Genomic DNA, 144,179 nt, shown 5'->3' with positions numbered 1-144,179 from the left:
ACCCTAAGATCAACCTGAGGCCATTTTTAGCCTGTCACATGTCCAAAATTTTCTTGGCGATGAGGGGGACTCCGCCCCCCTTCAAACCCCCCAAACAGAAGGGGGGCACATCCCCCTTCTGGCAACCCCCTGATGTAATATTTGGATGGGGGACGGCGCCAAAAAAGTGGTCACTTTTTTAACCAACATTTCTCAAACGAAAAACAGTGTTGGGGGCCTAAATAGGGCATTTTTTCACTGTTTGAGGCCTCAAAAAGGGGGGGGCAAAAAGCCGTCGAAACACGCTTATATAAGGGAAAAGGTTAAAGTTACATTTAATAAATTTCATAAAAAACTAAATAGCGACATTTCATTAATAAATTGGGTTTTATATCGACTCCAGGTCTTATTTTGGTGTCCGAACAACCAAAATAAGTTTAATTAGCATAAAAATAGGTAACCTCATTGTGGCAAAATTTGAAGTACAATTTCTGTTTGCATGAGAAACTCCGCCTTCGGATCATCCGTACATCAATATTAAATCAACAAACATGACTATAAGTGGCAGTCATAATTTAACGGTATATTTCCGCATTGTAACGGATGTTTTCATACAAATATAATCTTTTTACGAGATGATTACTTTTACTGAACCCCTGGTTAGTGCACCGTGAAGCTAAAACGGTAAAAGTGTGTTTGCACAAGAAAATATCACATTTGCTGTGTTCCGGATAGCAACTATAAAACTGTGACGTAGCGCATACACGAGCTCATTATAGTCTTTCATTTTGCATGTTAAAATTCGTATACGAACTTTAAGTGTTACCGTGGGTTTCCCGTTTAAAATCCTAATTTATGAACAATATTTGATGAGATTTACAACAATACTATTAACAGGTTAATGAAACTGTAGATGTTTGATTTTTTAGGCCGACGGCAAAATATTTTTACATATTTATTTATGTAACTTTAACCTTGCCACGTGCTGATCTACAGATATTTGTGATTGATACATGCTTATTAATTGGTACCACGTAACAAAGTATTTTAGTGCATTTACTTGTCTATAAAGGAAAGGAATGATTTCGCTGCGAAAAAGGGGAAATGAAATGTTCACACTTGTTTACCTTCAGTATCCGTTAGTATTTTTACGATTGATCATTTTCTTTATTGTTTTATACAATAGAGAATAGATTTCAAATTGTTTTGGACAAAAAATATTTGGTTTTCCAAAAAAAAAAAACAAACAAAAAAAAAACTAAATAAACCTTTATGATATACAAATACCGTAATTCAAAAAAAATGTCATAATAAATTGAAACCAAAAAAAAAAAAAATTTTAAGGGTTGGGATGAAGGCACGACTTGTGTGCCAAGCCTTTCCTTTTAAAGGAACTTTATTTGTTTTGTTTTCAAAAAGTGTGTGTGTGTTTTAAGTTTAATTTACACTCGGAGCGCCGGAATAACCATATGTCCGAGATTATAGCATCGGGGACGTCTTTTTCAAGCAGAATCTTCGTTTCATTCTCTCGTTTGTTGGTGGTAAAGGAGACGACAATACTGTCAAGGCATCAACTCCGACTGACGACAACAAAAACGGCATTTATTAGCGCCAAACCTCCAGAGTAAGTCACGACAGGTCAAACCAATCACCTCTGGTACTTATGATGACTTGACCATGACCTTTTCCGTGTGGCTTCTCCGCGACGTGCACGCCTCTAGATCTGGAGGGATTTGGAGAAGTTTCAACAAAAACTCTTTATACGCCCTCTTTGCTAAACTGAAGAAACAAATGACGGTACAAAATTAAAAAAAAATCTCCTTAAAATCAACATGAGTTATAAAATTCCATGATAATAAGATACGAATACATATAAGATCAGCCTATTTATAAATTCTAAGCCTAAAAAAATAAAGAAAAAATGGACAATAACGAATATTGATATGTCATGATTAGAAATAGTAAAAACAACTTGACGACATGTATTATTGACGAAGAAAATTCATAAGAGACAAAATTGTATTTGCAGATATTTGTTATGATAACTCTAGAGAATGGCAAGGTACCGTATCTAGGACGTTCACAGGAAAGCGGTGCTTACCCTGGGCAAATGTTACGGCGATGCAGACGAGCAGCACAATCGCTGATTATCCTGATGGTCCAGCAGAGAATGCTTCAAACTTTTGCAGGGATCCAACTAATAAATCCTTTCTTTGGTGTTACGTCAGTCAAGATGAAATCGAACAGTGTGATATTCCAAAATGCATTGGTTTGTATACATCAATAGTTGCCAAAAAAAACAACAACAACACGGCTAAATGTCTTGGTTAGTATACATCAATAGTTGCCAAAAAACAACATGGCTAGTATACATCAAGAGTTGCCAAAAACAACATGGCTAAATGTCAAATCTTCGGCATTTGTGTTTAAAAAATGAGTTGAGGCATGTCCATTACAGAAGTTGGAAAAGCGTATCAGAGAATATATTATTGTTTATTCATATCCAGCTTCACACGGCGCTAGAGGGCGTGTGTGTTAATTTGCATTTACCAATAGCGAACATTAACAAACTCGGTCAAAATAAGCCTGAAAAAATATATTAAAATTTGCGCTGTAATGTACCTTTAAGGTTTTACATATTTTATGATAAACTATCATAACTACTTTATCTTCTACAATGTCATCTTGCTAGATCACGTTGACCGCGGGCAATTCTGTTATTGAATATTTGTTCTAATTTTAGCGGAAGACAGTGTATATCCTTGCATGTCGTTCAGAAAGTCTGGGGGCATATTTTACTTCACTCAAGAAAACTGTGATAAAACAAATGCGGCAGTATGCGAAACGTCTGGTCAGTATATATAGTGGTTGAATTTGTAAAATGATTTATCAGTCAGAAATGGTTTTATACTTAAATATATGAAAGTAGGCTTAACTCATTGTACATATCACAAAACAAAATATTTCTGTTAATGAGAAGATTATGATTTTAGGTGCCTTCTAACTCTAAAAGTATAAAATTTGTCCATTTAGTCATGTAGTGACATTTGTTTCGACTGTTATATTTATCAAAGAAAGAACAACTTTATATTAGATTCAGGCTGTTTTTCATTAATTTTTTTAAACTGTATTAAAAAGTAAAACACGATCAAGCTAAAACCAACAAATAATATAAGAATCTTACACTGGCTGCCGGTACAGACCGGAATATCTAGCTCGAGATTAACTGTTTACGGCGGTAACGAGGCTCTGCCGAGTTTCCGCTAGACAGTATGGTTACCCGAAAGCTAGATACATGTATTCCCGTCTGTACCGACAGCCGGTGTTTGATTCTTTTTCTTGCACATTACATATCTTTTTTTTCAGAACAGAAATTACGAAAACTGATATTCTCATTATGCTATGTTCTCACCGCCGATCAGATCAACTCGATCGTCCCGATCACATTAATTCCCCGATGAATCCCGACCAAGCTGGATTAAAGCTGGATTAAATGCACATTCACGACTCCAACACGACGTCAAGTCGACCCTACACGATGTTTTACGACTTCTTCTCGACGACAACCCGACCAACATCCCGACTTCTTCTCGATCACCCAGACCTATACGCGAGTCATACACGATCTCAACTAGACTAACTGGACCTCTGCTCGATCTTTGCCAGATTTCCGCCAGACCAGATCGATGATCGTGTACATATCGTGTAAGAGATGTATACTCGACCAAACTAGATCTTTACACGATTTATTCTCGATCAACTAGATCTTCTACTCGATCACTATACGATCGCTTCTCGACCGCTTATCTACTCGATCGCTACTCGAATTTTTTAGACATGTCAAAAATATTCGGGTAGGAAGCCCGAGCCATGCCGACCAAGGTAGACCGCTCCGACCACCCCCGATCACGCATGTAGACCGAGCTAGACCGGTACCCGATCGCCTGATCGAGTTAATCTGATCGGCGGTGAGAACACAGCATTACGCACCTACTTACAACTTCATTCATAACGATAAAATGACGTCATCCAAAGACCGCAATTCATTCTTAAAAGGCGCGCGGCAATGACGTCATTTAAAGCTTGCGACTTGTCTTACATGGGGGTGTAACACAGACAGGGTTTTCTAGCACCGGTGTAAACGGTAAATAATCCTGTCTGATATGCAAGAATTAACGTTGCAAACGGCGCTTAAAATCTGCCAAACTTGCACACACAAAAAAATAGGTCAGAATGATATAATATGAAAATAGCCCTAATTGGGTAAAATATGGTTGTAAATATTGCAAAATCATTATAACTTATTTATACATGTATACATCTATATTTTTACCCTTTTTTAATTTTAGTAAATTTGTCTTTAGTTTGTAGAATTTTATATAGGACTTGTCCTGTTTTCGAGTATAAACAGGGATTTCTGTTTCAAAATACTGGAAATAAGTAGCCCCTGGTCACACTGTATCCACAGACACTTGGGGTTTGGAGCTCAAAACGCCTTTAAAATCCAAATAAAATGCATATTTGTCAATCCCAGCACATGTACTGAGCATATATATCAAAAAAACTTAATATAAGCCGTTTTGAAAAAAATTCATATTTCAACATCTATAATAAAAATAATAGATGTTGAAATATGAATTTTTTTTCAAAACGGCTTATATTAAGTTTTTTGATATATATGATCAGTACATGTGCTGGGATTGACAAATATGCATTTTATTTGGATTTTAAAGGCGTTTTGAGCTCCAAACCCCAAGTGTATGTGACTGTATCGACAATACCATTTAAAAAAGGACAACCGATACGAAATAAATATGATTCGTACTCTAAACTTTTCGTGTTTTTTTTTCTCGTATATTTTAGATCACAAACATCTCTTGGATCGTAACATACGAACATGGTCTGATGCCAGAGATCAAAACAGACACGCCTATTACAGAGATTCCGGCGTGTCTTACTACTGCTTCATGCTGGCCGGTCCGGGTATTTTCCGTCTGAAAACAAACTTGCAGGATTTTTGGACATGGTTTGCGTATTCTCGAAACATCTGCAGTGTTTCCACAATAGGTAATGCTGGGTGACATAATTATGTAATATTCGTTAAACGAATAAGGACAAGGTTAGCTTTTAAAAAAGCTAGTAGCGACTCGCTTCGTAATTTTTTTTCCAGGGGTGTGTTTAAATGTAAAAATGACAGTTCTGTTAGCTGAAGAGACTTCAGCGAACATCAAAATAAAAGTGACATATAAAGTTATGGAAGCCAGTTCTCTCAGTTTAACAAATAGTAATATGAGTATATATGAAGATGCATGTAAACAGATAGAATGAAGTCCCTATGTCTATGCACATTTACTATATGGCCTGTTGACCTTGACCAAAAAAATGTTAGATAGGTAGAATTCATAAAGATGTCTCTTTATACGAAGTTAAGTTGTAAAAAATTGGGTGCGGGCGAATTTAGATTCATGGGGCATGATTAACATTTGATTTGTACAAGTTCTCAAGGCATTGGTACATATTCAATATTAAAGCTGGAGGCATTGGAGTTTATATCAATAAGACTTAAACATATTTTCCCTAAGCATTTTAATAAAAATTATGTCCACTTCATCTTGGTATGTGAAACATTTTAAACAAATGGATATGATGTAGATACATGAACAAAATTTTTAAGTGGTCAACAAGGCAATACCACATGCCAAAAAAATTAAGGTTTAGGTGTTAATAAGGTATAAACTTAAGGTGTGCATATGTGTTTCTATATAAGACGTGTCCTTGACCTATGTGCTAAACAATATGAACAACTATGACAGAGGACACCTGTAGTGTGGTTAATGTGCAGTCTTTGGTTTCATAGATATCATTTAAAGAGAAACTAAATTACACATTATAGGGACAACAGATGAATAGGGATCCCAATTCCTGTTTATGCTCACCAGAGCACAACTTGCTCATAGTGAGCATAAAAGGGAATTATATTGTAAGAGGGCTTGGTCTCCTGTACAAAGATTCAACGACAATAATCAACACAAATATAGTTTATTTCTTTTCTCTATATATCTAATACTATCCCGGGCGTCCCGGATCCCGGGATTTTCTCCCACCCTAAATACCGGAAAGAATAAAATGACCGAAAAAAAGAAAAAGAAAAAAATGCACAGAACCAGATGTACACTTATGTAAATTAACCAAACGAAAACTTACTACAGAGAAAACAGGTAAAATCGCTAAATCAAAAGTCAGTGTAAATATGCTTTATTGAAAAGAATTCATGAAATCAAACATTTTAATCATCATTTTATCTTTGCGCTGAAATCAATACTTGCTGCTTTTTAAAATTGGCGTGAAAATTGAAGGTTTTTTTACGCTGTGTAAGATTAAATTTGATTGGCTAAATAATTCTGGATTCCAGCCCTGACAGATAAGTTTTGTAGAGCTGGAAGCCAAGCTTCGATTAAATTTTTGGATGGATTCGGAGTTTTAGGTTGTTTCTCAGTAAAATCCTAACGTAATACCGGCTCGCCGTGGCGAGCCGGCAAAACGTAAATTGTTTAAGGCTTTAAGTTTTAATTAACATTTTTATTAATATCATGACAAAGTTCTGTGTTATATTTATCCGTGACATATGGTGTTTTAATTTTTATTTAAGTTCCTAGTCGGGAACCACGTCAATGTTTCGGAATGTTTTATTACGATGGGTATATAAGATCTACAATCAAGAGCTGTGACGAACAGAAGTCATTCGTATGTCAATATGGTAATAATTATTTTAATTTTGGTTGTGTTCTAAGTCACAACTTAAGACATTGTAAACGCACGTGTTGTAAATGTTATATGGCGAGTTTCCTGCTTTATTTATGAGGGGAGTACCTCAGGTGACCCACCTTGCTTTATTATAACCAGCGTGGAACACCGCATGAATGTAACAACTTAATCATATGAGAATACCATTTTACTTAAATGTGTTCAAGGCAAATAAAAACATAATTGATTAGAGTAATGAATATGTACTTTTATTCACGCTTCGTATATAATAAGTGAAAAACGGAACAGTCTCTTACAAATGAAAAGCGTGCCTCTTAGTCATTGTTAAAATATTGTGTGTCTGTAATAAAGAAGTAGAATTATCATAAGTATGTATTTATCAGTCATCTATTTTGTTTATCCAAAAACATAAAAAACATCAGCATCAACCTTATGTGTTTTCTATATTTCAGAGAAGGTCACATGCGGTGAAAAGTTTAACATGTCGTTGAATGGTAGCCTTGTAACACCTGGTTACATGGGGAGAGGATATGACCATTATGGACGATGTGTCTGGACAATTTCTGTACCGAAAGATCATAATATACAGCTCTCAATGAATATATCCATAGAAAATACTTATATGTGTAGAAGCGACTTTCTTAGGGTAAGGGAAATGATACAGCCAATAGTCAGTACGAGGCATAAAGAAACTGTGATATTATTTATAATAGCCAGATTTTAAATCACAAGGAAAATTTTAATGGCCGTACGGCGACTTTCTAATCTTTACTGGTCTATTATTTGAATTTATTTCATAACCAAGGTGAAAGCCGAGAAAAATCGCCGACGTTCGGTAAATTAGCTAAAATACTAAGCATCCTCATATTAAAGAATTAAAAGGCCCTTGTGGGATTCGTACCTACAGCCGTGAAGGGGAAGTGATTTAGTCCATTGTCTTCAAACTCGTAACTGAATGTCTTCAAACTCATAACTGAAATATGTAAAAAAAACTAATCTAGACTTTTTTCATATTACATGTAAAAGACAATATAAATTCACCATTTAATTTATTGAACTTGTATGTTCGGTGTATAGATATTGTTCCCATACACGTTTTATGATATCACATACAGGTTCCCATACACGTTTTATGATATCATATTATGCAAGTTCCCATACACGTTTTATGATATCACATACAGGTTCCCATACACGTTTTATGATATCACATACAGGTTCCCATACACGTTTTATGATATCACATACAGGTCTTTAGAGGTAACTTTAGCAATGGGATTTCTCTATGTGGCAATGTAACGGATGTTCTTAATATTGCAAGCAGCAATGTTACCATAGAATTCCGGTCAGATGGAACCATCAACGGTAAAGGAGTATATATAACATGGGAGGCAGGTATGGTACAGCTTGTCAAAACATACTTATTTTCTTTATATATAGTAACGTTTCCAAGACACACAAATCCTGTCGGTGAAAAGCTAGCTCACCACCAAGAGCGGTTTATGTCATATATGGAAACATTCCCTTATGTTAATTCACCAACTTAAGTTTTTGTATATTATTAGCACAGGGGTGGAACCCCATATGTATCTCAAAAATGAGCATCGGTAAAAATTATATGTGAATTTCCGCTGCACCAGATGTGAAGCATAACACCAGATGTGACTGTAAAAATAGGTCAATCGCAGGGTAAGTTTTCATCTTTTTAAACATTTATATAAAATTCAGTCCTTTTTTTAAGAAAATTGAAATGTGATTCTACCCTCTGACTCTCCTCTATATTACCCATTTTTGTTTTGGATTTCTATGCAATCTTCATCGAGATATTCTTTCCGTCGTGGGTTCTGGTGTGACCAAAACATGCAATGTGAATGAAGAAAATGTTACTAAATGGACTCAAAAAACTCATTCACATTGCATGTTTTGGACACACCAGAACCCACGACGGAAAGAATATCATAGAAATCCAAAACAAAAATGGGTAATATAGAGGAGAGTCAGGAGGGTAGAATCACATTTCGATTTTCTTATAAAAGGATTGAATTTTATATAAATGTTTAAAAAGATGAAAACTTGCCCTGCGATTGACCTATTTTTACAGTCACATCTGGTGTTATGCTTCACACCTGGTGCAGCGGAAATTCACATATAATTTTTACCGATGCTCATTTTTGAGATACATATGGGGTTTCACCCCCGTGATTATGCTATATGACGTTCTACCAACGTCGTTACAATATTATGCTTCCTTAATACATGTAAACATCATACTATACGTGTTTCTATCGCCTACATGTACTTTAAGAGAATATTTACGCTCATGAAGGTGCCTGTTGAACCGCATTATTTACACAAACGAAATTTTCGCAAAAGTGAAAAATCCTAAGGAATTCCGCAAAGGTCTGACAAGTACGTACAAAAATGTCACCATTGTTCGTACCTTATTTTGGACTTCATAGTCCAAACGGAATTTTCACATCCATCTTCCTTTTTGTACTGAAGGGTAATACAACTGATACGAGCTAAAAGTCGGGTGTTTTTTATCTAACCACTGTAGGAAAATTAATTGTACATTCATGATCTATCAATAAAATCGGGAAAACAGCTAAAATATTAAAATTTAAACAAGGAAATGTTACAATGACAATAGCTCGAAAATGCTGATATAATTATACAATTCACCAAACTAACTTATATCGAACTTGCTTAAAAATCGTTGTTTCGAAATCGACATTTTGAAAAGGCGAATACCGTACCAGGAACAAATGTAAAGCAGTTTGAGATCGATATTCAAAATTCTATGAAGCAATCGAATATCAAACTGTCATCTAGTTCACAGTCAACTGTGATATAATATTTAAAATTATTAAATGCGAATATTGTGTTTGCCTCAGAGTCAGCAATGAGATTGATCGTCAGAATTTAATAAACGAAGTAACACTGAGCTAGCTTTGAAAAGCCTGGTGTGGGATTGCTATTAAAAATTCTTAAAATGCAAATATCATTGTAGCCTCGAATTCAGCGCTAGCTAGTTCAAAGATCGAAATTCAAAATTAATTGAATGAGCGATTATTGTTTAATAGTTCTAACGGCGATATTTAAATTCATTCTTAAATTGCTAGCTCTGATTTCAATGCTAACTGTATAATGAATATGTTACATAACTTTTATCTTGCTTGAGTTCTGTTCCATGCTAACTTTAGATACCAGGCATGCTTGAAATTGTGTCTAATGAGTTTTTGATATTGGCCTCAAAACTGGCTCCAAGTATGATACAGCGTTATATTCCTCATACTCTGATAAACTTCACATCTTCTATCTTAAAGCGCACCATTATTTTTAGTCAGATTTTGTACGTCTTTAACCTATTGAATTTCCATCTCGGTTAAATGATAGCTCGATATCTGCTCGATCTTATAATAGTTCTGGATTCGAAGGTATACTAGTATGCCTTTAAGATTTTCAATTTTCAAGACAGAGCTGTCACTGAATTCGAGACCAGCATTTGCTCTTAAAGATATTTCCAGTTTGTCAGTTGAAGCTTGCAATCTTCTCTGAATTGAAAAAAATATCTCGCAGACAAATAAAATATTTCTGAAAACTAAATTAATGACGTTACTAAGGATACTTTTTGAATCTTAAACACTTGGAATCTCTCAAAAATCCGCAATACTTTGATTGCTGCATAAAGAAATGTTACATTTTTACTTAACGTGACCGTGACCTCTGATTTAATTTATTTGATATTTCTTGCCCTCTTACAAAACACTGGGGCTCTAGCAGGCAAAGCGAATTACTGTTTTCCTGGACCGTGGCATAAAAATTGTGGCATTTATGTATGGAATTCAGAGCTGCATTACTGGTACTGGTACTGCAGTACGTACTGCAATGATTTTGGTACTGGTACTGATACTGAATTACTCTTACAAAATGTTGCTACTACTGGTACTGGTACTGCTTTACTATCTTGAAAATTGGTACTGCTACTGCAATACGAGGCAGTACTTTGGTTTTGATAAAAATGTCATCAGTTTTTCTTAAAAAGTGAAAAAGTAAATCCCATGTATTATTTTTTGTGTGTGTGAAAATAAAAGTTTTCTTATCTTACTCATAACTATAGAAAACAAGTTATAAGAATTTAAGAAATTGAATTGCATGAAAATTTAGCTTAGAAAAATCATAATGCATAAATGAATTATGTATTAATTTTTGCTGTAGTTTGTAACTGTTAAAATAAATCAGTTCATCAGTAAGGGATCTGGTACTGGTAATGGTACTGCATAACTTGGCAAGTATTGGTACTGGCACTTAAGTACTACACCCAAAGTACTGATGCAGCTCTAATGGATATAGTTATTACATTTGCTTTTCTACTTTTTATGGCATATGAAAACGTCCGTTTCTGTTGTGAATGAGTATGTAGAACAAAATATTTTTTTTAAATGTGACCATCTTTCATATTTATCACACAATGTGTACGTATTTTACACCCGTGTGAACAAATAGTGTGTGTGAAATTTGCGGTTCAGTAGGTGGACTAGCCCTACACTTAGTTGTTGTTTTTGAGTGCATCAGCCCTACGATATAACTTATATTTGAAATGTCAATAAAATACATAATTATGTGTATAGAGCCTACCAGACAATACGAGTGTTCAAACAAGCCTGGCACTATACAAATGATACAATCATTTCAATTATAACCGTCGCTAGAACTAGAAAGATTTAAGCATTTAATATAATTATCATCACCTTATAACTCAGTATAAATACTCCAATTTGAAAATCGATTTATTGTTGAATAAAAATGTATATATTTCGTTTCAGTTCCCTTTGTATCCGAGGTAACCAATTCGATAACTCGTGAAATATCCACGATTTTAACGCCATACTCAACTACTTTTGACATATTAATTACCAAAGATTCAAATGGTCACGAAAACAGATTTTTACTAGCCGGGATACCGGGTACTTGAAATTATTCTATCACCTATTCAAGTTTTAATGTTCTCTTATCTTCGAATAAATAAAGTTTTTTTAAGACAAAATGATTATATTCGCATTGTTTAAAAGTTATCATTATTGTACATGCAATCTTTTTTATAGTTTGTGGTGTAACGTAGTTTAATGATTAGCATGTTTATTTGCCAATCTATAATAATTATAAACTTTAAAATATGTTGTTTTTTTCAAAACAGCTAATATTAAGATTTATTGGATACATGATAGGATTGACAAATATACATTTTGAGCTCCACGCTCCAACTGTATGTGCATAAGTACCTGAATAGGATTCGCTTTTCATTTTCCATTTTTGGCAGGGAGAAGAAATGGGATATGTTTAATTCACTCATTCTCACTTAAGTACGACATTCCATGTCTTCAATGTTCTATGAAAATTTGTGGAGATATATAAGCCCGAACATTCTTGTAAAATGTTTTAACAATTGGTACTGCATCAAAGATTTAATTTGAGCGCAAGTTTACTAGCCTATTGGTTTGATTTTGCTAGTGACAATTGCTTTTGCAAGGAAGGGGTATTCAAAACAGCATGTCTTCAACTAAATCGAAGTATGTTTCATTGCACGTATCTTCGTACAAAAAGTCGTGGTTAACAGTAACTACAGCTTATTTCCGTTATTCTATTGCAGATTTTGACATATAAAACTGTTTTTGATATTACGAAAATTAATTTTCTCAAAATCAAATTTGAATTGCTTGTCTTCAAAGTCGAAATCATTTACGAGTCTTAATTGCAAAACAATGTTAATTATACATGGTAACTTATAAATGGTTATTTCAATAGCAATATTAAGTCTACAGTAATATAGTTCACATAAAATATGAAGATTAAGAGTATCTGTGTAACCATTTTGTTAAGGATTTCACGTTTATTTGGATCTTACAAGCGTAATTTTTAGAAAATCATTTACGAGGCTCATCAATACCGTGCGTTTTGCAATATATTTTCAATTATTTCAAAGTTATAATACTTCAGATATCTAGAGCGGATATTTGTCTTGCTTATATTCTGTCATTCATGTAAACTATTTCACTATTTCTCATAAAATTCCCCTGTCAAACAGAAATTTTCAACATTTACGAGCCTATCATTTACGGGACTCACCCTCTTTCACATTCTCTTGTGATTTATTCTGCTAAATTTGTTGAATTATTTCAACTTGTTAATGGACGTTGGTATTGTTGGAATAATATTCTTCCACGAAAACAAAGAAGTATCCATGTTTTTTAAACATACGCATCTGAAATGTGTTTTTCACTTGCAGATAGCTTCTAAAATCATAATTTTAATAATTGTAATTGGTATTCAGACGTTTTGACTATAAAAGAGTTCAATGGATACTTACTTTCATATACGAATACATTCCAACTTATACTTTAATCACAAAAATGAAGTAAACATGAAAACAGGCGTGTCCCGTATCTGGCTGAACTGTCCCGTAAATGGTAAAATTAATTTTGGAAAATTCATTCGAGTAATAGGAAATTTTGAGTCCACGCTTATCAATGAAAACGCACTAGTATTGAAGTATCTTGTATTAATTGTAAGATAGAAGGTTCTTTGGAGCAGATATAGTGAGAACTAACTAGTATTTGTCCATAATTAAACACATTCTGAAAACTTTATAACATTTGCATAGATGTTATATTTAAATGGACAATGACTTTTCATGCATCTTGATATAAAATATTTTAGTTTATCTAGGTTCTTAATATCTGTTTAAACAAACATACTGTTAATTGTTTTGCAGTTCAATTATAAGATAATAGTAATAAGATTGACTTGTCCCGTAAATGACCAGAGCGAAAGAAAATTATAAAACAGTGATTTTCTCAATGAAAGTGATATTTCTATGAGAAAAAATGTTTGTTTTGATTCGTACTATTGTTTTCGTTTGCACTAACTTGGATTTTATGCAAATCTAGCAATTTTGTTGAACTTCTAACACCATTTATACGATCTTTTACTCATTTTTTTACTATTTTCAGTTCAATTGTTTAAATACTGATAATGAAGCCCAACCTTGCCAAAGGAATATCTGCTCCATTTCATAAATAAATATAAATTAATCTTCAATCATTATAAATATATAATTCAAAGTATTTACATTTCTTTCTGTCAATCCATAGCATCTGGAGACTGGGTCACTTACGGGACAATTGAAAAATCATTTACGAGTCCTTAATAAATTGTCAATATATGAGATGACGTAAATTATTTCACTTTTGACAATTGAATAATTAATAAGTAGGTACTTCCAAGAATTCGTCAGTAATTTTTACATTTTCTTACTCGTGCATTGTATGGATCTGTGGATTTTGTAAGGTTATTCATTTTGAAAATGAGATTTAAGCATATTCGATATAAAATGCATTTCCATGAGTTGTTTTTAAAAAGATGTATTTTTTGTCAGTTCAATGATTGATTCTCATTTCCAGATGTTCATATAAATAGATGATAGAAAATTTATTTAAAGAGACAAAATAAAATCGCCATACCATATGCACAAATTTAAGGACCAGTGTCTCGAAAATGACGAAATTTATTTTCTGGTTCTATCTAGAAAACCTGTCATAGGGAAAAATCTAGGACATCTGTACTGGTAATATTTTATACTTAAGATGTCGAGATACTTATAATTTTGGAATGGAATAAAATTTTAATATACAAAAAAGTTCATTTTTCAGTTGTAGAATTTATGAAATGTCGTACTTAAGTGAGAATGAGTGTTTATCGAGTTAACTCTATATATGTTGGTTTTATATCCGTTTTTGTTATCCCGTTGCCATTCTGTTAATTACACCCATGTTCACTTTAAATAAATCGTTTGGTCAAAATCAAATAATATATTTATATTCCCGTTGCTTTGTTTCAGGCGAAACTTTAATTGGCATTCTTGTGGGTGTTCTAGCTGTCTGTGGTGGTATTTTTGGAATGCTATTTGTTTATAGAAGAAGGTATGTATTTAATAAGACATGCAGCAAGATGAGTAAATGAATATTAGGAGGGAAAGAAATATAAAATATTAACAACCAGGTGATGCTTTGATTGTTTAATGAAAATTGTGATTGATTGAAGTTATCAACATTTTTCAAGCGCAGGGTAGCCTACCATTTATTACGTCTATCTAAATATTTACAGCAATCAAAATGTACATCAAACTGTAATTTCAGGAGGAATGCTATCGACAAAAACAAAAGATACGACGGTATAGTACAGTCAAGCGATCACGACGAAGTTACAGAGCATCCATTTGTCCGGGACTTGAATCCTAATACTTCTTCCGGAAGTGAAACAATGACCGGTCAGTCTTCCCAAGAGCTGTACCATAATGCATTTTTCGGAAATGAAACATCGATAACGGAAAGTTCGTCAAATATCTATCATAACCAGTCTGTAGATGAAAAAGAATCATGTGCGGATAATGCATCCAACATTTATGATAATACGTCCTTTAAAGGGAATCAATGGACTGTTGAGGAAATGGAATGTGACTATCTAGGTGACAACTATCCAGTTGACCGAGTTTCTCAAATAGACGACGAGTCAACACCGACCAGCAATCTAGTCCAAGAGAAGAGCAGCAGTAGTGAAAAGATCCACAATATCAGTACAGACATTTATAATACATTAAACGAAGCCGTAAGAAACGAGTATCAAAATCAACCGGAAACGGTTTATACAAATCATAGAAAATCAGACGACATATATGATCAAATAAAAACAAGCAGAAGACAAAGCGAAGGAAACAGTACTGACTTATCAGAAACTAACATGTATGACCATTTCACCAATTATCAAGTAGAATATTCGAAGGCGTCTGCATGTGGGAGACAAAACGTAGAAGATAGTATGGCTTTGACAGATAAATTAACGTATGACTTTTTAACTAAGTGAATAAAATTTAAGGACGATCTAAAGAGTGTTCAAAATGAGAACAGGCTAATATTATATATATGTTTGTCTAAAAATAAGCAACCTGTAACCATGTGTTTGCTCGTGACATATATGGAAAATTGACCGGAAGTAGTATTTTCTCGCGCATGCGTAATTTGCGTAGGGCAAAAAGAGCACTGCCCTACATAGAAATATAGTAGAAAATCATAGACAATTCCGAGTTAGTTTAAGGTAAAAATTAGAAAATCATATAAATAGCTTTTAACAGAAACAAAAAAGATACCTTTATAGCGTTGTGGCCAAGATTGCCCAAAAAAGGCATGGAAAGACGATTTTTAAGAATTCCCACTTACGATCTGACATTGAGATTATTGTTGTAAAAAATGTGGAAATATATATATTAGCAAATAAAGAAGTCATTTAATTGTTATTGAAATTGTCCATATAAAAACTTTTTTTATAACATATAATATATATATTTTTTATATAAATTTTATAACATTTAAAATCGAGGTTAATTATCATTTTGAAAAAAATTCAGAACACGTGATATAATGAACACTGTATATAATGCATTTTTAGTTTTCAGTTTAGCTAATTTTATCCTTTATCCGACTTGACCGAGATGCCAAACAACATTTTTTTTAAGTCACATAATATTTATATATTTAAATATTTTTTCAAACTCTTGGTCAAGTTAAGATGGGTGGTGAAATAACACACATTTTATCCGGTTCCTCGTAACACATGGAAGGAAATGCACGTCTCGTACACTATTTGTCACTTCACAAAATCAATAAGAATTGATGAGATTGGTATGAATAAAAGTTACTTAAATTACGATTAATCATTTTCATAGTTTTAAGTAATTAACTATGTCATGGTACTAAAACGACCCGGTTGAATGATATTGTAAACGAGCTGGCAAAAAAACAACCGGTCACGTGTCAATCTGTTGACACTTACAGCCCTGCCAATTCACTTTCAAAGGAATACCAATTGTGTAATATTATGTAATACATGGGTAACAAAATGTGATATTTAACACCCTGCTGTTTAATTTAAATTACTGACGAAAAGTCACCTAATGATACCTTGAACAGAGGACTTGAATTTTAAGTCCCGCTAATTTTGTATATCCGTTATCAATTCACGTTAAGTACTTACCGCTTTAATTCATCCCAAAATTTCTTTTTTATGGGTGACATAACTTGAAATCACGCCTTTTAAAGCCTTTTAGTACACTAAAATGTATTCTATCGTTATTGCGCTTTTGCCCTACGCAGAATGCACATGCGCGAAATGCAACATACATTGCTATGGAAAATCTTACTGTAAAAAAGGTCTATAGATATGTTTGGTCCTGAGCACAACGCATCGTCGCATGGTGGTAAACATGGCAGTCGAATTATCCGTGAAGTATGTCCTTTCAACATTTGCTGTTTTTATCACCGAATAGGGTCTGAATATCACATTAATTTTTTATTCGTTTCAACTTCGCCGGAAAAACCTGACATAAAAATGTACTGAATTCCACTTTTACCAAGTTGCAAAAGTTTGGCGTAATAATCATTCACAGGATCAAAAAAGGAGAAATTCCAGTGCAACATTGTCAACTCAAGGGAACTCCTACTATTTTAATATTGAAATTCAATTAAGACTTGTACCTCTTTATCCAGGAAAAAAATAAAAGACCAAAGGTCATAGTGTTCTAAAGAAAATGAAACAAAAAGGGCAGTGGGTGCAACCGAGTTGATCAAGCCTAAATAAACAAGAGGGCCATGATGGCCCTATATCGCTCACCTTAAGGAATAGATCTTATAAAGTATTTTTCTTAAAAAAACAAAAAAAAACAAAACAAAAAAAAAACAGGTTTATAAATTTCTTTAATGTCATTTAAAGGTTAGTGTCAAATGTAATGTATTTTTGGCCGACAGCAACAGGAATGCAAACAAGTGTAAAGAAATATATGGAACGCCGTGACTGTCTTATGCTATCAATGTTTTTGCTATCTTGTGAAATGATGATATTATTTTGTCATTTAAGCATATTAACATGTGCAATTTACATCATATCTTGTCTAAAGACAATGTTGACTTGTTCAAACAGCATGTTAACTTGTCGAATAATCATTATGACATGTGCAGACAACATGTTAACTTGTCAAAGTATCATGATGACTTGTGCAAACGACATGTTAACTTGTCAAAATATCATAATGACTTGTGCAAACGACGTGTTAACTTGTCAAAATTTCATGATGACATGTGCAAACAGCATGTTAACTTGTCGAATTATTGTGATGACATGCTCATAATACCTTAACAAGTTAACATGTGTTTTGCACAAGTCATCACGATTTTTTGACAAATTAACATGTTATCTGCACAAGTCATCATGATAATTTGACAAGTTAACATGTCGTTTGCACAAGTCATCATGATATTTTGACAAGTTAACATGGCATTTGCGCATGTTATCACGATACCATGACAAGTTAACATGTTGTTTGCACATGTCATCATGAAATTTTGACAAGTTAACATGATACTTGGACTAGTTAGCATGTTGTTTGCACATGTTATCACGATGATTTGACAAGTTATCATACTGTTTGCACATGTCATCATGAAATTTTGACAAGTTAACATGGCATTTGCACAAATCATCATTATACTTGGACAAGTTAACATGTCGTTTGCACAAGTCATCATGATACTTGGACAAGTAAACTTGCTGTATGCACATGTCATAACGATAATTCGACAAGTTAGCATGCTGTTTACACATGTCATCATGGTATTTTGACATGTTAGCATGGCATTTGCACAAGTTATCATAATACTTTGACAAGTTAACAGTACGTTTTGACATGTCAGCATGATACAAGATAACATGTCATTTGCACAAGTCATCACGATTCTTTGACAAGTTCACATGTTGTCTTCACAAGTCATCATGGTTATTTGACATGTTAACATGCTGTTTGCACAAGTCATCATGATACTTTGACAAGTTAACATGTCGTTTGCACAAGTCATCATTATACTTTGACAAGTTAACATGGCGTTTGCACAAGTCATTATGACAAGTTAACATGCTGTTTGCACATGTCATCACAATAATTCGACAAGTTAACATGTCGTTTGCACAAGTCATCATTACATTTTGACAAGTTACCATGTCATTTGCACAAGTCATCATTATACTTTGACAAGTTACCATGTCATTTGCACAAGTCATCATTATACTTTGACAAGTTACCATGTCATTTGCACAAGTCATCACGATACTTTGACAAGTTAGCATGTTGTCTGCACATGTCATCATAATAATTTGACAAGTTAACATGCTGTTTGTACATGTAAGCATGTTCCTTTGACAAGACATGATGTAAATTGCACATGTTTATATGCTCATACGACAAAATAATATCATCGTTTCACAAGATAACAAAAACATTGATTACATAAGACAGTCACGGCGTTCCATAGAAATACCTCTTTTTTTCTTTTCTTTAAAGTACAGGTTGGTAAAAAATACACTCCCTGTGGCGTGTTTACATCATGAAAATTTTAACAATGACATCATAATTAACAAGACGAAGTACAAATTTGGATAATACTTCAATAAAAATGGGTCAAAGACAAAAATGGCCGGGTTGCATTTGTATACCAAATAACATGACTCATGAGGCTGTGATGTTACAAAAATTTCCTACCATTGCAGTGTTTCTGCCAGAGCGCGTTTTTGCGTTTTTGGCGCACTATTTTCAGCCATGACGCAATGAAATTTAGTTAGTGCGTATTTTGTGACGCAAGAATTTCACCGTTGCTGATTTCAACACAAGTCAGATATACAGACTATAAACCGTCAATTCAGTATAAAAATGTACGGAATGTTTACCGTGGGCTCCACTATAATTTTAATGAGAAATGAAATTTACCGGGTCCGTGGTCCGGCATTTAGCCAATTTCAACTAGTTAATAAACGCTTGCATTTATACGTTACTGCATATATTGAAAGCGCCCAGACAAAATGATTTATTTTGTTGTCGTCATATTCTGGGAACGAATAACTGTCTGCTGGAAAATGCAGTCTGCGTATATGTTAGTGTTCATCTGTGCTGTTCTACAGAAATTAGAAACTTCGAAGGGAGCGATAGCGACAGGAGAATGTTTCTAATTTCTGTAAAACAGCTAAGGATGAAACACTAACATATTTAGTGTCAAGCTTTATTTGGCCTTGATTACGTCACTAGGCGGTACTATGAAGCACTATGAAAAATAGAAGGCGACTATGAACGAATTTCAATATAGTATCGACTTTCTTTCTTCTATGAAAATTAACACACATAATTTTTTAAGAAATACAGCGTTATTATTGGATGACAAATAATCCAAAATAGCAGAGATTGACCAATTTCTTCAACGAAAAATATACAAAATATTGTAAATAAAACTTATAAAGTGTTACCTGTTGTTTTTTTTTACATTTTTGTTAAATTTATTGGCATGACCCTTATGAATTTGAAATGACCCCTAAAATATCATACAGGGGGTCATAAAAGACCCTCAGAAAATCAGAGCTGGCAGAAACACTGTACCATTGACCATTCATATCGAACATTTAACTAAATCAGTAAACAGGAAGAGGATAAGCGATAGACCTGACCTTTGCAGTCACAATACCAAATTTCAAGAGGCTGTGATATGTAGTTGCTAAGAAAACTGTTACGGAAATTTCCTTCCATTTACAATTAATGCCGAAAATTTCACTAGGTCAGAAAACTGAAAGTGGATGAGCAACATACCTGAAATCATATCAATGTTGTATACCAAACATCAAGAGGCTGTAATAAGTAGTTGCTGAGAAAATTGTTACAAAAAATTCGTACCATTGACCATTATTATGAATTAAACTAATGAGAAAATTGTTACGAAAAATTCGTACCATTGACCATTATTATGAATTTAACTTAGTCAGTAAACATGAAGTGGATGAGCGACAGACCTAAAATCGAATCTCATATGGTATGGGACAATGTGTTAATGCTGCATACTAAATATCATGAGGCTCTGGTAAGTAGTTGTTGAGAAAACTGTTACGAAAAATAGCCCAACCAATTCGCCTGCCTGTCCGGAATCAAGCCTCAATACAGGATGGTAAACAGTATTTTTTTTATTTTTTTTTTTCATATATGATTTTTATTTTTCGAAAACCAGTATTATAGTTGTAACAGATATCCCATTAGTGTTTAAATATCAAAATATTTTTGAAAGTGTTTACTCATGGGTATCATGTTGGCCCAAGCATCTGTGGTTTATCATAATTTAGAAAACCCTTTCTAAAAAAAAAGAACAACAACAACAAACAGCAGGGATCTCAGAAAGGTAAGAATTTCACGTGGCAGACTGTTTGACCAAAATTTTCATGAGTCATTTCAGTTTTTTCTTCTCTTTTAATCTCTACATGAACCATCTTCATGTTTCAATAATGAATTCAAAAATTACTGTTTGAGAAGATTTTCAAGTATAAATTGATAATATTGTGAGATTAAGTTATTTTAAAATTACGTATTTTTCTTGCCAAGTTAACAAAATGATAAAGCTAATTAAGTATTACTAGCACCATGGATAATTGCCATAATTATTTTTCCATTTTCACTAACGTTTATTGAGGTCAATAACACATGTGTACATGTATAAATCATAACACGGGACGTCGGGAGGTGATACTTACATAAATACAGAATGTCATGCCTTACTACTTAACAAATAGTTAACAAAATACCTGTTTCAACGAAGCACACCGATAATTGTATTCATCTTCACTTCTTTGTTATGAAATACGAGTTTATGTTACAAAATTTTTCAATTTTCTTGATTGGCGGACGTTTCGTCATGTACTTCCGGTTTAGTATAATTTATAATCTCAAGTCGAGGTCAGGTTGATACAGATGTTTTCTGAGGCAATTTTTTTATAGACTGACTGCTGGTATGCATTATTTAATGATTCGAATCGTATGTTTGTTCTCAGAATGAAATATTATGACATAATTCGTTCATCAGTAGGTGCGGTGTAGCTATATGATTTTTCCCGCAAACCGGAAGGATAAAAAATGTAATATCCGTACGGTAAATTAAACTTTATCTTAATCAACTAATTTTTGTGGAAAAATAAACAACATTTTTTGTTCACTTTCGTTTCTTTGTGCAATTTCATACACAATAAAATGTGCAAGTCATTGTCAAGAACCGAAATATTTTACATTGTATTTCGGAAATGACACAGTCTTCCTTTCTGATGATATTACGAAATTAATGGAAGAATCCATTATTGAATGGGGAAATCAACTTCACTGTAGCTCTCAAATTTGTGCTATTCTGATCGACTCTGTTTTTAATTAACATTCACATTCAACAAACTTTTCATCCTTCTTATGCTTTAAAAGAAAAATCTCCATAACAATGTCTGTTGAGACAAAAAATACAAGATACACTGTCTCAATTTATCCCTACAAAGAAAGTCTATATAACCTTGCAATAAAAAACCCTTTAACTCCCAAAATAGAGACCAATTTTTAACTTAAGACCATAATTTGAATATACTTTGTAGGAACTAACAAGCTAATGCCTTGTGAGAAATATCTAAGCTCTAGCCCTTTCCATTTTGAAGTATAAGAACTTTTAAGTTTTTTTTTTTAGTTGCCATAGCAACCAGAGTTTAGCATGGAATGGCATTCTTTGAACAATCTTGATAGAGCTTCATACAATGAGTATTCCTGCCAAGTTTCATTAATATTGGCCAAGTGGTATTGTAGAAGATGTCGTTTGAATTAATTTGTGGACGGACGCCGGACGCCATTTCGTTGGCCATCCTAAAAGCTCACCTGCACTTTGTGTAAGGTGAGCTAATGATCTTAAAACATTTATCTTGATTAAACAGAAATGAAACATATTTGCTCCATAAATTGCCAAACTGTGAAATCCTTTTTTTTTTGCATTATATAATTGTGTTCTCAAAAGAAGAGCAACATAACTTTAATTGGAGTACAGTTCTTTAATTTTCGATAAAGAGTATACTTTCCCAACAAAATTAAATTCAATGTTGCATTATTTAAGTGTTCATTGCCTAGGATAATATCTGTTCCACTGTTTGATGACACAAAATAAATGTTTTCTAGTTTCAATATGGTCTTTGCAAAAAGTATATATACAAACATCATTTATTCTTATTTTATGTAAAAGATAATTTGTTGCCAGTATCCTGTGATTAACTTAATACTGAAACCATTGTTAATTTGAATCCTTTATGATATTGAAAGGGAGCCTATAAATGAAATTCCAGTTAAAACAATCATAAATCGAGTTCAGATTCCCATTTTTTCTTAGCAGTAGATGATATATTTGGTCTAAGAATATATAATCATAGATTTGTCTACATCCCTTCTTTTGACTATTGATTATCATGATCATTAAAGACTGAATAGGCATTTCCTCTTTCTGATGTAGGTGTCTTAAAGACAGTTGATTTTAAATATCTCCTAATGGACTCTACAATGTTTTGATACTCTAAAAAATTGTTGGTATTTATATCAAACTTAGTTAAAAAATCATCAAATGATAGCAAATAACCTTTATTGTCTAAGAAGTCATTAACCAGTATAATACTGCAATTTACACATCTTGAGAAACAAACAATAGAACCACCTATTTTAAATAGACAGTTATGTCTAACAGGAAGTGAACAAAAATCACTCCAATTCCTAGGGTACTGTTTATTTCTTTTTTGGTTTGTTTTTGTTTTGTTTATTTTATAGATGTTCATGACCTCTGAAGTCTGGTAGATAACTTTATAATATATAGAGTCCAGCAGAAAGACTGTGAAATTTTAATATGCCTTCCTGAAGGTAACATAAAAGCATCAACATAAAAACATGGGATAAATAGTTAGCTGATAAGTCAAATGGACTCGCTAGCAAGAAAACTTGCAACAACTAACAATCAAAATACTTGTAATTGTTTTTTTTTTATTTTTCATAGAAAATGATTTTCAATCATCAGTGTTCATAGAATACAGTATCATTCATAATATGTTAAAACAAGAATCATTTTGTGAAAAAAAATAAACACTGCATGCTATAACAATTATATACAATAGAACTAGACTCCCTAACAACAGTTTCACAATACATGTATATCACAGACAGATACTTTATAACATTACCATAAATGGTTACAATGTAATCTTCCAAAATCTAAATTATCACATATAAACAGTATCGGTACCTTCAAATAAGCTAAAATTACTGAGATTTAAGAAATGTTTACATTTTCACATAATGAGTTTTTACAATTACACACAACCAAAACAGGCACTATCAAGAACATTATGATTTTTTATACATCAGACATTGAGAGGGTCTGGTAGATAAAAAAATAAATCTGTTCCTGTGGTCATTCATTTTCAGCAGGTTATATCTTTATGACAAGTTCTTGCAACTGATGTGTAATTGTTTTCTAAGTACTACAGCTTTTAGTCTATGACACTCATAACAAATGTTAAAAATTAAATGGAACATTTCAGAGTTCGGAATATGGAACTTGCAAGTGTTGCCTTAACCACTGTGACAAGTTTTCTTTATCATACATAGTTTCGGTCAGTGACCTGAAAATGTGTAAAGTTTGTGTTTGACTTAACTTCTATTGCTAGGAAATATGATGACAAATATTAACCAACTGTTACACCAATGCCACTTTAACCTTTGGTCTGCTAACTGGCTCAGTTTCTATTTTTGGAACTCAAAAAGTATCAATTTCAGAGACTCGAACTTTAAAATTAAATGTGAGTCAGTCAACAACATAGAGCCTGGTCAGACTCAGACTGCCTACAAGTACAGACTGCCTAGCTCTATACTAATTGCCAAGACTAGTCACTTTTGATTCCAGCAGGGTAAAGGCAAATATGTTTCAAAAAGTCGGGGTAAAAATTACCCAAATTCACATAGAACTACAGAAATTTAAGATTTACTGTGACTGATCATGAAATTTTTACCAATAATAGTACAAATGAATTCATAGTCCACAAAGGTTTATATAAACTTTAAAATTATTCACTTTGAAAAAAGTCATGATATATTATACTTTGTTTTGAAGGATGTATTCCTTTAATTCCTCTGTAAAAATAGCCTCAATTTTTTATGACATCTAACTAAACACTGTCATTTGTGATGAAAATTCAATATGTAAATAATTGTCCACTAGAATCACCTCTAAATATATTACATATGTAGTATGTCTGCTGAAATATTCTAAAAACATAGCAATTCTACTGATGACAGATATAACTATCCTGGTCCCATACTGTTATAAATGCTTGTTTCAGATTTATGCTTTGCTTTTGGCATGAGCAGATAATATGTCGTTAAGTTTGGACATTTTAGTTAAGCTATTAATTTATGAAGATTTTTAAATTCCTAGTAAAGTCCATTTATCTTAGGTAAGTTTGTGGTTAAAGGAGATTTTAGCTCAGTTCATAGTATGTACAAGTTTTAGGATCATAATAACAATTGAGTTGTGAGTCATACAGTAGATCTAACTCCTCCTCATCATCTGTTGTCTTTGGAGATTCTCCTGAAATTAACAACAACTTCCTTACATGCAATGCTGAAATGATTATTCTTAAATATCAAATCTAAAACTAATACTGTTATTTGAAAACATCAGTCCAATATTCATTATTTTTTCTTTTGCTCAGGCAAAACCAAATTTATTTTCTTGATAGAACACATAGAAATATATGTATTTACTATTATAAACTAAATGTGAGAATTTAGAATGAATTCCTAAAATGGACTTGTCCAGCATCCATTTTTGAAATTGTCCATTATCAATTTTAGGTGGTATCAAGATAAAAATCTAAAATTAGTCCACCTGACCTGGCTCTATACTGGTGGCAAACGTTTATCACTTTTGATTCCAGTTGGATCATGGTTAAAATTAGCCTTGTTACCTACAGCCGTAAGAAGTCAGACTTAAGTGAATTGTTTAGCATGGTCTTACCTATATTGGCAGTACTATTTATCAGAAATGTACACTTTAACAATATATATCATTGCAAAATTTTAACCATTACTAAAACCATGTCATTTCAAACTGCATTAAATGAATTTGTAAAAATATTTTGCGGTCTGCCTAAAAACCAAGCATTCTACAGTTTCATTAACCTTTTTAACAGTATTGTTGTAAATCTCACCAAATATTGTTCATAAATTAAGACTTTAAGGTAGACACACTTTAAACGTTTTAGATTCACGGTGCATAAGGCCTGGTGTTCAGAAAATAGTAAGCATCTCATAAAAAAAATTTATCTTGTATGAAAACATCCGTAACAATGCGGAAATATACCGTTAAATTAGGCCTGCTACTTTAAGCCATGTTTGTTGATTTAATATTAATGTACTGATGATCTGAAGGCGGAGTTTCTCATGCAAACAGAAATTGTACATCCGATTTTATTTTGCCACAGTGAGGTTGCATATTTTTATGCTTATAAAACTCATTTTGGTTTTCTGGACACCAAAATAAGATCTGGAGTTGATATGAAACCCTATTTATTAATGAAATGTCGCTATTTCTGTTTTTATGTAATTTATTAAATTCAGCTTTAAGCATAACTATAATAAGTTTACCTGCACCCAGGACTGGTTTCCTTGGTGAGTTATTGCTTAATGTGGAGATATCATCAAGTGAATTAGATACAGGCATACCATGTAACACTGGCGGACTACAGACTCCACTCCATTCCCTGCAATATGTAAATTTAATTAAATTTAATATTATGCCCTGGTATGATACAAGCAGTAAAAATAATACATTTCTTGAAAACAGAGTACATGTATACAAAACTGCTCATATTTTGATATGTGACCCTTGGTTCTACTCAAGAAAAAATTTGAAGTATCACAAGTACAAATAAGCTCATGCAAATGTGAAATTAGGTTTTATTATTTAACATTCTAACTGAATATCTATGTGTACAGTGAAAAAATGTAAAAGATTTGTTAGGTCAAACAATATATCTCAATATTTATCCAATGGACACTTTCTGAATTTTGGAACATCTGTCAAAATTCTAACAATAGTACAGTCATCAATTTAGATTCTGACAAACTGATTTTAATAAATGTCTGATCCGGCTCTATACTGCCCACATTGCAAAATCATGATAATACTGAAATTTTAACAGAAGTTTGAGAAAATCTATCAAGCCAGACGCCTACTCGTGCATAAAATAATACAAGGAGGAACACCTACAGTCATTAAAAAAAATAAAAACAACATGCATCAAGAATAAACACAGGTTTTCAGGTATCTGGTTACATAAATATAAAAACCTTTCAAAATATCATGTAACTACAATAACCGTCCGGTTAGCTTAATATGAATTAGGACTATGAATTAGGCGACCCGGGTTTGATTCCCGGAAGGCGCAGGTCACTTTCGTTTTGATTGATCATGAAATCCTTTCTACGGTCATTCGCACTGTACCTCTGCCCTGGCATGTACAGAGGTTTCAGTTCCTTGCCGAAGTGAAGGCAACTAGTAATGATAAACTATGTGACAGCCTGCCCAGGAACGATGCGATGGTTAAACTATGCTCTGCTGAATTCAATGTGGCTTACTGTCGTGAAAGAGTGAAAACTACCACCACCACTCATGTAACCAGAAATGTGTCTCTAGGATTTGGCATTGTGGATGTCCCTATATGCCACTGTTTTGTTAGTTGTTTTGTCAGTTGACAGTGTGAAAGCATGGCAGACAAAGGCAAATCTATACCCCATCTCCTGCGCCCTAACATAATATAAATGTATGGCAATGTTTTTAAACTAGCATACTTACCTTGGATCTGTGAATGTGTCTGAACTCAACCTGATCTGCATTTCTGGCCTATAGTCATGTGGTTTCTGTGGCTGTAATGTTAGTTTACACAATAAAGTGAATAATATCACTAATGCAGCATAATAAACATGTTTATTATATACCTGCTGATAAAATGTATATTTTTATTTGCAATATTCACCGTAAAAATTTACTGTTCACTGCAGTGAAATATATTTTACATATTTTCAACAGTTGTTTTGCTGAACTATTTTCTTCAGCCAATACACACAATTTAGGCAAAGTCATTCAAATTGTAATATCAAAAAGGAGAAAAATGTATATAATAAACAGAATATTCAAGGTTTTTTCTATAAATACAGGATTTATTTTCATCTTGTGGTATGAAAATTATATTTCACTCTTGGCTACCGCTACTCATGAAATATTTAATTTTCATACCACTTAATGAAAATAATTGCTGTATTTATTAAAAAAATCTTAAATATCTTCTATTTCTCAAACACAATAAATATCTACTTTCCTATATCTATTACAAATTTTGTTGTTTATTTGTTGTCCATCTTGTTTTCCCCTTAATACATGTACCCTATCAGAAGAACAGGATGGGAAAAGTAAGTCCTAGAATGGACAACACCTAATTGTCTAATTCAAAGAATAAATCCATACATATATTGTAGACTGATGAAACTTGATACTTGCCCTTAATTGCAATTCTATAAAAAAAAGTTATATGTAAAGTGGCTGATACATTTTAAGATGACTGATGTATAATTAACAAAACCGTACCGGTGGTTTCCATGTACTGAGACTGGTGTCATCCTCCTCGCTGAAAAACGTCGGTGAATCGTTGTTAGTCTCCCGACTTGTACGTCCAACTTGTGGTCCTGATTTTCTCACTTTTAATACCACTTTTGGTGCTACAATTTCTGAAAAATTCTCTGCACCACCAATTGATTCAGTTCTTTTTAAAGATTTAATTGCATTTTGATTGCTTTTATTTGTATCTATAAAGTTCTCAGGTTCAAACTCGGCACTCCTGGCACCTTGGATTGCTGCCAACATTTCTTCCTCATCTGATGCAGTAAGATCCTGATATGCATATTTAGAAAAATCATACGCTTTCTGAAAATACAGAAAATTTGTTGAAAACAAGTATATGAACAAACATAGCCACAAAAAGGGAAAAAAAGCTGGTCTTTCTTACTAAGCTTTTTTTCTAATTTTATGTCTTGTCATGGTATTTTAATCAAAAGCTTGTGTTTTGGCCAGAAAGACACTGGTGAAGAAGTAATCAAACACAAAAGAAACGAAATCTGACAAATTAAAACAAGGAACATAATTCTTTTCCTCCTAATTAACAGAAATTTTTCTGGTTTAGTCCTGATAGCAGACATCATTTAAAACATGTGTTCTTCTTGTTATAATTGAGGTTAAGTTGATTCAATCAATAAATCTATTTCTTTTTCCCATTCGTTTTTGCCATTCATAACAGAACTTCTAGAACAAAACATTGTTTAACCCTTTCCCCCATGAGCATATTGTGAAAAATGGCCGTTTTCATTGAAAAGCCTCCTGTTACAAGTTCAAACTGCTATGAAACTATGAAAAATGCTTCAATACTAATCAAACTTGGCACAAATGTTGACTGGACCATTGCCTTTGTAACGACATGCTCAGTCTTAAATTTCCTGTTACGATGGCAACGAGGGGACATCTCAAAACTGCCAAAAAATCACTATTTTGCCTCGATTTTTTCCATCAAAATTTATTTCAAAGTGCTGCAACTTCTCAAGGGATTGAGATAGAGTCAAAGGCTTTTCAGCGTTGGTTACACGTTACATTATGATCGACCTGGGGTCATTTTTAGCCTCTCACAAGTCCAAAATTTTCTTGGCGATGAGGGGGACTCCGCCCCTCTTCAAACCCCCCTAACAGAAGGGGGCACATCCCCCTTCTGGCAACCCCCTGATGTATCTTTTGGATGGGGGGCGGCGCCGAAAAAGTGCTCCATTTTTTTAGCAACATTTCTCAAACGAAAACATGTGTTTGGGGCCCAAATAGGACATTTTTTCACTATTTGAGGCCTAAAAAAAGGGGGGGGGGGGGGTCGAAAGTGCGTTGTTTCGCGTATATATGAGGAAAAGGGTTAAAAGGCATGTCAAGTATAATAGATCAACAATGTTAACATATATGAAGCACCAACAGCATTTACTATACAACTGCTTTTTTATTTTCACATTTATATATCTGTTGATAAAATTAAAAATAATAATACTGCATACATTTTATCAAGGATATAACTATAGGTAACTTGTTTAACCTTTACCCTCCCAGAATCAAAACTTATTAGTCTTTGTTATCAGTCTAGAGCTGGACCAGCCTGCACTTATGTCTGACCCATATCTAAACTGTTGGTAGCCAGGTAGGTCAGTTTTTGTAAATTTGATCCTGAAATCTTTTTTTTTCAAATGGACTACTTCGAAGTCAAAGCAGGGACAATCCATTGCACAAATTCTGCAGGCTAAGGGTAAAACATTTTATAACAATAGAAATACAACTTACATTTTCAGCATTAGTATGAGAAATTCTGGCATCTGTCATTGGGATTTCCTTTAATTTTGTCTTGCTCATTCTAGACACAAAACTCCTGTCTGTAATGCCCTTAGAACTTGTGGGGCTTCCCCCACCATCATCAGTTCCGTTTGGTAACCCACTTAACCTAGGAATCGGAATTCCGTTTTCTAATCTCACACTGTCTAAATTCCCATTGTTTGTGTTTGTAGCACCATTTGTTTTCTTATTGCTATATTCATAATGGTTTTCTGCATAACTAGATGGAGGTATGTGATTAACTGCCCTTGATCCTGAATTTGTCCGAGAATGGGATCGATTAGCACTTGTCGGCCTTAAAGGCCTATTACCACTATCTGGTCTACTACCTGAACTAGGCCTGGTTCCACTGCCAGGTCTGGTACCACTATTAGGCCTGGTTCCACTACCAGGCCTACTACCACTATTAGGCCTTGACCCTTGTCTATTCAAGCCTCTAAGTTTATCGTCACTATCTGATGAGTCATCATTTATAAAATCCTCCTCAGGTCTTGGGCCTCGAGCCTTTGACCCCTCCTTCTTTCTACCTTTTGGAGCTGTCTTTTTAACCTATAATAAAAATCAAAATGCATCATCATATTCTGTTTAAATGCAACAAAAATAGAAAATTTATTCATTTAATATAACAAACAATTTTTTTCTTCTTTCTGAATGTCAACAAAAAACAACAACAATGGGTTAAAATGAAGTTTAACTTAAAGACATTTTTTTTCATTACTGATTAGCTAAGCTGAGGCCTGCTAATAACAACTGCTTCCATCAAAGTGACAACTGCAGACCAAGATCAGCTGGCACATTTGTACTTTCTGATCAGCTTCTGTACTGTTCTCTATTCAGTCAGCACATTAAAACAGATGGCCAAGTTCATTTAACATATTTAGCATGGTAAATGTTAGATCTCAAATAACAAAATGTCTTGTACCAAGTTATTTTCTTTTTAAAAGACCACAAAAACATGTTTTGCAATTTTATTCACATTAGTTTTTACTAAATTTACATTTCTCTTACATTTTCTCAATGAAATGGTTATTTCATGATCAATTTATAGCAAAATTCAAATTGCACACAATATTTGACACTCAATAAAAACATGATTGTGTTTACTAAATATTTTCAGAAAAACCATGTGATGCATTTTCTACAATGACTCAAACTATTTCATAAGCTGCTGAAAGTGAAGTGCCTTTACAATTGTATTTTGATAATCCTTATCCATATTTTGACAGGACTGTTCAAAATTCAACACAGTGACTATCATTTATACAAATTCACCCAATTAACTATTACATACGTTTTTATCCACATTGTCTAGGAGATGATAAGAAGGTGAGGCATTTTTCTGTCTGGGAGCAGGTTTAGGTTGTGAAACAAACAGATACGTATCATCTCTATCTTCCCTTAAAAGACAAACACACACATGTTATAAAAATATAAACAATCTAGATATAATGGGCTTTTTTGATGTTTATTAAATTTAAATTTTTTAAAAAAAAGTATATGCGCTTTTTAAATTTAAAAAAAACCCAAATTTTAAAAAAAATTTGTATTGCCCAAAAAAATCTTTTTTTTCCTTTAATGGGCCCAAAAATCTAAAATTAAACACACAAATTTTCTTTCTAGGGTTATGGAACAAACTTAAAAACCAAATAAAATAAAACAAATAAACCTACAGAAAACCAAATTTATTTCTACATTTCCCCATGATTCCGGGTTTTTTTATTTGATGCCCAAAAACATATTTTTTTTTTTGCCCCCAAAAATTTGAAAAAATTTTTTGCCCTATGTGATAAAAAAAAAAAACAACAACCTCAAATTCAAAATTGACTGTCTAAGAATAAAAGGCTACCCTGCTTAAACACAATTACAAGTAAAACAACTTACTCTTCACTGTCACCCTCCACATCATCCTCAATCTCCTCGTCCGAGCTCGCAGTATGATTCATTGCATATTGTATATCTTTAGGTAACAATTCTATCAAATCTGACAGCTCATCCATCTCCACACCCTCCTGCTGATAATTAGCAGCACGATACTCTACAAATATATACAACTTACTCATTATCATTTATTCTATATATTTATGTACTTGTATCATCAGAATCAAAACAAAAACCATTGCATGTATTCAATTACTGATATATAAGACAAAGTGTTTATCTGTTGTACCAGTATTTCACAGAATTTACGCTTTTAGAGTTCCTGTATATAGGAATCAAATCTACACAGCTTTTGTCTGTATGTTTTAACCAGGCTTTATAATAGTTGCAGCTTAGTTTCAAGTATTTAATATTCAAATCCATTTAAACAATGATGGACTGTTCAAAATTCAAAGTGAGTAATCTATATGACAGCAAGCAAGGTATGGTTTGATAAAAACAAGACTGTCCAGAGTACTTGATTGCCAACAATCTAATTTCTACATCAAATGTAATTCAAAGTTGGAAATCTGAAAATGATGATAATAAAACTACTGTATGTGTATTTAAATTCGCGGAAGCAAATTTTCGCGGAAAGGTCCACTTTGGGGGTTTATACAAATATTCGCGCTATTTTGAATTCGCAGAGGTGACTGCCGAAAATCATAAATTCGCATAGACCACTCAGGTTAAAAAAAGGAAAATTACTGTAATCATCGTGGGAGTTCACAGTTATTTTTAATACCATGTGTCAAACAATACTCTATTGTACAGAAAAAAGACATTGTCTAGCGGACAGATTATAGAAAACAAAAGAAATGCCCGTTAACGTGCATAATTTTTCATAAGTTTGCTCATAAACGTCTTGAAATCTTGATTAAAGCTGTTTTGGTTTTTCTGAACAAACAATTAAAAAAAAAACACAAACATAAACGATTTTAAATGATTCATAACTTGAAAACAAAACGATAACACAGTTAAGATTTTAAATAAAAAGTGTGAAAGCATAGTCACATACTGATATACATTGTTCTACAGAAGCCAGCGAAAATATGACCTATTATACGAAATTCGCGGGCTACTCTAGAACATGAATTCGCGGATCGAATGTCACCGCGAAGATCGCGAAAATTTGAAGCCCGCGAATATTTCTACACATACAGTATTTTTAAACAAAGGTTTCATTGTCACAAAGTACATCCATCTTATTATTTGATTTATGATGACTATATGTTCCTTACAATATTTTAATCTTTCATTCCATGGGTGACTATGACATTGACAAAAATGACCTGAATTTTGCATGCAACACTGTGCCTCACACCATTAACATTTATGCAAAGTTATATCAAAATACTTCAATGCATGTAGAAATTTTGCTCTGGACAGGTATTTTCCCCTGATATATGACACCTGGTGCATGTGCAAGACACTAAGTTTTATGATGGTGAACACTTTTATATAGTTATACTAATACAATAATACTAAAATTTCTTCATGCATGTAGAAGACTAAAATATAATGGGATGTGGCCTGTCAACCATCAAACAACCCATATTTCAAATTATATATAAAAAGGGCAGTTTATTCTTGTTAAAAATTGACTTAATCTCACCTTTTCTCTGAGGAGGTTTATTTTTACGATGAACATCAACAGGGGGTCGTTTAATATGTTCAGCAGATTTCTGACGAGGTCCGGAATCAGTACTACTTCCACTGACATCTAAAAGGTCGCCATCAGAGACAACCCTCATACATCGATGCTCATTGTAAGGGCTGTGCTGATTGGACAACACAGACGAAGCACTAGTTCCTATTCCTTCATCTGTAACAAAACAAATTTTTTCTCTATTTCTCAGGACATAAGAGACCATCATTACTTACAGATGACAAGAGACAAACCAGCAAACGTTTCTGTGCAGTGTGGTCAGTCACTATATGTAAGCATCTGATTTTGATATTGAATCTAATAATGAACAGTTCTAAATTCACAGCAGGATAAATTTATCAGTAAAATTTTACAGCAAATATGTATCAAGGAAACAATTTCTGTTCTGTAAAGCATTGACTAATGACAGAAACATTCACAATTGTATGTAAGCATACAATATAATGCTATCTGAAAACTTTATATGCTATCAACAGTCTATACAAAATTAATTGTGCTATACAAATTCTAAGAGAAGCATACCTGTAATGCTTGATTAAGACATTAAATTAATACATTGATAACAATACGCCCATCAAATTATACAGCAACATCACTTTTCTCTTTCCTTAATAACGCTCATAAGCTTAAATTTTATAGCCTGATAGAAGTGTAAATTACATTTTTAAATTGCAACTAACTGGCATGCTTGAAACTTCTGAACAATTATGTATAACATTATATGGAGGAAGAACTAACCTTTTTGTGAACTTGTATTTGATATTCTGTCTTTCCCGGCACTGTTACTTTTAAATCGAGCAGGCCGTCTTCTAACTCGCTCGTGTGAGGGTTCACGTGGTGGATGAGGCTGCACTACTGATACCTCTCCATGTGCATTTTCTAGAAAAATATCATTTCAGCCATTCTAAAATACATGGTAGTTTCACAACAAAAGTAAATATTGATGTAAAAATTGTAGAAAATGATTCCTCTAAGAAAAGTGCTACACATAAAATACTTTCATATGATGAATGACTTTGTTACAGTACATTCTAAAATTGAACAGTTTGACATAGCAGATAATTTAATCAAAGCAGACCTCGCTGAATAGCACATTTACATGTGCAATAAGTGATTATGTACAGTACAATAATAATTGACTTCTTTTTTCTTTAGCTTCATGAATTGAGAATGATTAAAGAGAGTGTATTTGGTATATATAGATCTATTTATCTTTATTTTTGAAACTGGAAATGTGTGAATTCAAGACCAAACAAAATTGAATGATTTAATAGTAACATAAGCAGTGGATTTAAAAGGAGAGCTTATGATTTTAAAGTATCTGCCTTGCAACCTGGTGTTTGTGGGTTTAAGCCCTACATAGGCCACATTCAAGATTTCCCATAACATTACTGGGCAGCTCAGAGTAAGTAGACTTAAGTTGCAAAAACTTCACTTAAAATAAACCTATGATAAAAATTATAAACACAACTGAAAAATTTACAATGCATCTAGTATAATCACAGAGTTTTTGTTATAACATTTTAATCAAAGTTGATTTTGAATTTTATCCAATACACCAATTGACAGTTTCTGGACTAGCAGACGACAGGCTATTCTCATCAGTATATTGCAAGTGGTAGGTTTAACCGTAAATTTAAATACCTTAAGTGTCAAACAAAGTGTATAAACTGAGACAAAGCTAAGATCACAAGCTTTCCAATGGTGTAAAAAAATTTAAAATCTGACATTAAATCACCCCAAAATAGCGGCTTAAAATGGCTTAATTTGTATTGTTTTAGCATTACTGGCATGCGAGCAGTTCCCATACAGAAGCAGTACCCGTATTTTTTCGTTTAAACACTTTTTTTACTTGCATTGTTCAAAAATTAATATCAAATCAATCAGATGTATAAACGAGACAAAATCTAAGTGTCAGTTCCGCAGTACTTATAAAGTTTCATTCTAAATCACTTTCACCTGTGGGTTTTCAAAATGTGACCTTGTTTACTTTGGGGGATTCCGTCCTTGCGCGCATGCGCAAAAATACTTACATTTGAGGCGTGTTAAAGGGTTTTTCACTTATACCACCTGTGTACAGATAAGTAGGCAATGCGATGAAAACTTGTTAAATTATCAGAATTTTGACCTACATTACTAAATTAAATAATTTTAAGGCTTTAATGCGTAAAATATCATGCATACAAGCACTCTTGGGGTAACGGCATCGGGTAATAGATACCAGCGTTTAGTCTACCCACTATTTCCTGAGTTACATCTATTTTACCTCTGTGAAAAAGGTCTGTTCAACAATTATAAATGAAAAATAGGTCTGATATAACAACATTGTATTATAATGGGTTATATTTTATGTTCGGGAACTACTTCTCTTCATACAAAATAATGGATAATTTCGGTACCCCATATGAGGCCTCATAACTAAAGGTTATTCTATGTTTAGATCATAATGGAATTTCCATGATTTGTGTGACAAGCCGAATATTGATGTGTAACATTCAATTTTTTGGTGAGTGAGCGTAATAAAAATTAATTTTTAAGTTACTACTATTTTAGTACCGGAACTGATCGCATGCCAGTAGAGATATCGATTTTACTCAAAGATAAGGGAAATAACTCATATCCTTGATATACCTCGGTTTTTTATGTAGTTCATATAGAGACTGTCAATGGGTGTATACAAAGATAAAGCTTACTTGTGGAAGAATCCTTGTCTATAACAGTGAAAGGATCTGAATACTGTCTCTGGTGTCCTAAACGAACTGATGCTGGTTTCCCTGGAGGGTTTGGGACAAGCTGGGTACCATCTTTCTTTGATATTCCACTGGCCCCACCTCCAGACCCCATCTCCCTGGACCCTCCACCTGGGTCCCTGCCTGTGTATAGACTGTCCCTACTCACTGACATATCTTGATATCCAGAGCTTGTAACACCATCTGTTAACATGATAAATCTATTTTATCAGTTAAAGAGTTCATGAACAGAAAAATTCAAGTTTGCTAAGTATCAAAACACAAAGATGCCATACTCATGATTATTCTTATATTTTATTGAAACTAAATGCTGGAAAAGCAAGGTGAAGAAATTTCTTGTTTATGGTATGTAATGCTTTGTTTTCATTTTTCACTATCTACAATATTAGAAATAAATTTGGGGTGTATTTTTTAAAGTTACCATACTTATTGTTTAACAATCTTCCTATATGAAATTGGTAGAAGTAAAATTATATCAAAATTAATTAATATGTTGTTATCATATATTTCAACATTCAAGAGCAATAATTTTTACTGTACATACCTTCTGCTCTTGAATTACTTCTAATACTCCTGTTAGTGAGGTTACCAACTGTCTACAATATGAAACAAAAGAAAATATATTACACATAAAAGTACTATCAAATTATTACACATAACAGTACTATCAAATAATTACACATAAATGTACTATCAAATTATTACACATAACAGTACTATCAAATTATTACGCATAACATTACTTTCAAATTATTAAGCATAAAGGTACTATCAAATTATAACACATAAAAGTACTATCAAATTATTATGCATAACAGTACTATCAAATAATTACACATACTGTACTATCAAATTATTACGCATAACAGTACTTTCAAATAATTACACATAACTGTACTATCAAATTATTACACATAACAGTACTATCAAATTATTACGCATAACATTACTATCAAATTATTATGCATAACAGTACTATCAAATTATTACACATAACATTACTATCAAATTATTATGCATAACAGTACTATCAAATAATTACACATAACTGTACTATCAAATTATTTCACATAACAGTTCTATCAAATTATTAAGCATAACATTACTTTCAAATTATTAAGCATAAAGATACTATCAAATTATTACACATAAAAGTACTATCAAATTATTACACATAACAGTTCTATCAAATTATTAAGCATAACATTACTTTCAAATTATTAAGCATAAAGGTACTATCAAATTATTATGCATAACAGTACTATCAAATTATTACGCATAACAGTGCTATCAAATTATTACGTATTACAGTTCTATCATTTATGGTATCAAATAATTAATAAAATATTGTTTTGGTTTGGGATTTCAGTGACACCAACATTTTTAAGGTCTTCTTGCAACTTTCCAGTTTTTAATGGTGGATGAAGACCTCAGATTCCTCATTCATACATTATTTCAGGCACAATTAGGTACCTGTGTAGATCATCCAGGATTGTGTAAGCTAGCTGGATAACTTCCTCACATGGAAAAATTAACAAAGTCCCAAGATTTATAGATACAGAAGAATAATTTTATCATTTAATATAATGAAAATTCTATTCTTCAATGAAAATGTGAGTGGAAAACTATATTGTTGTCAATGTATGTACATATTTAACTGTTAAACTGGTAAGATCAAAGCATACATGTGAACTCTCCCACTTTTAGCGGGAGACTCCCACTTTCTGCAGCCATATTCTCGAAGATTTTTCTTAAAACAAGGAGTATTTTCACAAATTTAAGAAATCTCCCTATTTTTGATGTAAGAACTTCCTTCTTTGTTCATTGCAAGTCTAAAATCTCCCTCTTTTGACAAAGATAAAATTTAGCCATATTAAAAGATTTGTTAAGTTACTTTAACCTAAATAATAATTAAACACAAATTGCAGACAATTTTACATACACAAAACCATAACTAGTTCTACCCTAACCAAACTAAACCATGTCAAATGTTTCAAAACTTATAAAATTAATTTTCTAGTCTTTTTTTTAAAGAAGTTAAATAGGACTGATCTGGACTAGCACAGTCAACCATCGTTAGCTCAACATCACTTTTCTCGATATTTCAATATCTCGAAGAAATTTTGAAAGACCCAATTTTCTCCCTTCTTAATCTATATTGGATATATTTTTATATCTTGATATTTTTATTTCGATATTTTCAGCATCTCGAAGTAAAATTTCAGCCCCAACAGTTTTTTTCACACTTTATCCATTGTTTATCTTTATCCTTTGTTAATCTCCACTAATAATATTTTTGTCTTTCCCCTGCAGAGGTGTGAACAACATGAAAAAGACGATAACATGTCATATTATGATGATTATGTTTGTAACAAGTCGAGCTGTTATTTAAAAGTTATTCTTATTAGCATGTTGATTGATTTATATCCAAAACAAGAGCCACCGGTGGAGTCACGTGGTGAAGTCACATGGTGGTGTCACATGGTGGAGTCACGTGGTGGAGTCATGTGGTGGAGTCACGTGGTGGTGTCACGTGGTGGTGGAGTCACGTGGTGGAGTCACGTGGTGGAGTCACGTGGGTGGAGTCACGTGGTGGAGTCACGTGGTGGAGTCACGTGGTGGTGTCACGTGGTGGAGTCACGTGGTGGAGTCACGTGGTGGAGTCACGTGGTGGAGTCACGTGGTGGAGTCACATGGTGGAGTCACGTGGTGGAGTCACGTGGTGAAGTCACGTGGTGGTGTCACGTGGTGAAGTCACGATAAACAACAAGGTCTTGTCCTTAAGTATGTTCTGTTATAATATGAAGTTGATCCCTTCAATAATAGCAAAGTTACAGCCAGTTACAGCCAAAACAATGAAAATTTCAATAATTTGAACTTCAAAGTCAAGGTCATTAATGAGTGAAGGTCAAGGTCTGTTGGGTTATTTTTAAGGATTATCCTTGAACATTATTATGTTCAAGTTTGAAGACAATCCATTCAAAAATAACAAAGTTACAGCCAATACTAGCCAAAAACATGAAAATTTCAATAATTTGACCTTCAGTCAAGGTCATTTATGAGTGAAGGTCAAGGTCTGTTGGGTTATTTTTAAGGGATATCCTTGAAGATTATTATGTTCAAGTTTGAAGACAATCCATTCAAAAATAACAAAGTTACAGCCAATAACAGCATGAACAAGCAAAATTTGGACTTTTAACCTTGAAGGTCAAGGTCATTTATGGATGAAGGTCAAGGTTAGTGTGGTCTACTGAAAGGTCTTGTCCCAAGGGTTGTTGTGGCCAAGTATGAAGACAATAGACCAAGAAATAAAAAAGTTATGATCCAGGTACAAGTTTGCGGACGGCAACGCCGCCGCGACTATAACAATACCTCTACTTCTTTTTTTGTTATCTCGATATTTTTTGGATGGGCTGATGACTTCGAGATAACGAGAGTCGACTGTATCTGTACTAGTTTCTGATGATACATCGTTACACTTCATAAACAAAAACAAAAAACAACAAAAAGATTAAAATAAAATGCTCATATAAAAATAAAACAGACAGCAATTTAGCATGAAATAACATTGACAGCATCCTACTGTTCTTTGAATGAACATGTGTGATTCTGTTTTTTCAGTTTTAAGTCCAAAAGACAAAAGTGAGAACTGGCATCTAGCTGGAAAATCAACAATCTATAAAAATAACTCTATGAAGTAAACAAAATCAACATCCTTTACATGAATCAAGAAAGCCAGTGGTGAAAAATAAAAGCAAATGATTTAAATCAGTGACTTAAACCTCTCACCCAACCACAGTTTTTTTTCTTACAATTATGACGCAAAAAAGTTTAACATTTAGATTCCCATCAGATAATTCTTACACAATTTAGTTCCAATCACAAAATCCTGAGTGAAAAATATATTCCCAACACACTATCTGCAGACATTCTTTTTTCCCTAACACTATTTTTACCAGCATGAAAGGAACTAGTGAAATCTTACTTTGCAATACAATGATCTAGCAGAGTCTAACAACTGAGAGCATTTTCCTATTGTACTCCTCCTTGAAATTCTTGAGCTCAGTAACTAACAAACAAAACAGCATTTACTTTTGACAATCACTTGATATTCATTGGCTATCAGCAAATAACATACATTAACCCTGAAGCAGCTATAACCAAAAGTGATAAGCCTTTGCCACCAGTATAGAACCAAAGCTAGACTGTACATCTGTGCAGTCTGACCAGGTCTTATACTGTTGACAGATGTATTCTAATTTAAAAATCCCTCCAACTTCAAATGAATTGTTCAAATCTAAACCAAAAAATTCCGACAATCAGGGACTACCTTTGATTGAAAATTTAGGGAGAAGTCACTTCTCCCTTCTGGAAAAATAGGGAGAAGTTTTGAAATTTAGGGAGAAGTGATGCTTTCATGTAACATTCATCAAATCAAACTATAAAAAGAATTTTTTTTTCAATTTCATTTCACGAAATAATAAAAAACAATGTGCAACAAGTATACAGGCATATAAAAATATATATGGCGTATTAAATGAACAAGTGTGCATTTAAACATATACAGTGAAACCTGTCTAATCCCAACTCGTCCGGACCAGAAGAAAAGTTCGGATTAGAAAGGTTTCCAGATTAAAAGGTTTTTATCACATGTTTATTCATGTTATTGGCAGAATAGTTTAAGAAAAGAAAACAGTAATGTATTTAAAATTGCAATATAAATATTTTATTTTTGCTTCTTATCGTTCACTTTTATACATGTGAATAAAAAAAAAAAATAAATAAATCAATAAACAAATAAGCAAAAATGTTATGTCCTCAAGGGTAAGTTAACCTACGATGTCAAAACAGGAGGCTGATACATGATTAAATATTTATACCAGCATTTGTCAATTGTTGTTTACTCTTATCCGATTCATCGACTATCCGAATTCACTGACAGTTTCCATTAATTTCCATTACTTAATCACATGTTATTAAATTCATTACAAAAGATAAAAAGATATTTCTATTGCATTATATCAAAATATTTATTGAAGGGACGAAAAACAATCAATTAAGCAATTATAGTAGATACCAAGGCCATACTTTCACCCATTAATCAAGCAAAATTACTCTTATCCAGTTTGGTGTATGGTTACACCTGCAAGATGTGCGATTATTTGTTATTTTGAAATAGAACAAATAAAATTGGGTCTGGACAGTTCGTTCAGATAAGACAGGATTCCGGATAAGAAGAGCAATAGCAAGGCTCTACTGTACATGACCTAATTATATACTATTTCATTGAATCCTCAACAATATTTATCATAAGCATATTATAATCAAGCATAGCATACTTCTAAATTTTACATAGAAATGACAAAACAATCATTGGAACTCAACAACACATATTATCATGACCACATAGTAGTAAGGCAAAGCATACATGCACTTCTTGATTTTACATAGAAATGACAAAACAATCATTGGAACTCAACAACACATATTATCATGACCACATAGTAGTCAGGCAAAGCATACATGCACATCTAGATTTTACATAGAAATGACAAAACAATCATTGGAACTCAACAACACATATTATCATGAGCACATAGTAGTAAGGCAAAGCAAACATGCACTTCTAGATTTTACATAGAAATGAAAAAACTATCATCGGAACTCAACAACACATATTATCATGAGCACATAGTAGTCAGGCAAAGCATACATGCACATCTAGATTTTACATAGAAATGACAAAACAATCATTGGAACTCAACAACACATATTATCATGACCACATAGTAGTCAGGCAAAGCATACATGCACATCTAGATTTTACATAGAAATGACAAAACAATCATTGGAACTCAACAACACATATTATCATGACCACATAGTAGTCAGGCAAAGCATACATGCACATCTAGATTTTACATAGAAATGACAAAACAATCATTGGATCTCAACAACACATATTTTCATGAGCACATAGTAGTCAGGCACAGCATACTTAAATAGTTTTACATGAAAGTAACAAATACTCCAGTCTCTGGGTTTCATCAACAACAGTCAATATGCTCAACATTTTCTTACTTTTTTTCTCCAGGCTAAGACAGCCTTTTCAAATCTTTTGAAATCTTTTAGGGCTGGCACATCCTCAGATATTCTCATTAAGTTGTTGAGAGTTATATTATTGAGGTTAGTTCTCAATCTTGATTTGATCCTGTTCTGGCTCACAAGCAACACTGCTTACTGGGATAACACAGCATATTTTCAGACATTCACACACAGTAGGTAACATAGATAAATGGTCTTTGGTCAGTTTTAGACATACTTCTTGAATATTTAGACCTTCGTAACTACCCACAACTAGCCTTTTGTAAGTCTGGTATTCTGATGATAATGTGACAGGGTCTAAACCAAATTGTGTTGATACTTCTTACTGGGATACGGACAAAAGCCCCCCCAGACGAAAGCCCCCCCCCCCCATCTAAAAAATGACAAGGTGGGCAAAAGCCCCCCATGAAATTTACACGTAGGACAAAAGCCCCCCCCCCCATCAAATATACAGGGAGGACAAAAGCCCCCCCCCCCCCCAAGTCCATCAAACAACTGTTATTGAGAATCTCGTCAGTTTAAATCTGGAACTTGATATATTGAGACAAGTCAATATCTGTATGTTTAATTTAACAAATAAATGCAATTGTTTTAAAGGATAATTTACATTAAGATTTAAAGTTACAAAAGGTACAAAAGTTCTAATTTGATTTATTGTGTAATTCGTATATAATTCATTGATGATATAAATGTTTTTATGTTTACTTTATTATATATTGTGCAGTACATCAAGGAAATAAAAGTGAAAGGCGCATACTTGTTTAGATTTATTTGAAGTATAACCCAAGTTCCGGAACACTGGGCGAGTGAAAAAAGATAGTAATAAGTCTGGTCTATAAACCTTTAGGGGGGCTTTTGTTTGATGGACTGGTGGGGGGCTTTTGTCCTACCTGTATTTTTTATGGGGGGGCTTTTGTCTTTTGTGTAAATTTAATGGGAGGGGGGGCTTTTGTCCACCTTGTTATTTTTAAATGGGAGGGGGGCTTTTGTCCAAGGGGGGGGGGGGCTTTTGTCCTACACTCCTTCTTACCAAATACTGACAGACATGACACATTTGATTGGATAACATTGGGATCAAATATGCTCAACATTTCAAGCATGCAAATATCAAGAAATCTGTTTCTTAGGTTTTCAGCAATTTTTAAATATACTTTTCAGTAAACCTGACAGGGAGTTTTTTCTGAATTTCAACATATTTCAGTTCAACACAGTTTACCTTTTCACTGTCCTCATTTGTCTTTCCAGTGTCATCATCACTATCATCATATTCATCAAACCCAATAAAACCATCTAGATTCTCAAAGATATATTCCTTCACTAGGAAAGATTTGCTTTCTAATACTGGTCTTTAAAAACACACTCAGAGTCTACAAAGCACAACAATTTGTCCATATACACACCTTCATCTTGGAAGAGATCTTCTAATGCATCACATGTGGCTGAAACTGCTGGGTTGATTTTACTGAAATCTAGAGCAATTGTTTGAAAAGTCTTACTTAAACGTCCAATGAATGGTAGAATGTCCATCATCAAGTGTGTAAATCCAATAAACTTGTATTGTGTAACTTCATTCAAAAGTCCCTTAGCAACAGAGTTTTAAACTGCTCCATGTTCAAGTGCTACAACTAAAGTCGGGTAAGTTCTGTACAACACTTCAACAGCATTCTTAATTTTTTTTGTTTGTTTGTTTGTTTCATTTCACGCCTTTTCCCAACAGTATTTCAGTCATATAGGCGGGTAGTTTCCTAACCATTGTTCCTGGAGAGTTACACCAGTACTAGACTACCTTCCTACGCGCTTAACTACCAAAGCATCTCCCGGGGATCGAATCCACGCCAGAGAGGTAACTGGATTAGAAGTCATCGACTCAAACCCCTCGACCACGGAGGCATTCTGAAGAGAAAGCCACCGGACTGAATGTATATTGGCAAACTTCAGGGAAGGAAGTTGTAGTAGAGTTTGTATTTCAACTAATTTGTTTGATCTCAAGGCGGAATTGGAGAAGTAGTAGAAGATGTTTGTAACTGTTCGACTGTAGGCCTCTAACTCATGGATAGATTTTGTGGCTTGTGATGTGGCTAATGAACAACGATGGGCTGCACAGTGAACACCTATCAAACTTGGAGCAAACTCGTTCAATTTCTTAACAACACCATTATTTTTTCCAGTCATTACAGATGCACCATCAGTTCCTATTCCTACCATCTTTCTTATGTCAATATTTTTTTTTTCCAGACATGATTTGATTTTTTCTGTTATAGTTTCAGCATTTGCACTAGCAGTAGTAATCAAAAGATTTTCAAGAAGTACACATTTAACACCAACCTCATCCAGATATTGTATGTAACTAAGTAACTGTTTTTTATTACCCATGTCAGTACTTTCATCAATGATGATTCCAAATTTTTGTGATCTAATGATAGCATTGGATTTCTCTTCCCAAATGACGTGAAATTCATTTAAACTGTAGTTGGATGTGTACATAGGTTCATTTGATTTGTCCTTAATTAAATCAACATTGAGATTGTCAGCAAGGTTATTCAAAGTTGATTGTCAGCAAGGTTATTCAATGTTGATTGTCAGCAAGGTTATTCAAAGTTGATTGTCAGCAAGGTTATTCAGTTCTTATAAATGCGGATTTTGGAAGCTCATGTTTTGCCAAGTGGTATGCACATTTCATGTATGTTGTTATGGAATCAGCTTCTTTTGTGAGGATGTCATCTACCTGATTTGGCAATGCCTATTTACCCTTATATTTCAGTCTTGTTACTGAAGACTTGTGTTGGTTTGCTAGAAAAGATATTAAACACACTCTTTATATAAAGAACAAGATTGCATTTGTGAAAAATGCTATGCCACCGCATTTATACAACACTTAATAGTAATGTAGGAACAGAATTTTTTTTTCTGAAGATTGCCATAATGCATAGACCACTGACCTATCTAATTCTTATTATCAGATTAGTGGTTAAATCTATTGTTATTCAAATAAAAGATCAGAGTAGGAATGTACCAATGCTGTGCTAGTGAATTTGGTGGTGAAGGTCATATTTCACATGACCAAAATTCCGTGACTGTACATCAAAGGACAACACAGTAAGACACTTTGTCAAAATCAAGGCCAGGTGATATTAAATTTCACTTTACATCTTAATCTGTGCACATGGTTCAAATTTCATAGCTGCATATCAAAGGACAAGAAAGTCGGTCACATCATCAAAATCTAGGTCACCTGATATCAAAGTTCAATTTTACAACTAAAACTGTGCACATAGTCAAAATTTCTTGGCTGTACATCAAAGGACAAGAAAGTAGGTCACTGTCCCCTTGGGCAAGGCAAAATTTTGACCAAAGGGTTTAATTCAAACAATCTTGATACAGGTCCACCAAACAATATTTCATGTCAAATATCTAAACTGTAGCTTTCTGCAATTCAGTTAACTTTTGTTTTAGTTTCTGTTTTTACTATGCGTACATAATGAAAATCAACGCCCCCGGGCAGGGCCAATTTTGATACCAGGGGCAAAATTTGAACAACTTTGGTAGCTGACCTATGGATAATATTATAAAGCAAACATCAAAGCTCTAAGCCTTGTAACTTCAGACAAAAAGATGTTTTAATTTTTTACTACAACATGTATATGTATATAGTGAAAATCAATGACCCCGGGGAGGGACCAATTTTGACACCAGGGCTATAATTTGAACAATCTTGGTTGCGGTTCACTAAAAGTCTCATGCCAAATATCTAAGCTCTAGCCTTTGTCATTTCAGAGAAGAAGATTTTTTAAGTTTTTACTATATACATATAAGGAAAACTATCACCTCTGGGGCAGGACAATTTTAACACCAGGGGCATAATTTAAACAACTTTGGTAGAGGACCCATAGATGATATTATATACAAAATATCAAAGCTCTAAGCCTTGTACCTTCAGACAAGAAGATTTTTAATTTTTTACTATATGTACATAGTTACTGAAAATCAATGACCCCCGAGGCAGGGTCAATTTTGACCCGAGGGCTATAATTTGAACAATGTTGCTAGAGGTTCACTACACAATGTTTCATGCAAAATATCTAACCTCTAGCCATTGTCAATTAAGAGAAGATGATTTTTTTAAATTTTTTACTATTAGTACATAGTGAGAATCAATGACCTCCGGGGCGGGGCCAATTTTGACCCAAGGGCTTTAATTTGAACAATCTTGCTAGAGGTTCACTACACAATGTTTCATGCAAAATATCTAACCTCTAGCCTTTGTCAATTTCGAGAAGATGATTTTTTAAGTTTTTACTATATACATAAAAGGGAAAACCTATGACCCCTGGTGGGGCTGATTTCGACACTAGAGGCAAAATTTGAACAACTTTGGTAAAGTACCTATAGATGATATCACATACCAAATATCAAACCTCTAAGCCTTGTACCTTCAAACAAGAAGGTATATTAAGTTTATATAGTGAAAATCAATGACCCCTGATGGCATAAAAACGTAATTTTTTCATTTAGATATTTAATTTTGAATGTACATTATAAAACAGCGCTTTGTCATTTTCTCTTATCATATATGTTTCAAGTTATAAACATTCTATAAAATTAACAGGAGATCTTTGATAAAAAAAAGTATCAGTGTTTTTTTTCACCAAAATATTCGGCGAAATTCGGCCCCATTCCCCCCTCAAAATAGTATGTTTTTTTCCCCCTCAAAGCCGAAATTTCCCCCTATACAGCAGCCCGAATTTGCCTGCAATGGATATAATTTTTTTGCAACTAACTGCCGAAAAATGTTTTATCTTATGCCTGTAAGACTTACTGACACTGTTAAGCAATGTTGTTTACAAATAATTCTCAGGTAAGTAAGGGGTGCTACTTCCGGCTTTCCAACAAGTTTAACATGTGACACGTTGATATTTTAGATCCGTTTATTAAAGTGACATTATGCTCATATTTTCACAGTCAAATTGAGCTGAATTGACTTTATATTTAAAAAGATTGCCTGTTAAAATAGTGTTTGACCAGCAGGTGATATTCGTAAATGTTTAGGATAAAATTATAAATCTGACTTAAATACAATTAGAACTCCGCGAGTCGTATGTGTCGCCTTGTAAACAATATAGTTTAAGAGAAATGGCCAGGAAAAAAATAAAATTTGAAAATCAACAAAGGGCAATAACTCAAAAAATAAGAAAAGCAGATCAGCAGTTTCTGTGCACTGCACTTCTTATCAATAAGATCTATCATCCTATTAAGTTTCAAGTCTAAAGCTTTTATAATTTATGAGAAATGGCCTGGACAAAAATAAAGTATGAAAATTAACAAAGGGCAATAACTCAAAAAATAAGAAATGCAGAGTACCAGTTCTTGTGCACTGCACGTCTTCTTAATGAGATCTATCATCCTATTAAGTTTCAAGTCCATAGCTTTTATACTTTAGGAGAAATGGCCTGGACAAAAATAAAGTAGGAAAATTAACAAAGGGCAATAACTCAAAAAATAAGAAATGCAGAGTACCAGTTCTTAGGCACTGCCAGAGAATCTAATCATCCATGAAGTTTTATGTCCATTATAATTTATGAAAAATGGCCTGGACAAAAATAAGTATGAAAAAAAACTAACTCAAAAAATAAGAAATGCAGAGTGCTTTGTGCATGCAATCTTAAATGAGATCTATCATCCTATGAAGTTTAAGTCCATAGCTTTTATATAATTTTATAAACAAAGGGCCAATAATGAATAAGAAGTGCAGAGTACCGGTTCTTGTGCACTGCACTTCGGGTCATTATAAGAAGCATGCATATCAAGTTTAAAGTCAATCCGACTTATGATGACTGACTTATGCTCCGGACAAGCTTTAGGGGACGACGACAACGACGCCTACACCGCCGACAAAAGTAACCCCTATATGTCGCCTTTTTCAAGGCAACACAAAAAGACTACCCCACTCTTTTTATAAACTGAACGGTACACATAAATTCTAATGGATATTTACAGGAAATTCTTTAGGATCTGTGCATTATTTATTGTTTTTGCGAAGTCAATTATTAGATCAAAAGGAATTATTGTAAAATGAAACTTATTTATATATTCACATGTTCACTCACTTTATACCCTTGGATGGGCATAATGTCACTTTAAGAAAGCGATGTATTTTAAACTTGTGTTGCAAAAAATTGCTCCCCTTTTCCACCTGAAAGAAAACATAATAAAATAAATTAACAAATAAAATTCCCCCTACTATTGCATTTTTTCCCCCTCCAAAGGGCACCGACCCCCTTCCCCCAAAAGTGAAAAAGAACACTGAGTATATAGATGATTAAAAAAAATGAATGATCTATGTTCACATGTGAGTGCAAATTTGCTCTTTTTAAAAAATCACAAACATGAAATATATATATAGGCATAAGAAGCAGAAGGCCTTGCATTCAAAATGGTTGTTGTTGTTGTTTTTTTTGTTTTTTTAATTAGAAAGGTATAAACAGATATACATGTACTTACATTCAGCATGTCTTGTGTGATTTGTAGTTTTTTCCTGGTTTTGAATGACCACGAGCATATGCATTATCCAATTTACATGAACGGCAGAGTTTACAATGCCAAACACCATCCTCATCTACTATATACCAATCAAAACTATCTTGATGAACTTTTTATTTTGGAGGTTCAACAGTTTCTGAATGTGATTCTAACTTTCTTTTAACACCGTTTCCAGAGTTAATAAATTTAAATAAAGTTTTCTGAGCCATGATTTTTTTCAAAAGTTCTTTAAACCATAATTACATTTATGCTGTCACATTTAAATCAGATTTAATTAAGAATGATAATTTGAAAGCCATTTTACATGTATTGTTATAATTATTTTAATTACTATTGTAAGTAGCGGTGCTAACCAGTTTGTTTGTTTTTTGTTTGTTTTGGGTTTTACGTCACATCGACTCAGTATAGGTCATATCGCGACGTTTCAGCTTTACTGGTGGAGGAAGACCTCAGGTGCCCTTCCGTGCATTATTTCAGGCACGAACGGGCACCTGAATAGAACCACCGACGTTCCGTAAGCTAGCTGGATAGCTTCCTCACATGAAACAATCCAAAGTTCCTGTCGGGTTTCGAGAGGGGCAAGTGGTTTGAAGTCAGCGACCTTTACCACACGGCCACGGAGACGCCCCGCGGCGCTTACCAGTGCTAAACAACAACAACAAACTGGTAAACTTATAAAGGGATAATTTAAATTAAACACATTAATATATGTTTGATGTAACTTAATTACCGTCTATCTTGCTTTAATTTTAATCCGCCGCATTCGTATCAATGTACCAATTAATTAACAGATTTAACACCCGATCTTTACTACTCTCAAACAATGCACTATTTTTAGCGATGTTGGTTACCCCATTTTTGCTAAGGCCACACTTCAGTGTGTGTGCTAATTACGGCAGATTACACAATTAAATCTGCCTTCGGGCATTGTTTTTACTTATAAAACAATATCATAAATTCCTGGCTTGACTCAATTTAACTTACATCTCTGGATGTTTTCTTTGATGAGGTCTGAGATGTCCTTACTCCAGATATTTTAGAACCAAATGCAATGTGGAAGTTATCACCTGATTGGGTAGAGGACCTCCTGCCACTGCCACTCAAATCTATATGAAGCAAACAATAATATTGGTAACACTAATCAATTACTTTGACAAAGATAGAAATAAAGCTTGACCATGAGAAAAAGTAGAAAGTCTATTTTTATCCTTTGTGACCTTCATTTTCACATTTCCCCATGTTCCCAAGCAGGAACTTGAGCATTATTTAATCTTTTACACTTAAGATAATGGAATCAAAGAGTCTGCATATTGTTTTTAAACTGAATGTCTTACAGGTTTAACACCCAAACAACAAAGAATTTAAATCACTATATGTGTCATTATAAATTTAACACATGATGGTTAAATATAGAATTCAATCAACATGGAGTTCAAACTTTTCCAAAAATATTCATGATTTAGTCTTTGTAATCATACCGAGATCTAGGTTACTATTTATAGAACCCCTCATATCTCCACCGCCCCTCAATCTCTCAGCATGCTTTATTTTGTCAATTGTCAGCAACTGGAAAAAAATACCAAGAAGAGACACATTCAGTAATTTAATTATGCACACATCTTCATCTAAAAACAAGAGGGCCATGATGGCCCTGAGGTTGCTCACCTGTATAAAGGCACCTGGAGCGGGGCCAGTTTAAACCCCAGGGCTTTTATTTGAACAAACTTGGAAGACACTCATTAGAAGATGTTTCACGATGTTAAGTTTTTACTACACACATATAATGAAAAACAACGATCTACACCCCCCATCCTCCTGTTCTCCCCAGCCCCCCGGCAGGGCCAATTTTAACCCAAGGGCATTTATTTGAACAAACTTGGTAGACACCCATAAGAAGAGGTTTCATGCTAAACATCTAATCTCTAGCTCATTGGGTTTTTTTAAAAGAAGATTTTTTAAGTTTTTACTATACACATATAGTTAAAACCAATGACACCCCTGGGGCGGGGCCAATTTTGACCCAAGGGCTTTATTTGAACAAACTTTGTAGACAATTACATGATGTTTCATGCTTAATATCTAAACTCTAGCTATTTGGGTTTTTTCAAAGAAGATTTTTAAGTTTTTGCTATACAAATATAAGGAAAATCAATAACACCCCGGGCGGGGCCACTTTAGACTCCAGGGCTTTTATTCGAACAAACTTTGTAGACACTCACTAGAAGATGTTTCATGCTTAATATCTAAACTCTAGCTATTTGGGTTTTCTCAAAGAAGATTTTTTAAGTTTTTGCTATACAAATATAAGGAAAATCAATAACACCCGGGGCGGGGCCACTTTTGACTCCAGGGCTTTTATTGGAACAAACTTTATAGACACTCACTAGAAGATTGTTCATGCTTAATATCTAAACTCCAGCTATTTGGGTTTTCTCAAAGAAGATTTTTTAAGTTTTTGCTATATACATTTAAGGAAAATCAATGAGCCCCGGGGCGGGGCCAATTTTGACCCCAGGGCTTTTATTTGAACAAACTTGGTAGACACCCATTAGAACATGTTTCATGCTAAATATCTAAACTCTAGCTCTTTGAGTTCTTTAAAAGAAGATTTTTTAAGTTTTTACTAATTTATGCATATAGGGAAAATCAATGACCCCCTGGGGCGGGGCCAATTTTGACCCCAGGGCTTTTATTTGAACAAACTTGGTAGACACTCATTAGAAGATGTTTCATGCTAAATATCTTAGCTCTAGCTCTTTGGGTTCTTTAAAAGAAGATTTTTTAAGTTTTTACTATATGCATATAGGGAAAATCAAAGACCCCCTGGGGCAGGGCCAATTTTGACCAAAGGGCTTTTATTTGAACAAACTTGGTAGACACTCACTAGAAGATGTTTCATGCTTAATATCTAAACTCTAGCTATTTGGGTTTTTTCAAAGATGATTTTTTAAGTTTTTGCTATACACATATAAGGAAAATCTAGACCCCCAGGGCGTGGCCAATTTTGACCCCAGGGCTTTTATTTGAACAAACTTTGTAGACACCCATTAGAACATGTTTCATGCTAAAGATCTGAGCTCAAGCTCTTTGAGTTCTTTAAAAGAAGATTTTTTAAGTTTTTACTATATGCATATAGGGAAAATCAATGACCCCCTGGGGCGGGGCCAATTTTGACCCCAGGGCTTTTATTTGAACAAACTTGGTAGACACTCATTAGAAGATGTTTCATGCTAAATAATAGTAAATATCTTAGCTCTAGCTCTTTGGGTTCTCTTTAAAAGAAGATATTTTAAGTTTTTACTATATGCATATAGGGAAAATCAAAGACCCCTGGGGCGGGCCATTTTGACCCCAGGGCTTTTATTTGAACAAACTTGGTAGACACTCATTAGAAGATGTTTCATGCCAAATATCTAAGCTCTAGCTCTTAGGGTTTTTTAAAAGAAGATATTTAAAAAATTTCTTTCGGTTGCCATGGCAACCAGAGTTCTGCATGGAATGGAATTCTTTGAACAACTTTGTTAAGGCTTCACACAAGGAACATCCCTGTGAAGTTTCATTATGATCTGCCTTATGGTTTCAGAGGAGATGTTGTTTTAAAAGTGTTAACGGACAACGGATGACGTACGACGGACGACAGACGACAGACGAAGAGTGATCCTAATAGCTCACCCTGAGCATATGCTCAGGTGAGCTAAAAAGAAGCAAAATTTAACAGTGTATTTACTTTCAAGTATTTTCTCTTGAAAGTCACCAATGAAAGTTTTTCAAAGCATTTTTAGTCTAACATCAATAATACATTTTGACTATCATTACAAGTTATCTTTCATGAGAATATCCACCTGGTTTAACTATTTACTGCAAAATCATTATTATTCATGAGAAACTAATTTTCGTGTTTTTTTGTGGATAGGTCAATCCACAAATTTAAGATCCAACAAAGTTTTATTTTGTCTGCAGTAAGATTATTTTGAATCATATTTTTTGCATTTGATCTTTCCAGAAAGAAAAACAAGAACCGGTTGAACCGGGTGATGCTCCCCGAGAAGGTTCTGGACACAGGAAAGTATAAAAAAAATGAACAAAGGGCAAAAACTCCAAAATTAGGCAAAGCGGAGTTATGTTTTTTTGCACTGCACTTCTATTCAATGAGATCTATCTATAAAGTTTCCTGATGATATCAGAGTTATGTCCCGGGTAAAAGTCAAAGTGTAAAAATGAACAAAGGGCAATAACTCCATAATTAGACCAGGCTTTGTTTAGGTTCTTTAAGCATTGCAATTCTATCCAATTATATCTAGCTACCTACAAAGTTTCAAATTGATATCTCTAATAGTTTTAAAGTATTGTCCAGGACAAAAGTCAAAAAGTAAAAATAAACAAAGGGCAATTACTTCAAAATAAGGCAAGGCAGAGTAATGATTCTTGAGCACTGCACTTCAACCCAATGAGACCTATCTATCTACAAAGTTCCATGTTGATATCTCTTATAATTTTAAAGTAATGTCCCAGACAAAGTCAAAGTGTCAAAATGAATAAAGGGCAATAACTCCAAAAGTAGGCAAAGTTTCATGTTGATACCTCTTAAACTTTTAGAGTTATGTCCCGGACAAAGTTCAAAGTGTAAAATAAACAAAGGGGAGAATTCAAAAATAAGGCAAGGCAGAGTTATGGTTCTTGTGCACTGCACACCTACTCAATGAGATCTATCTAACTACAAAGTTTCATGTTGATACCTCTTATACTTTTAGAGTTATGTCCTGGACAAATTTCAAAGTGTAAAATAAACAAAGGGGGATAATTCAAAAATTAAGCAAGGCAGAGTTACGGTTCTTGTGCACTGCACACCTACTCAATGAGATCTATCTACCTACAAAGTTTCATGTTGATACCTCTTATACTTTTAGAGTTATGTCCCGGACAAAGTTCAAAGTGTAAAATAAACAAAGGGGGGTAATTCAAAAATTAGGCAAGGCAGAGTTACGGTTCTTGTGCACTGCACACCTACTCAATGAGATCTATCTACCTACAAAGTTTCATGTTGATACCTCTTATACTTTTAGAGTTATGTCCCGGACAAAGTTCAAAGTGTAAAATAAACAAAGGGGGATAATTCAAAAATTAGGAAAGGCAGAGTTACGGTTCTTGTGCACTGCACACCTACTCAATGAGATCTATCTACCTACAAAGTTTCATGTTGATACCTCTTGTTGTTTCAAAGTTATGTCCCGGACAAAAAAGGGGACGGACGGACGGACGGACGAACAGACAGACGGACGGACGGACGGACAGACAAGGCGGCAACTATATGCTCCCCCGAAATTTTTTCGGGGAGCATAAAAAACAGTCTACAAATTCAGGAACCTACAAAAATGTTCTTAGTGACAAAAAACACCAAATTTCATGCCCACGAAATAAAGCAAATTCCTGCTGAATTTGTGTAATGGACTTGCTTTGAATGCTTTGAATGTGGAACAGTCCATTCTGAGTTAAAGGGATTTCATTAACAAGGTACAAAACAACAAGATTGAAGATAGAGCCTTGTCAAACTGCAGGCACTGGGACATACCAGCTAACCTAATATTCTCTGCTGGTGACAAAGGAAAAGGCTTATGGTTCCAGGGGGGCTAAAGCTTAAATCAAGTTTGCACATTTTTAGTACATTCATTGATTTGTATATATTTTTTTTCTGACCCAAATTTAAATAAAACAAGAATGCATTTGTGAAAAAAATGCTATGCCTAAGCATTAATTATTAATTAATACAACAGCCAACGCCAGGCGGGGGCCACACTGAACTTTTTACTTTTTCTAAAAGCAAACAAAGAAACGATTGAACAAATCTTAATGTTTCCTTTTTATAATTTTAATAGGTCTGTCTTGTCACATTAGTTTTTTCAAAGTATGAATCCTCTCCATAAATAATTGACAATAGTCAGAAAATATCAAAATTCAGAAGGAAGAAAATATATATATATATATATATACATAATATATATATATATATATATATATAAAACAAAATACACAGTCCATGAGTTAACTTATTTAATTATTTGCCAACCGGTTTCTCTTATGATCATCAGGGCAAATGTGACGTCGTCGCATAGTAACGACGATGTTTTTGTGCACACATATATACATACACACCAATATATATGGTTATTTAATGCACAAATCAGTGAAAATTCAATAATTTAACCTTCAATGTCAAGGTCATAAAAGAGCCTGGAGGTCAATTTGAGTTTGATAAACATGAAGGTCTTGTCCTTTAGAATATTCTTTTATAATATGAAGTCAATCCATTCAATAATAGCAAAGTTACAGCCAGTTACAGCCAAAACAATGAAAATTTCAATAATTTGATCTTCAAAGTCAAGGTCATTGATGAGTGAAGGTCAAGGTCTGTCTGGTTATTTTAATGGGCTATCCTTGAAGATTATTCTAAAAAAGTTATGATCCAGGTACAAGTTTGCGGACGGCAACGCCGCCAGGACTATAACAATATCTCTACTTTAAAAAAAAAAAAAAAAAAAGTTGATCTAAAAATACAACATGATTCACTGGAACAAAGTCAATAACATATTAAGTACCTGTGTTAAATGGTTGAATTCACTAGCAAACTGACATTGTTTAGGTATCTGATCTAATTCTCCTACATTGCTGGGTGAGCAGCCATACAACTCTGAAAATGTTAAATATCCATTATAAAGTAATTTCTTGTATCACATAAACCATTGTGCAGGAGTCTTATAAAGCCATTTAATAAAAACTATATAACATTAGTGTTACATGTATAACTAGTTAGTGTGGGAAGGGGGTTGTAGTTCAAGCAACAGTCCAGGGATTTAAATAAACTCAAATAGTATTCTGTTTATATTCTCTATGGGTTACGTTAAATTTTAAAGGTTTATATAAAACATAAAATTCCCCCGGTTGCGCTGATCTTATAGTAAAAATTTTTGAAAACATTTTCCGAGAAAAGTAAACTGTTAAAAAATTGTATGTTTCCCCTCTCCATGTCTCACCAATCATAGACACCAGGTCCAAACATAAGTTCAGCCACTACAAAACAAAACAAACAAAATTATTACTACAATCTCATGAGGAGAATACTTGAATATAAATGTATCAGAGTGTCAATTTGTTAAATTTATTCTGAAAAATTATGCAAATACATGTACTCAATAAACAAAAGTTCTACTTTGTTAAAACATTAATTATCCTTTCTAAATCTATTTCCAAGTAACAAAGTTGTGGGGAAAGATATTTTTTTAAATATGTATGCTGTAGGTCAAGGTTATTGAGTGGTTTATATGGTTTATAAAATCAGGTCCTTGACATATTTAATGTTGTATACATATCAAATGCAGACTATAGGAAGTAAAGTCAGGTCATAATATATATACATATATATCAACACTGAATTCATGTACATAATGCAAACAAATGAGGGGATACATAGCCTGTAAAATTCTTTTAAATAAACAAAAGCATTGACTATTTTACATTCTCATTAATCATAGATATATGCATATACATGTATATGTTACTTTTAATATATGTGTTATTGTAACTCTCACAATGCGGTCAAACAATGCACTTTACAATAAAATCAGAACACCTATATGACCAATATAGTATAAACTTATCTTTACATCATGATCTACAATTTTGCTTTAAACTTAAACCTTCAAGAGAAAAAACCATTCTTTACACCTACCATTCCTACTTTGATAATTTTAAGAGGAATCTTTGCATGTAGTGGTGTGATATGTATATCTTTCTGTGTTGTAGACAACATCAATCGTCTTTTACCATTCTTCATATCTGACATACTGTTGTGATTAAATATGGAAGTATTGTTAAATCATGTTTACATAAAATCATTACTTTTTGTGTATAATATTGGTCCTAAGTAACACTGATGCTGTAAAGGCCGGTATGACAAGTTTCAAACTTTACTAGTCGAGGAAGGCTTCAAGTGCATGTATGTGTATTATTTCAGGCACCCTGAACAGTAACCACTGATCCACAGATGTCATGGGCAAGTGATAGAAAATTAATGGCTAACACCCCTCAGACACATAGGCCCTCACATAATATATAAAGATTAAATGTATTGTAAATATTGAGCATCTGCTACACAAGACAAAAGTCTATAATCAGGTTTTATATGAATTACTTCTCACAATGAAGGTTAGTTACAATCAGAATACCAAATGTAGTAACTGATACTAGTACATGATATAGATATGCAGTACTATAATATGGTTTTGTTCAGACTTCCATATAAGAACTGATCAGTAATTCATGTCAAAACTAGAAATGTGTCCATAGGACACGGGTGCCCCCACACTCCACTGATTTGTCAATCTTGTGTCTCTTGGTCAAATATTTTTTTGGCTACATATGCCCAAGTTGAAAACTAAAAATCTTTTATTAAGTAAAGGGCAAACACTACAAATACTGAATAAATCCACAAGAAAACCCCAAAGAGCATAAGTAAACATGCTGACCAACATTCTTGTAAACTTTCAGGCCTACAGGTTAAATACTTTTTGAGTTACCTGCAACATTAGTTGAATATTGGAAATTTTTACTAATTCAAGGGCAATAACTCTAAAAATACTAAATATATCCACACAAAAATACCCAGGTGCACAACTACACATGTTGATCAACATTCTGTAAGGTTTCAAGACTAGGTTAAATATTTTTTTAGTAACATGCGACACAAGTTGAAAATTGCAAATTTTTACTAAGTCAATGGCAATAACTCTAAAAATACTAATAATGTCCACTCGAAAATGCCCAGGTGCACAACTACACATGCTGAGCAAAATTCTTGTAAGGTTTCATGACTCTAGGTCAAATACTTTTTTAGTTACGTGCGACACAAGTTGAATATTGGAAATTTTTACTAATTCAAGGGCAATAACTCTAAAAATACTAAATATATCCACACAAAAATACCCAGGTGCACAACTACACATGCTTATCAACATTCTTGTAAGGTTTCATGACTCTAGGTCAAATATTTTTTGAGTTGCATGCGACACAAGTTGAAAATTGCAAATTTTTACAAAGTCAAGGGCAATAACTCTAACTAGAAATGTGTCATCATGCCACGGATGCCCCCGCATACAGCCAAAATTTCAAATGTTATAATATTTAGTTCCAAATTTGTTTGCACAAATTATTTTTTTCATTCTATGTTCAAAGCCCTTAAAACTTTTCAATGTTAACACAAACCATTTTTATACAATGTTCAAGGCACTGAAATTATTCAGTCTTAACCTTTTGAAAATAGCATATTGCATATTTGTAGCCAAAATAATGGCTATATACATTTCCACAAAAGTATGAGTGCTGAAACTGAAAGTTCAAAATTTTTCCAACATTCAGGAAAGATAAGTTTGTCCAAAATCATTGAACAACGACCAAATTCCAACTTAAACTGCTTATTCCTAAGATGTATCTATATTATTTTCAAAGTGAAAGGGACATAACTCTGCCAAAAAATCATCGAACCATGACCAAATTCCAACTTGACCTGCGCATTCCTTTGACATATCCATATGTCAATTTTGAGTTGAATATGTAATACTGTTGGGTTGATAATGAACAGAAACTGTAAATTTCATATCATTTTCAAAGTGAAAGGGGCATTACTCTGCCAAAAATCATTGAACCATGACCAAATTCGAACTTGGCCTGCACATTCCAAAAATATATCCATATGTCAAATTTGAGTTGAATGTGTAATACTGTTGGGGAGATAATAAACGGAAACTGAAAATTTCATATTATTTTTAAAGTGAAAGGGGCATAACTCTGCCAAAAATCATCGAACCATGACCAAATTTGAACTTGACCTGCGCATTTCTTTGACATATCCATATGTCAAATTTGAGTTGAATGTGTTGTACCGTTGGGGAGATAATGAACGGAAACTGAAAATTTCATATTATTTTCAAAGTAAAAGGGGCATAACTCTGCCAAAAATCATTGAACCATGACCAATTTCGAACTTGACCTGTATTTTTTCATGACATATCCATATGTCAAATTTGAGTTGAATGTGTTGTACCATTAGGGAGATAATGAACGGAAACTGAAAATTTCATATTACTTTCAAAGTAAAAGGGGCATAACTCTGCCAAAAATCATTGAACCATGACCAATTTCGAACTTGACCTGTATTTTTTCATGACATATCCATATGTCAAATTTGAGTTGAATGTGTTGTACCGTTAGGGAGATAATGAACGGAAACTGAAAATTTCATATTATTTTCAAAGTAAAAGGGGCATAACTCTGCCAAAAATCATTGAACCATGACCAAATTTGAACTTGACCTGTATTTTTTCATGACATATCCATATGTCAAGTTTGAGTTGCATGTGTTGTACCGTTAGGGAGATAATGAACGGAAACTGAAAATTTCATATTATTTTCAAAGTAAAAGGGGCATAACTCTGCCAAAAATCATTGAACCATGACCAATTTCGAACTTGACCTGTATTTTCTCATGACATATCTATATGTCAAATTTGAGTTCAATATGTGCAACGGTTATTAAGACAAGCAATTATCATAGTATTGCAAGCAATCCATAAGTCCCCTACCGGTAAGAGCCCAAGCAACATTCTGAAGGGCCATTGGCCATTCACTTAGGTTCCTATTTTAAGTAAATTTGTTGAAAAAGTTCTTTAAAAGTGATCACAGGAAACAGTTTTTATGTACAGACAGACGGACTGAAGGACACTCTAAAGTTATTTTTTAAACATCCCTGTTATCAAAATATAACATTTTTAAAATCCTATCATGATTGAAGAAGTTGGAGTAAAAATTACCAATTTCTCAAAAAAAAGTCTAAGTTCAAAAGGGGCATAATTCTGGAAATAGTCTTGCTAGAGTATTGAACACTCACAAATGTTGAGTGATAATAAGAAACATTTATATGAAGTTTGAAGTAGATACATTCAGAAAAAGAAGTTATTAAAAAAAAAACAATGTTTTTTTCATGAAAATTTTAAGTTCAAGGGAGGTAATTCTGATAAATTTTGTGCTAGAGTTGTGAACCTTGTCACATATGATGTGGTTGATGACAAGCAACTTATATTTAAAGTTTGAAGAAAATACCTTAAGAAATAAAGAACTTATAGTGAAAAAACTTAAAAACTAGAATCAGAAATCTTGAAATTCAGTCTATTTGTTGCCATAGCAACCAGAATTTTCAACATAGGAAGATAAGAAAAGGACGTGCATAATTTCCATACTGCCATCTACCCATATGTCAAGTTTCATAAACATATTTTCAGTACTTTTTGTGTTATCACTGGATCCAGGTTATGTGTAAAATTTGCCATATTTTCAATCTATTTGTTGCCATAGCAACCAGAATTTTCAACATAGGAAGAAAAGAAAAAGACGTGCATAATCTCCATACTGCCATCTATCCATATATCAAGTTTCATAAAAATATTTTCAGTACTTTTTGCGTTATCGCGGGATCCAGGTTATGTGTAAAATTTGCCATATTTCCAGGTTATGTGTAAAATTTGCCATATTTTCAATCTATTTGTTGCCATAGCAACCAGAATTTTCAACATAGGAAGAAAAGAAAAAGACGTGCATAATCTCCATACTGCCATCTATCCATATATCAAGTTTCATAAAAATATTTTCAGTACTTTTGCGTTATCGCGGGATCCAGGTTATGTGTAAAATTTGCCATATTTTCAGTCTATTTGTTGCCATAGCAACCAGAATTTTCAACATAGGAAGAAAAGAAAAAGACGTGCATAATCTCCATACTGCCATCTATCCATATATCAAGTTTCATTAAAATATTTTCAGTACTTTTTGCGTTATCGCGGGATCCAGTTTTGTGGACGGACGGACAGACGGACGGACTGACGGACGGACGGACGGACGGACAGACGGACGGAGGGTAAACCTAAAGTCCCCTCCGGTAAACCGGTAGGGGACTAATAATGAACGGAAACTGATGATGACGGAAGGACGGAATGACGGAATGACGGAATGACGGAACAGGGTAACACTATATGCCCTTGCCATTATATGGCGGGGGCATAAAAATACTATAAATATCCACATGAAAATACCCAGGTGCACAACTAAACATGCTGAGCAAAATTCTTGTAAGGTTTCATGACTCTAGGACAAATACTTTTTTAGTTACGTGTAACACAAGTTGAAAATTGAAAATTTTTACTTATTCAAGGGCAATAACTCTAAAAATACTAGATATATCCACACAAAAATACCCAGGTGCACAACTACACATGCTGATTAACATTCCTGTAAGGTTTCATGACTCTAGGTCAAATATTTTTTTAGTTACATGCGACACAGGTTGAAAATTGCAAATTTTTACTCAGTCAAGGGCAATAACTCTAAAAATACTAAAAACATCCACACGAAAATACCCAGTTGCACAACTACACATGCTGATCAACATTCCTGTAAGGTTTCATGACTCTAGGTCATATACTTTTTGAGCTACGTGCGACACAAAAAGAGAACGGACGGATGGACGGACGGACGGAAGGATGGACAAGGGTAAATCTAAATGCCCCTCCCCCCCTATAGTGGGGGCACAAAAAGAACACAGGGTCAGAATTATTATCAATGCTTATTATTTTCAAACAACTTACCATACAGAAACATAATGTTTCTCACATGTTTTCAAAATTTATCTCTATCAAGCTTATCTGCTATTATTAAGACTATCGTATTACAAATCTTCATTTTTTCTTTTCTCACACTAAATGTGTAGCACAAAAAAATGTTTCCTGAAAGTTTTCAGTAACTAGATTAAAAAGTTTACCCAAGCTCCATGCTGAAGTCTGCTCCTTTCCTCAAAGCAATTTGAACAACTAGATACCGCTGTACAAGGTGCACTGAAGCCATTGAATAGATAATCCAAAGTTAATAAACATAACACTAAATATACAACACTATATTAAAAAAATTTAATGACTTACTTTCTATTTTAAATTATCAGAAAGTCAATGGTAATATAAGTACCTTTTTGTTTTTGTAAACATATCATTATATCAATAAATGAACCAAATTACAATAAACTTTAGAATTAATAAAATTGGTATCACATACATGTTCTGTCCATTAGATGATTTAAAGATTTGAATTTTAAAAGATTTAGCTACATGTACCAACAGAAAAGAGCCTGGTCGACAGAATGGAAGTGCACACTGGCCTAGCTTTATAATAGTGTCAATGGATAATTCAAATATATTTTTAGTTAGGATTAAGTCATCCACACACTGAAAAGGTGACAATATTATGATTTTACAGCTTTATTGTCCTGTGAAAGGGAAAAAGACCAAGTCATTTAATAAACTTACAAGACATTCTTGGGTCTTTAGGAATCTGTATTTTTGTTGTAGCAGTAGATCCTTCTAGAGTATAGGAAAAACTTTTAATCTCCTTGTCATAGTTCTGAAAGAAAAAAAATCAGTCCTATAACTTAATAAAACCAAATTGCACTTATAATACTTTATTCAAATAATTTAGAACTCCATTGAGATCAAATCTATAATCATGTAGATATATTTAAAGGGACTCCACTGAGGTTTAAAAGCCTAAAACATAATATTTGAATTTCTTACATAAATGAGCTGGGGCATTTTAAACAGAAATATATGCAAAGATAGTTAAAAAAATATACTTTGATCATATATTTATGCTTTTCTTAGCCCAATTTGAGTCAAAAGCGTTTAAACGCTTTTCATTTTGGGTCATTTCTTTACAATTTGAAAAATCATTCTGGAAAAGCAAAGTGCGCAAATGATCTGAAATTTTACACAAAGATTATTGGTCAAAACCTACATCAAATCGTACATCTGGAAAAAATATTTTCAGTCCCATCATGCCAAAAAACCTCAGTGGAGTCCCTTTAAACTGTTCATCACAAAACATCTATAAAATTTGCTTTCCATGTTTCACTGCTTAACAAAGATAGAGTACTGTAAAGAGAATATTTATGTTAAAATTTATTATTCTAGTACATATCAGGATCATAGGCTTACAATTTATATAATGGAAGCTGAAAATCTAACCTTCGATATTTGTCCTGACATTTTCCACTGAGACAATGTGTCTTTCTGCTGTGGTGAAAACACCTCAAAGTAAGGTCCGCCCTAAAATAATAAATTTGATTTTTTTCTGAAATATGTCAAACTAAATAAAACAAGGGTTAATCAATATGTCTTATTCTAGTTGGGTTTTATAATGGATCTGCTTCATAACTTTAATGCCACCCCAGATGACATATGTTATGATTTTGCGCAGAGCATTTATTGTCTAACTAATCCTAGTTATTTTATCAAGATTTACTTGAACACTTCACTGGTCTCCTAGCATTTCTTTCAGCATACCTGTCCTGACAAAGTGACAATGTCTAGAAACAGTTTAGCTACAGACCTTAAGATATGGCTTTAGCCTTTCAAGATTTTTTTATATGAAATTCTAAATACATGTACATAAATGTTCAAATGATAGGAAAATAGAAGAAATTATAAAGGGACATCAGTGATATTTTTAGCTGCATTCAACTTTTCGATCTAGTTTTGGCAGTGTTTTTTTTAATTGAAATGCATAAAAATTTGATTTCTGGCAACAAGAAAGTAACTATGACTGTGTATATTTTACAGACACAGTTTGTAGCTTTGTTTTACTAAACAATATTGAAATATTGATCTGGTTTCAACATGTGATTTCAAGACATTTCACATTTTGGCCTCAAAACCCTGGTCTTTTTGTCACCTTTTTTTCTATTAAATTATAAAATACAGTGCAGCTTTGAAAAAAAATTCCACAGTCCACCGATCCCCGCGATTCCCCCACCACACTCCCCCACCCCCGTGATTGTCACTGAGACAGTTGTGACTTTCCGCTCATCAGCCGATTGGGTGACATTCGCACTGCGTGATATTGTCACCATGGATCACTGTGAAATATTGCGGGTGACCATTTATCAATTTATTACACGTATTTACTTGCATCTGCAAAAAATAACACACACAACATTTGTCTTCTATAATATCTGAATGGTGGATATTTGCATGCCTGTTTTAAAAATGTTAAAATATTTAATGTAAGTTACCGAAATTCGTCACCGATTGTTGAAATTCCATAGGGCTAATTACACAAAAACACTTTTGCGCAAAGTAGCATCCATAAATAAATGTTTCCATCGTTAAATAATATACACAAATTTTACACACTAGATGATATCTAACAAATGACTAGTCGGCTCATATTAAGGATCTGTCTATCTTTGTTGTTAACACATGTGTAGTCCCTACTGAATCATCAAAGAAGTGCCGACACTCAATTGACTTCCACCTTTTTTTTACATATCAGAAAAAAAACCTGTCTTTTTTTTTGTGTCAAGAAGCACTTACACATGTTTAATTATTGCACAAATGAAATGGAAAAAAAAAGTTGGATAATTATCATGTCAATTATTGTCATATTATTAATCGTAAACACATTTTGATTGTGATAACTTTTTTACATTTTTTACGTAAATGGAACATCAGGATGATGTTATGGCTGTTATTAAAGCAATAGATAAGTGATATTTTTTTCTAACAAGACTACATTGTACATGTACGTGAACATTTATATGCCATATTTATCAAGGCAAATCACTGTGATTTTCCACCGGGGATTGCGGGAATTTTTAACCTTCCCGCGGTGATTTGCCACTGTGACTTGCCATACTAAGTTCCCAGCGATTCTCCACTCCCTGTTAAATGTCTGCGGTGACAAAGCGGATCATGCAAAAATCGCTTAAGCTGTACTAAATGACATTGATTACAGAAAAGGTTTCAAATGATACAGCATCATTACTCACTGATTTATCACCTTTTGTCTTTGACTTACTTTTGTTGTTACAGCTTGATTGGTCAAGTGACTGGATTATCTTGCATGTTATGGTTAACAAAAATGACAAATGTTTAACCGGTGACCTAATTACTGAGTTAAACATTTAACAGACCATAGTAATAAAATTCATAGATATTCAACATTATGATTAACTTTGTTTTTTCATGACAAGACATGTCATTTTGTTCATATTTTGTTGTTATCAACAATAACTACATTATTAAGTAACTAATTTCTGGCAATCAGATAGCATAAACAACTGAAATGCTAATGGAATGTCATAACTTTTTATTTGAAATTAAGGTGATGTTTAGAATAAATCTTTTAAAAACATTTTGTCTAATTACTTCGATTACTGGTTACAGGTTACTTAGTTTTCCTTACTGGTTTTTCGCTAAAATAATGATCAAGCATCAACAGGTGATTTCATGATTTACATGGATAAACACGACACCCCTGATCTCAATTATCACAGTCACTGAATGTAGCAGATGTGAATTTTATCAAGTTATTAAATTCTTAACTTTTCATTATTTATCATTTTTTAAACATGATGGGTCTTTAAATCATTAATTGAATTTGATGAGGTGGGTCTTTAAAGTTCGTAAAGGTGAACTGTTATCAATATTTCCCACAGACTTTTTCTTATTGTTGATTGGGTTGAGGTTGGTATAAGGTTTGTGCTTTGTACTGGTTGTATGACATTGTGGATTGTTTGGTTGTGGATGTTGTATTTTGGTATTTCTTCGCATTTCAATTGTCGGTTTTGACACTCACAAACAAGAGCTGTCGGAAGGACAGCAACGCTCAACTATTCTTAGTGCTTGATAGTAAAAAAGCCTTGATAATGTAAAATTTTCTAAGTTAACAAAAGGGCAAAATTTGTCTTTAAATCAATGTTACAGATATAGGCCTTGAAGAGAGTCCTATTATGCTCTCAAAGAAGAGTATAAAATTTCAACTTGTTTCAAAGCCAGATGTCAATAGAATATGAAAATATCTGGGGTGGTATGCAAACTTAAATGTAAATTCTAATGTAAATTGTAATGCTTCATAGAGTTACTTCCTCCTGTCTATAGGTTGGGGTTATGATGTTGAACAAGTGTGCAAAGTTTTAAAGCCATATGTCAATGGACTTTGAAAATATTTGAGGTATTACAAAAACTTTAACGTAAATTCTAAGTTGTGAAGGGGCATAACTCTGTGAAAATGCTTGATACAGTTACCTCCTCCTGTCTAAAGGTTGGGGTCATGATAATGAACAAGTGTGCAAAGTTTCAAAGCCATATGTCATTGGACTTTGAAAATATTTGAGGTATTACAAAAACTTTAACATTAATTCTAATTTGAACAAGAATCTGTGTTTGATAAACACAAATGCCCCCCCCCGCGCTCACTGTTGTCAATAATTTAACTTTAAAGAGTGAAGTAGCTAATTTGTATGGAAGAAAACCAATCATGTGTAGAAATCTGTAATTGGCACCCTTGACCTTGACCAACTGACCCCTACCTCTATCAAAAGGAGGAATATCATGCAAGTTATTTTCCTACCAAATATGAAATAAATCTGTCAATATATAAAGGCTGTATGGGCAATGTGTAAAAATCTATTTTTAGCACTGTTGACCATGACCCAACTGACCCCTAACTCCATCCAAAGGAAGAATACCATGTAAGTTATCTTCCTACCAATTATAATACAAATCTGTCAATAAATAAAGGCTGTATGAGCAAAAGTGTAAAAATCTATTTTTAGCACTGGTGACCTTGACCCAACTGACCCGTACAAATGTACCTCCATCCATATGAGAATACCTCAATTTTATGTTCCTACAAAATATACAAGATATCTGTCGATAGAATAAGGTTAATACATCTGTAAAAGTGTAAAAAAAATCTATTTTTGACATTGGTGACCTTGACCCAAATGACCCCTTACTGAGGGAAAAGGAAGAGGACCTTCCTTAGTATGACTATTATAAACATGAAAGACATTAACATAAAAATAAAGGCTGTATGAGCAGAAATGTTTATATTTATTTTTTTTACACAAGTGACCTTGACCTAGAGACGCCTAACGCCACAAAAAATTAGAGGACCGTTAAAGGTATCAAACTACCAAATATGAAAGATATCATTAAATAAATTAAGTAATTAGGTGAAATTTTTTGATAAATCCAACTTAGCGGAATAGGTTAACCATACAAGGCCCTATTTTCAAAGTGATAAAAAGGGAAATTACTGGGAAAATGGATGGCACATTTATATAACTTGGCAATATCATGTACATTGTATTGATAAGTAAGTGTGAAAATTATTAAGCCTTTAGTTCAGATAGAACATAAGATATTTCCAACTTGCCGGTTTAGTTTAACCATTATTCATTTTCTAAGTGCTGAAAAGGGCCATTATTTGGTGCAAATGGAAGCCATAGTTATGTAACTTGCCCGGATCATATACTTTGTATGGATTAGTAAGTGTGTAAATTATGAAGCCATTGGTACAGGTAGAACTTAAGAAAAATCCAACTTGCCGTTCTAGGTTAACCTCGTACGGACAGACGGACGGACAGTTCAATTACTATATGCCCGGGGGCATAAAAAGGGGCATATTTCTGTCAAAAATGCTTGATACAGTTACCACTTCCTGTCTACAGATTGGGGTCATGATGGTGAACAAGTGTGCAAAGTTTCAAAGCCATATGTCCAGTCAATGGACTTTGAAAATATTTGAGGTATTACAAAAACTTTAACATAAGTGGATAGCAGACGCTGACGTTTGAGTGACTACAATAGCTCTTCTTATTCTTATCGAATAGTCGAGCTAAAAAGCATTGTAATTGCTGGTCTACAACTGCCATTTTACTTCTTATTAACATCTTGCATGAATATGACTAACTTAACATTACAGCACAGTAGTTCAGTTGACAGTGGAGTTGAGTGTTTTTGTCAGGGTACTTGTTTTACAAAGTGTTTTTGTCAGGGTACTTGTTTTACAAAGTGTTTTTGTCAGGGTACTTGTTTTACGAAGTGTTTTTGTCAGGGTACTTGTTTTACGAAGTGTTTTTGTCAAGGTATGTAACTGTTGTATTGTTGTTGTAAACATCATATTGTAAAATATTATTTAAGCCTATTCTGGACTTGTTAAGTAATATAATGTATAGACCACCACACCACAAAACATCATCTCGATTTGATATTTTAATCCATGGCAGTGTTTTTTTTTCTTTATATAACTACTACCCTAAAATGGTACTGTTCCCAATAGAAAATAGACAGTAAAATTCCCAATTTCCAATGTTTAAATTCCCAAAATGGCTGTTCAAAATTCCCACAAGGCCAAGTGACTTCTCTGAAATCATTTAAATCCAACATATTCATATAAATCACCATTCAATAGTTCTACCTGGAGATTGGAAGCTGATAGCTATCTTTATTCATGATGATTAATCTTATTTGTAGCTGAAAAAATGCATAATTTTTTTTCCCAATTTAAGTCAAAATAACGCAATTTTTCCCAATCAGTCTGGTACCCAAAGTAGAGAAAAAAACGCTGTAATCTTAAATCTTATTATTTTGATGTAATGTATTATAAAGTTTATGGTTATAATGTTTGTATTGTTCTGGATTTATAGAGTAAGGGTACAGTTATTAACTTACAGTTAATTAAGTAATGTATAATATGCTATTTGCATTTTTGATAACTCAATATTGTATTTTGTATGATATTTAACTATGATATCTCTTTGATATCTTGTACATTTGATATCATTGATATCAAATGGTTAACACTTTTTGTTTAACTTTGTTTCAGATCCAGACAGTATTTTATGGTATTGTATAGTCCAACTAATTAAACTTGTCAAAGAGACACCGAGATAATTTTAGACGGGTGCTGTCTTTTTCCAAGTCCAACCACGAACTGCATTTTTATGCACAAACGCTTCCCAATTAGAAGTTGTTGCGATCGAAACTAGAAAGTTTAGAAGAAACGACCTACTTTACCTGAAAGAGAACCGTTTTTTATGCAAGGTTCCAAATTATCATACTTCAAAGTCGAACAGAAGTCTAAATATTCCACTTTATTTTTTTAAATCGTTGAAACTCATTGTAAGCAGCCATATAATTTGGAAATATAGAAGGAATGACGCAAGCGGTGCCATGGCAAAATTATAAAATTTTCTGGTGTAACACAGGTATCGGCGGCAATAGATTGTATTTGTCAAGCTTTATTATACAATTTGTTTATGTTATTGATGTGAATTTATTGCAGGAATTAACTCTTATATTCACACACAAATATTTCAGCATTAAAAATAAAATGTAAAATGGAAATTCTGATAACCTTACTTAGAAATTGAATAGTTTATGATGTCCGACGTCAGATACTGCAAAGCGTCCTTTTAAATTGTCAAATTAGAAATTATAAAGTTGGATTTTTTAACATCTGTGATCATTAGGTGAAATTTCTTAAAGGGACTCCACTGTGGTATTATGACATGATGGGACTGAAAATATTTTTTCCAGATAAATGTACCTTTTGATGTAGGTTTAGACCACTTATCTTTATGCAAAATTTCAGATCATTCGCGTACTTCGTTTTTCCAGAATAATTATTCAAATTGTAAAAAAATGACCCAAAATGAAAAGCGTTTAAACGCTTTTCACTCAAATCGGGCTAAGAAAATCATTAAAATACGATTTTCAATTTATTTCATAGTATATTTCTTAACTATCTTTGCATATATTTCTGTTTAAAGTGCCCAAGCTCATTTATGTAAGAAATTCAATTGATATGTTTTTAGACATTTAAACCTCAGTGGAGTCCCTTTAACTGCCTTTTTTATTTTTAACTGCCTTTTTTATTTTATAACTCGGCCATGTAATTGTAAGTACATCTAAATGAAATATAATTATACTATACATAATGAAGAAGGAAAGTTCTACAAAGAAGAATTTCAATTTGTATTACACTCCATATCAATTTTGAGTTTATCATCATAAAACAAATATTGAGGACAGTTGTGTAGGGGAAGAAGTTCAAAACAACCAAAAATAACTTAAAAATTCTGAAAAAAAAAAATCTTAAATTTCAGACTATAAAATGAAATTTCAGACTGGCCTTTTCTCAAGTTTAGAAATTAAAGTCCCCAGTAAAATGCAATTGTCGCACAGTCATGACGGGGTTTATGATAAAAATGCAGCAAGATGGGAATTTAGTGACCGTAATTTAAACGTAGATTAACATAACAATGTAAGACAGATGGGAGAAATAGTCTGTTTTAATGACTGTAGTCGTCTGTTAGAACGACTGTCGCAAAACAACACCAAAACCTCTGATATCCGTTTAAAATTCCATGTTATTTAGTTCCAGCTTTTCATTGAATGGCACCTCGAATGTGTCACATTGAAAGTTCCAACTTCCATGATTAATGTACCGCCTTATTTTGTATACATCTGTAGGTGTTAATTCAAAATTTCAACATTATTATGTTTAAAAGATGAATTCTGTTTAAACCGGCGCAAAGGGAGCACTTGCACTTACAAAAGCAGCCTTTGGCACTCATGTGTATTTATGTTTCGGTTTTGCAGTTTCAGGCGTTTTTTGGTGATTGGGGGGGGGGGGATAAGATTTCTGTTAAGAAAATCATTAAAATACGATTTTCAATTTATTTCATAGTATATTTCTTAACTATCTTTGCATATATTTCTGTTTAAAGTGCCCAAGCTCATTTATGTAAGAAATTCAATTGATATGTTTTTAGACATTTAAACCTCAGTGGAGTCCCTTTAACTGCCTTTTTTATTTTATAACTCGGCCATGGTTTCCCATGTTTGAAAATACAATGTAATTGTAAGTACATCTAAATGAAATATAATAATACTATACATAATGAAGAAAGAAAGTTCTACAAAGAAGAATTTCAATTTGAATTTCACTCCATATCAATTTTGAGTTTATCATCATAAAACAAATATTGAGGACAGTTGTGTAGGGGAAGAAGTTAAAACAACCAAAAATAACTTAAAAATTCTGAAAAAAAAAAAATCTTAAATTTCAGACTATAAAATGAAATTTCAGACTGGCCTTTTCTCAAGTTTAGAAATTAAAGTCCCCAGTAAAATGCAATTGTCGCACAGTCATGACGGGGTTTATGATAAAAATGCAGCAAGATGGGAATTTAGTGACCGTAATTTAAACGTAGATTAACATAACAATGTAAGACAGATGGGAGAAATAGTCTGTTTTAATGACTGTAGTCGTCTGTTAGAACGACTGTCGCAAAACAACACCAAAACCTCTGATATCCGTTTAAAATTCCATGTTATTTAGTTCCAGCTTTTCATTGAATGGCACCTCGAATGTGTCGAATTAATAAACCGCCTTATTTTGTATACATCTGTAGGTGTTAATTCAAAATTTCAACATTATTATCTTTAAAAGATGAATTCTGTTTAAACCGGCGCAAAGGGAGCACTTGCACTTACAAAAGCAGCCTTTGGCACTCATGTGTATTTATGTTTCGGTTTTGCAGTTTCAGGCGTTTTTTGGTGATTGGGGGGGTGGGGGGTGGATAAGATTTCTGTTTTGTTTACATTCCTTGCTTGCCGAACCTTGTATTGATAATCATTATCTGTTTTTTACAATTTGGTATACATGTATAAAATATGATAAACAAGATCAACAAGAGCCGGTTGAACCGGCCGATGCTCCCCGAATAGGTTTTGGACACAGGAAGGTATACCTCTTGTAGTGTCAGAGTAATGTCACAGACAAAGTTCAAAGTGTAAAAATAACCCAAATGTTGTGCACAACACATTGTCTCAATATGGTGATCATTTTTGTGAAATAGTTGTAACATCATTTTGCTGCAAGGTCATGCTGTGACCTTGACCTTCAAGGTAGCAACCCAAATGTTGCATGCGACACGTGGATTTAATATGGTGATCATCTCTGTGGAATAGTTGTTAAATCCGACTTCAAGTACATGTAATGAAGTTATGGGCCAGACACGATTTTGCTGCAAGGTTATGCTGTGACCTTGACCTTCAAGGTGGCGACCCAAATGTTGCGCCTGACACATTGTCTCATTATGGTGATCATTTCTGTGAAATAGTTGTAAAATCGGACTTCAAATAATGAAGTTATGTGCCGGACACGATTTTGCTGCAAGGTCATGCTGTGACCTTGACCTTCAAGGAAGCAACCCAAATGTTGCCTGTGACACATCGTCTCAATATGGTGATCATTTTTGTGAAATATTTTTAAAATCCGACTTCAAATAATGAAGTTATGGGCCAGACACGATTTTGCTGCAAGGTCATGCTGTGACCTTGACCTTCAAGGTAGCGACCCAAATGTTGTGCATGGCACGTCATCTTAATATGATGATCATTTCTGTGAAATATTTTTAAAATCCGACTTCAAATAACGAAGTTATGGACCGGACACGATTTTGCTGCAAGGTCATGCTGTGACCTTGACCTTCAAGGAAGCGAGCCAAATGTTGCGCGCGACACGGCCTCTCAATATGGTGATCATTTCTGTGAAATATTTTTAAAATCCGACTTCAATTAATGAAGTTATGGACCGGACACGATTTTGCTGCAAGGTCATGCTGTGACCTTGACCTTCAAGGTAGCGAGCCAAATGTTGCGCGCGACACGTCGTCACAATATGGTGATCATTTCTGTGAAATAGTTTTAAAATCTGACTTCAAATAACAAAGTTATGGGCCGGACACGAATTTAGGACGTACGTACGGACGGACGGACTGACGGACGGACGGACAACCCGACGACCATATGCTCCCCCGAAATTTTTCGGGGAGCATAACAAGGAAAGGCGGCGTTCAATGAACGCAACCCCACACGACCCAGCAACAAGAATTAGCGAAAAGGAGCTCAGGAGGATCCCAAACAAGAACAGGACAGGGCGCAAGGGAGAGCACGGTCAGGCTTATCACTAAAATGATACATATGAAGAAATAATAGTAACCAACAAGGAATTCAAATAAAACAAATAAATTAATGATTAATAGGCCCACTAAGTAAACGGGCACAGGGGAAGGGGATAGGAAATTCGGGAAAGGGTGGGGACGAAATAAAGAAATAAAACTTGGGGCAAAAGGGGAGATACTTACCATAGACAAAACAACAACTTGAACAAGGGACACAAACATAAGTGTCACCAAAACAGTATGAAACAACAAGACATACACCTTATACATGTATAAGTCTCTTAATCTGTTCATTTGAAAATTCTTATCTTCTCATTTCTCAATGACTTTTTTGAATATCCTCTACTTAAAATTTATTTCAATTAAAATATGTGACCCTTCCCTTATAGTTACAACAGCATATGGTTGGATCACAATAAAGTTCCTTTTTAGTAAATTAACTAGAACTATCGCTGAATGCGATTCATACCCCCACCAATGTCCTTGACAGAAGACAACTTGGAAAGGTGGTTAAGGGAATAACTTAAGTGACACAAATACATAAAAAGAAATTATCTCTGGTGAAAAAAAGACTAATTGTACAAGTAATAGTAAAAATATCTATTATCAAATCATGTTCGAAACAGTTACAAATAACCTTTCATTTCCCCAATATACTAAACTTTTTATAAGTCAATTTTTGACCTTCAAGTGTGGCCTTGACCTTCAGCTGGCACAAGGGTAAGATGGGTTCTGCACATCGCCCAATTGGAGTGAATATTTGCAAGGGGCAGGACGTGAAGTGGTTGCACACTTGGTTCAAGCGAGCGAATTGGTTGCAAACTTGACAAAATGGCGAAAACGGCGTGATTTTTTGAAACGGGTGAACGAGTTTTTGCCAGGCAAGTGGGTTTCTTTGTTATTTTGAAGTTCATTAGTATGTCTATTCCATAATCCAATATATATGCCACACTCGGTTAAAGGTTTCAGCATCCTAGATTCTGTTTTGACGAAGTTATTGAAGATATAAACTGATCATGTAGATATTTTGAAATTTGACATATGACAGTTCTGGCCGGTTTTTCTCCTAATTTATTCAAATTTGGAAGTTTTTAACTGCATTTAACAATAACAAAATATGAGTCTGTCAATGCTGTACAAACGGTTTAGTTCGCAAGTCCGAAGATAACGTTCAATACACAAAAATATCTTGTTCAAGCACATTTTGGTTGCAGACTTATACTTCAAGCATTTTTGGTTGCAAACTTTTGTTATATAGATAGATATATAACACAATACAATGTATGCCAAATTAAAGCTCAGTTGTGTTTATCTTCATCATTTTTTCTCCTCGATATACTCCTTTTCTTTTTACAAAGTCTTAGGACTTTTTTTTATATCTTGGCATGACTAACTGTAAAGGAAAAGAAGAAAAAATAGCAACAAACAGCTTTCATTATTGTTCTTTTTTGAGATTTGAAATAAATTTGATTATATAGTAGATAAAAACTATATTAACATTGACACAAGGGCATTATTCACATGTTTCTTTAAATTGTTCCTTATTATTGACCAACCGAAATTTTTTCCAAATTCCCTAACTCGAACAATGACTTTAAGTAGTTTTGTCACATAACAGTTAATGTAAATAACCAATCGTATATCATTTATATTATGATCTAATAATCAAAATCATCTTTAGAATACCAATTGACATATGATGTACATCAAATCCGAAATATTGTAAACAAGCATGTACGTCATTTTAACTTTTGGTTTGTAAAAACATTTTAAGTACATGTCTAAAGCAACTGCTGATCTTTACATACGAAACAAACAAATTAAAATTTCTTGTGGTTTTGATAAACTTTGGACATTTTGCCGAATAACATCGTATGTGTGCACATGTCCTTATGTTTATGATGAAAATAATTCACTTAAATACAACAGGACTCTCACATGTATACATTTGTTTTGTATGTAGTTTTCATTTGCATTTTACATATGATGACATATTTTAGAATTGAAGTATCAATAAATATTTTTCTATATGCTATTATTTTGTTTGCAACCTTTTACTGATGATTATAGTATTGAACTGAGAACCATGTAATTTGAAACATAAAGTGAATAATTGTTGTAAAAGAAGAAAGTATAAATAACGTTTATAACAAAAAGAAGTAACAGAACATAAATGTCAATAATTGCCATTGAAAATAGGTTAATAGATATAACCTTCTACACTCCTTTTGCAAAGTTTTACTATGGATTTCAATAGAATAAGAATAAGTTTGCAACCAAAAATGCTTGAAGTATAAGTCTGCAACCAAAATGTGCTTGAACAAGATATTTTTGTGTATTGAACGTTATCTTCGGACTTGCGAACTAAACCGTTTGTACAGCATTGACAGAAACATATTTTGTTATTGTTAAATGCAGTTAAAAACTTCCAAATTTGAATAAATTAGGAGAAAAACCGGCCAGAACTGTCATATGTCAAATTTCAAAATATCTACATGATCAGTTTATATCTTCAATAACTTCGTCAAAACAGAATCTAGGATGCTGAAACCTTAAACCGAGTGTGGCATATATATTGCATTATGGAATAGACATACTAATGAACTTCAAAATAACAAAGAAACCCACTTGCCTGGCAAAAATTCGTTCACCGTTTCAAAAAATCACGCCGTTTTCGCCATTTTGTCAAGTTTGCAACCAATTCGCTCGCTTGAACCAAGTGTGCAACCACTTCACGTCCTGCCCCTTGATTTGAGTAAAGTTTGAAGAAAATCCTTCCATTAGTATAGAATTTATAGAGCGGACACAACATATTGTCTAGTATTGATTGTATGTAAATTTAAAGACTTAAAAAGGGGCATAACTTTGTCAAAATCCAATACAGAGTTATGAAACTTGACCTGCATATCGTAATTGTGACACCTCATATATCTTTTAAGTTTCAAGCAAATACCTATGCTAGGTTCCGAAATATTCAAGAACATGTTTTAATCTAAGAACATTTTCTAAGTCAATTTTTGACCTTCAAGTCTGACCTTGACCTTTAGCCTGCACAAAGGTGACATGGATTCTGCACATAACCTTGTTTAGGTGAACATTTGAGAAAAGTTTGAAGAAAATTCTTCCATTAGTATAGGATTTATAGAGCGGACACAACATATTGTCTAATATGTGATTGTATGTAAATTTGAAGATTAAAAAGGGGCATAACTTTGTTAAAATGCAATACAGAGTTATGAAACTTGACCAGCATATCTTAATTGTGACAACTTCATTTATATTTTAAGTTTCAAGCAAATACCTTTCCTAGATTCAGAAATATTCAGATAAATGTTAAAATTAAAGAACATTTTCTAAGTCAATTTTTGACCTTCAAGTGTGACCTTGACCTTAAGCCGGCAAAAGAGTGACATGGGTTCTGCACATAACCTTGTTGAGGTGAACATTTGAGCCAAGTTTGAAGAAAATCTTTCAATAAGTGTAGGACTTACAGAGCGGACACGACATACTGTGTAATATTTGATTGTTTGATATTTGACCTTCAATTGTGACCTTGACCTTGAGCTGACACATGGGCAACATGGGTTCTGCACATCCCATTGTTGAAATGAACATTTGAGCCAAGTTTGAAGAAAATCTTTCAATTAGTGTAGGACTTACAGAGCGGACACGACATATTGTGTAATATTTGATTGTTTGATATTTGACCTTCAATTGTGACCTTGACCTTAAAATGACACATAGGCAACATGAGTTCTGCACATCCCCTTCTTGAGGTGAACATTTTAGCCAAGTTTGAAGAAAATCTTTCAATTATTGTAGGACCTACAGAGCGGACACGACATACTGTCTAATATATGATTGTGTTTGATATTTGACCTTCAATTGTGACCTTGACCTTGAGCTGACACATGGGCAACATGGGTTCTGCACATCCCCTTGCTGAGGTGAACATTTGAGCCAAGTTTGAAGAAAATCCTTCAAGTGGTATAGGAGTTATAGAGCGGACACGAAAATGGAGACGGACGGACCGACCGACCGACCGACCGACCGACCGACGCGACAAAGCGAATCCATTATAGCCCCCCCCACATTTTGTGGTGGGGGTATAATAACGTATGTCAAGAAGACATTTATCAGTAGCTTTAATGTGGTATTATATATCATCGATGAAATAGAACTCTTGAAATATTATTTGTACAAGTACTGAATTATTTGAAGTGTATTTCAAATAGTTTCCTTCCATAGTTCTTTTACGTTCTTAATTGTCATATAAATATGCATGTATAAATGAAGTCAGTATTTTATCCGAGAGTCACATTGGCAGTCATTAGCAGTAAACAAGAAGGCAAACCACCTATTGATAAATGTTGAGTACATGTACAAAAATATTTAGAAAATATTAAACAACAGTACATGTACGGAGCCTATTTGCAACCGTTAAACACATTGGTACTTTTAAATTATTAAAAAATAATGAATAGATTTATTTCCCCGATATTTTTTTTTAATTTAATCTTCATGTGTAACCCACACTTACATGCTAGACACACTGGTAGCTACTACCAGCTTTCATGGAATCAATTTTTTACGATGATGTCATAACATGTTTGCCGAAGATATTGTAGGCAGTACAAATTTGAAATAAATCGCATGTATGCGTTAAGACCGATACAATCTAATATTTTTTCTTGGAGAAGTTAGTACTAAAAATTATATTTTATTGATTTTTAGAGGACAATGAAGTTACTTTCAGGTTTAAGCAATAAAAATCAGTCTAAACTATCGATAGTGTTGCTGGTAGCTTTTCTGTGCGTAAAAATGACAGGTAAAACTAGGCATAACAGTTTGACAGTAAGAAAAAAAGTCTGTAAAAATGAGTCAAACCGTTCACGCCGAATTAATTAGGCTAGGTATTGTAAAGTCTTACACAGTGGTATACAGACCTGTGTATAAATATTTGTATATGTCTTTGAGTGGATAAAGCAGAAATATATGTGAACCATATCAAGCCTTGGTTTTATGTAAACCCCCAATCTGCTAGATGAAGATAATCCAAACACTTGACAAACCAAGGTGTAGCACCAAAAGATGCGTCAAACATGTACTGTATACTGTTTATACTTACACTGGCTACTGTACTGGTCGGAGACCATCAACCGGACACTTTTGGAACATTTTTCCGTACAGATTTCATAATTTTTAACCTAGAGATAAAAAAATTTGACACAGTTCAGCTAGGTTCTTCTCTTAACTAACAAACTAGTTTGTTTATTTCTGATTGTATTGACACTTATATCATAGGCTCGACAAGGAGGGTATCAAAATTACCTACATTGTCTACACTACAGTACCATGTGTCCGGACAGATATGTACATGATGTGATTTAATTCAGATAAAAGCTTGGGTGTTTTGATTTTTGATTTGTAACATGTATGCTATTCAAAATGTCAGCAACAAATGCTAAAGTTTTGGATATTCTATTATTCATTCTGCAAATGATTATAGCTGGTATATGAGGTCAGGCATTGCTTTCATGACCCCCGAATTTCAACGTCAACATTCTTGAAATAGACATTAAAATATTACCATTTACGGAGGTTGAAATAAATTTATTTACTTAATTTTAAAAGAAACATGCACTTATTGTTGATAAAAAAGTGACTGACAACCACTGAACAAAGAAAATATTAAATTAAGCATTTTCGGGGCCGTCTGGGTTTGGTGGTTGTCCGGTTTTGGTGGTCCCCAACCATTACTGGCATGCGAGCAGTTCCCGTACAGAAGCAGTACCCGTATTTTTCATTTAAACGCTTGATTTTTACTTGCATTCTTCAAAAATTCATTTCAAATCAAGCAGATACATAAACGAGACAAAATCTAAGTGTCAGTTCGGCAGTTCGTATATATAAAGTCTCATTTTAAATCACTTTCACCTGTGCGTCGTCAAAACGTGACCTTGTTTTCCCTGGGGGATTCCGTCCTTGCGCGCATGCGCAAAAATACTTACACGTGAGGCTTGTTAAAGGGTTTTCCACATACCACCTGTTTACAAATAAGTAGGCAATGTGATGAAAACTTATTTAATTATCAGAATGTTGACCAATATTACTATATATAATAATTTTATGGCTTTGATGCGTAAAATATCATGCATACAACTTTACAAGCATGCTATTGCATGTGAATGCGTTGGGGTAACGGTACCGGGTAAAAGATACCCGCGTTTAGTCTACACTCTATTTCCTGAATTACATCTATTTATCTCTTAGATAATGGTCTGTTCAACAATTGTAAATGAAAAATAGGTCAGATATAATAAAATTGTATAATTATAATGAGTTAGATTTTATGTACGGGAACTACTTCTCTTCATACAAAATAATGGATAATTTCGGTACCCCATATGAGGCCTCATAAGTAAGGGTTATTCTATGTTTAGAACATGATGGAATTTCCATGATTTGTGTGACGAGCCGAATATTGATGTGTAACATTCAAATTTTGGTGAGTGAGCATAATAAAAAATAATGTTTACGTAAATATGATTTTTGTACGGGAACTGCTTGCATGCAGTACAGTACAGTATAAAATAAAGAAAGTAGCCGAAAAGACGAGCCTGGGTCGAAACGTCTAGGAAGGCCGAAACGACCTGATACACAACAGCAGGCCTATCAAATTTGATATGGGGATTATTTTTCACAAGAACTCAATAAATGAGTTGAACAAACGATTACCACAAACCTTATAACCATACACACCTGGTACTTGTCCTTAAACATCTTTAAATCTCAACGGTTCACCATAACTGGCATAAGATGATACACTGGAAAAATTGTGCAAGTTTATGCAAACTGAACCTAACCCAGCATGCTACAGAACTACACACAGTTCCTGGAGAAAATCATATTCTATAAAACTGTGTGTTTAAATTTTCAGTTAAAATTAGAAATCAGCAGAGCAAAGTATGAGTAAATACTAAATTTTATTTTCAAAAACAAAACAAAATCTGCTTTAGTCAGCCATATTTGTTTATTCGAGACGGGTAACCCAAAGAAATGTATTAAATAAAAAAGATCTATTAAACGCGGAAAGTTCTTATCATACGCGTATCCATTACAAAGGGCCTACAGTATACAGTAGTAGAGGATATTCAAGTTTTTCAATAAAATCATGATTTATTTTCATCGAGCGGTATGAAAATAAACATTTTATGAGTGGCGGTATCCTGTATTGAATTTTTTGTTTATTTTATACATTTTTATCTTTTACAGTAGCTCTACTGTACAGTAGACATTATTATTTGAAAGACTTTTAGTTTATATTATTTCACACATTACTGTACATGTCCCTCTCCTTTCGCCTCCCTTTTGTCCACTCCAGGTTTTTTTGGTGCCTTCTGGGTGCCCTACTTGGATGTGTCAGGGGGGAGGGGGGTTGGGGCTGCGTCCTGTGAACTTGTTGATCTAAAGTTATTCTTGTTTTTTTCCCCGTCTTAAATTCTATGTATTGACAGTACTTAGTCCGGCAAATTACATAATTATTGTACCAGTGAAAATACAGAAAATAGTTTTCACTGCAGAGAAAATACGGAAAATTAAAATACACATTTTATTTTATCAATATTTCTGAATATTTCTTTTATAAATATATACAGTAGGCCCTTCCTTGTTATTCTTGTTTTTCATATTTTGAAATTGGAATTATTTAAAACTAAAAAAAAAAAATCACCAAAAAAAAAAACACCTCATTTATTAAAGCAGACTCGTTCTGTTTGTCCAACTTTAATTTAACGACGCAATTCTTATCAAAAATCATTCAAGAATTTTTCGATTTAAGAAAAAATAAACAAGAGGAATCGGACATGCGAACACAAATACTGTAAACAGTCTGATTTTTAATGACGTAGATCTATTAATGACGTCAATTTTACGTTACTGTTGCTATTGACGTCCATTAGCTTACGCTTAAGTAGGTTGAAAACATATATTCCTTGGCGTCAATTAATTTTGATAACACTAATTAAAGCAATACTGGGACACTAGCCTGCGCAAACATCTTATCCGGGTGAGAGATGTTAAATATCATTTGTTTTTCGGCATTGGAATGAATACCGGGTTTCTTTACCAAAGGGAAGTTGACTTCTGTAAGTTTTTTCTATGCCTTCTTTATTTTGGTGCAGATCTATATTATTATGAGAAACAACTTTATCTTATTAAGATAATATAATGATAATATTAAGCTATCATTAATTTTTATTTACAGAGAACATACTTTCCACTAAAACAAATAAGTATTCTTTTAAGTGTTGGCCGACTTTAACGACTTTAAACCTTTAAAGTGTGATTTTTAAAGGTATTTTATGTTATTAATAGAATATATCATTTACAAAAAGCTATTGTAACATATTTTTGTATTTACTGTCGTGTTGTATTATCATGAAATTGTTATTTTTTTAATTATACAGTTTTAATGAAATACCAGTCCCGGCAGTTTATGATGATTATTAAAGTTTTTTGAAAACATTGGTCTAATGACCCAATTCATTAGGTGGCGGTGGCGGTAGCGGTAGCGGTAGCGGTAGCGGTAGCAGTAGCAGTAGTAGTAGTAGTAGAAGTAGTAGTAGTAATAATAATAATAATAATAATAATAATTATAATAACTTTATTTTGAGAGTAGGTGACATAATTAATAAACATACAACTTATTTCCAATACGGCCTTCTATACATACATGTATATAAACAGAAATCAGAAATAACAATAAACAGCAACGACAAACACTCTTACAAAATACATAGCATTTTTGTGGATTATAAATGATAAATTATGGAAATTAGTATCTTAACTTCGTATGCACATACAATCATAAAACAATGTTAACAAACAAACAAAGCGCTATAGAGAGCTATAGAGGGTTATTTCTGTTAAAATTCAGTTTTTAGCGCTTTAAGCTGTGTTTTTTTATTAAATAATCCTTTAGTTTTCCATTGATAGATGACAATTTACTTCGTAGTTTTATGTCAGTTGGGAATGTTTTCCATAAATGTGCCGCTTTGTATGTAAATGTTTGTTCATATAATTTGTCCGTGGCATGAAGTGAATAAGATCATTATTCGCTGAAGAGCGAAGATTATATCTATCATTATTAGAAAAAAACTAGTAGTTCTAAGAGGAGGATATTTTTTCGTTTGAGTGAAATGTGGAATATATTTTCACTCAACATGATAAAATGCCACATATTTTCATGTTGAGTGAAAATAAATACCATATTTCACGAAAAAAGAAAAAAAAACCTTTAAATTATTTAATTTCATTATCAAAGAAAAAATGGTTACGATGCGTCTTGTTTTGCACGCTATGTTTGGCGCTACATTGTGACGTCACGTAAACAACTCTTTTGAATAAAAGGTATTGGTGTTCGGATTTATTATCTTTATTAGACCATTTTCTATAATTTTAGATAGTTTTCAATACAAAATTCAGCAAAAAGTTGTTATTTATTTATATTAAGAGGATATTTTTTCGTTTGAGTGAAATATTGAATATATTTTCACATTTTATCATGTTGAGTGAAAATATATACCATATATTACACGAAAAAAAGAAAAAAATAACATTTTTATTTAATTTCATTATCAAAGAAAAATGGTTCTGAACCACTTTGTTTGCTGCAATTGTACAGCGCGCAGTAATATATTATTTATAGATGCGTCTTGTTTTGCACGCGATATTTGGCGCTACATTGTGACGTCACGTAAACAACACTTTAAATGTTTGTACAGAGTTAATGTTGGTATTGGTGTTCGGATTTATTTTCTTAGACCATTTTCTATCATTGTAGATAGTTTTCAAAACAAAATTCAACAAAAGTTGTTTTTTGTTACAAAATGGCGAAAGAAGTCCCTTAAAATAAATATAAGTTTTGACTCCGCCCACTTTCATATTTATATTTCATATTTATTTTTTACAAATATGAAATATATTTGACTGGTATAGCACCATATTTCATGGGTAAAATTAAGTAATAAGAGGACATTTTTTCTTTTGAGTGAAATATGGAATATATTTTCACGAAACATGATAAAATGCCACATATTTTCACGAGCCGGGACGGCGAGTGAAAATATGTGGCATTTTATCATGTTGAGTGAAAATATATACCATATTCCACGAAAAACGAAAAAATAACCTTTTTATTTAATTTCATTATCAAAGAAAAATGGTTACGAACCCCATTGCTTGCTACGCAGTAATGCAAGTAGTGCGCAGTAATATATTATTGCGTCTTGTTTTGCACGCGATAAATGGCGCTGCATTGTGACGTCACGTAAACAACTCTTTAAACGTCTGTACAGCCTTAATAACAGAATTAAAGATATTGGTGTTCGGATTTATTTTCTTAGTTAGACCATTTTCTATCATTCTAGATAGTTTTCAAAGCAAAATTCAACAAAAAATTGTTTCGTATTTATCAGATTTTTCAAACAAAATGGCGAAAGAAGTCTCTCAAAATAAATATGAGTTTTGACTCCGCCCACTTTCATATTTATATTTCATATTTTTTTAAAATAAATATGAAATATATTTGACTGATATAGCACCATATTTTATGGGTAAAATTAAATAAAGCACCATATTTCATGGGTAAAATTAAATAAAGCACCATATTTCATGAGTAAATTTTAAAAAAAAATGGTGCCAGATTATGTTCACGTTTAAAAACCAATAAGGCCATGTAATTGCATCTGTTTTCAAAAGTAACCAGATTTTGGGTATTGAATACACTTTTTGTTACATGCTGTTTCAGAATTATCCGAAGTGCCCTCTTTTGTATGTTGTATATTTTTTCGGTATCAGATTTGCAGTTTTATCCCCATATAGTATTGCAGTAGTCCATTGTTGACATTATGCAGTATAGTATAACATTTTCATATCATCTGTCAAAAAAATATGAAATTCGTTTTAAAAGTGCATTTTTGAATTGAGTTTATTTATTACATTATGAACTTGAGTATGCCATGCTAATTTAGTATCAACACATATCCCGAGAATATTTTGACTTGATACGTTTTCTAATATAGTGTCATTTATAGCAAGTTCGAGGTTTCTAGCCCGCTTAGTTTTGAATTTTGATACACTTAGTTTTTACTGGGTGCAAGATATATTATTATTTATAACCATTTGTTGACCAAGTAAAGACTTTTTTGGAGTTCTTTTTCAATAACGAGACTATCAGTATCGGATTGTGGAGTCATCAGCGTACATGTCAATGGTAATAGAATCTGACATTAATGCCATGTCATTAATTATTATATATAAGAAATAGCAAGAGTCCTAGTATTGAGCGTATTGAGCCTTGTGGAACTGTGTAATTTGTAAATTGATAATTCCTGTACATATAAGAAGAATAAACAGGCTATGGTATTTTTTTATTCAAAGCGTAATCTCATTATAATCATGCATTTCATTATAATCATTCATTTGCTAATTTTAGTTGCTAAATTTGTTCAAATGTCAGCCAATGAAGCCGTACAATGAAATACAAAAATGTAGCAATGCTAGTTGCACTTGCATCTTATAATAAAACAGATCGAACAGATCATTATTTTATTTTGACTTGTACATAATCACACATAGTGTGATAATTCATTGTTAGAAATGCATAAACAATACATTTTCAATACTTTTTTCACTGAATTGAAACAATCTTTAAAGACAATGTCACGTTACATTTTAATGACGTTATAGTTAAAAAATAATATATCCCAAACTGTGATTTTATCGCTCAATAACATCACTGTTTGGAGTTCGGATGCGCATCATTATATCACTCGGGCTACGCCCTCGTGATATAACTCCTCGCATCCGAACTCCAAACAGTGATGTTATCCAGCGATAAAATCACCGATTTGGATATATTATTTCGATTCTAGATAACACGACGTAAACAAATAAATGCTGCCGTACCTGCTATTAAACAAAATTGCGCCTGATTTGTTTCCGTACTTATTGTTTGCGCGTCGGATTTTATAGTGGTTACGTCACATGTATAATGATTACGTCACATGTCTAAATATAGAACGTCAAACAGTGACTCTATGTATAGGTTAGAGTGCATATTGGTTGTTCTTCGTAAATAAGAAAGCTAAAAAGGAGCGGAGCTTGCGAAGCGACTGTAGCTTTCTTATTTACGAAGAACATCCAATATGCACTCTAACCGGCTTAGTGCTCCGCCCACTTGCGTTTTATAATATAAAACGTCCAGTTTATATAAAATCTGTTCTATTAAGATTTGAAACCTGAAAATATGAAAAATCCTCGTCGGTGATTGGCTTAAAAATAATGGCGAGCACTAATTAATGCATATTCTAACACGACCCGCATTTTTCCCTATTGAACATAGAAGAACAGAAAGTGTGTGTTATTATGCAACAGATGCACAGTTTGACGTTCTATATTTAGACATGTGACGTAATCATTATACACGTGACGTAACCACTAAAAATCCGACGCGCTGAAAATAAGCTCGGAAACAAATCAGGCGCAATTTTGCTTAACTATCAAGTACCGCAACATTTATTTGTTAATGTCGTGTTAGAATCGAAATAATATATCCAAATCAGTGATTTTATCGCTTGATAACATCACTGTTTGTCGTTCGGACGCGCATCATAATATCACTCGGGCTACGCCCTCGTGATATAATTCCTCGCATCCGAACTCCAAACAGTGATGTTATTGAGCGATAAAATCACTGTTTGGGATATATTATTTCTTAAATAACACACACTTTCGGTTCTTCTATGTTCAATAGGGAAAAATGTGGGTCGTGTTAGAATAATTATTTTAGAACGTTATTTCAAATAACAAAACAAATTATATAAATCTACACGTAACATAATATTACATGGTATATTTTGGGAACACTTTTAGAATCTGTCCGTAGGCTAGCAAATTCCATGTTTTAAAATCCTTTCCGTAACCCCATTTCATATACCCATAACACTAACCCTAACCCTAGAAGTAATCTGAGTGATATTGTTGAGAAACATAAAATATTGATGATAAAATAATATAGTGGGTAAAATCAAAATGTTAAAGGGACTCCACTGGGCTTTTTTGACATGAAGAGACTGCAAATAAGTTTCCAAGATTGATGTTGTCGAGACAAATAACCTGTGCGCAAAATTTCAATCATTCGCTCACTTTGTTTTTCCAGAATAATTATTCTAATTGTGAATTGGAAAGCGTTGCAACGCTTTTCACTCAAATTGTGCATATAATAGCACAAAAAATATGATTTTCAAAATATTTCTGAGCATAATTTCCCATTTCAGTTTTAAGTGCCCCAGCTGATCTTTGTAAGAAATTCAAATTTTATGATATTAGGTTTTTGGAACTCAGTTGAGCTCCTTTAAAAAATAGCTGCGGACAGATTTTAAAGTCTAGCTATTTTTGTTGTATAACTAAGCAATACATATTCGCGTTGAGTCTGTCGATGAATGCAAAGTTCTGCTTTTAAAAACTGTTTTACAGATAATTTGTTCAATGTTGGAAATTACTATAAAAAAAAACCAGATACTATAACATATATACATGTATAGCATAGTCGTACGTGATATGGGTCTAGAATATAAGTTTTGGGGAATTACATGTAATATGATCAGCTTTCGTGAGAACTCGAAGAACGTTTTATGGAATCACTTATAGACGCAAACACCAGTTTGTGTTTTTTTCTACACAAGATCGCTCTTGAAAGACACGCTCTTCTATATAACATAACTGAAAATAAATAGCCGTTGTTGTAACTGTGACAAAATTGTAAAAGAGTCTGCTACTCAACCCAGAGATCATGAGTGCTCTGGCCTTGACTAAAAGTCTGATTATTTTCCCTCTTGTACCATTAATGTCAAAAAGTCGATTTGAACAAAGCGGCAATCAATTTATATATGCTATAATTACTGGTTTCATTTCAAGATGTTTAACCTTTTATTGCATGAGCATATTTTGAAAAATGGCTGTTTTCATTGAAAAGCTTCTTGTTACAAGTTCAAACTGATATGGCACTATAAAAATGCTTCAATACTGATCAAATTTGGCACAAATGTTGACTGGACCATAGCCTTTATAACAGCTTTCATGTTACCATGGCAACGGGGGTCGTCTCAAGATTGCAAAAAATCACTATTATGAGTTGTTCAATCCATCAAATCTGGTTTCAAAGTGATGTAACTTCTCAATGGATTGAGATAGGGTAAAAGGCTTTTCAGCGTTAATTGCATGTTACCGTAAGATCGATCTGATCCATTTTTAGCCTCTTACAAGTCAAAATTGTCTTGGCGATGGGGGTGGGCTACTTGCTTAGTGACTGCTAGTGACTGCTTTTAGCGGCCTTGCGTTTTGAACGTTTATAACATTAATAAGTAAATAAACGTCATTGTTTGCCTTTCAGCGTCTAGATGAGCATGACGAACCACTTGTGGACGTCAGAGTGTAACAAAGTGAATGTACGATTCACAAGTCACCATGATGTAAGCAATGAAAATGACGTAGTTGGCGTCATTGGATCATGCAAAACCCTAGGTAACTGGGAGCCAGAAAGTGCTTTATTGTTGGAGAGACGTGGTGTTAAAGGATGCTGGAGTTCACTGGTGAGATTACCACTATCCCAATATTTTGAATGGAAATTAATTGTTATAGATAGGCTAACGCGTGAAATCCAGAATTGGGAAGAATATCCAAACAGGTGGCATTGGATTGACAGAGGTCCTGTTGAAATAATAGCAGGATGGAATAGCAAAGAAATTACCCGATGTAGTTCATGTAGATGTTTAGTTGGACTCTGTTGTTGTACAACAATTTATTCAAATCTGATGCCACCAGAAGGTTTAGTAAACGTCACATTTAAAGTTATTCATAGCATCGATGACGTAAATGAAACGATAGCTCTTGTAGGATCATCAAAATTTCTTGGAGACTGGGATCCGACATATTCCCGGTTGTTTTCAGCGCAACATAATCCGGTATTAACCATCCAGTTACCCGTTAACACATGTTTCCAGTGGAAGTTAGCAATTCTTAACAGTCAACACAGAAAGGTGCTACATTGGGAAGAAATCAAACATCGTTCACTCAGTGTACAAACGTGCCCTGTGGAAGTTGGCGTGACTTGGGGCAAAACCGCTGAAATCGGCTACAGGTGTTTCTGGTTAGATCCAGATTGGGTTGTTGCACCATGTCCATGTGGTAGACGATACTGTAATAATAGAGACATCAAAGGGGATGCACGCAAAGTAAAAGACCTTCTGGATGTATTTGATAATACGACTAAAGTAATAAGCGATAATCGAAAACTCAAATCTGCTACAAGCGTAACATATGTCACACATGAAGAAACAGTTAAGACTATGAAAGAAAACTATGACCTTTTATATTCAGAAACAGATCAGCAAGATGGTATTACGTCATCTCTTTATAGACTGGAAATAGCTAAAGATGGTGATTCTCAAGAACAAATGAAGATGAACTTGACTGAGAAAAATATAAACAACAAAATAGAGAATTTAGGAACAGAGAAAAGCAAAGATGATGGTTTCCATCAAGAAACTCCACATTCAAACAAAAAAGCATGCGCAAAATATGTTACGATGTCATCCAATCAAACAAGTTCACTATCAACTGTAAACTCTGTTGAACCAAAAAGATTTACATCAGAAGTGGGCACCGACACTGTTCTTTTATCGCAGCTGGTGTCTTTACCTGAGAAATGTTCAACCGATTGTGATTCAACACAATCAAATAAGTCTTTCTTAGATAACACATTGGTTGAAAGAGATCTAACTAAGTCAGAAAATATGGAGGAAATTACCGATATTGTAGTATCAGACACTGATAATTCATTAACAACTATTAGTTCAATCAATAGCGATTCATCACAAGCAGAAAATGTTTCAATAACAAGTTGTTCAGCTGATAGTGAATCATTACAGACAGACAACTTGTTATTAAAGAACTATGCAGAGGATACTTATTTGTTTCACGGAGAAATGTTAAATGTTGCCCAAACCAAGAACGAAGTACTGAAAACGATCAGCTCCAACGGCGATTCGCTTGCAAATGAACAGCACAAGAAAATTTCCAGTATATCAGTAGTTGAAAAGAAAACTGTTAAGTTAGTCAGTTTCAATAACTTATTAAAGGGTGATATAAACATATCAAATGAACCTCTCAATACTGACAATCATGAGACTGAATACGTACCAGAGAGCACAACTGAGAAATTACTTTGCAGTGATAATATGACAGTGATAACGCAACTGCAAGATTTGTCACAACTTGACATTGCCTTAAAAAACGAACAAAAAAGCGAAGCTGCAGAAAACAAGCAAGCGAATGAAACAGAAAGAAACAAGTTATTGGAGGAACCGGATCAGATAGAACAGTCGGGAAGCATTCTGTCACAGCCAATTGAACAAGTTGAAAATATCATTTTGGATTGTTCAGAAAATGATTCCAGTTTTGTATCAATGTCATGGATTACAGCAACATCTGCTTTAGTTGCCGTAATTGTCGGTTCATGTATTGTTGATCGTTATGTGCGCAAATAAATCATTAAAATGTTGAATTTCAATTTGCTACCGTTTCGTTCTATAATATGACGGAACTTTTAGTAAAACCTGGCTGAGCATACACTGTTAATGCTTTTAGTATGTAACAGATCATATCCTTTAATCTTTATGGTTAAAGATGTGTTTAATGTCCATTTTCGGGTATGACGTAGCTACAATATATATAGAGACAGTTTTCCTCATACGATCTGTTCATATTAACATGTCTTTGCTCTGCTGGAAATTGGCAATTATCTAACGTCACATTAATGGATGAATATTTTATTTCACTCTAAATTTGTATTAAAAAGATTATTTCAAACCTGAAAATATGAGAGAGTACACTGATTAAATTGTCAAACCACAATCCCAGGAACCTCAAGTTCCATCCCGTGCAACTAAAACAATATCTACAAACAGGTTTTCAGAGGTGATCTAAAAATATACAAGAGCCATGCTAACATGGCCATCCCCCGCCGAATGTGTTTGCTCATTGAAATAATGTACATGTATATGTAGCAGATCAGAATAATTCAATTCTAAGAGGTCTTTTGGTAATGAAAACTGATGGCTGAAGTGATTACAGATTTGAAAACTATGAAAAATAACAAAGGGTAACAACTGAAAAATAATGCAGGGTAGGTTATCATTCTTGTGTGCTGCACTCCTTCTCAATGAGATCTCTCCACCTATGATACCTCTAACACTTTTTGAGATAAGCTCCAGACAAAAAGTATGAAAAATAACAAAGGGCATTCCTCCTCAATAAGATCTATCCAGCTATGAAGTATTATGTTGACATCTCAAAGACTTTTTGAGCTATGCTCCACACAGTATGAAAAATAACAAAGGGCAATAACTCAAAAAATATGAAGGGTAGAGTTATCATTCTTTTGCACTGCACACCTCCTGAGTGAGATCTATCCACCTATAAAGTTTCATGTTGATATCTCAAAGGCTTTTTAAGTTATGCTTTGGACAAAAATTTAGTTTAAACAAGAATTTCGAACGACACATATGCCACCTTTCTAGCCCTTGACTCAAATAATTGGTAATTTTGTTACAGAAACTTTCCATAAATGGGTACATGGAAGTGTTCAATTATGGAAAAAAGAAAAATAATGAAGACTTTGTGATAAATAGTTTTCAAGATAATGAGATATTTAAGGCCCCTGTGACCTAGAACTTTGAACTAGTGACCCAAAATCAATAGGGGTCATCTTATAGGTATTACCAATCAATACTACAAATATGAAGACTTTGTGATACATAGTTTTCAAGATAATAAGCGGAAACCAAACTGACATTCAAGAACCCTGTGAACTTAAATTTGACTTATTCACCCAAAAATCAATAAGTTCACTTACTTGTGATAAAAAATCTTCAAGATAATATGCGGAAACCATTCTGACATTTAAGGCCCCTGTGACCTTGACCTTTGATCTAGTGACCCCAAAAGCAATACGGATCATCTGTTGGTTATGACAAATCACTTTGTGAAATATGAAGACTTTGTGATTATTATCTTTCAAGATAATGAGCTGAAACCATTCTACCATTCAAAGACCCTGTGACCTTGACCTTTGACCTAGTGACCACAAAATCAATAGGGGTCATCTACTAGTTATGACCAATCAATATGTGAAATATGTAGACTTTGTTATAAATAGTAACCAAGATAATAAGTCGAAATCATATTACCATTCAAGGATTCTGTGACCTTGACCTTTAACCTAATGACCCCAAAATCAATAAGGGTCATCTACCACTTATGAACAATCAATATGTGAAATATTAAGACTTTGTGATTTATACTTTTCAAGATAATCAGTGGAAACCATTCTGACATTTAAGGCCCTTGTGACCTTGATCTTTGACCTAGTGATCCCAAAATCAATAGGGGTTATTTACTAGTAATGACCAATCACTATGTGAAATATGAAGACTTTGTGATGAATACTTTTCAAGATAATCAGCGGAAACCATTTTGACATTTAAGGCCCCTGTGACCTTGACCTAGTAACCCCAAAATCAATAGGGGTCATCTACTAGTTATGACCAATGACTATGTGAAATATGAAGACTTTGTGATAAATACTTTTCAAGATAATCAGCCGAAACCATGTGGTCTACTGACGGACAGACCGACCAACAGACTGACATTAGCAAAACAATTTACCCCCTCTTCTTCGAAGGGGGGCATAAAAATAACAAAGAGCAATAACTGAAAAAAATGCAGGGTAGAGTTATCATTCTTGTGCACTGCACTCCTCCTCAATATGATCTATCCACCTATGAAGTTTAATGTTGATACCTCAAATACTTTTTGAGATATGCTCTGGACAAAAATGTCAGACGGAAGGACATAGACTATTTCTATATCCCCTTTCGGTGGGGGATAACAAGTCGTGTAGCATATATTAGGGGGCCTTCAAGGAAGATATCTTCTCATGGCTACTTATGCCAAACTATTGCATACATGTTTGTACACCTATATGGATGTCAACCTTTTTTACCTCATTGGGCTTTTACCTACATTTAGCTTTAGGCAAATGTATGCCATCAATACAGATGTATCTTCCTGGCTGCTTCAGGCCTTCTTCCCTGACTGCCAAAGGCCTATTTACCTGACTGCTAAAGGCCTACTTCCCTGGCTTATACTATACTTGTGGCATTTGGAAGTTATTTCTTCAACACGTTAAGCACCTAAACAATCAATCCAATCTGCATTATACTTATCCCAAGTTTATTTGCCTAAATAAACATAGATCATTTTGTGGAAAAAATGGACCGCAAGATCTGCAGTGAAAACAAACAAAAATAATACAAATAAATACTTTAATTGTTGACTATGACATATATTTGTTGAAATTAATCTTGAAGATATAATTAAAGACACACACACTTTACCAAGAGACCACACAAAATATAGAAAAATCATGCAAGGCATCAGGAAAAAAAAAGAAATTTGATAATGTGACAAACAGACATGCATACATGTTTGTAGAGAGACCCTCTGTAGAGTAATAACCTCTATATAACAATAGTATCAAATAATGCTAATGTAAGATATAATCTCTCTTGAATTCAGCATCATAGACTTCTTTGCTCTCTTTAATTAAACTGGAAATAATTCATGACTTTTAATCAGCCATGTATATAATAGATATATAGTTCAATAAAAACTACCACAGTACATTATTTATGAAAGGTATAAAGATCCAAAGTACCTTAGTTAACAGCAACTTTCATTATTAATAGTTAATAGGATTGGCTAAGAATATGAACAGATATAAACTTTATCCAATTACTGCCACTTTTCAATCATCCCTAGAAAAGCCTAACTTTTGGCCATATTTGTAATGTAACCTAACTACAAGCATATCTTGTGTTTATCTTGATTGCTTAATTTAATACCAATGTCAATTATTGAGATAAAGAGAGAGAAAAATATCATTAATTACATGCAAAATATGTGAAATATATGTTTTCCACAAATTCTTAATTTTCACAGTTAAAATCACAATAATTTTCTAAAAAAGAAAAGATTTAGAGACTAATTTTGTTTACAAGTCAGCTGAAATGAATATTTTCCAGGGCCATGATATATACGTAAAGAGCTACTTGATTCTAATGTACATACTCAACTGTACAATTCATAACTAGAACTTAGTAAGTCAATAAAGTAGCTAAACCATAATATAACATGTTTTCTCATATATTTTTCCAGTAAGTTTGTCACTAGAATGGCATCTTACTAACAACCCAAAAATTTCATAAAATAGCATGTTTTTACTATTATGTTCTTATAAATATGTTAAAATTGTTTGTTACCATTTATCTTGAGGTGAATTATGCAATAATGCCTTCAAAATACAAATTGACTTTATCATGAAATTGTACAACACTTTATTATGTGGTACAGTATATATTTTGTTAACTGATTGAAAAGTGGCAATAAAATTTTTAACAACTAGAAATTAAGTCAGTAATAGTTTGTCTACAATGTATGTTTCTATTAAAATTGCAAAAAAGTTGTTGAATTCATAAGATGAAATAATAATTTTCATGGAATTACAAAAAAAAAAGTGATTTTATTAATTTCATTGTCAATTATTGCCAAAAATTCTGTTAGCTAATCGAACATACCAAATATTGTTTAGTAAAAGATGACACTATTAGAAATGGTACACATGAGTGACATAAGAGAGAACAAACTGAAGACTACTAGTATCTGCTCCAACAAGAATAATTTCGGGAGCATCATCATGGTTGTTACCCATAAAAGAATTAATTAAAATACATGTATTGCAAAACTGTGGTTCCAATATATATACAAAACAAAAGCCACCACCGGGCGGGGGCCACGCTCGACTTTTTACTTTTTTCTAAAAGCAAACATTAACAAAGAAACGTTTGAACAAATCTTAATGTTTCCTTTTTATAATTTTAATAGGCCTGTCTTGTCACACTAGTTTTGTCAAAGTATGAATCCTTTCCATAAATAATTGACAATAGTCAGAAAATATTGTCAAAATTTAGAAGAAAATATATATATTTTATATATATATATATTTAAAATTCATATATATATATATATATATATATATATAATATATATATATATAGATAAAATTATAATGTTTAAGAAATAACAAACTCTATGTATTTTATCTATTTCAACACTGCACAAGGAACATTTATCACGTTTTAATATATATATATATATATATATATATATATATATATACAGTCCGACCCCGGTTATTCGATAACTCTTTATTCGAATACCCGGCATTATCCGAAGTAGATCGGCGGTACCGTTTTTATCTCTATATAAATCAATATAAATACGAGCGTATTATTCGAAATGCATTATCCGAATACCTCCTTTTTTTTCGAAGTAAAATTTCGGTCCCGATTAGACAATTATGAAAGAATTTCACACCTATTATTCGAAGCCAGCCTAATTATTATTCGAAGCCAGACTAATTGGCGCAGATCCATTCGCTGACCGGTCGACTTGTGAAAAATATCAACAGTCATGCGTGTATTTAGACAATTGTGATAATAACTCTTTATCAACTTTAATAACCGAAACTGAAAAGCTATGCACCGTGTCCGATTTTGTTATTGTTATTGCTTTAAGATGACAGCAATATTTTTCATACATACCGTATATGTAAATTTGTCAAAACATCCAAAACATCTTTTTCATTAATTGTACCGCTACATGAGAGCCTTTATCTTAATCGAAAATACCAGAGTTTAGCTGTAAATACCGTAGTGGCGGCCATTATCAAGGCTTTGCGCGAAACGAAATGATACATAATGTAGAATAAAATTAAAGTATTTATGTCTAAAATGTCAAATACAATATTTTTTACGCATCTTTTCTTTAATATTTATTTTTCTCAACTGATAACAGGTGATTACAGGAAGTGAATATGTTGTAAACGATAGTTTTGCTATGATTGGTCAAAGTGGAGTAGTTTTCGTCTATCACAATATTCCGATTTCGATTATTCGAACCCATCGATTATTCGAAGTAAATATTCAGTCCCAGACACTTCGAATAAACGGGGTTGGACTGTATATAAAATTATAACATGATAAATGTTCCTTGTGCAGTGTTGAAATAGATAAAATAATAATGTTTAAGAAATAACAAACACTATGTATATTTAGTAGCGCTTTCAATGCTTTCTTCGCATATCTTCAGCCAAAACTTTATATATATACTGTATATATATAAAACAAAAAACACAGTCTATGACTTAACTTATTTAATTATTTGCCAACCGGTTTCTCTTATGATCATCAAGGCAAATGTGATGTCGTCGCATAGTAACGACGCACTTTTGTGCACACATAAATACATCCACACCAATAAATATATATGATCATTTAATGCATAAATCAGTGAAAATTCAATAATTTAACCTTCAAGGTCATAAAAGGGCCAAGGTCAATTTAAGTTTGATAAACATGAAGGTCTTGTCCTGGAGAATGTTCTGTTATAATATAAAGTCAATCCATTCAAAAATAGTAAAGTTACAGCAAGTTACAGCCAAAAAAATTAAAATTTCAATAATTTGACCTTCAAAATCAAGGTCATTTATAAGGTCATGGTCTGGCCACTTATTTTAAAGGGCTTCCTTGAAGATTATTATGTTCAAGTTTGAAGATAATCAATTCAAAAATAACAAAGTTACAGCCAATAATAGCAAGAACAAGCAAAATTTGGACATTTGACCTTGAAGGTCAAGGTCATTTATGGATGAAGGTCAAGGTTAGTGTGGTCTACTGAAAGGTCTTGTCCCAAGGGTTGTTGTGGCCAAGTATGAAGATAATACACCAAGAACTAAAAAAGTAATGATCCAGGTACAAGTTTGCGGACGGCAACAGCAACGGCAATGCAGCCATGACTATAACAATACCTCTACTTTTTTTTTTTTTAAAAAGTCGAGCTAAAAAAAAGAAAACAAGAAATATTACATAAACAAATACGTATGACAACTATAAAAATTATGAATTCAGCTATCTCCAAAATTTCAAAATGTATTTTAGGCCATTACCTATACTCTACAATGTATTCTGGGTAATATTGGTTTTTATCAAACACACAATATATAGTTGGATTGAGTATATTATTAACAGTAGAATCATAATAACCCTTCCTAAAGTCATTTGTATCAATTTGTGGGGGTCTTTTTAATCCCGGTGCACCGAGACAGTATTTTCCGGTCAATACTTTAGCAACAAACATAACTTTATATCCATTATCACCCGCCGAGGCATATAAGTCAGAGTACTTTGCTGTAGTTGCAAAGTATGCACCATCCCCATATAGCGCTCCAACTCTCGACCCTGCGATGCGAAAATCAAAATTGTCAAAAGCGATTAAGTCGACAAGATCCGGTTTTGTTCCATGATATAGGTGCTGCTCGCAGGCACTGCCTTGTCCACCTTTGCTTTCCATTTCACGCTTTTTCCTGAAATATATATATATGTTTTGATGTTGATAAATGGTTCTCTTTACATTCTGCAAGACAAGTAATAGAAAGAACATCGAAACACCAGGCTATCTGATTTGTACGAGGGTTGTAGCCCCCGAGAAAATATCAGATTGCCGTGTGTGTTTTGATGTTCTTTCTCTTTTGTATCATAGTCAAACATAGAACACGTTCCCTGTTGTCACAATATGAAACCCCAGTAAAAAAAGTAACCAATGAACAAGCATCTGAATATGATATTTCTATCGCTTTCCCTTTCTCTGCCGTGACAATAAGTAAACCCCAGAAAAAAATGAGCCAATCAATCGGTATGCTCTGGAATGAGTATAACTTATACCTGCACTCAAGTGAACACACTGTGCATGTATGTGTATATGATTTAACTCTGACACATTTTCAACAGAAAGATCCCCAAACTATGATACAAACTATTCTTATTGCTTGATAGTAAAACCAGGGTCTTGCATGAATGTGATGAGCTGACAAAAGCAAATCAATGCAAGAGTTATTGGTCTTGCTCAGTGACTAACCACTATGACCATGAAGATATTTGTGAAAGTTCAAATGAATAACTTCTGTGAAAGAAAAACAAAAACTTGCAAAAAACAAAACTCTCCATGAAAGTCTTTAAAAATGGCATTCAGTGAAAATTGTATATAGAGTTATAAGCCTGGTATAGGTGATCTACAATTACAAATCTTTAAGCAAGTATGAAATCATAAATGAATACCTCTATGAGTTTATCAGATATGAAGTAATAAAAAACTTTAATTTTATGCTAAAAAACCAAGAGACAATTAAATATAACAGATGGTACCTTTTAATTCAAATGGGAAAGAACCTTCAGAAAATGTTTGTGGACAGAAAAAAAACAAAGAAAAGACCATAAAGTCTCTGAATATCTTCAACCTAAATAAAATCTTTACAAAAAATATTTGGTTTAACATCCATCCATCAATTTTGTTAAAAAGGCTTTTTTTTAAATAGCAAAGTACTCACAAAGTATAATGTTCCCAGAGTAATGGATTTTGTATACGTTTAATACAGCCTATTTCACATTGACTAAGGGTATTCTTAAAATGTTTCTCAACTTCAGCAAACTCCTGTTTCTGCATGGCATCTGATGTGTCAAGTTGCACCATATCCACGTCTGTTACTTTCATTGCCTTCCAGTGCATTGGCAGACGTACTCCAGCTTGAGATTTTGCTGGTGCCTGTTTGTAGGCAGCAGTAAGCCTGAAAGTTGGAAACCTTACTATGCAAACATGTTAATACAACAGATGCTTTTAGTATAGGAAGAAATAATTTATGTCTATGACAAAAGTATAGGGGTGAAGCAAATCTAAACTGGTATATAGGACTAAAACTATTAAATTGCTTGAACAGAATGCACCTTTGCACCAGTATGGAGTCAGCCTGCATGCATCTTCACCTTAGTGCATTAAAGAGTTAACTCCTTATATCATTTAACAGGAATTAGGGCATTACTGCATTTAAGTGACAACATGTGCAATCTGATCAGGCTCCATACTGTTAGTAGGTTTGATATCTAAATCCCTTAAATTTAGAATGAACTGTTCCAAATTCAAAGCAGGACAGATCCATTACACAAATTCAGCAGGTTAAACGGTTAAAACTTCAGGTTTCTGGGTATCAGTGTTCTAATTATAAAATGGAAGAATCCAAGTTCACATAGAAATGTTCTGGTACAATTTCATTATAAAATGCCATCTAAGAATTATAACAATTATTTTTTAACACAGAATTTTCTCAATGATGTCTCAATAAATGAACAATTAATTTTATCAACGCTTATTTGCAAAAAATAAAAATAAAAAACAAGAGCTGTCACCCAAGTGACGAATGCCCCCCGAAAAGGTTTCTAAAGCATGCAGGTATTATGAAATGAAAGAAAATGAAAGTTACTAATTGCTTCATATTGTTCTTTGTATTATTGTACCTATAATTTCTAATTCTGATAGTGTGAACCTTCAAAATATAAGTATGACCTTGACCTTTGGAGAAGGGACGTGGTTCTTGGATGCAACAGAATGTTGTCATGAGACAGACATTTGTGCCAAGTTATTTCTAAAACCCTCAATGCATGACAAAGTTACAGTCTGGACATGATTGTTGTGTAAGTTGGGACAGACAGACGGACATGACCTTTAGCAACAACACATCGTCTTGATGTGGTTGACATTTGTGCAAAGTTATTTTAAAATTTTTTATGCATGACAAAGTTACAGTCCGGACATGAATGTGTATCTTCAAACTCTTCTCGAGAGAATGAGTACCTTCAAACTATAAGTGTGACCTTGACCTTGAAGGTAGGGACATGGGTCTTAGTCGCTACATGTTGTCTTGATGTGGTAGACATTTATGCCTAGTTACTTTAAAATCCTTTGATGCATGACAATGTTACAGTCCGGACATGAATGTGTGTACCTATAAACTCTTATTGTGATAGAGTGAACTTCAAAATGGTAGTGTGACCTTGACCTTTGAGGTAGGGACATGATTATTGAACGCGACACATCGTCTCTATGTGGTAGACATTTATGCCAAGTTATCCCATAAAAATTGCATTTTCCCCTGTAATGTTACTATGTGCATGAAGTATCAAATTCACAACAAGAGGGCCATGATGGCCCTGAGGTCGCTCACCTGTATATAGGCCCCCCCAACCCCCACCCCCAACGTTGCAGGTCCAATTTAACCCAAGGGCTTTTATTTGCACAAACTTGGTAGACACCCATAAGAAGATGTTTCATGCTAAACATCTAAGCTCTAGCTCATTGGGCTTTTTAAAAGAAGATTTTTTAAAGTTTTTACTATACACATATAGTTAAAAACAATGACACCCCTGGGGCGGGGCCAGTTTTGACCCCAGGGCTTTTATTTGAACAAACTTTGTAGACACTTACTAGAAGATGTTTCATGCTTAATATCTAAACTCTAGCTATTTGAGTTTTTTCAAAGAAGATTTTAAGTTTTTGCTATACACACATAAAGAAAAATCAATGACCCCCGGGCGGGGCCAATTTTGACCCCAGGTCTTTTATTTAAACAAACTTTGTAGACACTCACTAAAAGATGTTTCATGCTTAATATCTTAACTCTAGCTATTTGGGTTTTTTCAAAGAAGATTTTTTAAGTTTTTGCTATACACATATAAGGAAAATCAATGACCCCCTGGGCGGTGCCAATTTTGACCCCAGGGCTTTTATTTGAACAAACTTGGTAGACACCTATTAGAACATGTTTGATGCTAAATATCTTAGCCATAGCTCTTTGAGTTCTTTAAAAGAAGATATTTTAAGTTTTTACTATATGCATATAGGGAAAATCAATGACCCCCCGGGGCGGGGCCAATTTTGACCCCAGGGCTTTTATTTGAACAAACTTGGTAGACACTTATTAGAACATGTTTCATGCTAAATATCTTAGCTCTAACTCTTTTGGTTCTTTAAAAGAAGATTTTTTAAGTTTTTACTATATGCATATAGGGAAAATCAATGACCCCCTGGGGCGGTGCCAATTTTGACCCCAGGGCTTTTATTTGAACAAACTTGGTAGACACCTATTAGAACATGTTTGATGCTCAATATCTTAGCCATAGCTCTTTGAGTTCTTTAAAAGAGAATTTTTTAGTTTTTACTATATGCATATAGGGAAAATCAATGACCCCCCAGGGCAGGGCCAATTTTGACCCCAGGGCTTTTATTTGAACAAACTTGGTAGACACCCATTAGAACATGTTTCATGCTAAATATCTTAGCTCTAGCTCTTTGGGTTCTTTAAAAGAAGATTTTTTAAATTTTTACTATATGCATATAGGGAAAATCAATGAACCCCCGGGGCGGGGCCAATTTTGACCCCAGGGCTTTTATTTGAACAAACTTGGTAGACACTCACTAGAAGATGTTTCATGCCAAATATCTAAGCTCTAGCTCTTATGGTTTTTTAAAAGAAGATATTTAAAGTTTTTTCTTTCGGTTGCCATGGCAACCAGAGTTCTGCATGGAATTAAATTCTTTGAACAATTTTTAAAGGTGACCACCAAAGGAACATTCCTGTGAAGTTTGGATGAAATTGGCTTAGTGGTTTATGAGGAGATGTCATTTAAAGAAAAAGTTTACGGACGATGGACAGACGACGGACGCCGGACGAAAAGCGATCACAAAAGCTCACCCTGTCACTTTGACAGGTGAGCTAATAAAAAAAACTCCAAAAAAACCTGTCCTAACTGAACTTTTTTCTGTATTTGTAAATTTAAACCAAAACACTAATGATATAAATCTTTAAACAAATAAAAAGAAGATTTTTTTAACTACTACTTTAGCATTGAAGAAAGTCAAATTTCAACTTAATATTTAAGTCTATAAAGTCATTTTAGTTTTAAGGTGAGTATTGGCCTATGTAAAAATTGAGATTAGAAACTTTACACCATATAAGTGTCTGTGAAAAAAAAAAGTAAAATATAACAAAATCAATGTAAAAACATTTTATAAAATTATACTTTTCAATCATGGCTTTCATTTTAGGATCTACAATCATATCTATGGTTGTTTCACCAGCCTTGTTCTTTATGTGTAAATCTGCTCCTTTCTCCAGTAATGTATACACTATCTGTATGTTAGTCTCACTACTCCACGATCTCGAACTTTTCTGAAATATAAAAATTATTTATTTCTTGTTTTCTTTCTGGAAAGTTTCAAAGTATAATCTTATGATGCTGAAGCCACACAATCCCTCAACAACAACAAAGGCTGTCTCAGGAAGAGTATGTCTCCACTATCCTCAGTGCTTGACAATAAAACAAGAGCCATGCCAAGGCTATATGGCAAAATATAGACTTGATACTTTAGACCCAAGCAGGAAAATACTCATCATATTCCAGTCTAAATTTAATGATCCTAAGGTCATTTAACAATATTTAAAGTCGCTAACCTATCTTGGAGAAACTGAAGAATGGAGTTAATTTAAAATGAAAATCTTAAGTGTTTATGACGATCTTACACACTAATATTTATCTTGGAATTTTGTAACTTCAAGTAAGTAAGTAAGTAAGTAAGTAAGTAAGTAACGACTTTATTTAATGAGGCAACACAGTTGGGCAAGCCCAGTCTTCCCTGTGAGCCTCAACAATGTACAAAACAATTTATAAAATAAAATACATGAATAAGAGAATAAATAACTACATAAGTTGATTTCATTATTATACATTCAACATTGAAATATTTGAGATCAACCTTAAACAACAAAAGACATGTGTTGATAATATACTGGTATACAAATGTTATCAAAAGTGAAAAGTAACATATATATAAAACAAACATATTCAAACAAATATTCAAACAGATATTTACATTGCATTTAAGCAGAGGTTTCCATCAGAGAACCACCATGTTAAGTATGTTTTTTTGAATTCTGCAAGACTGTTTGATTGCCTGATGTGTAATGGTAATTTGTTCCAGATATTAGGCCCAGAGTATGCAAGAGCTTTTCTGCAAAACTCTAGTCTAGGTTTGGGTATATGTAGTGTCTGTTGAGTGTGTGATCTAAGAGTTGTGTGCGAAAATAAATCAGACATATAATGTGGCAATAGATTGTTAAGGGATTTGTAAACAAGAATTAACTTTTTATAATGTATGCGGTCATGTATTTTTAACCAATTCAATTCATGAAACAATATATCTGAGGGTGTATCAATTTCTGCATCAAGTATAATACGGGCGGCTCTCTTTTGAAATTTGTATATGCTGTTCAGTAATTCATCATTACAATTTCCCCAAATAGTGCAGCAGTAATCTAGGTGTGGCAATATGTATGCATTATAAAAAACTATTCTCATTTGTTTGTTTAGGTATTGTTTAATACGAAGTAGAAGATACAGTAATGAATTGCATTTTTTAATCAGATGTTCAATTTGACAGTTCCATGATAATCTATGATCCACGTGAATTCCTAGTAATTTTTCAGAGTTAGTAAATTCAATGTCATTTTCCTGCATTTTCAAAATGTAGTCATTGCTTGATTTAATTGTGTTGTAAATAATATTTGATGGGGAGATTATCATCGCTTTTGTTTTTTGAGGATTTGGTAGCATAGAGTTTCTTGCACACCAGTCGTAGATGATGTCAATGCTATTTTGTAGTGATCTGTAGACTGAGTCAATAGATGATCCAAATGAGGTGATAGTTGTATCGTCTGCAAACATGTCAGTAGATGTATTTGGGAGGTTTAAAGGCAAGTCATTTATATATAGAATGAATAGAGCGGGGCCAAGAATGGATCCCTGAGGGACTCCAGATGATATTTCTTTGGCACTTGATAATTTGCCAGAGATTGAGACCTGTTGAGTTCTGTTTGAGAGATAAGATTTAAACCAGTTAAGTGTTTCCCCTGCAAACTGATATTGTGTCATCTTTTGCATGAAGAGTGAATGATTAAGTAAATCAAAGGCCTTAGTTAGATCAAGAAAAACAGTGCCTACAAGTTTGTTGTGATTGATTGCAGAAATCCAAGTGTCAATGATAGATGTTAATGCTGTTTCACAGGAATGATTTGAACGGAAACCTGATTGAGTCTTATGCAATAACGAATTTGTTTCAAGAAAAGTTTTAAGGTGATTACTGACATGTTTTTCTAGTACTTTGGAAAGAACAGGGAGAATGAAAATAGGACGATAGTTATTTGCATCAGATTTGTTCCCTTTTTTGAAAATTGGTATTATCTTTGCTTTTTTGAAAAGTGTAGGGAAAGCAGATGTTGAAATGCTTTGGTTAAATATTTGTGTGAGTGGTTTTGCTATAACTTCAGCTGAGATTTTTAAAAATTTTGCTCCTATGTCATCCAAACCTGTTGCTTTATTTGAGTCTAGGGATATGAGTTGCTTGATGACAAATTCTTCTTGTATTTGTGGAATCTGAAAGGAAGAAGTTGCACTTGTGTGTTTAGTGGTGAACTCGTGTATTGTTGTTTTGTCTTCATTTGAAAGGATAGAACAGTTTTCTGGAGCTTTTTTAAATACATTAGCAAAAAAATCATTGAAATATTCAGCAGTGGTGTGTGCGTCCTGTATAGGATTACCTGATATGTCAACAATAAAGTTAGTTTGAGATTTGGATGATTTACCTGAAATGTCTTTTAGATTTTTCCATAGCTTTTTAGGGTTGTTAGGATTATTATTTATTGAATTTGTATAAAATGACTTTTTTGCATCTGTTATAAGTGATTTTGTTTTATTTCTCCAGTATTTGAAGGAATCTTCATCATTAGACCTTTTGGCATGGTCTCTTTTCATCATAGCATGGGATATTTCAGTATTAAACCAGTCTGGTAGATTTTTATGTTTTACCCTTTTTTGTTTTATAGGAGCATGTGAGTTTAGTGAATCATTATATAGATTGAGAAAATATTCAAGTGAATCATCTATGTCATCAAAAATATCAATTACAGACCATGGCTGTGCTTTTAGAGAATTGATAAAATTTTGTTCATCAAAATTTTTAACATTTCTGTATCTAATCATATTATGTGTGGGTCCTGAGTCCTTTTGTGATGACAGTTTTCGTGTGAAGCAGACTGGATAATGGTCACTAAGGTTAATGTGGGGTACACATATTTCGACTATGTTACATGGCATATTTGTATAGACATGGTCAATGATGGAAGAAGTTTGATGGGTGACTCTGGTGGATTCCTCAACCATCTGGGTCAAATTAAATGCATTTATTGTGTTCCTCCAAGTAGAATTTGAATCTAAATTACTCATGTTATAGTTCAAGTCACCAGTTATGATAACCTCTTTGTTTTCTGAATATAACCGTTCTAAAACTTGTTCAAATTCCTGATTCCAGGCACAATTTGAAGATGGAGGTCTGTAGATATATCCAAATATGAATGGCTTTTGCTTAGAACACTTTATTTCAAGCCAGATGGCTTCAAGCATATCACTATCAAGGTCATGTCTTTGAACACTATGATATTTACAATTTACATATACAACTACTCCTCCTCCATTACTTTGTCTGTCTCTTCTAAACATATTGAAATTATTTAGTTGAAATTCACTGTCTTCAAAATGACTATTTAAAAATGTTTCACATAAGCCAAGTATATCGATTTCTTTGTGGTAATGTAATAAAATTTTCATCTGATCAAATTTGGGGTAGAGATAATGGATATTGAGATGAAAAATTTTTAATCCAAGAAGGGGAATAATTTGGTAAAAAGCCATGGAAGAGTAATAATATCTGCCATATGTTATAGTTCAGATCAGAATATCCGTCACCATGGTGAGTACCCAAGGCACAGATATTTTGATCTGATCCAAAAACATGTCGGATATTTTTTCTTGCATATTCTGCCACATTATTTTATATTTAAAATGTTTACCTCAATAAGATATTTAGTCATGGAAATAAAAAGTCATTTCATCCATTACTATTTTCTTACAATAGCATATGAATTTACAACTTGAATTACAAGGAGGCATCGACGCCATCCTAAGCAAATAATTCCCTTCTAAAATGCGCAAAATAACCTCATCTTATGGCAGTTTACTCATAAAATGCACTAAAATGACCCCATTGTATAGCACGCCACTCATCTAGCACCCCTCATGCTAGATGAAATTTCCAGCATGGGTAAAACTAACGGAAACATCAGTCTGTTATGCAAGAATAACAGGTCTTAATGACTTAAAAATATTTATCCAAAGATGTACGGTTAATGAGAAGCAGACGCCATGTTGCAAAGGATAGCAACATTTTTCTTTATACTAGAACTTGAATAATATTTGAATGCTTTTATACACTTAAACAATGTCAAACTTACAGATGCTGAAATTTTCTGTGTTTTTGTTTTCTGAGACATGTGAAGGGGTGTGTCCCCTGCATTATCCTGGGCATTCACATTAGCTTCTACAATGAATAAATACAAATAACTATAATAAACACATCATAAATTCTGGTTAAAAAATCTTCATCATAAATTCTCACTTTTAGTATTTATAACATACAATGTGCTCTCAGTAAACAGGTAAAAATCTTTATCATAAAATCTCACTTCCAGTATTTATAACATACAATGTACTCTCAGTAAACAGGTAAATATCTTCATCATAAAATCTTGGTACAATCTTTTTTGCAAATTCTTGCAACAAATCTTAGTTAAAAGTTCTCAATACAAACTCCATAACAATTTCTCAGAACAAATCTATAACTTTTTATCATAATTTCTTAATAAAATATTCATGAAAATTTTGGCATAAATCTTCATTGCAAATGTTTTTATAAAAAAAATCTTAAATCTAAAGTGTATAAAGCAATATCTTTGCTGTCTGCAGATTGTAAAATGTTTGTTTAATGAAATGTATATTTATTAGGGCTGGGAAAGAATAAGGAATTGGATGTTCGATTATTCGTTTTCCATATTCAAATATATTCGAATATTCGTTTTTACAACATTTGTTCCAATATTTCTCTTTGACCTATACGCATCCGAAATTGATTGTGTCGAATACTATACTACTTTAAAATGCTTGGAATAATCGGCGATTAAAAAAAACCTTAATTGCTATGTCAAAGTTTTTTTATTTTATATATTGTAAATCGAGATATATGTTTACTTTTGAAATAAATTCATAATTTGATTATCTTTTGTTCAGTAAACCCGACCGCTGTCTTATTAACGGGAGGTAACTCACTTGACTTGACTGACAGTAATATGAATCATCGTAGCCTCTTAGCCCCAAAATCACATATTGAAACTTAACTTGTATTAAATATTTTTTTATCTATAATTTTAGATAAAGTTTAAAATACTCTTAAGATAAATTTAGCTATAACGCAGTAAATATCACACGGAGTCTAATGTCTACGGAATGAATATATTCTGACGGAATTTAGACACTTCCTATGCTTTCATAACGTGCCAATTAATGCGTGCCGATTTATTCTTATTCACAAAATTTAAGACAATTATTGATTAATCGGAAAGATTATAACACAGAAAACAATAAATAAGATAATTAAAATCGGAAAAATTTACATTATAAACTGTTAAACAGGTAAATTGCAAACTGTGAAACGGGTGCCCTTTTGATCAACTAGACCCCAAAGTTTTCACAGTTAATTGGCGATAATTGTTGACATGCGTCATACAAACATATGAACACCTGGTCAAGAAAAGGTCAAGGGTTTAATTTACGATCTTAATTGAAATTTGAAAGTAATGACAAAAAATAAAACATTTCTCCTCTTTTTTTTTGAATATTCGTATTCGTTTTTCAATGTTCGAATATTCGGTAGTGTTTCGAATATTCGAATATAATTCCCGGCCCTAATATTTATTTAAAGCAACTGGGCCTGCATGAAATCATCACAAAAGCTATTAGAGAAGCAACAGAATATTTTGTTCTGGCACATTTTATTCTGTTCACGTATATTCAAAAATATTTTAATTAGGCACACATTGTATGTCACAAATCTTTAAAGTGACATTGTGCCAATTTTGTCATTGTCAAGTTGTGCTCAATTGTCTTTATATTTCAAATGACTGATTGTAAAAACGGTGATTGACTAACAGTTGATATGATCAATGTTTAGGATAAAATATATGTATGCTTAAAATATAAAAAGACTGCCCCACTCTTTTTATAAATTGAACATTTCAGGTAATCTCCGACCAAATCTTAAAGACATTTTTTAGGGCCATGTTAGTTATTTATCGTTCATGCACAGTAAATAATAAAATTGAAAGAAGATGTACACTTACTTGACTTTCACCTGCTCACTCATTATATAGCATTGGATGGGCATTATGCCACTTTAAAGAAACCACCATCAATTTATGAACAAAACATAATTTCAGTATTTATAATTTTTAAACATGTATTTCATAAGATATAGCTTTATACACATTACATGTATTAAAAGTCTCTGAAAGAATCATTTTCATAAATTCTAGGTAAAAACTTTATTATAATTTCTAAGTACAAATCTTCCATTACAATTCTCTTTGTCTTTGTCATTGATTCCATTTAAGATATAAATCTTAAAATCTATATAAAATTCCATACTTTTATCTAAAAGGATCTCGATAGATCGTTTGTGTTGCTGGGAAACAGCAAGATGTAGAGGGGTCCTCCCACTATCATCCTTAGCATTTGGATCAGCCCCACCCTGAAGTAAAAGTACATACATGTATTAGTATTTAACAATAATTTTCTCTGATGATCATATAATAACTTTCAAGCTTTACTAGTGGAGAAGGACCTATGTTGCTTAACCTACAATTTAGCACCAGACTACACCTACTGACCTGCTATAAGCTACCTGGACATCTTCCTCACAGGAAACCCCAGTTCATGTATTATGTATTCTTTTTAAATTGTTTTTAGTATACATATAATTTTACTTTATCATGTGTTTTAAACAAAACCTGTTAAAGAATGATTGTATGTAGCTAAGGGAGACAACTCTTCAGTGCATAGGACAGTAAATTGCTGTAATATGGTTGTATCGTACATCTTTCCAGTTATCATATTTCCACTTGATTATACAATGTTTTTTTCCCATCCAATTTTTGAAAATGAATACAAAATTTACGCTTTAAGTGCAACTTAAGATCCCCATCTTATATCGAGTAAATACAGCAATGTAAATCACTTTACGTACATGTATGTATGAGGGCTGTCCCTAAAGTTTTGAGAATGTGCATTTCTCTAGAAAACATTTATAAAGTACATCCAGAACCTACCATCTTTAATACATACCAGAGAAGACAGTACAAACATACAAGTGAAGACAGTACAAACATACAAGTGAAGACAGTACAGACATACAAGTGAAGACAGTACAAACATACAAGAGAAGACAGTACAAACATAAAAGTGAAGACAGTACAAACATACAAGGGAAGACAGTACAAACATACAGGAGAAGACAGTACAAACATACAGGAGAAGACAGTACAAACATACAAGAGAAGACAGTACAGACATACAAGAGAAGACAGTACAAACATAAAAGTGAAGACAGTACAAACATACAAGGGAAGACAGTACAAACATACAGGAGAAGACAGTACAAACATACAGGAGAAGACAGTACAAAAATACAGGAGAAGACAGTACAAAAATACAGGAGAAGACAGTACAAATATACAGGAGAAGACAGTACAAACACACAAGAGAAGACAGTGCAAACATACAAGAGAAGACAGTGCAAACATACAAGAGAAGACAGTTCAAACTCACAAGAAAAGACAGTACAAATAAACAAGAAAAGACAGTACAAATAAACAAGAGAAGACAGTAGAAACACACAAGAGAAGACAGTACAAACATACAAGAGAAGACAGTACAAACACACAAGAGAAGACAGTACAAACAAACAAGAGAAGACAGTACAAACACACAAGAGAAGACAGTACAAACACACAAGAGAAGACAGTACAAACATACAAGAGAAGACAGTACAAACATACAAGAGAAGACAGTACAAACATACAAGAGAAGACAGTACAAACATACAAGAGAAGACAGTACAAACACACAAGAGAAGACAGTACAAACACACAAGAGAAGACAGTACAAACATGCAAGAGAAGACAGTACAAACATACAAGAGAAGACAGTACAAACACACAAGCGAAGACAGTACAAACACAAGTTCTATAAATAGATTTTTTTCATTGAAAGCTTTACTTACCTGTCCAAGAAGTATACCTAATACTTCAACATAGTCATTGACTGCAGCTATATGAAGTGCTGTAAAACCTTCCCCAACCAGTGGTGAATCTACAAGATTTGGACTTTTCTCAATCACTATCTTAACAGCCCTATTTGGAATACAAAATACACATCATCTTAAAGAGTGTCTTGTTTTATCCTCAGGTACTCATGAAATTTACTTTATCATTGATCAATGATGTCAAATGTCCACATGAAAGGCTTCAAGTTAAGTCCCAACAGCACTTTAAAGGTCACATGCAACTTTCCAGATTTACTTGTGAAGGAAGACCTCAGATGCCCCTCTGTGCATTATTTCAGGTGGACAGTCATCTGGGATTAACCAATATCACTCCATAACCTAACTAAGCTTACCACTGACGGCTATAAAGTCAAATCATGTATATATTTTTCATAAGCATACAGACTTTAACTGTCCTACTAAAAGTGACTGTCCTACTAAGAGTAAATATCCAACTGAAATTGACTGTCCTACTAAGAGTGACTGTCCAACTTAAATTGACTGTCCTAAGAGTGAATGTCCTACTAAGAGTGACTGTCCTACTGAGAGTGACTGAGTGATTTAAGGATTGTAAAAATAGCTTGTGGTTTATATAAACCACTCTTGAGTCTCCTTCATTGAAGGAGGACTTTAACCCACGATTCCTAGCCTGAGAGACTAACACCTTACCCACAAAGCCATGGATCCCCTTTACACAAGCCTGTCCTAGTGTGAGACAGACACCTTAACCACTAAGCCATGGATCCCCTTTACACAAGCCTGTCCTAGTGTGAGACAGACACCTTAACCACTAAGCCATGGATCCCATTTACACATGTCTGTCCTAGTGTGAGACAGACACCTTAACCACTAAGCCATGGATCCCCTTTACACAAGCCTGTCCTAGTTTGAGACAGACACCTTAACCACTAGGATATAGATCACCTTTACACAAGCCTGTCCTAGTGTGAGACAGACACCTTAACCACTAGGATATAGATCACCTTTACACATGTCTGTCCTAGTGTGAGACAGACAACCTTAACCCACTAAGCTATGGATCCCATTTTACACATGTCTGTCCTAGTGTGAGACAGACACCTTTAACCACTAAGCCATGGATCCCCTTTACACAAGCCTGTCCTAGTTTTGAGACAGACACCTTAACCACTAGGATATAGATCACCTTTACACATGTCTGTCCTAGTGTGAGACAGACACCTTAACCACTAGGATATAGATCCCCTTTACACATGTCTGTCTAGTGTGAGACAGACACCTTAACCACTAAGCTATGGATCCCATTTACACATGTCTGTCCTAGTGTTCGAAAGACACCTTAACCACTAGGATATAGATCCCCTTTACACAAGCCTGTCCTAGTGTGAGACAGACACCTTAACCACTAGGATATAGATCCCATTTACACAAGCCTGTCCTAGTGTGAGACAGACACCTTAACCACTAAGCCATGGATCCCCTTTACACAAGCCTGTCCTAGTGTGAGACAGACACCTTAACCACTAGGATATAGATCCCCTTTACACATGTCTGTCCTAGTGTGAGACAGACACCTTAAACCACTAAGCTATGGATCCCATTTACACATGTCTGTCCTAGTGTTTCGAAAGACACCTTAACCACTAGGATATAGATCCCCTTTACACAAGCCTGTCCTAGTGTGAGACAGACACCTTAACCACTAGGATATAGATCCCCTTTACACAAGCCTGTCCTAGTGTGAGACAGACACCTTAACCACTAAGCCATGGATCCCCTTTACACAAGCCTGTCCTAGTGTGAGACAGACACCTTAACCACTAGGATATAGATCACCTTTACACATGTCTGTCCTAGTGTGAGACAGACACCTTAACCACTAGGCTATGGATCCCATTTACACATGTCTGTCACCTAAGTTGCTTAACCACTGCTATGATCCCATTTACACATGTCTGTCCTAGTGTGAGACAGACACCTTAACCACTAAGCTATGGATCCCATTTACGCATGTCTGTCCTAGTGTGAGACAGACACCTTAACCACTAGGCTATGGATCCCCTTGCACATGTCTGTCCTAGTGTAAGTGTGTATTCATTTACAATTTATCATATTCATAATATTACTATAATAATTACTTATTACTAAAATTACAATGTGTTATTCTGTTTGCTGGAGAATAACAATATGATAAATATTGTATTATGACTGTGCATGGCATTGTGGTATATCATATTATAACATGGGAGTAATGTTTGACAGAATATATTAAGAACATATCATACTCACGCCTTGTTATCTCTAAAAGCTGCCCAATGTAAAACATTGAAGTTTAAGTTATTGCAAAGAGAATGGTCCGCACTTTGAGCATTCAAGATGACTGAAACTATCAAAGGTTGACAATCTTTCTGTTCTATTGCGTTGTGCATGGCAGTTTCACCATCATTTGACTGTTTAAGATATACAATAGCTTACATTAACATTTTTATAATGTCATATGATACCCTGTTTGCATTACTGTTACATGTTCATCAAAACACTACTGAACTTTATTCTTGTATTATGGGTCTATTTATTAGTGTACACAGAGCGTATACTTGTAATATATTACACAGACATGTGTTGCTAGTACTATTGTTTAATAACCACACACTGTTCCAAGTCAATGAGTGGTGGGAAAATTATGGACATGCACACTGCAATATAAGATAGTATTAAGATTACACATATGTATACAATTTATGGAATGGGTGTTAAACACATTAACACTGTAATACATACTTGCAAACCTACCAACTTTAAAGAACAAACACCTAAACTGTCCCTCTTTGCAATATTTACATCAGAAGTGTGCAATGAGTAGAATCATCAACTTTATATAAAGAATATCCTCAAAATCTTACTCATATAAATAATTAAATATCTTTGGAAGGATTTTAACACACAGTAGCATGTGGCAATAGGTTTAATATCAACCTTCAACCAAATTTTTATTGATGGCCCAAAATTTGAACTACAAGTATTTACATTATTTAGTCTAAAAGAACACATCTGTCAAAATTTTTCATAATTCAATGTTGAAAAATATACAGAATGTCATTCATAACGTTTCAGTTTCTAAGGTAAATTATATATAAGCCATATTCAAATATTGTTAAACTAAAACAGGTAGTGTGACAAAAGGTACATAACAAGATAATGTAACAATGATGATTACCTACCCTTAGTGATACATCTGCATTATTAAGGACGAGGCACTGTATGGAGTCTAAATCAGGGTGGTCTACTGAGATCATCAGTGGAGTTAAACCATTATTATTTTGAATGTTGGGGTTTGCAGCATTCTGTAACATCTCCTGTACACAATCTGGCTGTTTCCTGTGATAAAATGTAGATTTCTATGGGGGGGTTGGGTTTTACACCAACAAAGAATAGGTCATATGGCAACTTTCCAGCTTTACTGGTAAAAGAAGACCTCATTGATCCTCTGTCTAAATTTCAAACATGTACCAGCATCTGAGTAGAACCACCAAAATTCTGTAAGCTAAATTTAGATGTAATAACAAAATGGTCCAGGTCATCTTCAAACTTTCAAGCTTTAAGTTCAGGGTAGAAAACTCTGATATTCACCATTCCTTGCTAAAACTACTGACCTTAAATTATTGAGCTTTTTCATAGGATGCTGTATTGAGGTAAAACATGCTATTTTGATTATAAAATTATGTTTTCACAACTTATATCAATCGATTTCTAATATGCGCTGTTTATTGACCAGTTTTGATGTCATTATGAAAATTTAACAGAAATGGTCAGATACCCAAAAGCAGCATAATGTAGAGGTGAATCACCCTCATTGTCAGTGGCGCCCATGTCAGCCCCTGCCTCCAGCAAGTATGTTACAAGATCCTTAAAACCTTCATGACATGCAAGGTGTAAAACTGTCCGCCCCTCTGCTTTAAAGTCAACCTAAACAATTGAAATGTATGTCATTTACGGTATCATGCTATTTTGGCTGCATGTAACAGCTTGAGATTTAAAACAGCTTGGGATTTAATTATTTATTTATAAAATACCTTTATTAAGGAAAGTGTTTGTAAGTTTCCAATGCTGTTACTTGATTAAGTTCATTACTAAACCTAATAGAAACTCCTCCAACAATCATGTAACACTTTCTCAATGCAAAGTACAACATTGATATTATGTGTGACATCCATTAAGCAACAATTACTCCCCTGACCCTTATAATGGCATCTGCCAAATGTTTTGACAGTCCATATCCCCCTCTCATCCATTTCATGAAAGGGGTGTAAAAAGTTATGTTGCTATGTTTTTAAATTATTAAAGTGTTCAGCATTCTTTTTTACATCATGTCATCTTTTTGATTTTATAGTCTTTATGCCTTTATCATGCATAATGTTACTAATGAATATAAGAGCATTTTCTTTTTCCTCTTAACTAAAATATCATAAACATTAACTTACTAGTCCACTGTTACAAGCAACAAGATCCTGCACTGCCCTCAAGTCGGCCTTGGTAAAAGCCTCGAACATGGCATTACCCTGGCTGGATATATCCCCTTGATTCCTCTTTAAGTTTACATACATAGAACCAAAATCATCAGAGAATGCTGAAAAATATAAGAAACAATTATTTCCCATTGTAAAACATTCATTTTGCTGATATTAACCACTAGCCACATTAAGCACTAGCCACATTAAGCCTTAGCCAGTTGAATTCATGTACATGTACTTTTCCTGAACTGTCCATTGTTTCTTATGAGGGTTATCAGACTAATAATAATTAGCAGTTAGAGAGTCTGTCAGACCTCCCGGATACATATGCTGGTCTGACACTAAAGCACTGGTTGAGGAAAGTCATACATTAGCACTAAATGGGTAAAAACACATTTGTTTATTTTAAACAAACTTACTCAGTTTAAACTAGATTTTACAACTGAACTTTAAATAGAACAGATCACATTAACTTAATATATTCTGTAGGAGACTGGAAGCCTTGTGTCAGCACCTAACTGGATCATTCAGCACATGTAAATCACATTAAAGAATGTGCTTACTGATCTTGGTTGTGTAGATTCAGTTATCACCAGTAGGGTCAGAGTTTGTTTAGGAAATAGATATCAATGTTGTAGAATAATGCACGGTTTGAGTTCAAATGCGTAGTAATAAAATCTCGAAGGCCGATAGGCCTGAGTGATTAATTACAAAGCATTTGAACAAAAACCGTGCATTATTATACTATAATGCACGAAGAATTAATATCTATTTCCATTCTAACATGTCAAGAAAAAAATAATATAGTTGGACTATATGCTTGGTGGTTAAATTTGTTTTCGCCTCAGAGTTTCCAATAGATACGTTCTTTAAAAGCTGTTCCAGTCGACTAAAAAAACTGCTATTAAGTCTACCGTTTGCAGAAACATATTGAGAATAATGAAATTTTGAAAACGTTGATAAAATTTGTGTGTGTTTATTTTATTTCACTCTTTATTTTTCAAGCGAAATACAAAGTATTAGTAGTGAAACAAATGTGATATTTTACTTGTTTGCGACATTGAAATAGCGTTCTTGTTTTGACTGTTTTTGCACGCGTTGTTTGGCGCTATTTTGTGACGTCATGTAAACAACACTTTAAACATCTGTACAGCGTTAACAACTGAATTAAAGATATTGGAATTCAGATTAATTTTCTTAGTTAGACCACTTTCTTTCATTCTAGATAGTTTCCACAACAAAATTTGACAAAAAATTGTTTTTTTGTCCGTCAATGTGTCGGTTTGAAAATACACAGGAAGGTTATAAGAATGGCGAGTGCATTGTTGTGGAAAATGCAGGCTTCCGACCTTCTTTGTCTATACAGAAAATTTTCTAATAGTGTTAGAATGTAGAATAATGATCAGTTTAGAATCAAGTATTGTTATGCAAACCTCATCGTCCAGTTTTATACATTATTAAAAGTTTTTATTAACACTTAACACAATGTTCTCATTTCAATAGATTATAGCAAGAAGTCACAAATAGCACTAATGCTGCTTTTTAATGCATTAACATCTGTGGAAGCCCTCAGACTTATCAAGTGCGCCCTCTAGCTTCTGTAGATGTTAATGCACACAATAGTGCACTAACCGTCTTTTGATAGTATTCATTTAGTATATGTATGTAATGCTGTATCAGCTTTCCATTATTTGTGTTATATAATGCATGTAACTTTCTCTGAAGAAAACACATGGCAAGAGCATACTTCACATTTTAAATCTACACATTCAACTACCTTTTAGGTTTTGTTTCTGATTCCCCTTATCATCATCAGGGTTACTGAGTACCTTCCTGCCGGGAACCATGTCTCCCTCCGGTTCCAAGTCTGAGTCTTCACCCTCACTGTCTGATGCAGGCATGGGGGGAGCTTTACTTGCCAACTTGGGATCACACACTGTGTTGCAGCAAGTTGGGTTGAAGGTATATTTCTTACCCTCTACTAGTACAATCATATCACCATCAGCTTGTATTTTTACCAAGCGACCAAGTTTTCCACATGCCTTGAAAAGTATAAATAATAGAATAACAAGTGTTTGCTTTACATATACTTCATTTTTATTAAAAATCAAATAAAAAGAAAATGCATAAACAATTTACCTGCACTCTACACTGGCTTCACTCATATCAAAAACACCAAGTTCAAGTTCAAAGAACTGCATATTTTCTGTATTCTTATAAATTATTTTTCACTACTTTATATTTTTATGGGGAGAAAACATTACCAGCAACACTATCACTAATATTATCATCACAAAGACTTTATGAAAGAAATCAGTTATGATTAAATGCATACATGCATATTTTTAACAAGAGATGTCATAAAATCTGCAAGGATATTGCCCTCTAAGTTTTCAACTGAAGTTTGCATCCTTTGATGTCATAGCCCAGGACCAAGTTGTCTTCAGACATAATACAACAACAGGGCCATGATGGCCCTCAGTAGCTCACCAGAAACAACTGCTTTTCAGTGTTGGAAATTATTTTTCAAATGAACTTGCTGAAAGGCAAGTCCACCTCTTTTGGCAAGTTCAGCTAAAATTTAACTTGCCCCTCTAGTAATATACTTTCACAACACTGATTGTTTTAGCTTTTTTTCTTCATAATAAACAAAAGGGCCACTAACATGGCCCTAGACCACTCGTCTAACCCATCATTTCATTATTCACTATATAAATTGTAATATTTTGCCCTAATATTTTAGAAAGGCTTTGTTTAAAGTATGCACTATGTTGCAAGTGTGTTCATATGAGACTATGTTGAATAAATGCAGAATAAATGACCACTAGAGCAGGATTAATTTTGACTGGACAATTTTTTTTATAACTTTTTTGAATGAAAACACAAAATGTCACATGCAAAACATTTAAGGTGTAGATGTTTAAAGTTTACAGTTTGGGACAACACTTTTTTTATACATTCTATATGGTAACATAACTGTACCTCAAAATAGACAATAGGTCAAACATTGTAAAAAATATGAAAAGTAGGCAAACTGTTATCAAAATTCAGAAATTACACCCCTAGTCCAAATTTCAAGTCTTTATGTCAAAAAACAAGAATGAAGGTCAAATTATATCAAAACTATCAAAAGTAGGTCAGTTGATATCAAAATTCATTTTGGCATCAGAATTTACAAACCTGGTCCAAATTTAAAATCTGAATGTAATAATACAAGAAAGAAGGTCAAATGGTGTCAATAATACCTAAAGTTAAGGTCAGCTGATATCAAAAATGAATTCAACATCAAAAATTACACAAATTACACCCCTGGTTCAAATTTCAAGTCTGTACATAAAAGATGAAAAAGTAGGTCAAGCGATATCAAAAATATCAAAAGTAGGCCAATTCATATCAAAATTCAATTCAGGATCAGAAATTAAACCCCTTGTACAAATTTCAAGCAGGTACATCAAAAAACGAGAAACTAGGTCAAACAATATCAAATAATAATATCAAAAGTAGTCAGTTGTCACTTTTCTAAAAATATTAATACATTTGTCTAAAGATGGAATTTCTTGAAATATTTTGGCTCATCTGGAGGCGTGCAGCTTTAATTCAATTCACATCAGAAATTACATTCCTTCTCCAAATTTCAAGTCTGTACATCAAAAACAAGAAAGTAGGTGCAATGGTTTCAAAAATATCAAAAACAGCTCAACTGATGCCAAAATTCAATCATGCACATGAAACTTAGGTTCTACAGTATGTCCAAAACTTTATTGAAATGTGCTTTCTCCAAATTTGAATCAAATTCAACAAAATATGAAAAATTTACAATTTTTTACAAATTCAATAAAAAAAATTGAGCATACAAACTCATCTTTGTTAGTAAGGTACAGGACACAAATGTAATCTTTCTTTAGGCCTAATTTTTTTTCCTGGTTAATGACCCACAACTGACCTTACAATGATGCAATATGGTGTCCGAATTCTAGAGCTGAAAGATATTTACACATCATAAACATGTCATGATATTAAGACTTTCTCTTTTTTGGAAAAATTACATAACACATGTTCACATTCCAACATACCTTGTTTCCCTTTCATTATGAAAAGATATCCTATGCTCATCTTTGAGTAAACTATTTTCTGTACGAAATCTGCTGTGGTCATAGTATTATTTTTACAATAGCTTTAGCGCTTAAATTTGGTTTGCAAATCATGGTCATGCAACTACATAATTAGATAAAGAAGCAGACGCTTGTTTTGGTTGAGTCTATTATGTTTTGTTTAGGGGGTGAGTTGTCATATTACAGAAATTTACAATTTATATGCATTTATTATTTTTCAATGATTTCAATTATTTTAAATGATTCTGGGATTGTTTTATCAAATTATTTGTAAATAAAATTGTTATATGTCCGATTAAAGGCATAATTTTAATGACCATGAAACTAGTTCACACCTTAATGTGTATTGATCACGTGATGGTTTCAGCCAATGACAAAACATCAACATAGTCGGGCAGAGAAAAGGTTTGCAATTAGTAAATCGATAATCTGTATGTAGCAAATAAACTTTGAATTGCAAGTATTAATTTCATATTATATTTTCGGCAGAAGAAACTGTCCGAGGAGGACCAGGCATTTTCGTATCTTAATATGGCTGCCGTTACAGTATCACGTGATTATCCCAAGCACCACCGCAACTTAACGCAGGAATTATAAATATAGCTATCATGGGCGCGACGTATAGGGTAGGAAATACTTTTTTTTATATCTATTTGTAATAGATATTTACAAATCGTATCTTTTGGGGGTTTTTTTTATCAATCAATAACAAATAACGATGTTTTTTTTTGTAAATATATAATAATTTCTCAAATCTGTGATGAAATTCTACCTTTAATATATCAGAATGGTTTTTAATGCTTTGTAAGATAAAAAAAGAAAGAAAAAAGATCGTGTCCGTGTTAGCTAAGGTTTTTTTAAAAACTGGTGACCAGATTTACGAGTTCAGAAAAACAAAGAAATACGCGAACAAATACGGGTTTTATTGTTTATATTTCTCACGCGAGCAAATAAGGGTTTTATTGTTTATATTTCTATTTCTGTGGGTTTGCAAGATTTTCATATGGTCTGTTCAGTGGAAGATGTGTAATTTTGTGTTATGTTTTAAAGTGCATTGTTCTTTTCTTGAAATCATTTTTCTCATCTGAAGGCATACAATTTTAATATTATGATACCTTTCAGGCCCGTCGTCACAATTTTGTGATTGGTGCAGCCAATTTGGTTGGTTTTAGCCAGAATCTACGGGGCTAGGGGGCATGCTCCCCCGGAAATTTTTTTATTCTAGGATGCTCTCAGGGGCGTTTTCCCGTATATTTGGCGCGTTTTCCCGTATATTTGGTACAGTTTACAGCCTGCCGCTAGTACATGTTATAGTAATATGTCAACAATATTTTTACAGATTTAAGTGCGTCGTAGGTTTTAAGGGTGAAATTTAAGGTTTGCATAACTGACAGACAGGTGTACATAAAAGATGCCAACGCTTCTTTGTGGCATCCAGAAGATTCGTGGGTCTTGAAACCATCGGTCCTGTCTTTCCAGTTAGAAAATCCTGACTCTAGGAAGCTTTGTCTGCTTTGGAATATTTAAGTTTACGCACACGTAACAGAATGCAAGATCATGGGACTCATCATAAAGCAGCCATGGTCGGGTGTTGGGAAAGATCTCTGAACAGGAACTTTTTTTCCTACATTGAAAGAAACACTTATTTTAATGTATAAAAATTTAGAATATGTTCTTAATAGTAAGCAGTATGACAAGTATACAAATAAATTGATATGGTCTTAATAAAATGTTCCTTATTCGGTTATTAAATATTTAGAAAGTAGAAATATGATGGTGAAATGAGTCTCATATGAGATATATGTTTTTTATCAATTTAATTTATCCTCATTTGGAAGCGTGCCCCCTTTTAAACTGAGTTTATTTTCATTATATAATAGAGTAAATTGAATGAGTTTATTACTGAATTTATTTCAAGAGTTGAATGAAAATATAGAATCCCGGACAATCCCCCTCCCGGACGATTCCCCTTCCATATCATTTTCACAACCCGGACATTTCCCCTCTCGTTATTTTAATAGGGCGGACTTTTCCCCTCCCGTTAATTTTACAGGGCGGACAATTCCCCTCCCATTATTTTAGCAGAGCGGACAATTCCCCTCCCGTTTTTTCACAGGGCGGAACGTGACATTATACGGCCCTTAATCATAGCCGCCAATGCGTACAAAAAATCTATAAACATTCTTATTAAAGATGACAGTTTTTACTCTTAACAACAAACTGTTAAAGATCGGAACTGTTAACAAACATTATTTCACAAAGGTGACATTATACCGCCTTTAATCATTGCCGCCGCTGCTTAAGATAAACAAACTGTCAATGAAAAATATTTAATCATTGCCGCCCTTAATTAAATGTGTCCTTAATTGCAAAACCAATTATTTACAATTATTAATTATCGTTAAAGCAGATCACAATAATTGTTTTGTAATTAGTGTACTCAAAGTATTTAATATTTTATACTTCCTACAAATGTGTTCAATCAAATATAAAATCAAAATGATCACTGATATTTTGTGTTAGGACTTCATGTACTGATTCAATATGGTGAATGTGATTTTCTAATCATAATGACGATGATGACAGTTCAATTAACTATAACATGTGCATAATATATTCTTTGCAAGAATCTACAGCTTAATTGCTTTTTTGTTCTCATCAATTGTTTGTTTATTATTTTGCCGCTGCAAAAATGTATTGACGAAATAAAGATTATTTTAAAAAATGTGTTTTGTTTTGTTTATATTCATGTATGAAACTTGGGGATATACCATTCGCTTGTCCGCCCTAGAGACAAGCAAAATATATTTAAAGCTGATTAAAAATACCTTTCAAATAAACAATATTATATAATATATATATTCAACAGCCACGGGAGGGAAATTGTCCGCTCTGACAACAGACGAAGAGTTGTCCGGGTTGTTAAAAGAACGGGAGGGGAATTGTCCGGGTTGATAAAAGAACGGGAGGGGAATTGTCCGCCGTAAAAACATAACGGGAGGGGAAATGTTCGGGTTGTGAAAAAACATTCAAATTTACTGGGAGGGGGATCGTCCGGGAGGGGAATTGTCCGGATTCCGAAAATATATTATGCGAGTCTCTGTCGAGTATAATATTTTATGCAACGAGTTCAATAAAATCAGTAATGAACTTACACGAATTTAATATTCTGTTTATTACATACCAAAAACAAGATTGCATTTGAGAAAAATGCTATGCCACCGTATGGTTCAAATTTCATAGCTGAATGGGAGAAAGCTATAGCTTAGATATTTGACTTGAAATGTTGTTTGGTGGACCTGTATCAAGATTGTTATTAAACCCTTGGGTCAAAATTATGCCTTGCCCAAGGGTTTAATAACAATCTTGATACAGGTCCACCAAACAACATTTCAAGTCAAATATCTAAGCTATAGCTTTCTCCCATTCAGAAAACATTTGTTTTATTTTCTGTTTTTACTACGTGTACATAATAAGAATCACTGCCCCGGGGCAGGGACAATTTTTGACATTTGAACAACTTTGGTAGAGGACCTATAGATGATATTATATATCAAACATCAAAGCTCTATGCCTTGAACCTTCAGACAAAAATTTTATTTTTTTTCACTTTATGTACATAATGAAAATCAATGACCCCCGGGGCGGAACCAATTTTGACCCCAGGGCTATAATTTGAACAATCTTGCTAGAGGTTCACTACACAATGTTTCATGCAAAATATCTTAACTCTATCCTTTGTAAATTTAGCGAAGATGATTTTTTAAGTTTTAACTATATACATATAAGATAAACCTATGGCTCCCAGGGGCGGGGCTAATTTTGACACAAGAGGCAAAATTTGAACAACTTTGGTGGAGTACCTTTAGATGATATTATTTAACAAATATTAAAGCTCTAAGCCTTGTTCCTTCAGACAATAAGATTTTTTTTATTTTTTACTATATGTATATATTGAAATCAATGACCCCCAGGGCGAGGGCAATTTTGACCCCAGGGCTATAATTTGAACAATCTTGCTAGAGGTTTACAACACAATGTTTCATGCAAAAATATCTAACCTCTAGCATTTGTCAATTGCTAGAAGATTTTTTTTAAGTTTTAACTATATTCATATAAAGAAAACCAATGACCCCTGGGGCGGGGCCGATTTTGACCCCAGGGCTATAATTTGAACAATCTGGGTAGAGGTCTACCAGACAATGCCTTATGCAAAATATCTAAGCTCAAGGCCTTTTGGGTCTTTATTAGAAGGTGTTTTAAGTTTTTACTATATGTACATATAGCAAAAATCAATGACCCTGGGGCCAGACCTATTTTGACCCAAGGGCTATAATTTGAACAATCTTGGTAAGGGTCTACCAGATGATGCCTTATGCAAAATATCTAAGCTCTAGGCCTTTTGGGTTTTTACAAGAAGGTATTTTAGGTTTTTACTATATGTACATAGTGAAAATCAATGACCCCTGGGGCGGGGCCAATTTTGACCCCAGGGCTATAATTTGAACAATCTTGTTAGACGTCTATCAGACAATGCCTAATGCAAAATATCTAAGCTCTAGGCCTTTTTGGTCTTTACAAGAAGATTTTTTAAATTTATTCTTTTTAATTCCTTTTGGTTGCCATGGCAACCAGATTTCTGCATGGAATGAAATTCTTTGAACAACTTTGGAAGCCCTTCCTCCAAGGAACAATCCTGCCAAGTTTGGTTGAAATTGGACTAGTGGTTTTTCACAAGAAGATTTTTTAAGTTCACTATATAATCTATATAACACACACACAAACACACACACACACACACACACACACACACACACACACACAGGTGAATCGCTATATGCCACCGAATTACAGATGCTGGGGTGGTATAATAAAGACCTTTTGAAGTGAAAAAGAACCATTTTTCATTGACACCTATAGAAAATCATTAACATTTAGTGTGTATAACGCAAATGACATCAAAATATATGCACAGCCTATGCACAGTTCTCGGAGAATTCAGGCATACTAGTTTAAGATATTCATAATGCATATTGCAAATCTCATGCACTGTTTTTTTTGTTTTTTTTTTGTTTTTTTTTGTATTTTTGTTATATCATAATATATATAACATTGATGAAAAATGTACTCGCCAAATGATTGTTTTGGAAACGTGTCATGTTTGTATATTACCGCGCATTGCATAAGGGGCCAGTTAAGTGTCAAATTGCTAATCAGCGATACATATAAAATATCTGATGACATGCTTGTTCATTTTACATAACATCTTTCATGCAGCAAGCATAAAAGTCTTCACAGAAGTTAGTATGTAATCATACCTATATTACATACAAATGTATGGAAAGCCATGGCTGTCTGATATTGTTCTTTTTCAATTTATGTAACCATTTGGATAATATATAAGTTCACTTAAGTTGATTTTCTCAATATATGATTCCAATTCTTCAATATATGGTACCAAAGTAGCCATGTATGGAACCAGATGTCCTTATACGAAACCGAATTATCAATATATTAATTCATTTTTACAATATATGAAACCAATTTATCAATGTATGGAACCAAAGTAGCAATATATGACTTGATTATCACTTTATATGATACCAGTTCTTCAATATACGGTACCAAAGAAGCCATATATGGAACCAGATGCCCTTAATATATGAAACCGAATTATCAATATATTATGTCATTTTTAAAATATATCAAACTATTTTATTAATGTATGGAACCAAAGTAGCAGTATTTATAGAGGATATTGAATGAGTGTAGGTTTAATACTTCATTTATTGAACGAGTTGAATAAAATCATATTATGCGAGCCTCTGGCGAGCATAATATTGTTTTATTCAACGAGTTCAATAAATTTAGTATTGAATCTACACGAATATAATATTCTATTTATCACATATATAAAATAAGAATGGAAAATTGTTAAAAAGAGTCATTTTTCTTTGATGCGCCTATAGCGTAACGCTAACATTAGCGCGCTTTAATGCTATGTTTATAGCGCAAATGACGTGACGTCAAAGTGTTATTACACTAGTGTAATATTGTCTAGTGTAATATCGTTTTTTAAATGGCTTTATTACACTCCTGTTTATGTGATAAAAGTTGATGTTACATTCTATGATAGCAATTTTTATTATATGGAACCAAAATAGCCTATTTTCAAGTCAACAAGTCAAAGGCCGAGGTCACTGGGTTCTGTTATTGCAATGCATACACTTTTCATGAAATCAATTATTATTTGACTGGTTATTTTTAAACTTTGTGAGTAGATGAACCTTGATGTGTCCTACGGGCCATGCCCATTTTTGATCAAAGGTTGAGATGAACTTATTTTTTAAAATGTTTTTGTTTATGTACGACTTAGTAGCTTAAATTATGACATACAACTTGTACATATATAACGATAAGTTTTGCCTGCCCATTTTAAGTGAATGTGACGTTAAATTCAAATATTTCCTTATTTAGAAAATGTGCAGTATGCAATCAGTGAAGCACGCTGGTCCTTTAACAGTTCAACAAGGAATATTGGCACGAAACTGTAATACCGGTGCAAGGATAGAATACAGTCTTTAAAAAAGTCCCGTCAATGTAATGACATTTTGGTTCCATATATTGGTACTTTGGTATCCATATATTGAAGAACTGGTATCATATAATGTGAAAATCAACTTATATATTGCTACTTGGTTACATACATTGATAAACTGGTTTCATATATTGTAAAATTGATTTAATATATTGATAATTCGGTTTCATATAAGGGCATCTGGTTCCATACATGACTTACTTGGATCCATATATTGAAGATCTGGTATCATATAATGTGATAATCATCATATATTGATACTTCGGCTCCATACATTGATAAAATGGTTTCATATATTGTAAAAATGAATTAATATATTGATAAATCGGTTTCATATAAGGACATCTGGTTCCATACATTGCTACTTTGGTACCATATATTGAAGACCTGGTATCATATAATGTGATAATCAACTTGTATATTGATACTTTGGTTCAATACATGGATGAAATGGTTTCATATATTGTAACAAGGAACATCGCAATGCGATGCAACCAGGTTTTCAGCAAAATATTTCACAGAAGCTTTGTCATGAAGGGGCATTTGTTTTTAATTGAACTTTTAGGAGGAATTATGGCTTTTTTAATATTCCTCAAACAAAAATGATTGAGAAATTTTATGTTGTCTATTCGCCTTTTTTTCCCAAATGTTTTAGAAAGGTAAACAGTACTTTATTTTTGCTTAATTTTTGCATTTTTGCGTCTCTTGTCATTTTCTTTTGTCAACAATATTGGCGTGTGGTGTTTTGTGCGATATCAAGAAAAGTATGTTCACAATTTTAAAAAAATACTTGAATGATGTCTTGGAAGAAACATGGGAATTTAGTGAGCGCCAGGGCACTTGATGACAAAGCTTCTGTGAAAGTTTGGTCAAAATCCATTGAGAAATGTAGGAGAAGTTGCGCACTGTAGAAATTGTTTACTATATATTCTGCATAAGGAAAAAATATACAAAGGGCCATAATTCGGTCAAATATTATCCAATCACAAAACCCCGACAATATGTGCCAGGCACTTAAAAACAAAGCTTCTAAGAAAGTTTGGTCAAAATCCGTTGAGAAATGTACGAGGAGTTGAGCACAGAAGAAATTGTTCTCTATATATTCTGTATAAGGAAAAAATATACAAAGGGCCATAATTCGGTCAAATATTATCCAATCACAAAACCCCGACAATATGTGCCAGGCACTTGATAACAAAGCTTCTAAGAAAGTTTGGTCAAAATCCGTTGAGAAATGTAGGAGGAGTTGCGCACAGAAGAAATTGTTCACTATATATTCTATATAAGGAAAAAAAACAAAGGGCCATAATTAGGTCAAATATATACCAATTGCAAAACCCTGGCAATATGTGTCAGGGCACTTGATGACAAAGCTTCTGAGAAAGTTTGGTCAAAATCCGTTGAGAAATGTAGGAGGAGTTGCGCACAGAAGAAATTGTTCACTATATATTTTATATAAGGAAAAAAAACAAAGGGCCATAATTAGGTCAAATATTATCTAATCGCAAAACCCCGACAATATGCGCCAGGGCACTTGATGACAAAGCTTCTGTGAAAGTTTGGTCAAAATCCGTTGAGAAATGTAGGAGGAGTTGCGCACAGAAGAAATTGTTTACGCCCGCCCGCCCGCCGACATACCTCAATCTAATAACCAGTTTTTTCCTTCGGAAAACCTGGTTAAAAATGAAACCACAAGGATCACACCCATGTAAAAGAAATTGTATCGCATGCAAACATATCAGCAGTAAATCATATGTTAAAATTCATTCAACAGGAAAATACTTTCATATCAAAGGCACATATGACTGTAATTCATCCAGTTTAATCTATTTAATAACATGCAACAAATGTGGAATACAATATGTAGGACAAACCGGCAATACTATAAAAGAACGTCTATATGGCCATTTCGCAGACATAAAAAATGCCAACAATTATAAACCCGTTTCCCGCCATTACACAACACACGAACACAACGTTAATGACGTCGACGTAACTATGTTATTATCAACACCTAAGAACGTCAACATCCGCCTCAGAACTGAAGAAACACTTATATCAATATTTAAAACACGATCACCATCCGGACTTAACTTAATACAGTAATAATGGACATTCAAAGTAATTTACAGAAACAACAGTTAACAGCTAACAACGAACACTTCATTGAAATATCCAAAAAACTACGACAATGTAAAACCTGCAACAAATTTCTGAAAGGATCTAAAAGTAACTTCAACCGACACTTTAAAATTCACCAAGACACGAAATTACGATTTATATGCTACATCTGCAACAACTCTTTTAGCCGACGTGAACACCTCCAGAAACACAGCAATACGATACACAAACAACCACTAAAACGATACCTCACCAAATTAGAGAAAAAACACGACAACATTGAAATAAAACCTATCAAACCTTGGAAAAAACCTTTTGAAGCAACCACCATACCAAAATTCGGTATAATACCCGGCGTAAAATCATGGCTACAGAATACACCAAAATCAACAACGGACGAAATTTTAAAAGAAATGATAATAGATCCGGAATTATCCCCACTTCAACTGTCCCCCTTTAGAAGTAACAACCCGTTGCCGTGGAGCAGCCACACAAGCACATCAACCAATTGCCAGGATGAAAAAGGAACACTGAATGACGTTAATATAAACATTTATTCCATTTACGGTATTTTTTCTTAAAAGCATACAGCTAAATATAGATTATGGGGTAAACCCAAAATGACATAATTTAAACTATTTTTAGAACAATTCACGTGACGTAAAGTAAACCCGATTTTTGTACGTTAGACAATGATTTTTCTATTATTCTGATATTTTATAACCCTGATGAAGACTCGTGAGAGTCGAAAAGTCGGTTATCATCATTAAATAAACCTTAAAACCTATCCTGTGTTGATTGTTTGTTCCACTTTTATTGTTTTTCTTGTAATATATTGATAATTAGGTTTCATATAAGGACACCTGGTTCCATACATCGCTACTTTGGTTCCATATATTGAATATTTGGTATCATATATTGTGATAATCAAATTATATATTGATACTTCGGCTCCATACATTGATAAATTGGTTTCATATATTGTAACAAGAGCACCGCTAGGCGGAGCATTATATGCCCGAAAGTGTTCTTTTTTTATATAAAGGATGAAGCATTTGTAAGACATTTCATAAATTAAATAAAGTATTACCTCCTTCCAATAGCAATCCTCCTATAAAGATTGAATATTGTGGGCCAAATAGAAATTAAGTTATGCTCCAGTAACTGTTTTCAGTTTTAAAGTAATAGTGACCATGACCTTTGACCTTGTGACCCCAAAATCAATAGGGGTATTCTACCTAATATGGACAATCATCCTATGAAGTTTTAATATTGTAGGCCAAAAAGACCTTAAGTTATGCTCCGGAAACTGTTTTCAGTTTTAAAGTAATAGTGACCTTGACCTTGTGACCCCAAAATCAATAGGGGTCTCCTACCCAATATGGACATTCATCCTATGAAGTTAGAACACTGGGCCACATGGAACTTAAGTTATGCTCCGGAAACTGTTTTCAGTTTTAAGGTAATAGTGACCATGAACTTTGACCTTGTGACCTCAAAATCAATAGGGGTCTTCTACCCAATATGGACAATCATCCTATGAAGTTTGAACACTGTGGGCCAAATGCAACTTAAGTTATGCTCCGGAAACTGTTTTTCAGTTTTAAGGTGATAGTGACCTTGACCTTTGACCTTGTGACCCCAAAATCAATAGGGGTCTTCTACCCAATATGGACAATCATCCTATGAAGTTTGAATGTTGTGGGCCAAATGAAAAAAAACTCAAGTTATGCTCCGGAAACTGTTTTCATTTTTAAGGTGATAGTGACCTTAACCTTTGACCTTGTGACCCCAAAATCAATAGGGGTCTTCTACCCAATATGGGCAATCATCCTATGAAGTTTGAATGTTGTGGGCCAAATGGAACTTAAGTTATGCTCCGGAAACCAAATTGCTAACGGACGGACGGACAGACGCCAGGGGGTATAACATAATATGCCCGAAATTCTTTTGGTCATATAAAAATGAATTAATATATTGATAATTCGGTTTCATATAAGGATATCTGGTTCCATACATGGCTACTTTGGTACAATATATTGAAGAATTTGAATCATATATTGAGAAAATTAACTTATATATTGCTAACTCGGTTTCATACACTTACGGTATGGTTTCATATATTGTAACTGTGGATTATTATAATAGATTCCGGTTAAATAAGAAGGTGTTTTCAAGTCATATATAGTCGAAGTGAACTTATATATTATCCAAATGGTTAAATAAATTGAAAAAGAACAATATCAGACAGCCATGGCTTTCCATACGAATGTATGTAATATTTTTCTTGTTATCATAGAAATTTATTGAAATTTATGAAATTCTTACTGAAGATGTCTAATTTTAATAAAAGAATGAATAACTATGTATGGGAAGCTGCATATCCTATTACATGCCAAGTAAAGTCTAAAGGTCTTTTCTATATATAAAAAAAAAACAGTTAGTTTTTTTAATGACACTATCATTATATTCATACTATGACCACATATAGTGTAAGAGTCTAAAGCTGCACACCTAGATGAGCCAAAATATTTCAAGAAATTCAATCCTTAGACAAATGTATTAATATCTATAATTTGAAGAAATGCCATGACCCTGGGGCATTTTAAAGCTTTACCTTAAATAGGGCCAATCAAATTAATATGAGCAAACTTGATAAAAGACAACCTAAGAATGCTACAGACAAAGTTTGGTGATCACCCATCAAATATTCCAGTAGGAGATGATGTTCAAAGGTTTTTATATTTTTAGCTTGAGCAGCCCCCAAAAGGGGCCTATCAAATTAATATGAGCAAACTTGATTAAAGACTACCTAAGAATGCTACAGACAAAGTTTGGTGATCATCCATCAAATATTCCAGTAGGAGATGATGTTCAAAGGTTTTTATATTTTTAGCTTGAGCAGCCCCAAAAAGGGGCCTATCAAATTAATATGAGCAAACTTGATAAAAGACTACCAAAGAATGCTACAGACAAAGTTTGGTGATTATATCCATTAGTTCTATAGAAGGAGATGTCTAAAGGTTTTTCTATCTTTAGCTCTAGAGACCCCTAAAATGGGTCAATCAAATTAACATGAGCAAACTTGATAAAAGATGACCCAAGAATGCTACAGACAAAGTTTGGTGATCATCCATCAATTAGTTCTATAGTAGATGTTTAAAGGTTTTTCTATTTTTAGCTCTAGAGACCCCTTAAATAGGTCAATCAAATTAACATGAGCAAACTTGATAAAAGACAACCCAAGAATGCTACAGACAAAGTTTGGTGATCATCCATCAAATATTCCAGTAGGAGATGATGTTCAAAGGTTTTTATATTTTTAGCTTGAGCAGCCCCCAAAAGGGGCCTATCAAATTAATATGAGCAAACTTGATAAAAGACTACCAAAGAATGCTACAGACAAAGTTTGGTGATTATATCCATTAGTTCTATAGAAGGAGATGTCTAAAGGTTTTTCTATCTTTAGCTCTAGAGACCCCTAAAATGGGTCAATCAAATTAACATGAGCAAACTTGATAAAAGATGACCCAAGAATGCTACAGACGAAGTTTGGTGATCATCCATCAATTAGTTCTATAGTAGATGTTTAAAGGTTTTTCTATTTTTAGCTCTGTTGACCCCTAAAAGGGGCCAATTGAAATGACATGAGCAAATTAAAGTGTGAGATGCTACAGACCAAATTTGAGGTAAATCTGCCCAGCAGTTTCAGAGGAGACGATGATTGTTGACGCCAGACGACGGAGTATCCCCCTTTGATATTAATAGCTCACCTTGAACCTTCGGTTCTGGTGTGCTGAAAAGAGAGAGCCATAAACATGTAAGACAATGCTGTAAAAGAATAATTTTGAAAGAATTTTTACAGTTTCCATGGTTTTTGACACTCCACCATGTCCCTCCTGTAGTTTCTTCAACAGTTTCTTGTCTTTAATTATTTCTACAGCATCTCCTTCCCTAAAACCTGCAACCTGAAATATACAAGAAGACAAACTTTGAAGTTATAGGACTCTAAAACCTGCTATCTGAAATATACAAGAAGACAAACTTTGAAGTTAAAGGACTCTAAAACCTGCAACCTGAAATATACAAGAAGACAAACTTTGAAGTTATAGGACTCTAAAACCTGCAACCTAAAATATACAAGAAGACAAACTTTGAAGTTATAGGACTCTTAAACCTGCAACCTGAAATATACAAGAAGACAAACTTTGCAGTTATAGGACTCTAAAACCTTCAGCCTGAAATATACAAGAAGACAAACTTTGAAGTTATAGGACCCTAAACCCTGCTACCTTATATAAACAAGAAGACAAAGTTTAAAGTTACAGGACTCTAAAACCTTCAACCTGAAATATACAAGAAGACAAACTTTGAAGTTATAGGACTCTAAAACCTGCAGCCTGAAATATACAAGAAGACAAACTTTGAAGTTATAGGACCCTAAACCCCGCTACCTGAAATATACAAGAAGACAAACTTTGAAGTTATAGGACTCTAAAACCTGCAACCTAAAATATACAAAAAGACAAACTTTGAAGTTATAGGACTCTAAAACCTGCTATCTGAAATATACAAGAAGACAAACCTTGCAGTTATAGGACTCTAAAACCTGCAGCCTGAAATATACAAGAAGACAAACTTTGAAGTTATAGGACTCTAAAACTGTAACCTGAAATATACAAGAAGACAAACTTTGAAGTTATAGGACTCTTAAACCTGCAACCTGAAATTAAGTTATTTGGCGGACAAGCTTTTTGAAGTCAAGGCCCCTGTGACCTTTGACCTGGTGACCTCAAAGTCAATAGGGGTCATCTAATAATCATGACTAACCTCAATGCCAAATATGAAGACTGTGGGTCAAAGGAATCTTAAGTTATTGGGCGGACAAGCTTTTTGAAGTCAAGGCCCCTGTGACCTTGACCTTTGACCTGATGACCTCAAAATCAATATGGGTCATCTACAAATCATGACTAACCTCCATGCCAAATATGAAGACTATGGGTCATAGGAATCTTAAGTTATTGGGCGGACAAGCTTTTTGAAGTCAAGGCCCCTGTGACCTTGACCTTTAACCTGGTGACCTCAAAGTCAATAGGGGTCATCTACTAAACATGACTAACCTCCATGCCAAATATGACAACTGTAGGTCAAAAGAATCTTAAGTTATTGGGCGGACAAGCTTTTCGAAGTCAAGGCCCCTGTGACCTTGACCTTTGACCTGGTGACCTCAAAATCAATAGGGGTCATCTACTAATCATGACTAACCTCCATGCCAAATATGACGACTGTAGGTCAAAGGAATCTTAAGTTATTGGGCGGACAAGCTTTTTGAAGTCAAGGCCCCTGTGACCTTGACCTTTAACCTGGTGACCTCAAAATCAATAGGGGTCATCTACTAATCATGACTAACCTCCATGCCAAATATGAAGACTGTAGGCCAAAGGAATCTTAAGTTATTGGGCGGACAAGCTTTATGAAGTCAAGGCCCCTGTGACCTTGACCTTTGACCTAGTGACCTCAAAATCAATAGGGGTCATCTACTAATCATGACTAACCTCCATGCCAAATATGAAGACTAAGGGTCAAAGATATCTTAAGTTATTGGGCGGACAAGAAAAAACCGACGGACGGCCGGACAGCCGGACGGACAAGCTGATTCCAGTATACCCCCCTTACAACTTTGTTGTGCGGGGGTATAATGAATCATTTCCTAGTAATTGCCAGTTATTCCTAATGAATCATTTCCCAGTAATTGCCAGCTTATTCTAACTGAATCATTTCACATTAATAGCTAGTTATTCAAAATGAATCTTTTCCCAGTAATTGCCAATTATTCAAAATATATCATTTCCCAGTAATTGCCAGTTATTCTGACTGAATCTTTTGCTAGTAATTGCCAGTTATTCCAACTGAATTATTTGCTAGTAATTGCCAATTATTCCAACTGAATCATTTCCCAGTAATTGTCACTAATCTTCCAACTGAATCATTTCCCAGTAATTGCCAGTTATTAAAAATGAATCATTTCTTAGTAATTGCCAGTTATTCTAACTGAATAATTTCCAAGTAATAGCCAGTTATTCAAAATGAATCATTTCCCAGTAATTGCCAGTTATTCCAAATGAATCATTTCGCTGTAATTGCCAGTTATTCTAACTGAATCATTTCCCATTAATAGCCAGTTATTCAAAATGAATCTTTTCCCAGTAATTGCCAATTATTCAAAATAAATCTTTTCCCAGTTATTGCCAGTTATTCTAACTGAATCATTTCCCATTTATAGCCAGTTATTCAAAATGAATCATTTCCCAGTAATTGCCAGTTATTCCAAATGAATCATTTCCCAGTAATTGCTAGTTAGTGTAACTGAATCATTAAGTAAGTTTGTAGATAGCTATAACCTTAAAAACACATTTTAAATCTATCAAAAACCAACCAGTACTGAGTAATGAGTGTAAAGTTTCTTAGAGCTTGCATCATTTATATAATTTGCAGTTGACTAAAACGTGGGCAATAACTCTGCAAGAGATAAATAAATATTTAGTCATAATGGTCACAGCATAGTTTTAACCCATCCTTTATGGTACAGCATGCAAAAAAAACAACATTTTATTTACACATCATGCTGTTTTAATAAAAATCAATATTTCTTTAGCCATATTTACCCGATACAATGCTGCTTTGGAAATAATATGAAAGTTGCCATCAGGGTACTGTACACGAGCCATGTCACCTCCAAACAGAAGCTCCACCACTGTGCCGAGCTCGTTCACACACTGTAAACAAAGAACAGTCAGGTATTCTAGTCAAAAATACTGCATAGATGTAAGTCATTGTACAGTGTATAAAGCTTACTAACAGAAATGCACCAGCTCATTGTTACACAAGTCTCCTATCTCAGGCAGTGCACGGGTATTTACTGGGCATACATCAGGTTTTTAAAAATCAGAAAGTCAAAGTCTTACTATTTTTTGTAGGGGGTGTGGGACATAATTATAGATGACTGGCACATATAGTAAAAATGTTCTTTATTCACAATTGGACTCATGGTAAGCTTAATTGCTTAACCTTGTTTGTTTGTTTCATTTTACGCCTTTTCCTAACAGAATTTCAGTCATATTTCCTAACCATCATTCCTGGAGAGTTACACCAGTACTAGACTACCTTTCTCCGTGCTAAACTACCAAAGCATCTACCGGGGATCCAACCCACGCCAGAGAGGTAACTGAATTAGAAGTCATCGACTTGAACCCCTCAACCACGGAGGCGGTTAATTGCTTAACCTATACCTGTCTTAATGTCAATTGTTGATTGCTCAGATTAAGTACTTTGACAAGCTCACCATGGGCAGTTTAAAAATTAAACAGCAATTTGGTAGAGAAGGGAAACATGTGACATTATATTTTTGTTTAATAAAATAAATGATAGTATATTAACTGCCTGTAAACAGAACATGTGGGGAGGTTATTTAAGTTGCATTTTGGAAATTGATGTCTTAAAATATGAAAAAGACATATAAGACTGTACAGATAACAAGAATTCATTAACTTCACCAATTGACCTTCTGCTACAATTATGAAGCACCTTCTGAATTTCCTTTAACTAAGCCACCAGATTTTACAATTCCACCCTATATACCTTTATATCGGAAAGAGTGTGGTTACTTAAAACAGCTCCCATAATTAGTTGACAAATCCAAATTTTCTTTGTAATGTAAACTCTTAATACAACACTAAATAGTAGTGTAGGAACACATTTTTTTTGTTTCTATACAACTGAACATTGCCATAATGCATAGACCCCTGACTATCTATCTATACTGTGCTCCTCTTAGTTCACGGTACGTAACAATTTGAAACATGAAATAAAATAACAAATGTAACTTATGGTTCAAAAATTATCACAAGCTGTAACATATACTTATTTTCTGCTGCATGACACAAGGAAACAACAATACATTTAGTCCAAATCAGTTTTAATGGGCCAGAAGTAGATCATATGTCGGCCATTTTGAAAACAGTATGTCATCATTTAAATCGCAGTAATGGTGTTACACTTCAGTTTTTTCATGTTTCAGTTAGGCAGCAAGGTTCCCTTTAAATCTATGACAATCACAATAAGGGCAATTTTTTTACAAGAATACTCTGAAAAGCTTCAAATGTCAAATAAATTCCTTCTCAATGATATGTTTTTGGAGCCATGATTAGGAGAGATTTTATTGACAATACCCCCCCCCCCCCCGGCCCCTCCCCCCCCCTCTCCCGTCCCACCCAAAAAAAAACCTATAAAATAAATAAATAAAACAACTAAAAAAAACTCAAAATTCCTTTGATCTGTTTATCAACAAACAACAAAATTTACTGGTCAAGTCACCAACTGCAGAACATAATTTGACGCTATTTCATAGACAACTGCTGATTTGATTAGCGATGCCAATCATGAGATGCCGCTAGCTTTTGTTTCATATTGTATATTAAGACCGATTATCCAGTGTATATCCAACAATCTGTATTTTCACACCGATTAGTGTCATATTTATCAGTTCATAAACATGTAAACATACCGCGAGGTCATTGTATTAGACTGTGTCACTGTTCATTTCAATTTTTCATTCAGATGGGAAGTTACAAATATAAACCAGTCAATGACCCACAAAAAGTAGACTGTGTCGCCGTGTTTGGAGATAAGAAGTGATAGTTCTAGATGGAAAACCAAATATGTACTTTTCCATTCTTAAAATAGAAAATGCTAAATTTAGACTGGAGATTCCAAAAGTCATACTTTTCGTAAGTTTGAGCCAATCGTGATTTTCTTGAGCCAATTTAATTATTTTGGAGCCAATTTGCTCATTTGCTCTTGCCAGCGCGAGCCCTGGGCTATAATTAAAGCCATCCGGGTAAACGTCATTTATTTATTGACTTTCGTACATTTCACTTATCTCACGTGTCAAATTTTTTCATTGTTACAAAGACGGAAAATAAACAATATTATCATAAGAAACAAATCGGGTATAACATCAGTCTCTATTTCTATATCAATTCACCTTAATTGCCTTTATCATGAGGTGTTAAAAACATGTGTCTCCGACTGTCACTCATTCAGAGCATGTCTACTGTCTTTTTGTGTTGGACCGAAAAGGTGTGATTTTCACTATGTTTCTGTCGAGGGGATCAGAGATCAGTTTCGAAAGTTCGAGCGATCCATGTTCGAGCTATCCACTTTAAATTCCCCCGATCATATTCTCATTATATCTTTAATGTATTAAGCAACTTTTGCTCAACGCGACCAACGACCGCTAATTAGTCAGCTAATTGAGATCAATCTTTTCATTAAACGACCACTTTTACCTGTCAAGTAATTGTGTTTTTAGAGTACATAACACCGCCTCGTAATGTCACAAGTGTCAACAATCAAAGCACAATATAAAAATGTGTGAAAATCTCTATTTCCCAAACCGTTTTAGCGTATGCAAATGAAGGTTAGTATACGTGTGACATGTATTATCCAATAATATCGATAAAAGAATGCAACGCCCCGCCCCTACTGAGATGGTGTATACGCTTAGCTGTTGATATTTAGACTGCATTAAATTGACCTTGAGCTTGATCAGCAATTAGATTAATCGTTACAATCAGATGTAGTTTGTTTATTTCAAATGAAAAATTCACAACAGAAAAAAGCTTCACCCATTAGGAGTTTCATGTTGAAGACAAGGAAATACAACGGAGAAGTTTAAAAATTCTGGAAAACTGTCAAACATGTACGTGTATGTGGATCAAAACTGTTTTGTCAATAAATACCAGAAAGTAAGCATCCATTTAGATTATCCGAGCGTTCTAATTATAAAACATTTATATAAATGAAGTTGAAAAACATTCCGTTGCAAAAGAAAGATGTCATGTATAAATTTTGACTTTTTATCATGCTTTGTCTCGTTTCATAAAGCGACCGTTTTGGGTGTTTCCCTTGCGCGGTCGCTTAATACAAGTTTGACTGTATAAGGAAAACCTTAGTCCTATGACCCCGGGGCAGGGCTAAATTTGACATTAGAGGCAAAATTTGAACAACTTTGGTAAACGACCTATAGATGATATCATATACAAAATATCAAAGCTCTAAGCCTGGTACCTTCAGACAAGAAGATATTTTAAGTATTTATTATATATACAGAGTGAAAATCAATGACTCCGGGGCCAGTCCACTTTTGCCTCCATGACTATAATTTGAACAATCTTGGTAGAGGTCTACCAGACAATGCCTTATGCAAAATATCTACCAGACAATGCCTTATGCAAAATATCTTAGCTCTAGGCCTTGTGGGTCTTTACAAGAAGATTTTTTAAATTTATTCTTATAATTCCTTTTGGTTGCCATGGCAATCAGATTTCTGCATGGAATGAAATTCTCTTGAACAACTTTGGAAGCCCTTCACCCAAGGATCAATCCTGCTGAGTTTGGTTGCAATTGACTAGTGGTTTTTTCACAATAAGACTTTTTAAGTTCACTATATAATCTATATAACACACACACACGCCCACACACACAGGCGAATCGCTATATGCCACCGCATCGCAGATGCTGCGGTGGCATAAAAACACTTTTGACCATTTTGTATAATTTAAAATATCAATACCCAGTATTATTATTGCTAATACCTGTTTCATTTCATCTTTCCAACCTCCAGGTATATTTCCATTTTTTCTGGGCATCTTGGAATTCTTTCAAACTCATGTTGACTGACACCTTGTCTCCAGGTTTGACCTTAATAATACCTGAAACAAATTGTAATGACATTTTATACATTGAATAATTATTTTTTCCCTTTCTTGCAGAGATTTAAATTTGTTGCAACTTTTATTTTTATGGTGAAGAAGCTACTATTTGACCTTCAATGTACATTGTTTATGCACAGATCAGCTCCTGCTTTAACTGGCACTCTGTTGAACTCTTTCTTATTTTTTTTTTATTTGCTCAAAAAGCTCAATAATGGATTCTACACATACTCCAAATATTTTGAAAAGAATAAAAATAAACAAGAGGGCCATGATGGCCCTGAGGTCGCTCACCTGTATATAGGCCCCCCAACCCCCACCCCCCGCCAACGTTGCAGGGCCAATTTAACCCAAGGGCTTTTATTTGCACAAACTTGGTAGACACCCATAAGAAGATGTTTCATCCTAAACATCTAAGCTCTAGCTCATTGGGCTTTTTAAAAGAAGATTTTTTTTTGTTTTTACTAAACACATATAGTTAACAAGAGCACCGCTAGGCGGAGCATTATATGCCCGAAAGTGTTTTTTTTAGTAAGGATGAAGCATTTGTAAGACATGGGAATTCGCTGTTCATCCTATAAAATTTTACAGCTGTAGGTTGATTAATACTTAAGTTATTAATAATGACCTTATCCTTTGACCTTGTGACCCCAAAATCTATAGGGGTCTCCTACCTTATATGGACAATCATCCTAAGAAGTTTGAATATTGTGGGCCAATTGGAACTTTAATTATGCTCTAGAAACTGTTTTCAGTATTAAGGTAAAAGTGACTTTGACCTTGTGACCCCAAAATCAATAGGGGTCTTCTACCCAATATGGACAATCATCCTATGAAGTTTGAATATTGTGGGCCAAATGGAACTTACGTTATGCTCCGGAAACTGTTTTTGGTTTTAAGGTAATTGTGACCTTGACCTTTGACCTTGTGACCCCAAAATCAATAGGGGTCTTTTGCCCAATATGGACAATCATCCTTTGAAGTTTGAATATTGTGGGCCAAATGGAACTTAAGTTATGCTCCAGAAACTGTTTTCAGTTTTAAGGATATAGTGACCTTGACCCATGACCTTTTGACCCCAAAATCAATAGGGGTCTTCTACCCAATATGGACAATCATCCTATGAAGTTTGAACACTGTGGGCCAGATGGAACTTAAGTTATGCTCTGGAAACTGTTTCCAGTATCAAGGTAATAGTGACCTTGACCTTTGACCTTGTAACCCCAAAATCAATAGGGGTCTTCTACCCAATATGGACAATCATCCTATGAAGTTTCAACATTGTGGGTCGAATGGAACTTAAGTTATGCTCCGGAAACTGTTTTCAGTTTTAAGGTCATAGTGACCTTGACCTTTGACCTTTTGACCCCAAAATCAATAGGGGTCTTCTACCCAATATGGACAATCATCCTATGAAGTTTGAACATTGTGGGCCAAATGGAACTTAAGTTATGCTCCGGAAACCAAATTGCTAACGGACGGACGGCCGTACAGACAGACAGACGGACGCCAGGGGGTATAACATAATATGCCCTTTCGGGCATATAAAAACAATGACACCCCTAGGGCCGGGCCAGTTTTGACCCCATGGCTTTTATTTGAACAAACTTTGTAGACACTTACTAGAAGATGTTTCATGCTTAATATCTAAACTCTAGCTCTTTGGGTTTTTTCAAAGAAGATTTTAAGTTTTTGCTATACACATATAAAGAAAATCAATGACCCCCAGGGCCGGGCCAATTTTGACCCCAGGTCTTTTATTTGAACAAACTTTGTAGACACTCACTTAAAGATGTTTCATGCTTAACATCTTAACTATACCTATTTGGGTTTTTTCAAAGAAGATTTTTTAAGTTTTTGCTATACACATATAAGGAAAATCAATGACCCCCGGGGCGGTGCCAATTTTGACCCCAGGGCTTTTATTTGAACAAACTTGGTAGACACCTATTAGAACATGTTTGATGCTAAATATCTTAGCCATAGCTCTTTGAGTTCTTTAAAAGAAGATTTTTTAAGTTTTTACTATATGCATATAGGGAAAATCAATGACCCCCCCCCCCCGGGCCGGGCCAATTTTGACCCCAGGGCTTTTATTTGAACAAACTTGGTAGACACTTATTGGAACATGTTTCATGCTAAATATCTTAGCTCTAACTCTTTTGGTTCTTTAAAAGAACATTTTTTAAGTTTTTACAATATGCATATAGGGAAAATCAATGACCCCCTGGGGCGGGACCAATTTTGACCCCAGGGCTTTTATTTGAACAAACTTGGTAGACACCTATTAGAACATGTTTGATGCTCAATATCTTAGCCATAGCTCTTTGAGTTCTTTAAAAGAAGATTTTTTAAGTTTTTACTATATGCATATAGGGAAAATCAATGACCCCCCCCCCCCCGGGGCGGGGCCAATTTTGACCCCAGGGCTTTTATTTGAACAAACTTGGTAGACACCCATTAGAACATGTTTCATGCTAAATATCTATCTTAGCTCTAGCTCTTTGGGTTCTTTAAAAGAAGATTTTTTAAGTTTTTACTATATGCATATAGGGAAAATCAATGACCCCACGGGGCGGGACCAATTTTAACCCCAGGGCTTTTATTTGAACAAACTTGGTAGACACTCACTAGAAGATGTTTCATGCCAAATATCTAAGCTCTAGCTCTTATGGTTTTTTAAATGAAGATATTTAAAGTTTTTTCTTTTGGTTGCCATGGCAACCAGAGTTCTGCATGGAATTAAATTCTTTGAACAATTTTTAAAGGTGACCACCAAAGGAACATTCCTGTGAAGTTTTGATGAAATTGGCTTAGTGGTTTATGAGGAGATGTCATTTAAAGTAAAAGTTTACGGACGGACGACGGACGGACGCCGGACGAAAAGCGATCACAAAAGCTCAAACTGGCAATTTGTGACAGGTGAGCTAAAAATAGTTGTGCTAGAGGGAGTTATTGACTTATTGTTGTAACTGTGTGAGCTCCTTCTTAAATTCCTGATTTTGAGCCGAAGACTGCTAATATTTTTTACTCAAATTGTATTAGTCATTATTCTTTAATATTGAGGGAACGAAAGATTTCCTATGATATGTAAATAGAAAACAATTAAACAGTTTCACCCAAATTATTATAAAAGTATTCTTACCTATGACAGGCATATGATCTACATAAACCTTGCCGCCTTTGCTGACCCTCGATGCAACAACGTCTACAAAACCTCCAACCCCGAACCTGTACTCCTTCACATCATGGCCTATCTCCCACTTGACACGTACATAGGCATTTGCAAGGCCATCTTTATCCTCAACAAATGCCATGACAATACCTTTTCCAGAATCACCTAAAAGTAGCAGGCATGTTTGCTCATTGTAAATTATACCTATATATTTTCTGTTGCAAAATAGCAGACAGTTTACTTAAAGGTCACATGTTTAGGACTGGGGTTGACAAAAATTCATTACAAACTCAATTTTTTAAGAAACAAGAGCTGTCACCTAAGTGACAAATGCCTCTGAAAAGGTGTCTTAAGCATGCAGGTATTATGAAAGAAAAGAGAATGAAAGTAACTAATTGCTGAATATTGTTCTTTGTATTATTGTACCTGTAAGCTCTAATTGTGTTAGCATAAACTTTCAAATATAAGTGTGACCTTGACCTTTGAGGAAGGGACGTGGTTCCTGGACGCGACAAAATGTTGTTATGAGATAGACATTTGTGCCAAATTATTTCAAAAGCCCTCAATGCATGACACAGTTACAGTCTTGACATGATTGTTGTGTAAGTGGGGACACTCGGACATGTGCCTCAGCCGCGACATATTGTCTTTATGTGGTAGACATTTGTGCCAAGTTATTTTAAAATCCTTCCATGCATGACAAAGTTACAGTCCGGACATAAATGTGTATCTTCAAACTCTTCTTAAGAGGGAATCATGGTAAATGGTATGTCAAGGTGTTACTTTTATCAGGTTTTTTGTTGTGAGTGGTATATCATGATGACTGGTTTATTATCATGGTAATTGGTATATCATGGTGATTGATATATCATGATGATTGGTTTATCATGGTGATTGGTATATCATGGTGATTGGTATATCATCGTGATTGGTATATCATGATGATTGGGCTATCATGGTGATTGGTATATCATGGTGATTGGTATATCATCGTGATTGGTATATCATGATGATTGGTTTGGTATATCATGGTGATTGGTTTATCATGGTAATTGGTATATCATGGTGATTGGTATATCATGATGATTGGTATATCATGGTGATTGGTTTATCATGGTGATTGGTATAGATGATTGGTATATCATGGTGATTGTTGAATTATGATGATTGGTTTACCATGGTGATTGTTATATCATAGTGATTGGTATATCATGGTGATTGGTATATCATGGTGAGTGGTATATCATGGTGATTGGTTTACCACTGTATTTGGTTTATCAAGGTGATTGGTATATCATGGTATCAGGTACAGTAAATTCTCTCTATTAAGACCACTAACGGGACTGACTCAAAGTGGTCTTAATAGTGAACTGGTCTTAATAGTGAATAAGTCACTTTAACAACTGACGAAGTCCAACTTAACTTAGTGTATACCTTGTATAGTTTTATGCACATAGTAAATGTACTTAATTAAATGAGATAAAAGAAACACATATTTTTTTAAAACAAAAATTTTAATGTATATCAATGATACATCATTAATGTAATGAAAATATTAATTTACGGCTAGTTTTTCAAGTTTCCCCTTTAGAAGAAATAATATGAGGTATTAAATATAGTTATGACTCTCATTACGATTTATACATTAATTACATATCGAAATAAAGCACACATGAACTGATATTTTGGTGTAATATATATACTTGCTATAAATTGTGATGCACAACAAACAATTTTTAATGCTATTCACCTGTTTATTACATCCTAATTACGCCGACACATTAATCGTTTCTCACACCATAGCTGCTTAGATTAATTAGCCAGAAGTGGTTTAAACTGATCATATTGACCCTTGAATGCTAAAGATACATCGTAAAGCAAGCGTCTAATCAATCGATATATATTAATGACCTTATTTGACCCGGTGTATTTGTTTACGACAGAGGGAAAATTACGACAATGAATGGGGGGGGGGGGGGCAATAAACACTGGCCATTATGTTGCATGGTCGTAATACAGGTTACTGTTTTGATAAGAAATCGCACAAATGTCTGACAGAAGTGGTACTTATGCCGGATTAGATAAATGGTCGGTATACTGGTCATTTTTCTCAATGAATAAAGAAGGCAAATATTTTGTACTTTTAAAATTGCCCGTAATAGTGGCGTGGTCCTATTTGTGGCGTGGTCGTTAGGTGGCATTTTACTGTATATCAGGGATAATGGTTTATCATGTTGAATAATGGTGATCAATTAGCATTATAGGCTTCAAAATGGCAATAACTACAACAAAATAGCATTATACAATGTATAGGACAAATAATTTGCATTCAAATGACATTATTTGTGTAAGAATGGCATTAATGTCATCAAACCAACCATCATGGGGAAACATTTGCCATGCCCAGGGGTTAGTCCTCTCTACGTACAGGCTAGCCACCACTTGTAGGTATATTAAATGGTGATACTCATACAGAAACCAGGAATATAAATAATAACTTATCATGTATAAGGCAAAATAATGAGCTTGAGATTTTTATTGTTTTGTACTTGAATCAAGATTAACTAAAGAGCTAAGGAAGAAGATGTAATGACTTTTTATTTTCCCCCTTTTCCCATCTCAAGAAAATTATAAGGATCGCTACTTTTCTGCTTTACTAGAGCAGGAAGACCTCAACTCTCCTTCTATGCAGTATTTAATATATGACAGGGCACCTGAATAGAAACCACCAACCTTTTATAACCTATTATGACAGCTTTCTAAATAGAAATGTTCAAGTTTTTCTGGTAAAATTTGAACCTAGTCATTCAAATCATTACAAGTAAGTGCCCCGTAATCACCTGGGCATTTTAAATTTTATGTGTAAATCTATGCCACTAATTCTACTCTAAACACTGAACATAAAGCAATAGTAGTAAATAGAGCTGACAACACACTTTACCATCAGTCCCAGTGTAATTCCAGTGTGGCCCTCGTATAACCTCTGACTTTGTAAACACACCCAGTAATTGTAATGATGGTGAATTCTTTCTAGGAGGCAAGTTTACCCTGGTAAAATAAACAAACAAAATACAAAAAAATAAGGTAATATTTCTTTTTTAAAAAACCAGTAATTTAGAAAAGTCCTTCATATCTTATTCCATAAAATAAGACTACAGATAACAAGTTAACTTAGAAAAGCATGAGAATATATGCCAAATTTTCTGACAAAATATCTGAAAATATCTCAAATATTTTGTTGGGAATTTAAGGAAGAACAGCCTTTCTCCAGCTACAATATAAGGTTGGCCTTTTCTCATCAGTGCTGACTCACTCCTTGTTAGAATTACAGTATGCAATTTTTGGTCACATGTCAAAATAGTATACAATATTTAAAGAATTACCATAACTAACAAATTTCAGTCAAACTTTAAAGAATTTCATGTTAAAAATATGGAGGTAAATTTCAAACAATTTCTC

General features: G+C 33.7%; 4 protein-coding genes across 4 annotated transcripts; 2 read left to right on the top strand and 2 right to left on the bottom strand.

Annotated features, from left to right (window-relative positions):
• The first annotated feature begins 1,674 nt into the window (after positions 1 to 1,674).
• LOC132748845 (uncharacterized) lies at positions 1,675 to 16,171 on the top strand. Its single transcript, XM_060738499.1, has 9 exons — positions 1,675 to 2,248; positions 2,723 to 2,830; positions 4,843 to 5,046; positions 6,629 to 6,736; positions 7,197 to 7,390; positions 7,995 to 8,139; positions 11,571 to 11,711; positions 14,642 to 14,723; positions 14,940 to 16,171. The coding sequence occupies exons 1-9, from the start codon at positions 2,101 to 2,103 to the stop codon at positions 15,661 to 15,663; spliced, it is 1,854 nt and encodes a 617-aa protein (XP_060594482.1). The 5' UTR covers positions 1,675 to 2,100; the 3' UTR covers positions 15,664 to 16,171.
• Positions 16,172 to 23,675: 7,504 nt separating this feature from the next.
• On the bottom strand, positions 23,676 to 80,104 carry LOC132748847 (protein CFAP20DC-like). The gene is made up of 20 exons (XM_060738501.1): positions 79,825 to 80,104; positions 63,269 to 63,349; positions 62,555 to 62,648; positions 62,017 to 62,089; positions 56,881 to 56,995; positions 56,148 to 56,222; positions 55,751 to 55,840; positions 50,636 to 50,723; positions 50,142 to 50,263; positions 37,060 to 37,111; positions 36,459 to 36,698; positions 34,504 to 34,644; positions 33,712 to 33,921; positions 32,061 to 32,214; positions 31,471 to 31,576; positions 30,132 to 30,728; positions 28,356 to 28,691; positions 27,567 to 27,637; positions 26,357 to 26,472; positions 23,676 to 25,298 (listed from the first exon to the last, which is right to left on the bottom strand). Exons 1-20 carry the CDS (start codon positions 79,843 to 79,845, stop codon positions 25,189 to 25,191), a joined length of 2,892 nt encoding a protein of 963 aa, XP_060594484.1. The 5' UTR covers positions 79,846 to 80,104; the 3' UTR covers positions 23,676 to 25,188.
• Positions 80,105 to 81,007: 903 nt separating this feature from the next.
• On the top strand, positions 81,008 to 89,695 carry LOC132748844 (uncharacterized). The gene is made up of 2 exons (XM_060738497.1): positions 81,008 to 81,209; positions 87,518 to 89,695. Exon 2 carries the CDS (start codon positions 87,525 to 87,527, stop codon positions 89,670 to 89,672), a length of 2,148 nt encoding a protein of 715 aa, XP_060594480.1. The 5' UTR covers positions 81,008 to 81,209; positions 87,518 to 87,524; the 3' UTR covers positions 89,673 to 89,695.
• A 2,801-nt stretch (positions 89,696 to 92,496) lies between these two features.
• Positions 92,497 to 140,829, bottom strand: LOC132748843 (E3 ubiquitin-protein ligase MIB2-like). The gene is made up of 15 exons (XM_060738496.1): positions 140,691 to 140,829; positions 137,429 to 137,545; positions 133,439 to 133,549; positions 130,637 to 130,741; positions 115,720 to 115,984; positions 113,913 to 114,058; positions 113,249 to 113,397; positions 112,653 to 112,809; positions 111,721 to 111,881; positions 109,411 to 109,540; positions 107,778 to 107,880; positions 105,533 to 105,618; positions 101,211 to 101,359; positions 97,688 to 97,924; positions 92,497 to 96,667 (listed from the first exon to the last, which is right to left on the bottom strand). The coding sequence occupies exons 2-15, from the start codon at positions 137,480 to 137,482 to the stop codon at positions 96,247 to 96,249; spliced, it is 2,274 nt and encodes a 757-aa protein (XP_060594479.1). The 5' UTR covers positions 137,483 to 137,545; positions 140,691 to 140,829; the 3' UTR covers positions 92,497 to 96,246.
• Between the last annotated feature and the right edge of the window lie 3,350 nt (positions 140,830 to 144,179).

This window comes from Ruditapes philippinarum, unplaced genomic scaffold (genome assembly GCF_026571515.1).
Source record: "Ruditapes philippinarum isolate M1 unplaced genomic scaffold, ASM2657151v2 ctg3080_1_1_1_1, whole genome shotgun sequence".
Lineage (NCBI taxonomy): Eukaryota > Metazoa > Mollusca > Bivalvia > Venerida > Veneridae > Ruditapes > Ruditapes philippinarum.
The sequence above is the reverse complement of the archived record's forward strand: the minus strand, read 5'-3'. Positions and strand labels throughout refer to the sequence as shown.

Coding starts and splice junctions, on each gene's coding strand:
- LOC132748845 (XM_060738499.1), top strand. CDS start 2,101: ATGCAGACGAGCAGCACAATCGCTGATTATCCTGATGGTCCAGCAGAG. Junction 2,249..2,722: donor TGATATTCCAAAATGCATTG/GTTTGTATACAT, acceptor TTCTAATTTTAG/CGGAAGACAGTGTATATCCT. Junction 14,724..14,939: donor CTATTTGTTTATAGAAGAAG/GTATGTATTTAA, acceptor CTGTAATTTCAG/GAGGAATGCTATCGACAAAA.
- LOC132748847 (XM_060738501.1), bottom strand. CDS start 79,845: ATGTTTAAGGACAAGTACCAG. Junction 56,223..56,880: donor AAATTATCAAAGTAGGAATG/GTAGGTGTAAAG, acceptor TTTGTTTTGTAG/TGGCTGAACTTATGTTTGGA. Junction 31,577..32,060: donor GTGGAGGGTGACAGTGAAGA/GTAAGTTGTTTT, acceptor TTGTCTTTTAAG/GGAAGATAGAGATGATACGT.
- LOC132748844 (XM_060738497.1), top strand. CDS start 87,525: ATGAGCATGACGAACCACTTGTGGACGTCAGAGTGTAACAAAGTGAAT.
- LOC132748843 (XM_060738496.1), bottom strand. CDS start 137,482: ATGCCCAGAAAAAATGGAAATATACCTGGAGGTTGGAAAGATGAAATG. Junction 133,550..137,428: donor GGAAAGATGAAATGAAACAG/GTATTAGCAATA, acceptor CTTTGTTTACAG/TGTGTGAACGAGCTCGGCAC. Junction 96,668..97,687: donor CTCTGGGAACATTATACTTT/GTGAGTACTTTG, acceptor TATATATTTCAG/GAAAAAGCGTGAAATGGAAA.